The 144,179-nt window shown below is 42.5% G+C and overlaps 5 protein-coding genes and 2 long non-coding RNA genes across 11 annotated transcripts; all 7 read right to left on the bottom strand.

The window, feature by feature from the left end:
* Positions 1 to 2,963: 2,963 nt before the first annotated feature.
* Positions 2,964 to 18,461, bottom strand: LOC135539958 (6-phosphofructo-2-kinase/fructose-2,6-bisphosphatase 4-like). Its single transcript, XM_064966233.1, has 14 exons — positions 18,269 to 18,461; positions 9,308 to 9,424; positions 9,097 to 9,193; positions 8,712 to 8,778; positions 8,214 to 8,288; positions 8,021 to 8,077; positions 7,613 to 7,734; positions 7,237 to 7,444; positions 7,012 to 7,158; positions 6,638 to 6,742; positions 6,439 to 6,568; positions 6,164 to 6,226; positions 5,647 to 5,711; positions 2,964 to 4,742 (listed from the first exon to the last, which is right to left on the bottom strand). Exons 1-14 carry the CDS (start codon positions 18,387 to 18,389, stop codon positions 4,683 to 4,685), a joined length of 1,434 nt encoding a protein of 477 aa, XP_064822305.1. The 5' UTR covers positions 18,390 to 18,461; the 3' UTR covers positions 2,964 to 4,682.
* A 30,211-nt stretch (positions 18,462 to 48,672) lies between these two features.
* LOC135539957 (uncharacterized) lies at positions 48,673 to 52,889 on the bottom strand. The gene is made up of 5 exons (XR_010455692.1): positions 52,560 to 52,889; positions 50,062 to 50,147; positions 49,254 to 49,843; positions 48,993 to 49,118; positions 48,673 to 48,819 (listed from the first exon to the last, which is right to left on the bottom strand). It is a non-coding gene; the product is annotated as an uncharacterized LOC135539957 (long non-coding RNA).
* A 4,791-nt stretch (positions 52,890 to 57,680) lies between these two features.
* On the bottom strand, positions 57,681 to 66,384 carry LOC135539956 (MAP kinase-activated protein kinase 2-like). Of its 2 annotated transcripts, XM_064966231.1 has the most exons (11): positions 66,161 to 66,384; positions 65,433 to 65,882; positions 61,565 to 61,704; positions 61,163 to 61,227; positions 60,969 to 61,048; positions 60,576 to 60,774; positions 60,336 to 60,411; positions 59,899 to 60,023; positions 59,609 to 59,694; positions 59,449 to 59,529; positions 57,681 to 58,263 (listed from the first exon to the last, which is right to left on the bottom strand). In XM_064966231.1, the coding sequence occupies exons 2-11, from the start codon at positions 65,706 to 65,708 to the stop codon at positions 58,054 to 58,056; spliced, it is 1,338 nt and encodes a 445-aa protein (XP_064822303.1). In that variant the 5' UTR covers positions 65,709 to 65,882; positions 66,161 to 66,384; the 3' UTR covers positions 57,681 to 58,053. The 2 variants fall into 2 exon arrangements, with proteins under 2 accessions (XP_064822303.1, XP_064822304.1); XM_064966232.1 differs by having other exon boundaries at positions 60,648 to 60,774; positions 65,433 to 66,382.
* An 18,849-nt stretch (positions 66,385 to 85,233) lies between these two features.
* si:dkey-197j19.5 (EF-hand calcium-binding domain-containing protein 12) lies at positions 85,234 to 107,703 on the bottom strand. 3 transcript variants are annotated; one of them, XM_064966230.1, is made up of 11 exons: positions 107,612 to 107,703; positions 106,981 to 107,347; positions 106,758 to 106,840; positions 106,223 to 106,330; positions 92,310 to 92,516; positions 91,966 to 92,218; positions 91,631 to 91,794; positions 91,090 to 91,303; positions 86,502 to 86,709; positions 86,238 to 86,366; positions 85,234 to 85,706 (listed from the first exon to the last, which is right to left on the bottom strand). In XM_064966230.1, the coding sequence occupies exons 4-11, from the start codon at positions 106,307 to 106,309 to the stop codon at positions 85,481 to 85,483; spliced, it is 1,488 nt and encodes a 495-aa protein (XP_064822302.1). In that variant the 5' UTR covers positions 106,310 to 106,330; positions 106,758 to 106,840; positions 106,981 to 107,347; positions 107,612 to 107,703; the 3' UTR covers positions 85,234 to 85,480. The 3 variants fall into 3 exon arrangements, with proteins under 3 accessions (XP_064822302.1, XP_064822300.1, XP_064822301.1); XM_064966228.1 differs by lacking the exons at positions 106,223 to 106,330; positions 106,758 to 106,840; positions 106,981 to 107,347; positions 107,612 to 107,703 and adding an exon at positions 98,793 to 99,403; XM_064966229.1 differs by lacking the exons at positions 106,223 to 106,330; positions 106,758 to 106,840; positions 106,981 to 107,347; positions 107,612 to 107,703 and adding an exon at positions 98,793 to 99,403 and having other exon boundaries at positions 92,424 to 92,516.
* A 525-nt stretch (positions 107,704 to 108,228) lies between these two features.
* LOC135539955 (uncharacterized) lies at positions 108,229 to 109,561 on the bottom strand. The gene is made up of 4 exons (XR_010455691.1): positions 109,507 to 109,561; positions 109,228 to 109,321; positions 109,029 to 109,088; positions 108,229 to 108,294 (listed from the first exon to the last, which is right to left on the bottom strand). It is a non-coding gene; the product is annotated as an uncharacterized LOC135539955 (long non-coding RNA).
* A 10,497-nt stretch (positions 109,562 to 120,058) lies between these two features.
* Positions 120,059 to 128,536, bottom strand: LOC135539953 (mitochondrial intermembrane space import and assembly protein 40-A-like). 2 transcript variants are annotated; one of them, XM_064966226.1, is made up of 4 exons: positions 128,188 to 128,536; positions 125,257 to 125,355; positions 124,624 to 125,027; positions 120,059 to 124,248 (listed from the first exon to the last, which is right to left on the bottom strand). In XM_064966226.1, the coding sequence occupies exons 1-3, from the start codon at positions 128,207 to 128,209 to the stop codon at positions 124,663 to 124,665; spliced, it is 486 nt and encodes a 161-aa protein (XP_064822298.1). In that variant the 5' UTR covers positions 128,210 to 128,536; the 3' UTR covers positions 120,059 to 124,248; positions 124,624 to 124,662. The 2 variants fall into 2 exon arrangements, with proteins under 2 accessions (XP_064822298.1, XP_064822297.1); XM_064966225.1 differs by having other exon boundaries at positions 120,059 to 125,027.
* A 3,496-nt stretch (positions 128,537 to 132,032) lies between these two features.
* LOC135539952 (protein transport protein Sec61 subunit alpha) lies at positions 132,033 to 137,332 on the bottom strand. The gene is made up of 12 exons (XM_064966224.1): positions 137,211 to 137,332; positions 136,280 to 136,347; positions 136,095 to 136,160; positions 135,909 to 135,987; positions 135,518 to 135,649; positions 135,288 to 135,397; positions 134,894 to 135,047; positions 134,543 to 134,703; positions 134,143 to 134,340; positions 133,802 to 133,993; positions 133,535 to 133,611; positions 132,033 to 133,402 (listed from the first exon to the last, which is right to left on the bottom strand). Exons 1-12 carry the CDS (start codon positions 137,215 to 137,217, stop codon positions 133,216 to 133,218), a joined length of 1,431 nt encoding a protein of 476 aa, XP_064822296.1. The 5' UTR covers positions 137,218 to 137,332; the 3' UTR covers positions 132,033 to 133,215.
* Positions 137,333 to 144,179: the final 6,847 nt, after the last annotated feature.

Below are 144,179 nucleotides of genomic sequence, written 5' to 3'. Positions count from 1 at the left end.
TGCGTTGTGACAAAACTGCACATTTTAGTGGCCTTTTATTATCCTCTGCACAAAGTGTACTTGTGTAATGATCATGCTGTTTAATCAGCTTCTTGATATGCCACACCTGTCAGCTGGATGGATTATCTTGGCAAATGAGAAATGCTCACTAACAGGGATGTAAACAAATTGGTGTACAGAATTAAGAACATTTTTGTTGTTGCATATTGAACATTTCTGTGATCTTTTATTTCAACTCATGCAACATGGGACCAACACTTCTCATGTTACAGTTATATTTTGTTCAGTATATACAGTGCCTTCAGAAAGTATTCAGACCCCTTGACATTTTGTTACATCTGAATACTTTCCAAAGGCACTGTAGAACTTGTTTGTTCAGTTTGTCACAAAATACTAACTTCTCATTTTGTAATGAAATTATGGTGCGCTGTAGCACCAGATGTAGGGAACCTCTTGGATGTGCGTGCATATAAAATGTGTTATTGTTTTGACAGTTGAAAAGGTCTATAGAAATGTGGGTACAATTTTGTGGACAAACTACAAATCGCACGTTAAAACCTCGTACAGGTCGGACCCTTTTTTCCCCGCCTAAAATGACACACCCAAATCTAACTGCCTGTAACTCAGGACCTGACGCAAGGATATGCATATTTTGATTCTATTTGAAAGGAAACACTTTGAAGTTGTTGGAAATGAGAAATTAATATAGGAGAATATAACACATTAGATCTGGTAAAAGATAATACAAAACAAAACAAAAAACATACCTTTTCTAAAAATAAAAAAAAGTTTGTTCCATCATCTTTGAAATGCAAGCGAAAGGCCATACATTAACATAGGAGCATAGGTGTCATTTAGAATTTGTCCACAAGATGGCAGCAGGTGTGTGCAAAGTTTCAGACTGATCCAGTGAAGAATTACCTGACTACACAACATTTTGCATCAAGTCTGCCAGGAGTTTGCCCAAATTAGTCAATTTATACATTTAGAAGTACATAACTATAGAGAACATAAAAAATGCTATGGTAATAATAGCTTCCCCACAGAAAAGACACATCTAGATGGCTGGGTGGGGTGAGTGTGACAGAAGTGGGGTCAAACCGTAGAACTCAGCTCCAACATTTATTTTCAAACAAAACTACATTACATTTTATCTCTGGGACCCTCAGGATGACAAATCAGAGCAAGATTACTGAATGTAAGTACATTATTTAGCCTCAGAGGTGAATGTATCAAACCAGTTGCTGTGCACAATCATTAAACAATAGCATGGTATTATATATATAAAACACTTTAACAAGGCACCCCTGTTACAGTTTTTGACAATTGCTTACACATGATATCTGAAACTATGCCTCCTTTTCTCTAGACTCTACACACAAAACCCCAAAACAGACACACATGCAAAACATCACATCTCTTGCAAAACAAACACTTAATTCCAAACAATTTGAACTCTTCTCAAAATTGTTTTTGCAACAAAACTCTACACACAAACCATAAAATCCGCTCTTATACACGCCAACTACACACAGATTTGAAAAATGTAAAAACACTACCATCTTGTGTATTTTGCATGTTCAATGGAGTCCACGGCAGTTCATCATAGCACTCACACGTACACAAATATATACAATATGTATGCATATTCAGTATATATTTCCGCTATAACGTAACGTATTTTCATACATATTTTGGGATGAACAGTAACAGACAAAACAAATACAGCACAATATAAACAAATAGGCTTGTTACTATAAAGAAAAAAACAATTAGGGTGCATCCTGTCTCCTATTTGTGTCTGGCCACAGCACCCATCAACATCACAAGCGATGTTCTCTCTGGCTAAACAGTGGGGGAAGTAGCGTATTCAGCCCTGGCATGCCCCCTCGTTTATGTCACCACAGGCCTCCTCTTTGTCCTCGTCCCCCTCTTACTCTCTCCAAAATTTGCCTCCATTGTTGTCCAAACCAAGAAAGCCAACCGGAATCTATTTATAGTGTACAATCTCTGATTTCTAAGTGAAGAAATTAGCTTTAAGTGTTTTCACTCGTGAGCACTGGGTGTAGGTAATCGGCAAATGAGTGTGGCATTTTGAATGGCAGTGTTTTCCCAAACGAAACACAGGATCTGTTAGTTTTGAAAGATGTCTAATGTAGAGAACTGTGTTTAGTAAAAAGTGTTTTAAAATTGCAAACTGAGTGTAAAGCAGATAACGTACTTGCAGATTAGGTACATGAGTTTATGATTCACTGAGTGTGTCTCAAGTACCACTTTTAATGTGTAAGCGATTGTAAAAAAATATAAAAAAATATTTGCATTCCAGGTGACTACCACATGAAGCTGGTTGAGAGAATGCCAAGAGTATGCAAAGCTGTCAAGGCCAAGGGTGGCTACTTTAAAATACAGTTGAAGCCGGCAGTTTACATACATACACCAGCTAATTTTCAGTTTCTAGTAGGTGTTGCTTGAGAACATGCTCTTTGCTAAGAAGCTATAATTATATATATTTAACCATTTTAATTGATAACAAATCACAGTGAGGTACTTAATTGTCACGCAATTTGTTTTGATATTGAGATAAAAACAGCTGCTTTGGTCATGTTTAAAAAACAGCTTCCTATTTGAATGTTATGTATAATACAAATTATACATCTCAAGCCAAAAACATGACAGCATCCTCTGAGGGGATAGCAAGCATTTTTGAAACTGTCTGTTTGAGATACAAGTTTGAGGTGGGGTTTTTGAAGTTTCTCTCACTTATGCTTTGGCCACAAATACAAGTATAGGATGAATCAAAAACACTATTTGGGTAGGAGTTAAGATGTGCTTTTAAAAGTGAGACTTTCACTGGACAGTTAAGGCCAAGGCTTGAGTATGGACTCTATAAATATGGCTCTGACTAGAACTACATGAAACACTTCAAAGAAACATTTCTTTTAGCAGAAGACTACAGCAAGAGATTTAACAAAAAAAATATTTATTCCATTTGGATGATGTAGATATTTACATTGAATGCATCATATTCTTGGCACGTTGACAAACAAGTCAAAAATGAACAAACAAGACATGGTGAACCTGCTGAAAACGATAAACAACCAGTGAGCGATTTATTGACATTCACAGCATTACTGACAACTGATTATTATGGTGATCATTACTTGTGTTTACACAGATATTAGTAGTCATTTCAATTGATTTGTCATGACACTACAGATGCTAAACTACAGCAGCATTTTAGACATTGAGCAATAGAGCCAAACACATTCTAGATATAGCAGATCACTGATGCAACATGAAAAAAAAGTCAATCAGTTTAGATTTGAACTAGATGACGAGGACCTTGATTGAAAAAAATAGATGTGCAAAACCACCTTTATGTGTCTGATTTTATACCAGACATATATATATTTAAAAAAAAAATAATATTACCTACAATTTATGTCCCCACCTAGAGTCCGATTCCAAATATCACATCTTCTGCAGCGGTTAAAAGCAGTAGTTGGTTTTATAGGAAATTCACAAAATAAAAAACAGCTTTAAAAAAACACTTGTTAACAGACAAATGGTTGGACAAAAACTAAAATACTAAGAACAAGGAGTATTACATTTAGCTTCCACAGGCTGCCAATTCTGATCTTTACCAAATGATTGGCAAAAGAGTTGATCTGATTGGTTAAAAGGCCAATTAGTGGACAAAGTTCAGAACTGGGCTGCCTGTGTAAACGCAGCCAGTGTCAAGACACTTTACAATTTGATTAAAAGCCATATGTCTTGTATATAAAAAAGGTTTCACATCAGATTGTCCTTACATTGTTCATAATACACTCACACACATACAAAACACACTCACACATACCCCGATAGTGGGGTGAATCACCATTGAACTGGATTCCAGTTCTCTAGACGTTTTGACAGGCAGCCGAATTCTGACATTTTTTTCACAAAATTGTTTTTGATCAATCAGATCAGCTCTGAGAAATATCTGATATGATTGGTCAAAAGACCAATTTGTGGAAAAAAGATCAGGATTGGGATGCCTGTCTAAACACAGCCAATTTTGCACAGAAGGAAAGACACAGATCAGGTGAAGAACCAAGATTAAACAAGTATGTTTTTTTTTTAAAGAACCTTAAAAAAGGGGAAATCAGCAGTTGCTAATTACATTTTTGGACTTATAAATTAATGATTCTTGAAGAATAAAATGTATAAATGCCTCCATCAGAACCCAAAATCTAAGCTTTTACTCCAATGTTTGTAACCAAAGTAAATGTAAACAAACACTATATAGCCTCAAAACATGGTTAAAACTCAATGTTGATATCATGGATGGTAATCCCAATTTGAGAATAGTTACATTTCTCCAGCCCATCCCTCAGCTTTTTACCGAAACCGGGGATCACTCTTCGTTATTGTTTCCTCTGCTGATTGCCACTTTAGATAGAAATATGTCAAATGAAAGATTCGGATGCACTCTTTTCAAATCCCGCTGCAAGGATTTTTTTAAATAGCAATTTGCATTGATTGGTATCACGCCGAGAGTCGCTTCCTGATTTGACAGCTCTAACGCCGTTACACCTACGACATTCCATGAATAAAAGCAATGAAACTGCTATACAGTTGTCAGTTATCGCAGGTGAAGGAAGAACTGATTGAATCTAAACTTTGTGCACCGTCACTCATCACTGGTGGGCGGGGACTGTGAACAGGGCTTCTTCCGGCATCCGTGAAATGTCTACATTCTGTACAATGAAAAGAGAGAGAGAAAGCAGTCAGTACTAGGACACATAAGGTTAGTTTAATTTAACCTTTTTCTCTCTGTTTAGCTGTGTTCATATTGGCAGTTTGAAGTGACTCAAATCCTACTTATTTGCATATCCGATTCGAAATCGGTACTTCTTCCTACAGCCAAAAAGTACATAAGATCGGATACCTAGGTGGTTTGACGTCGGTTACAATCCGATTTCTGGCCATGCAACTTCTGTCTGAACGGTCAAATCAGATTTATGCCCTCAAGTGGTTTATTATTAGTCATATTTATTTTTTCATTTTTTATTTAACTAGGCAAGTCCACTAAGAACACATTTTTATATATCTTGTTGCTTGCGTGTGGTAGCAAACTAGCTTCTTCATTGTGTACATAAAAATGAGTGAATGTGCTAGAAAGTTAAACAGCTTCCTAGCTAGCTAGTTGAGTGCTGTGGCTAGCTAGTTGAGTGCTGTGGCTAGCTAGTTGAGTGCTGTGGCTAGCCAAAAAGGACTGGTTTTGAAAGTTGGATCATCTTATCTTGAGGCTTTAAAAGTGTTGTTACACTATGATTTTGAACATTCAAAGCAAACATCCATGGCAGGCATCGTTGTCACCTTAGCACGCTACATAACGCCTCAGTAAAAGGAAGCACGAGCACCACTACCAATCAGCCTACACACCTGTCATTACTATGACTACTGTAGCCTTGTCAGTAAATGAATGCTGTCTAAACACACAAATCCGATTTGGTAACTTGTAACTTGCTGTTTGGACAGTCAGTAGTCCAAAATGTATTTGAAAAACAAAAAAACGTATTTGAGCATTAAGGCCTGCAGTGTGATCAAGGCTTTTGAGAGTGCAAGCCCAGAAAGAGTGCTTCTGTCTGGGGTACCTACCTCTGGCCTGTCCCTATGGGTGTTCACAGCTTCCACATTCAACCAGACAGACTCTACTTTACATCCTACATGAACAGGATGGGAGACAAAACAAAACATGTTCCTTCGTCAGACCACTAGAGAGCAGCAGCAGTACACTGGGTCTAATACACAGATCAACACTACTAAGGTACATAAAATATAGGTGACAGTGTAAAGGATCCAGGTGTTCCGAATCAAATGGATAAATACATGTCATTGGAGTAAATATGCATGGAAAAAAGCAGGGGCGCAACTTTTATAAAAATATAAAACACTAAAGCACACAATGCCACTTTTTGTATCACAGTGTAATGATACAACTGTGTGTGGGGGTGGGAGGACATACACAAAAATGCTATTTCAGAATGTGTGAGGAGGGGGGGGGGGGGTCAGGTCCCCAGTGAAAGTTGCACCCCTGGAATAAAAGCATCTCATTGAAACCACTATGCTGTGTTTATTAATACTTTCATGCAGTTATTGATAACAGTGTCCTCACCATACGCCACAGGGGTCAGCTTCAATACAGTGTGCAAAGGGCACTTCAGGTAAGGTAGCTCCTCTGAAGAACAAAAACAGAACAATGTTGTAAAAGCCTAAATGGATTCAATTGAGTTAGAGCTACTAAAATCATATACCAATGCTTATCTGATCATGACTGATGAACAGCACATGCAGAACACTCACTCTCCTATATGCTCAGTTTGTTATTGAATAGTAGGAATTAAACCGTAATACTGGGGTGTGTTGGGTATTTTAAGAGATATATGGTACCTGCACTCTTATCCAGGAAGTAAGCGAGCAGGCAGCGCATAACAGCCTGGTGACAGATGACCAGGACATTCTCCTGCCTCTCCAGCTCCATGATGACTGGCTCCAACCGCTGCACCAGGTCCTCATAGGACTGAGGGGACAAGTAGAGGCCTGTTAACACACACTTTGTCAGTCAGTGTTGGTGCTGTGATGGACTCACCTCTCCTTTAGGGTAGCGGTAGCGGTATTTGTCCTGGTCTCTCAGTGAAAACTCCACAGGGAAATGTACCTGGATCTCCTCATACGTCAGCTCTTCACACACACCCTAGCAGAGGGAAACAAAGTAAAACAAGCTGTTTAACAGCAGGGTTAGGATACATGGGAAGTGGGAACCACCAATCCCATTGGCTGACTCAGAGCATAATCGTAGATACACTATGAAAGAATAAATACAAACAAAATACCAAGTCTAAACACATGTAACAAAAAACTAAAATTTGTTTAACAGCAGGCTTAGGAAACATGACATTGAAATTAAAAGGACACATTAAATTCATATTTTAGGCCGAAATTGCACACACACACAAGACTTACAGCATTGATCTCGTTGAGAGCCTTCCACTGCTCATAGGGGACAGCCACGGCCTCGGCTGTCTGAATGGTTCTCTTCATCTGACTGGTCCACACCTTCAGATTCTTAATGTTTTGCTCCTGGATAAACTTCCCCAGACACTTTGCAAACTGCCCAACAGAAAAGGGAGAGAAAGATTGTTGCATATACATTTTTATTACGAAAAGACAGATGGCAAATCAACAAACCTCCTTGCCCCTGCCAGACAGGCCCGAGTCTCCTCCGATGCGTCCTTTGACGTTGAGGTCACTCTCTCCATGGCGACACAGGTAGATGGAGCGTGGTGTGATGTGGATATTCATTAGGTAGTAGACAATGCGGCTCTGGATGTGGTCCAGCACCCTGTTCACCAGGTATCTCCGGCCCACGTCCATGATCTTAATGTAGGACAGATCCCTGGGGTGGGGGATGGAGTAGGAGTGACTATCAGATCTATTAGCAGTGTGAGGTTAAGACTGCTGACCTTGTCCATGTGTATTCTGAGTATGTGTTTGCATTCTCACTTGTCTAGTATCTTGTCAAAACGTATTCTGAAACCACAAGTGTGTGTGTGTGCGTGCTCACCTGTCTAGAACCTCATCCAGTGGCTGGTAAGAGTTCTCGTAGCACTTGATTCTCTTCATGAAGTCCTCGATGACCTCCTCTGTATTACAGTCTATGTAGTCAGGACTACCCAGCTTCACTTGCTGCACAGACAGATATGAAATACAGACAGTAAGAGGATATACAGACAGTAAGAAGAAATTAGTCTAGAGAAAAAGAGGAAACCCATCTTGCGTGTCTGAATGTTTGCCAGGGCATATCAACAGAAAGATAGTACAAATTATTCATCAGGAGGCCTGTCACACAGGAATATCAATTATTAAAGCAGAAGTCTTGAATTTTATGAGCAAGTATGCTTAATAATGTCTGATCTTTTATACAACCAGTGACACACGAACAGTGCTGAAAGATAGGAGAGATGTCACACACCGCTATGTTCTCTGCAATGACATCAGGGTCTTCACACACAGACTCCACAAAGAACACCTGGGAGGTTGAAAATGAAGATTCCGTATATAAAATACATTACAGTGAAATATACTGTACACTATAAGGAAAGATAGTGAAGCCAAAGAATAGACAATAACTACAGATAGTAACACCTGGCCCTGTGGTTCCATACCTTAAAGCCATTCTGCTCTGCAAACCTGGTGATGGTCCATCTCCTCTCCCTGGTGGTGTTAGTGGCATCAAACACCTGTGGCAATGAAGGCCAAACTCCAGTCAGTCACAACATCCTCATTGCATTCAGGTTAGGAGTCCCGGCAGCATCATGCACATACATGAACATGTATAGGAGTTGCTGCACTTACCCAAACAAGTCTTGTAGACTGAAGAGCAATAGTGGGAACAAGGGTGCACACGCCAAAACACAAGTTATTCTCTGCATAGTAGGCTAGATTAATTACATACCTGTATATTGAATTTAACATTCAAGACAGCCCTGGCATTTGAATACATGTACCTAATCTACATAAATACATCCAGTAAATGTAATTACCAAGCAAGAAATAACTAACTATTGGCGTGTGCACCCTTTTCCCACTATTTAGCAACATCCTCATTCACACTGTGATCATGAACCAAACAAGTCACCGTGGGCCTGATCTGCTCTACTCACCGCCACCTGGCCTCCCTCCACAGTCAGGTACTGGCACACATCATTCAGCGCCGTCAGTGCACACTGCCTATGGGTGGACACGTACACAACAGAATCAGAAAGATGGCAAGAAACTACTTCAAGAGAGAATGTAGGTACAGATCTATGATAATTAACTGAATTGAAACTTTGCTAAAATAAAGCAACTGGGTCAAAATGTATTTTGTGGATATTAATGCAAATAGATACTACTCCCCCCCCTTTCAACTGTATCTGCCTAGTAGAGCCCAACAAAGAGCCTATTCCCTGTAACTTTGGCCTGTAATGAGGGATAAGTGAATAGAGTGTTGGGTTAGGCCTAACTTGTCCCATGCATTTCAATCCATCAGCCCTTCTCCAGCCTCACCTCCTGATCTGCAGCCCCTCTTCATTGTCTGGATGGAAAAACTCAAAAGACTTGTAAATCTTCACACACTCCCTCCTGTACTGACCCACGTTGAACTCTAAACAACACATAGATACTTTTAGTCAAGATGAACATGCTTATAGGGTAAACCCTATTCCCTGTGTGTATGTGTCTGTGTGTGTGAGACCGAGAGAAAAACTTGACCTAGTACCTTTGGTTGGCACACCAATCCAGTTGAGATAGCGGGTCAGCTTCTTGGAGATGTAGGTCTTCCCTCTTGCTGGGAGGCCCACCGTCACAATGAGGGTGGGACAGTTGGTCATACATACTGAGAGAGAAAGAGGAGATACAGAAAAATAGGAAGAGAGACAGAAAGTTGAATGAACTCAGACATTGTGAAAATCAGTGGAAGGTACAGTCTGTTGTTGAATCAAGTGGGACCTTGCCCCATTAACGCAGATACTAATCGAACAACTCAGACGTTGATTAATGCATAGACTGGATGGAGTAGCTTTGGGTGATCATTTGAGTGAATGTAAAGCAGACACAAACAGATACATGCATTCACAATGAGAATTGAAACCCCTAGCATATCTGAGCCAACTGAGGAACAATGAGAAAGTAGAGTGGAGAGAGGAGAAGTAGGCATGAATAGTGTTGTTGACAGAGGGAATCTAGGAATAAAAATAAATGAATAAATTGCTCCCATACCGGAGAGCAAGTCAAACAGACTATGGCTTTGCAAAGGCTGGTGAAGCTGTGAGACACATATTTGCAGATGTAATTATACTAGGGTAAGTAGACCTGACGCTAAGAGGGATCCACAGACTGCACACAGGCATACTATCCGATGAGCCTAGAACAACCAACTTACAGTGATCAACTACAGAACAGCCTTATTGAAACCATCAACAAAAGTTCAAAAAGAGTGACACAGCATAAAACGCTGACCAACTGCTTGCTCCTAGTGCTGAGGGCAGAAAAAGCATCTAATGACGTACTTAGCTTTTCTACGAGTGGTCTGAAGCAGGCATTAGATTACGAGCTCCTACGAATGTTGAAACGATGAACTTAGCCTTAAGATGCTTTTGGTAAACCGGGCCTGGTTTGACAAAGTCATCCTGTGGCCCTCTTCTAAACAGAGGGGAAAGTATGCAACTGTCCTACAAACTCTGGCTGCTAACAGGCTATCCCTCCTCCTTGGTAAACAAGCAATTGTAATCCCCTCCACTGACCCTATGAAATCACACCAAGCCTGGCATGGTTCTGTGTTCTAGTATTTTTCCAATTACTGTGCCAAATATACAATGAGCCAAAGTGGGCACAACCACCTCTGAAATCTTCAGCGGTTGCACCTGAGGGAGAGTCGAGCTCAGCACAAGGGAGAGTCTGGAATAGGTCAGAGGGAGAAGTGTGGTTTTTTAGTGTGAGGACACGGAACAAGTCAAACCTAAAATATTACAGATTCTAAGCAGTGGCTGACTGAACCCTTGGTTGGCTCAGCAAAAAGTAGACCGTTCCACAGGAGGTGAGACAAACCAAGACTGCAGAGTAATCATCTGCTGCCTACCTACCACACACAAATGACACTGCCCTCCACACAAACAAAATCTCTCTTCTGCAACACCGTTATGCAGCAGTATACCACCCTGAATAACATTGCTGGCTTTCCTTTGAAGCTACGCCGGGTCAGTCCTTGGATGGGAGATCAGATGCTGCTGAAAGTGGTGTTGGAAGTCCTTTAGGGAGCACTCTGCCCTCTGATCAAAGGAGATCTCAATGCCCCAGGGTAGTGACAGGGACACTGCCCCAAGTAGGGTGTCGTCTTTCGGATGGGACGTTAAAACGGGTTTCCGGACTTCCTGTGGTCACTAAAGATCCCAAAAGTAGGGATGTTAACCCAGGTGTCCTGGCTGAATTCCCAATCTGGCCCTCATACCATCATGGCCACCATCCCAGCTTCCAATTGGCTCATTCATCCCCTCTTCCCCCCTGTAACTCTACCCCAGATCATGGCTGTAAAAGATATGTTCTTAGTCAATTTACCAGGTAAAATAAGGATTAATTAAAGAAATATGCCCTCTAAGGAAATGTTTTTCATAAAACCATCTAGGGAAATCCCTGTTGGGACCCGAACCCACAGTGAAGGGACATATGGAAGTTCTGTAGTGAATCAGTAAGTTTTCCCCAACTGTTTGTTTTGGACTTTTGACGATGGTTGGCTGCCTGTTATTCTGCCGCGCAACAATAACAGTGGCTCATATTGATCATTTACCAGTCCCTTCTCAATGCTGCTGGGCCATGGACAAGTGGACCAAACAAACAAATACACAAACAGGCGCTCCTGTGCTGTCCTTTCCATAAGTTCAACGTCGCCTTCACAATATATTTGCTCAAATTATGTTTAAAGGGCGGCTGAACTCACAGAATTTGCCTGGGCTTTTCTGCTGCTCATTAAGAAAAACGAGATTTGCGTCTTGGGGGGGGGGGGGTAGTTGTAACACTGACGAAGATGAGGACAGACAGTGGAGAGCAACCTGGACGTCTCGGCCAGCGGAGCCCTTGAGTGGATGTTGAACTGGATGTGGAATGAGCTAGACGGCACAGAGTTTTTAATACACGTCCGGACACCATCTTGTAGAGCAAAGAGAGCGAGCTATCTGTCGCAGCCAAGGGGAAGCGGTGGCTTATCGGAGGACGCTGCTAACTTGTACAACACATTTCTTCTACTACAGCTCATCTCACAGGCTCTTTGTGCTAATTCTACAAATATACAAAAGAGTACAAAACATTAGGATCACCTTCCTAATATTGAGTTGCCCTCAGAACAGCCTCAAATCATCGGGGTATGGAATCTACAAAGTGTTGAAAGCATTCCAGTGAGTTGGCAGGATGTCCTTTGGGTGGTGGATCATTCTTGATACACACAGGAAACGGTTGAGTGTGATAAACCCAGCAGCGTTGCAGTTCTTGACACACTCAAACCAGTGCGGGTGGCACCTACTACCATACCCAATTTAAAAGGCACTTACATTTTTGTCTTGCCCATTCACCTTTGAATGGCACACATACACAATCCATGTCTAAATTGTCTCAAGGTTTACCAACCATTCTTTAACCGGTCTACTACCTTTCATACACACTGACTGAAGTGGATTTAACAAGTGACATCAAGAGATCATAGATTGACCAGGTGAAAGCTATGTCATGGAAAGAGCAGTTTTGTATACTCACAGTGCATTGGTTCAATATCACCTTCTCACGATAAAAAGCCATAACAATTTTTCCATCCTTACTTTCTATGCTACAATACTGTATTGATTGTTGCTATTAATAATGGAAACTCCAGCTATTTATATTTTCCTGTTGAGAAACAATATCCCATGTATAAATCCAGTAATGTACAGGTGGCCACATTTGAGAATGACAAATATTAATTTCCACAAAGTTTGCTGCTTCAGTGTCTTTGGAAATTTTTGTCAGATGTTACAATGGAATACTGAAGTATAATGACAAACATTTTATAAGTGTCAAAGGCTTTTATTGACAATTACATGAAGGTGATGCAAAGAGTCAATATTTGCAGTGTTGACCCTTCTTTTTCAAGACCTCTGCAATCTGCCCTGGCATGCTGTCAATTAACTCCTGAGCCACATCCTGACTGATGGCAGCCTATTCTTGCATTATCAATGTTTGGAGTTTGTCAGAATTTGTGGGGTTTTGTTTGTCCACCCGCCTCTTGACGATTGACCACAAGTTCTCAATGGGATTAAGGTCTGGGGAGTTTCCTGGCCGCGGACCCAAAATATCAGTGTTTTGTTCCCCGAGCAACTTAGTTATCACTTTTGCCTTATGGCAAGGTGCTCCATCATGCTGGAAAAGCCATTGTTCGTCACCAAACTGTTCCTGGATGGTTGGGAGAAGTTGCTCTCGGAGGATGTGTTGGTACCATTCTTTATTCATGACTGTGTTCTTAGGCAAAATTGTGAGTGAGCCCACTCCCTTGGCTGAGAAGCAACCCCACACATGAATGGTATCAGGATGCTTTACTGTTGGAATGACACAGGACTGATGGTAGCACTCACCTTGTCTTCTCTGGACAAGCTTTTTTCCAGATGCCCCAAAATGTCAGAAAGGGGATTCATCAGAGAAAATGACTTTACCCCAGTCCTCAGCAGTCCAATCCCTATACCTTTTGCAGAATATCAGTCTATCCCTGATGTTTTCCTGGAGAGAAGTGGCTTCTTTGCTGCCCTTCTTGACACCAGGCCATCCTCCAAAAGTCTTCGCCTCACTGTGCATGCAGATGCACTCACACCTGCCTGCTGCCATTGCTGAGCAAGCTCTGTATTGGTGGTGCCCCGATCCCGCAGCTGAATCAACTTTAGGAGACGTCCTGGCCCTTGCTGGACTTTCTTGGGTTCCCCAAAGCCTTCTTCACAACATTTGAACCACTCTCCTTGAAGTTCTTGATGATCTGATAAATGGTTGATTTAGGCGCAATCTTACTGAGAGCAATATCCTTGCCCGTGAAGCCCTTTTTGTGCAAAGCAATGATGACTGCACGTGTTTCCTTGCAGGTAACCATGGATGACAGAGGAAGAACAATGATTCCATTACTGAATTATTCTTTGTAACAAATCAAACATTTAAACACCATTTTAGAAGGTAAAGTAAAAATCCAAACCAGTCAATGATTGCCGGCCCTATCGCCAAACCCTACGCTGGCAGTTATTGTTGTTTCCCCATGAGTCACTGTAGAAACAACATAGCCACTACCACTTCCTCAAAATAGTCAGAATTAATATAAGATAAATATTCATTAATATAAGATAAATCAAGTTACCAAATTGATTTTTTTGCAGAGGAGGTCTTAGTCGCGCAACTTTATCTGGCTAAGGTGTTTGATGCACTATTTCTCAAGCAAAGATGGACCATTTTTCATGGCCAAAGTCTAACTCCGCCTCTTTCTCAGTTTTCAAACAGAAACGGAGGGTGCCTTTGGTGGGTCTTCGAAGTGTCATTCTGGTCATACGCGCCAGAACCAAAGCAGGTAGTTTGTTATCGAAGCTAGCCAATAACTCCTCCAGTATGTGTTGATGTCATTTTACAGGATTTGTTTTTGGACAGAAGATGTAGAGAATCGGTAAGATATAGCACAGTTTCAATTCTCACTTCAAATCAAAATCGCATTTGTCACATGCACCAAATACAACAGTTATAGACTACCATGAAATTCTTGCTCACGAGCCCTTCCCAACAATGCAGAGTTAAAAAATATTAATATAAATACAAATAGTAACACGAGGAATACAACACACAAGAATTAAGCTACATACAGGGAGTACCAGTACAAGACCAATGTGCAGGGGTAAGAGGTACTTGAGGTAGATATGTACATAAAGGCAGGCTAAAGTGACTAAACAACAGGATAGACAATAATAGAGTAAAAATAACTGAGTAGCAGTAGTATATGATAAGTATGAAAGTGTGTGTTGTGTCTGTATGTGGGTTTTGTGTAAGAGTGTCGGTGTAACGTGTGTGAATGAATACACACACACACACAACAGTTTGGGTGTCACTTAGAAATGTCCTTGTTTTTGAAAGAAAAGCAAATTTTTTGTCCATTAAAATAACAAACTTGATCAGAAATACAGTGTAGTCAGTTAATGTTGTAAATGACTATTGTAGCTGGAAACGGCAGATTTTTTAAATGGAATATCTACATAGGCATACAGAAGCCCATTATCAGCACCCATCACTCCTGTGTTCGCTAATCCAAGTTGATCATTTTAGAAAGCTAATTGACCATTAGAAAACCCTTTTGCAATTATGTTAGCACCGTTGAAAATGGTTGTGCTGATTAAAGAAGCAATAAAACTGGCCTTCTTTAGACTAGTTGAGTATCTGGAGCATCAGCATTTGTGGGTTCGATTACAGGCTCAAAATGACCAGAAACAACGATATTTCTTCTGAAACTCGTCTATTCTTGTTCTGAGAAATTAAGGCTATTCCACGAGAGAAATTGCCAAGAAACTGAAGATTTCATACAATGCTGTGTACTACTCCCTTCACAGAACAGCGCAAACTGGCTCTAACCAGAATAGAAAGAAGTGTGGGAGGCCCCGGTGCACAACTGAGCGAGAGGACAAGTACATTAGTGTCTAGTTTGAGAAACAGATGCCTCAAGTCCTCAACTGGCAGCTTCATCAAACGGTATCCGCAAAACACCAGTCAACGTCAACAGTGAAGAGGTGACTCCGGGATGCTGGCCTTCTAGACAGAGTTACAAAGAAAAAGCCATATCTCAGACTGGCCAATAAAGAGAAAAGATTAAGATGGGCAAAAGAACACAGAAACTGGACAGAGGAACTCTGTCTAGAAGGCCAGCATCCCATAGTTGCCTCTTCACTGTTGAGACTGGTATTTTGCTGGTTTGCTGTATAACAAAAAAATAAAAACAGGTGTTAAATCAAAATATATTTCAGATTCTTCAAAGTAGCCACCCTTTGCCTTGATGACAGCTTTGCACATTCTTGGCATTCTCTCAAATAGCTTAATGAAGTAGTCACTTCGAATGCATTTCAATTAACAGGTGAGTCTTGTTAAAAGTTCATTTGTGGAATTTCTTTCCTTCTTAATGCATTTGAGACAATCAGTTGCGTTGTGACAAGGTAGGTGTGGTATACAGAAGACAGCCTATTTTGGTAAAAGACCAAGTCCATATTATGGCAAGAACCTCTCAAACAAGCAAAGACAAATCACAGTCAATTGTTATGTTAAGACGAGGTCAGTCAATACGGAAAATTTCAGTGCAGTCGTAAACAACATCAAGCGCTATGATGAAACTGGCTCTCATGAGGACCGCCACAGGAAATGATGACCCAGAGTTACCTCTGCTGCAGAGGATAAGTTGATTAGAGTTACCAGTCTCAGATTGGAGCCCAAATAAATGCTTCAGAGTTCAAGTAACAGACACATCTCAACATCAACTGTTCAGAGGAGACTGTGTGAATCAGGCCTTCATGCTTGAATTGCTGCAAAGAAACCACTACTAAAGAACACCAATAAGAAGAAGAGACTTGCTTGGGCCAAGAAACAGAGGTATGGACATCAGACCGGTAAAAATCTGTCCTTTGGTCTGACGAGTCCAAATGTGAGATTTTTGGTTCCTAACCGCTGTGTCTTTGTGAGACGCATAGTTGAATGGATGATCGCCGCATGTGTGTTTCCCACAGTGAAGAATGGAGGAGGTGGTGTGATGGTGCTTTGCCGGTGACACCGTCAGTGATTTATTTAGCATTCGAGGCACACTTAACCAGCATGGCTACCACAACACTCTGCAGTTATACGCCATCCCATCTGGTTTGTGCTTAGTGGGACTATCATTTGTTTTTCAAAAGGACAATGATCCAACACATCTCCAGGCTGTGTATTTGACCAAGGAGGAGCGTGATGAGTGCTGCATTAGATTACCTGGCCTCCACAATCACTCGACCTCAACCCAATTGAGATGGTTTGGGATGAGTTGGAGCGCAGAGTGAAGGAAAAGAAGCAAACAAGTGCGCAGCATATGTGGAAACTCCTTCAAGACTGTTGGAAAAGCATTCCAGGTGAAGCTGGTTGAGACAATGCCAAGTGTGCCTACTTTAAAGAATCTAAAATCCCAAATATATTTGGATTTGTTTAACACTTTTTTTGGTTACTACATGATTCCATATGTGCTATTTCATAGTTTTGATGTTTTCACTATTTTACAATGTAGAAAATAGTAAAATAAAGAAAAACCCTTGAATGAGTAGATGTGCAAACTTTTGACTGGTACTGTAAATAAATCAGAGGCACTGCGTAATGGGCAGGTTTGTCTCAGGTCCTGCAGCTATCAGTGGATAGAGTGTAATCAGCCATCAATCATGACAATTCGCCCTCGTAAATCATAGTCCACAGATGGATAGTCCGGCATCCCTGCGACACTAGCTAAACTGCTCTGAGACCCCCATCCGTGGGGGACTAGGCTACAGCCTGAACGCCTACCTACCCAAGATTCCCAAACCAACATGTCTCCAGTACATGTACTCTGTTAATTTGATTATGTTGACAGTTTGAGAAATTGCCTGAGCTGTGCTGAGAATTTGAAAAGAATGAATGCCAATGGTCCAATATTCTAGAACATTGCATACGTACATGTTTGGTCCGAGTCCGCAGACACAGAGACGCTATAGTCTGGCATTCCATTGTGACATAGCTTCGTAGCGCTCTGAGACCACCATCCACGTTACTAACAGCCCTAATGCGCACCTTGCCAGAATTCCCAACCACTGCACTGCGTCTATTTGAACGTGTTGACAGTTTTGATTGAGCCACGCAGATAATTCGAAAATCGAGATGTATGAAAGCCAATGGTCCAACATTGTAGAACACGCGTTTTGGACTTTAGTGGCACTTTAATGGGCAAGTGCATGATTGTAATCCAAACCAACCCTCATGTAAATTGTGACAACCTCAGTTACACACATCTCACAAAACTCTGTTTTGGAATAGACTGACTTTATGACCAAAGGCATCCTACTTACACGTGTTAGTCAATTTTGCCATTGGAATACGTGTTTGACTAATACCGATGCCACATATGCAATTTCCACTAGATATGTTGCTTTTAGCATTCAGTTTCCCTTTAAACATGTTTAGTTAAACAATAAAATAACCTTGTTTTACTCTACATCGGCATGGTTAAGTTGATCGGTTGTGCGATCACCGGCCAACGGGCGCGTTGTCATGTGCGTGTCATCTGCCTGGTCTAATTCAATTCTGAGCGCTTCCATACCCTTTCGATATCATAGGCCATTTCTCTAGCAATTCATATAGTCATAGCCTATGCGTAATTGCAATATTTGCATGAATAAACATTTGAAAATGGAAATACCGAAATAAAAATATTTTAAAAAGTGGATTCATTTAAGACGAAATCGAAATGATTCAATATTAGGCTAGTCCCTTGAAGAAAATCCTGACCTTGACATGCTGCGCAACGCCACTGTGTAGAACACCTTGGAATCTCGAACTTCGATGAAGTACAACATATCTACATTTGTTTAAAATATAAAGTATTTGGCCAAATCGAGCATGCCCATGCGCTGTTGGCACAAGCCGGTGTTTCTCCAAGGCAACTTACCCCTTCTTTGTAAAATGTGTACAAAGAGCCCGTTTTTCCATGGCATCCATATTTTCTTCAGCGGGTTCTGAGTAAGCTCACGGGGTGATGTAGCCATTATATTGTATTCGTTGGAAGTCATCCTGGTCGCTGCACCTGTCCCGTTTTAAGCGACAGAAGCGATATTCTACTTAATGACAGCTAGTTTGAGCAACAGAGCTGCGAGGGAATGATATCATATTGGCCGAGGAACATAAAACGTACATCATTACCGTAATGTCACTACGCTGAGCGCAACAATTGGTGTAGGCTACTTTTATTGTCATTCAATAAAGTTGAGCAAAACGTTGTAATTTAGGCTATTTTCTGTTTATTTACGTTTCTATGAAGATGACCTGCCATTAACTCAGAGCATCTGTGTGTGAGGTCTGACTTTATTGTATGGGGCTTACTTGAAAAGGGATGCCAGTGTCAATGACTTCCCTGTTTTATTCTACAGGCCCAGGCTTAAATGCAACATTAACATAATAACATGCCATGTTATATAGGAAGACTATTAATGCTCCAAATACTGTCAGTTAGGAGAAAATATACATAGCCCGTTTGATTTTAAAATGCATTGTTCACGTTATAACAATATGGCTACTGCACGCTACAATTTAACAACCCAACTGTGCTTGTACCGTAATATCGTAGAACAGTGCCCCAAAAAGAGGGGCGCACTAAACTAAAGTAGGGGAAAGATAAAAAAACGAGTCTTCCGCTGTTCGCATGCAACGCACATGGACAGAGAATGTTGATGTGAATTTAACCAATCACAGGTGAAAAGAGGAAATGCATCATCCAATGGTAAGGCCGACACATTGGTCAGGAGGGCGTGTTCACTGAATGGGATCTAACGATAAACAACACATCATGCTAATTCATGGCATATATTCACGTTAGTTAACAGCAGTCTTACAGCAACCTGGCCAAACGGGGTGATAAGCGGTAGTGTAATGTACTTAAATAAAAATACTTTAAGGTACTACGTAAATCGTTTTTTGGGGTATCTGTACTTTACTGTTTATAGTTTTGACAACCTTTAATTTGATTTAGGAATGTAGTGAAGTACGTGCTTTTTACTCCTTACATTTTCCCCGACACCTAAAAGTACTTGTTACATTTTAAATGCTTAGCAGGACAGAAAAATTGTTAATTTCTTGCACTTATCAAGAGAACATGCCTGCTCATCCCTACTGCCTCTGATCTGGCAGACTCCCCAAAGACAAATGCTTGTTTGTAAATGAAGTGTGAGTGTTCCCCTGGCTAGCTGTAACAATAGTGCAATCTGGTTTGTTTAATATAAGGAATTTGAAATGATTTATACTTTTACTTTTGATACTTAAGTACATTTTAGCAATTTAATTTGCTTTTGATACTTAAGTAAATGTAAAGCTCCATCTCAGTGCTAGAGGCATCACTACAGACAATGGTTCGATTCCAGGCTGTATCACAACCGACTGTGATTGGGAGTGCCATAGGGCAGCGCACAACTGGCCCAGCGTCGTCCGGTTTAGGGTTTGGCCGGGGTAGCCGTCATTGTAAATAAGAATTTGTTATTAACTGACTTGTCTGGTTAAATAAAACCCAAATACTTTTACTCAAGTAAGTATTTTACTGGGTGACTTTCACTTGAGTCATTTTTTTTATGAAGGTATCTTTACTTTTACACAACAATTGGGTACTTTTTCCACCACTGGTGATAAGTTTCCCTACACAGAAAGTGTCATTGAAACAGAGTTGATTAAAAGTTCATTAAATATGTTTATTATGCCACTAACAGTCGGTATGTGCTTTGAACTGTAGCAATATAATAAACACAGCTTCTAACCAGTTTGTTGTTTTATTGTGCCTATATCGTAATATAATAGAACAGTGCGCCCTCAATAGTGCATCTGACAGCATATTATGCTAAAAAGAGGGGCGCCTCGGCAAAATGAAGGGGAAAGGTTAAGAAAACGCACTAGTTTGAGAAAAATACGTCTTCCGCTGTTCACATGCAACGTACATGGTCAGTGAATGTTCATGTGAATTTAACCAATCACGGGTGAAAACGGAAAAGGCATCGTCCAATGATAGGGCTGACACATTGGTCGGGAGGGCGTGTTCACTGCATGGGGAGCTGAAGATAAACGCAGTGGTCAAAGAGTGGAAGGTGTACAATTCATTCATGTTCAGCAATTCGAACAAACTGTTCAGAACAAACTCCCTTCCTCTGCCTCAAAATAACCTGGATGAAAATAATCCAAGGTAAACATACCACACACAGTACATAACTGTATTTTGCAACAACACATCATACAGATTCATAGCATAGATTCACAGGTTAGTTACAGCAGTCTGACAGCTTTATCCACTATCTTCCTGAACAAACTGGGTGATTATGAGTTTCCCTAATCAGAAATTGTAATTGAATCAGAATCGATTAAAAGTTAATTAAAACACGTTTATTATGCCACTAACAGTAGGTCTGTGTTTTTAATTGTAGCAATAGGATAAAAAACAGACTTTAACCAATGTGTTGTTTTATTGGCCCGAGCTGACAAAGTTCTACAAATGGACAGAATATTGAATCATGTTGCAATATTGTAGCTACAGTTTTCCAAAATTGCCAGTACTCACTTTCAGAGTAGAGGGATCATAGCACCCCCTTGTGGCATTTCCTAGCGGAAAACTGTGGACTTTCTAAAAACACTGGGAGGGGCTGTGCACCCACTCAATCCCCCATTGACACCAAGTAACATAGTAATGGAGATAATGCAATCATATCTATCCACACACACACACACACACACACAACCGGTCAAACGTTTTAGAACACCTACTCATTCAAGGGTTTTTATACGTTTACTATTATCTACATTGTAGAATAATAGTGAAGACATCAAAACTATGAAATAACACATATGGAATCATGTAGTAACCAAAAAAAGTGTTACAAAAAATTTAAATGTATTTTATATTTAGCCACCCTTTTCCTTGATGACAGCTTTGCACACTCTTGTCATTCCCTCAACCAGCTTCATGAGGTTGTCACCTGGAATGCATAACAGGTGTGCCTTCTTAAAACTACATTTGTGGAATTTCTTTCCTTAATGTGTTTGAGTCAGTTGTGTTGTGACAAGAACAGCTCAAATAAGCAAAGAGAAACAACAGACCATCATTACTCTAAGAAATTAAGGTCAATCAATACGGAACATTTCAAGAACTTTGAAAGTTTCTTCATTTGCAGTCGCAAAAACCATCAAGCTCTATGATGAAACTGGCTCTCATGCGGACTGCCACAGGAATGGAAGACCCAGAGTTACCTCTGCTGCAGAGGATAAGTTAGAGTTACCAGCCTCAGATAAATGCTTCACAGAGTTCAAGTAACAGACACATCTCAACATCAACTGTTCAGAGGAGACTGTGTAATAAGGCCTTCATGGTCGAATTGCTGCAAAGAAACCACTACTAAAAGGACACCAATAACAAGAAGTCACTTGCTTTGGCCAAGAAACACGAGCAATGGACATTAGGCCGGTGGAAATTTGTCCTTTGGTCTGATGAGTCCAACTTTGAGATTTTTGGTTCCAACTGCCATGTCTTTGTGAGACGCGGTGTGAGTGAACGGATGATCGCCGCATATATATATATATATATATATTTCACACCGGAAAGCATGGAGGAGGAGGTGTTATGGTGTGTGTGTGAGTGTGGGGGGGGGGGGCTTTGCTGGTGACAGTCTGATCTATTTAGAATTCAAGGCACACTTAACCAGCATGGCTACCACAGCATTCTGCAGCGATACACCATCCCATCTGGTTTGGGCTTAGTGGGACTATCATTTGTTTTTCAACAGGACAATGACCCAACACACCTCCAGGCTGTGTAAGGGCTATTTTACCAAGATGGAGAGTGATGGAGTTCTGCATCAAATGACCTGGCCTTCACAATCCTCCGACCTCAACCAAATTGAGAAGGGTTGGGATAAGTCAGACCGTAGAGTTAAGGAAAAGCAGCCAGCTAGTACTCAGCATATGTGGGAACTCCTTCAAGACGGTTGGAAAAGCATTCCAGGTGCAGCTGGTTGTGAGAATGCCAAGAGTGTGCAAAGCTGTCATCGTGGCAAATGGTGGCTAAAATATATTTTGTTTAACCCTTTGATTACTACATGATTCCATATGTGTTATTTCATAGTTTATGTCTTCACTATTATTCCACAATGTAGAAAATAGTAAAAAAAACAAAAAACCTTACAGCCGTGTTCTAAAATGTATGAAAGTTTTTTCCCTTCAAATCAACACACAATACTCCATAATGACAAAGCAAAAACAGGTTTTTAGAAATGTATATAACCCCTCCCCCCTGGAAATATCACACTTACAAAACTATTCATACCCTTTACTCAGTACTTTGTTGAAGCACCTTTGGCAGCGATTACAGCCACAAATCTTCTTGGGTATGACGCTACAAGCTTGACACACCTGAATTTGGGGAGTTTCTCCCATTCTTCGCTGTTGATCCTCTCAAGCTCAGTCAGGTTGGATGGGGAGCATCACTGCACAGCTATTTTCAGGTCTCTCCAGAGATGTTCGGTCGGGTTGAAGTCCGGGCTCTGGCTGGGCCACTCATGGACATTCAGAGACTTGTCCTGAAGCCACTCCTGCGTGGTCTTGGCTGTGTGCTTAGGGTCATTGTCTTGTTGGAAGGTGAACCTTTGCCCCTGTCTGAGGCCCTTAGCGCTCTGGAGCAGATTTTCATCAAGGATCTCTGTACTACATTTATCTTTCCCTCGATCCTGATTAGTTTCCTAGTCCCTGCCAGTGAAAAACATTCCCACAGCATGATCCTGCCACCACGCTGCCAGGTTTCCTCCAGACGTGACGCTTGGCATTCAAGCCAAAGTGCTCAATCTTGGTTTCATCAAACCAGAGAATCTTGTTTCTCATGGTCGGAGAATCCTTTAAGTGCAGTTTGGCAAACTCCAAGCAGGCTGTCATGTGCCTTTTACTGAGGAGTGGCTTCCATCTGGCCACTCTACCATAAAGGCCTGATTGGTGGAGTGCTGCAGAGATGGTTATCCTTTTGGAAGGTTCTCCCATCTCCACAGAGGAACTCTGGAGGAACTCTGAATTTACAACAGGTGGACTCCAATCAAGTTGTAGAAACATCAAGGGTGATCAATGGAAACAGAATGCACCAGAGCTCAATTTAGAGTCTCACAGTAAAGGATCTGAATACCGTAATTTCCGGACTATAAGCCGCTACTTTTTTCCCACGCTTTGAACCTCGCGGTTTATACAATGACGTGGCTAATTCATGGATTTTTCCCGCTTTCACAAGATTCATGTCAAACAACTGAGCACCGTCACATAATGTGACGTAAACCGAGCGGGATCAAACTTCCCATCATTCTGATTACGGTAGTCATTTTGTCACCCTCATCATGGCAAAGACACAGAGAAATGCATATGATGCAGCTTTCAAGTTGAAGGCGATCGATCTGGCTGTTGGAAAAGGAAATAGAGCTGCTGGCAGCGTTGAGCTTTGTCAAAAAATCCACTATCATCAATGGGTTTCGAAAGGCTGGACTGCTGCTTGTTGAAGAGGGCAGCGATCCAACATCGGATGAAGCAATTCTGAGGCTATTCAACTCCGACACCGAAGGAGATGACTTCAGTGGTTTCAGTGCACAGGAGGAGGAAGATAGTGACCAATGACTTTCTTGGTAGGCTACTGTTTACTGCTATTTTTTTACATTTTTGTTACAAGCCGTGTTTCGTTTAAAGGCTGTGTAAAGTTAATTTGTTTCAATGTACCGGCAGGCACCTGCGGCTTATTAGACATGTGCGGCTTAGTTATGTACAAAATACACATTTTTTAAATTCAGTGCGTGCGGTTTATATTCAGGTGTGCAGAAATTAAGGTACTTACATAAATACGTTTATTTTTTTTTATAAATTAGCAAACATTTCCAAAAACCTGTTTTGCTTTGTCATTATGGGGTATTGTGTGTAGATTGCTGATCATTTTTATTTATTTAATCCATTTTAGAATAAGAGAAGGGGTCTGAATACTTTCCAAATGCACCGTACTCTAATAGACCTGCAGTAATCTGCTGCATCCAATGTCAATCAGAATAGGGATAGAACAGAGTCTCTTCATATTACTTTAACAAGTCCTAGGCACCTGGTTTTATAATCTAATGTGTGTTGAAGAACGATAGTTTTTTAAAACGTTTTATTTTAACCTTTATTTAACTAGGCAAGTCAGTTAAGAACAAATTCTCATTTTCAATGACGGCCTAGGAACAGTGGGTTAACTGCCTTGTTCAGAGGCAGAATGTCTGATTTTTACCTTGTCAGCTCGGGGATTTGATTTTGCAACCTTTTGGTTACAAGTCCATTGCTCTAACCACTAGGCTACCAGCCTCCCAGTTACAGGAGTTGTAACTCCAGTTCTATGGGTGGAGCAGAGCCCTCACTGCCTAGGCAGCAAATAGCATGAGAGAAAATTATGCACACACCTGCAGCCAATAGGAGTACAGGTGTCCTTATATAAGGGGACGCTTCCCCTCAATCAGCCTTCCAAACAATTAACTTCAGCAAGACTGGGGGTCGGCAGGGCCTTAAGCCCTATGGGGCTCCGCTCCACTCATAGAACTGGAGTTACAACTCCGGTAACTATCGTTCTATATTGTGGAGCTCCGCCCCATAGGGGAGCTCTGCTCCTAGTGGTTTATGTCGGAGTGAAACGGTCCAAAATGTACTCCCTGCCGAGCCTAACACTTCCCACTTAAAGAAAGGTTGGGCCCAACAATGGCTGCAACAGTAACACACTGTAACACACAACAGACTGCGTCATAATGTACTGTGTCCTCGGTCTAATCCACCCTACGCAGTCTAAAAGGCATAGCCAATGACTAGTGGGCAGACAAACAGAATATGAGTCATAATAATCTGTACCACCAGATAGATGAGCTCAAATCTGTCAATACTAAAGATTGGTCTAATAGTACTGTAACACCAGTTACAGAAACTATTTCCCCTAATCCTTCCTCCCAAACACAGAAATAAACCTGTGAGCAGGATATAATACATGACTCTACTGTGCCACACCCCCAGCCAGGAGTCATGTCATGTAATCATTCTAATAGGAAAAAGCAGACCTGATGGAAACCCTGTCCATTTGTTCTGCTTTTCCCACCTTAAATTCTAGCTGTCACCTCAGCAAAGCGGAGTAGAGGCTGAACCAATTTAGAAGACATACTCACTGATTTCTCAGTGTAACCCACCACACTCAATCCATAGGCAAAGCCAATGATTCATGGGGCAGATAACCTACTGTACTGACAAAGTCAAACAGAGGTCATGTCGCACGTCTCTCTTTGCCAAAAATAACGGACCTAATGGGAACCCAGCCCAATAGTCCCGCATCTTTTCGGCCACGCTGAGTACAGAACGAGCGAAAGAGTTATTCGACATGTCCAACAGGTAGAATCAGATAAAAGGAGTTAGTGATGACCACGACACCGCTGCACAAATATCCTCTACCCCAGTTCCTCTGAAAAGGGCCGTAGACGCCACTACTCCATGAGTGGAGTGGGCTCTTACGCCTTGAGGTATTGGTCACCCTGCCCTCAGTCCGATGATGCTCTGACACACCGCCCCAGACCATGACGGACCCTCCACCTCCAAATCGATCCCGCACCAGAGTACAGGCCTTGGTGTAACGCTCATTCTTTCGACGATAAATGTGAATCCAACCATCAACCCTGGTGAGACAAAACCGTGACTCGTCAGTGAAGAGCACTTTTTGCCAGTCCTGTCTGATCCAGCGACGGTGGGTTTGTGCCCATAGGCTACGTTGTTGCCGGTGATGTCTGGTGAGGACCTGCCTTACAACAGGCCTACAAGCCCTTAGTCCAGCCTCTCTCAGCCTATTTCGGACAGTCTGAGCACTGATGGAGGGATTGTGTGTTCTTGGTGTAACTCGGGCAGTTGTTGTTGCCATCCTGTACCTGTCCTGCAGGTGTGATGTTCGGATGTACCAATCCTGTGCAGGTGTTGTTACACATGGTCTGCCACTGCGAGGACAATCAGCTCACAACATCCTTCTGTGTGTGCTCAACTATGCACTCATAGTGGGCTGTGCTACACACAGAGTGGTGAGAGGAAGAAAGATAGAGAGAAAAGGAACTTGAGCGGTCTCAGTTTTGTTATGGAAGAGCTCCTCATGTGACAAAGTCAAATGGAACACACTCTTAATTAAACGTCTTGACGCTACCCATCCCTTAAGCGGGATAATTGTCATCAGCAACCGCTGAATAACAAAGCGCCTCAGTCAAATAATATTACTAAAAATATTCATATTCATGAAATCACAAGTGCAATATTGCAAAACACAGCTTAGCTTTTTGTTAATCTACCTGTCGTCTCAGATTTTGAAATTATGCTTAACAGCGAAAGTAATCCAAGCGTTTGTGTAAATTTATCGATCGCATGACAAAACATTAAGTACACTTAGCATCAGGTAGCTTGGTCACGAAAATCAGAAAAGCAATCAAATTAATCGTTTACCTTTGATGATCTTCGGATGAGACTCCCAGTTACACAACAAATGTTCCTTTTGTTCCATAAAGATTATTTTTATATCCAAAATACCTCCGTTTGTTTGGCGCATTATGTTCAGAAATCCACAGGAAAGAGCGGTCACGACAACGCAGACAAATTCCAAATAATATCCGTAATGTCCACAGAAACATGTCAAACGTGTTTTATAATCAATGCTCAGGTTGTTTTAAAAATATATAATCGATAATATGTCAACCGCAAATGTCTTTCACAGTAGGAGAGGGAAAAACAATAGCTGTCCAAATTCTGTTGCGCGAGCAAAACTCAAAACTTGGCGCGATGTTATCGTTCTGGCTAATTTTTCAAAATAAAAGCCTGAAACTATGTCTGAAGACTGTTGACACCTTGAGGAAGCAATAGGAAAAAGAATCTGGTTGATATCCCTTTAAATGGAGCAATGGGAGGATATGGAACATGGAGTTTTCAAAATAGAGGCCACTTCCTGGTTTGATTTTTCTCAGGGTTTCGCCTGCAATATCAGTTCTGTTATACTCACAGACAATATGTTGACCGTTTTGGAATCTTTATAGAGTTTATCCTAATCTGTCAATTATATGCATATTCTAGCATCTGGTCCTGAGAAATAGGCCGTTTACTTTGGGAACGTCATTTTTCCAAACATAAAAATAGTGCTCCCTAGCTTCAAGAGACACATTGGCTCCTCCATCCCTTTGCAGGGGTGGGGAATGAACAGTGGGCGCTGTCACAAGAAGTGCTGTGCTCTCTTCCGTCTTCTCCCCTTCGTCCCATCATGGTCGTCATCTCTTCTGACTGCCTCTCAGCTGCCAGGGCGACGAAATTAAAACCTCTTGTTGGTTGAGCCGCTGTCTTCTCTGGTGCTGCTGGAGGGGCAGGGCCCGCTCTTGGTACACCAGGTGCAGCTGCTTGGCGGGCTCTCGGTCTGGCCGTAGACCCAGGTCTACTGGAGACGGTGGAGCGAGGGGGTGCCTTTGAAGCTGCTCTAGACCCTCCTGCAAGTGGCAGGTTTCTAGACAGCTGCTTCTTCTCCTCCTCCTCCTCCTCAAGCATCCAGAAAAGCACCCCCGCGGCTTCGACGGTGGTTCCGATGAGACCGCAGTCAGAGATGGAGGAGTTCAATAGGGCGGTTTCGTTGGTCTCCTTCATAGCCATCAAAGACAGCCAGCGGTTGTGCCACGACCACCAAAGTGGCCGTGGACCTCCCCGCACATACCGTCCACGCCGGTGAGATGGAGGATGGAGCCGGAAATCGTTGACGCTTCCTCCATCTCCTCTCTTGACAGCTCAGTCCTACCCATGGTAAGACAGAATAGAGAGGCTGCCAAGAGGGCAATATTATTATCTGCTGCTACAGCTTGTACACTTAGAGCGAAGGACTTCACCAGCTGTGCTGTGAGCCGGTCGTTGGTCGTAGGTAGTGTGGGAACCTGGGACGAGGTACGCAGCTAGTGCATCCTGAGTCTAGGGATCTCAAGGTCGTTTCCCGTCCACTCTGGTGAATGGGGTGTACGCCTTCGCCAGCGCTTTGGCCATTAAAGGCATCTCCCATGCACCCTACACATATTTAGTGATTGAGGGCATGTTCGGTGCCAAAGGCACAGCCGCCAGTCTTGATCTGGAGTAAGGGCCGCCCACCATCATCCAATAGTAGAACAGCTTTAAGAAAGGAGGGTGCAGCTAGGGCATTCCGGAGGTTCTGTGAGGCCGCCCCTTGCATGCTTTGAATCCAAGCACACAAAACATAAGTCGTGTGGGTCCAAAGCCGCCATCGAGGAGCAGCTCTTAAAAGAGCCTTTGGCAGTGGAAAAGGCATGCTCATTTTATTTTTTATTTAATTAGGCAAGTCAGTTAAGAACAAATTCTTAAAGGAACAGTGGGTTAACAGCCTTGTTCAGGGGCAGAATGACAGATTCTTACCTTGTCAGCTCGGGGATTCGATCTTGAAACCTTTCGGTTACAAGTCCAACACTCTAACCACTAGGCTACCTGCCGCCCCTCATGAAGGATGACATCGAGAACAGGATATCGACAGTGGGTTCGTCCTGAGATTTCTCCTCTTCTGGGCTTCTTCAGATCAGTCCTGTCGCTGAAGATGATGGGAGGCTGATTGAGGGGAAGTGTCCCCTTATATAGGGACAGCTGTTCTACTATTGGCTGCAGGTGTGCATAATTTTCACTCAGGCTATTCGCTGCCTAGGCAGCAGCACAAACCACTATGGGGCGGAGCTCCACGATATAGAACAGCACAGATGCAACATTTGGTAACAAGATGACATTCATATCTCCCCAAAACTCTTAAAAATCAGTACAGTACAATACTGGACTCTGCTCTAGTGAGCTTTACTGTACTCTGTACTGAACTGAACTCTGCTGTACTGTACTGTGCTGTACTTATAGCCGTCTATTATTGGTTCAGATTTGGTCCGGTCCAAATCTGAACCAATCATCGAAGTCTATGTTTGGACCAAATCAAGGCCAGTCTGGAACAAAAAACAACATCTGTGGATGTTGAAATCAAGGCCAGGGCGAAATGTAATGTAATCTAGTTATCATCGCCTATGGATGTCCGCTTTCAGTTGGTGCTCAGTGGGTGAGGATGCTGGTTACAGTAAATGGAAAGAGAGAGGGCTCATAGGTAGTTGTCAGTTAAATTGTGAAGATGGGGAAGAGAGGGAGGGGTTGTCCAGACTGGTTTCACACTCTTTCTTTGACCACCAGATGACAGAATGAGAAAGAAAACATTATGAGTTGACCATAACAGTATGCCAGTGGAAGGGAAAACAGTAGCAGGTGACAACTTGTGGTTTGTGCCTACTAGGACTTCCTATTGTAAGCCAATCGCAGTCATTCTGTTAGTGATTTCTCCGTCCTTCCGTTACCGATTTGGTTATAGAATTATGGTTTTTAAATCACTTAATAAATCAAAATTGTTATCAGTAAAAACAAGTGATAGGTCTACCTTTTCTTGTTACATCTGTGAACTTTTATTATCACCCCTCATGAGGGAGAGATATTAGAAAATATCTTAAGATGTGGGTTTTTGGTACAAAATGACAAGGCACTAGGCAATATTTCTTAAACTTACAAAACAAATCAAATTTATAGAAGGCAAATCCTTTCCGCTAAACTACATTTAAATATTAGTAGTTAGCAGGGGTCTATTTCAATATTATTGTGTTTATGTATTTCTAATACCTTGGTATTTCTAATACATTGGTAAGACAAGACAATTTAATACATATCTAGATAAATGGGCTCCGATCCAAAAACTATATTTTAGTTTGAAATGATTCGGTTTGATTAGAGGAACGAATCGGTGTGATTTCGTTAGATGCGATATACATTTGTGATACTGACATTTGTTGCATAAAACACATTAATTTTCCATTCTAAATTCAAATCTGCTGCCAATGGAGCTCAGCCTCTCTGAGCTGGATTTGTCAGAGCTGACTTCTTTCTGTGTGTGCATGTCAATGATGTATATGTCTATTAGTCCATGAGCAAGTTTTCATCCAATATGTTGTGAATACAATATTGTAAATGACGAAAGTATTGTTGGTAAGATAGGAATGTTATTTTAGGTGTCATGAGAACTTCTAATCATATCCTTTGCACATTATGTAGCCACGCCCGAGTGAGGTCAGAGGGGCTTGTCAGCATGACGGAACGCCCCTTTTGACCAGGAGTGCATAAAGGCTTGGAAGAGGAATCAACCTTTAGACCAGGAAACGTGACGAGAACTACATGTTTTAAATGGTTGAAACTGATACCAAAACGAGGAGGAATACCTTGTTTTTGTATTCAGGATTCGGACCACGATGGACATGAGCTGCAGCTCTTGATGTCTCTGGAAGGGGAGTTTATATCTTCACCTCCTGTTGAGGTTCAGAGTTTCAACCATTTAAAACAGGTAGCTCTCGCCTCACGTTTCCTGGTCTAAAGGTTGATTCCTCTTCCAAGCCTTTATGCTCTCCTGGTCAAAAGGGGCGTTCCATCATGCTGACAAGCTCTCTGACCTCACAATACTTTCATCATTAACAATATTGTATTCACAACATATTGGATGAAAACTTGACAAATAAAGGGGTTGCTGAGGGTAATTAGCTATAATTGGGCTATTAACTCACTAACTAGAAAATAATATGAACAAATGTGCACACTTGGCAACATGAGGCTTTGGTCTCAAAACAAGTGTATCTTCTTGAGATCACTCAAGCCTGTCATTGCAATAGAATTCTCCAATGCGCTCTGCCTAAAAGAAAATCACAGACTGATTAAGGCATAGTTATATTTGTTATGGTATGTTGCATTGATTCAAACAAATCTCACAGTAGAAGAAACCATTGATAGTGTAAATTAACGGGTCAAACTTGAGTAAAATTGAAGTTCAATCTCGTGCATCTGCACAGGCTGGTATTTCTTCTACACGGCAGTCCTGAACGAGCTGTGCACCCGCGCAACTTAGAGGGAACATTGGGTATGACACTAAATTACTTGTTTATTGTTCTAATTATGTTGGTAACCAGTAAATAATAGCAGTAAGGCACCTCAGGGGTTTGGGGTATATGGCCAATATACCACAGCTAAGGGCTGTATCCAGGCCCTCCATATTGGTAATATACCACAACCCCCTTGGGCCATTTTGCTTAAATATAACCATTATCTAGTTCTACAGGGCTTAGACAGCTGCCTTCATGGCTTAAATTCCTCATTATTATTTATCTTGGTCTACAGTATACAGAGCTGGCCAATGTGGTATTTTGGCCCAATGCTTTCCAATGAATGAGTCCAGTGGTCATGTGATGTCCGCAATAGACCACCATGCTGTATGGGAGGAGTGGTTTGTTTGCCGCCTAACTCTGGTATCTACACAGTCTTCTGCCATTGACCTTTTTCTTCATATATCCATTTTTTGTTGTTGTCACCATGTAAGGCCAAAACTCCCTCCCACCAAAACAGGCTGAAATTTCAGGCAGTCTTTTCAAACAGCTCTTACACCAAAAGGACATTATCACCATTTTAACAATATTATTCCAACCTCATAGTGTGGAAATATATATAAACACAGGAAATCACATTTTTTTGACAGCACTGGACCTTAAAAAGAGATTTAAAATGTTTTAAAAGTATCTATTCAATGTTTGAAACCACAACCATCGTGTTGTTGAAATGTGTATGCTAAAAGTGGCTTATCAGTTTCAGAACCACAACCATCGTGTTGTTGAAATGTGTATGCTAAAAGTGGCTTATCAGTTTCAGAACCACAACCATCGTGTTGTTGAAATGTGTATGCTAAAAGTGGCTTATCAGTTTCAGAACCACAACCATCGTGTTGTTGAAATGTGTATGCTAAAAGTGGCTTATCAGTTTCAGAACCACAACCATCGTGTTGTTGAAATGTGTATGCTAAAAGTGGCTTATCAGTTTCAGAACCACAACCACAGGAAGAGGGCCACAGAACGTTGGAGCCCTATGGGGCCGTTTATGGGAATTGTCTTTCTGGGCTGGACATCAGTTAAACTGCAATACCAAAGCTGTCCTCTGGGTACAGTCAAAAGTGTGCTACTACCAGAGTTGCCAAACCAGGCAGATCAAAAGGTAATTTGGGAATAATCACATACCAGGCCTAATGTAGGAGAGAAACAGTCACATGCAGGAACCAGGACGCAATTATCTAATTTTAGCAACAAAGTAAAATAATAATCTGTGATGATGAAGGGAACTCTGTATTTATCATATGCACAGTGGCCTGCATCCACACAGGCAGCAATGGAAAGTTACTGGCTACAGTTCAAGCTTTTAGAAATGATCCAGCCACCCCACAGACAGAACAGACACCGCATTTAAAGCCCTTCCTGGTCCTTGTGAAGTATCCGTGACTTATTACTCTGTTACAACAACAACCACCACCCACCTCATCAACTCTCCTCCAGCTACAATGGGATCAGGGGATGGGCTGACAGTGCAACGGCAATTTATGGCGGAAGATACTAGCATAAAAATCAGGCTTCAATTCATTGCAATGGTTGGTTCTACGCTCCACTTTGTCTTTGACACAGCTCTGCAGTAGGATCAGGAGTTTTTCCTGGGCCCTAACAATAAAACACAGCTCTGCAGTAGGATCAGGAGTTTTTCCTGGGCCCTAACAATAAAACACAGCTCTGCAGTAGGATCAGGAGTTTTTCCTGGGCCCTAACAATAAAACGCAGCTCTGCAGTAGGATCAGGAGTTTTTCCTGGGCCCTAACAATAAAACACAGCTCTGCAGTAGGATCAGGAGTTTTTCCTGGGCCCTAACAATAAAACGCAGCTCTGCAGTAGGATCAGGAGTTTTTCCTGGGCCCTAACAATAAAACGCAGCTCTGCTTTGCAAGCCTTAACATAAACCAAAACACACACATGTACAAACAATGGCATCAGCCTCTCTCTGACCTAACTAATATTGTTTCATGCTGGTGTACACCCTGTAATCAGTTAAATCAACAGAGCAGTCCAAAGAATTACTTCATGGTCCGTCTATCATTCGCCTAGTATCAACGATAGGCCTATTTCATTTTCTATTTCATCAATGACAAAGGCTTATAGCATAATATGTTTGTTTGTAATAAAACACATTCAATGCAAGCCCCCTCTGGCATTTGTCCTATGTTCATATTGTAGTGTAGGCTATGGCTTTTAGGAAGCCGAGACATTCTCATCTGGATGGACCCACAGACAAACATGGATTCATGAACATGAGCATGCACACAAGCAACATAGGAGAGAGTGGAGTAAGTTGAGACACACCTTGTTTCTAGGAAACAATACACAAAATGAATCATGTGAGCAAATATTTAGGAAGATAATAATTTCATGGAGTCTTTGAAGGAATAAACCACATGGAAAAAGTGGTAAGTAAGTGAAGCCCAGCAAACTGATTTTCACAAAATCAAATTCAGTTTGTGTTATAGGTTTTATGATGTCTGTATCTAAACCAAAGTACACATCAGTTGGGGTGTTTATAAGCTACAATATGAGGTCCTAAACCTAGCATGAAAGTACACCCTTGTAGCTCTGTGGGACAATATTATAGTTTTATTTATAGTCAAAAAGTTTGCCTTGGGGTAAATTGAGCCAATGGCCACCATACCCCATACAAATTATGTTAACATTTTGTCTGTTTCATGCATGATATGCATAGTATTTTTGGCAATACGTCATGTATATGAACTCAAGATAGTGCAGCCAAGAAAGTGATCAAAAAGTCAATTTGAGCAGCAGCAAGGGATGACAAAAAATAGACTGAATGACACTGAAGAGGTACATTGACAAAAAATAAAATGGACATGTATCTGTGCGAAAGAGAGGCTATGAGAGAGTAGCAGAGGAACATGAGGTCTTATCTGATGACAGAGTCTGAGCTTGCTAAACATCAAGAATCTCGTGGACCAGTTTTATGGGTTTAGTGGTCTCAAATGCAGAGAACTTGCCTACGAATTTGCACATCAAAACAACATCACTGTCCCAGACAACTGGTCAAGAAATGGAAGGGTAAGTTATTGTGATAACTCTGCATTTAGATATATTCAGACTGATACAGTGGATGTGCAATTTTACAGTATATCAACTGCAAACCCACTGTATATTTGTATATCCACTGCTCATCCTCTTACAACTAGGTAGAGTTGTATGTAAGTAAACTTTGTTTAAACTCTAGCTGTCCGTTTCTAAATGTTGTTTGTTTCTAGCAGCACCATATTGCCAGGTAAAGTTCTGGTATGTGCAAATGATCTTGGCAAAAGGTGATTTTGATATTTAACAGAGAAATCTACAGTAACAGTCAAAAGTTTGGACACCTACTTATTTAAGGGTTTTTCTTTATTTGTACTATTTTCTACATTGTAGAATAACAGTGAAGACATCAAAACTATTAAATAACATGTATGGAATCATGTAGTAGCCAAAAGGTGTTCAATCAAAATATATTTTATATTTGAGATTATTCAAAGTAGCCACCATTTGCCTTAATGATAGCTTTGCACACATCTGGCGCACTCAACCAGCTTCACCTGGAATGGTTTTACAAAACTGTTGTTTACATGAATAATGATTATTTCCAGGGATACAAAACATCCTAAAATATATTTAGAGATCTTTCCCTTGACATAGTGATGCTGAATGTAAAAAATGTCTCAACTTATCCCACTCTCCCCTAGACGGATGAACATGCACACAGACACACATTAGCACACACAGATAAATCTTTCTCTGGAGCCTTTAATGGGATTGAGAGCGTGGGGTTGAACTTTCACACAGATAGAGCCAGATGAGAGATATAGGCAGCATAGAGGGAGGCAGATGGAGAGGCGGCGTAGATAGAGTGGGGGAGAGAGAGAGAGAGGCAGCGTAGATAGAGTGAGGGGGAGAGAGAGAGAGGCAGCGTAGATAGATTGAGGGAGAGAGAGAGAGGCAGCGTAGATTGAGGGAGAGAGAGAGAGAGAGAGAGAAAGTGATGGAAAGTGGTGTTGGGGGTAAAACATACGACATCATAAAATCCAGGTACACAAACAACAAGTGTGCGGTTAAAATTGGCAAAAAACACACAAATTTCTTCACACAGGGTCGTGGGGTGGACAGGGATGCAGCTTAAGCCCCACCCTCTTCAACATATATATCAACGAACTGGCGCGGGCACTAGAAAAGTCTGCAGCACCCGGCCTCACCCTACTAGAATCTGAAGTCAAATGTCTGCTGTTCGCTGATGATCTGGTGCTTCTGTCACCAACCAAGGAGGGCCTACAGCAGCACCTAGATCTTATGCACAGATTCTGTCAGACCTGGGCCCTGACAGTAAATCTCAGTAAGACCAAAATAATGGTGTTCCAAAAAAGGTCCAGTCACCAGGACCACAAATACAAATTCCATCTAGACACCGTTACCCTAGAGCACACAAAAAACTATACATACCTTGGCCTAAACATCAGCGCCACAGGTAACTTCCACAAAGCTGTGAACGATCTGAGAGACAAGGCAAGAAGGGCATTCTATGCCATCAAAAGGAACATAAATTTCAACATATCAATTAGGATTTGGCTAAAAATACTTGAATCAGTCATAGAGCCCATTGCCCTTTATGGTTGTGAGGTCTGGGGTCCGCTCACCAACCAAGACTTCACAAAATGGGACAAACACCAAATTGAGACTCTGCACGCAGAATTCTGCAAAAATATCCTCCGTGTACAATGTAGAACACCAAATAATGCATGCAGAGCAGAATTAGGCCGATACCCACTAATTATCAAAATCCAGAAAAGAGCTGTTAAATTCTATAACCACCTAAAAGGAAGCGATTCCCAAACCTTCCACAACAAAGCCATCAGATGAACCTGGAGAAGAGTCCCCTAAGCAAGCTGGTCCTGGGGCTCTGTTCACAAACACACCCTACAGAGCCCCATGACAGCAGCACAATTAGACCCAACCAAATCATGAGAAAACAAAAAGATAATTACTTGACACATTGGAAATAATTAACAAAAAAAACCAGAGCAAACTAGAATGCTATTTGGCCCTACACAGAGAGTACACAGCGGCAGAATACCTGACCACTGTGACTGACCCAAAATTAAGGAAAGCTTTGACTATGTACAGACTCAGCGAGCATAGCCTTGCTATTGAGAAAGGCCGCCGTAGGCAGACATGGCTCTCAAGAGAAGACAGGCTATGTGCTCACTGCCCACAAAATGAGGTGGAAACTGAGCTGCACTTCCTAACCTCCTGCCCAATGTATGACCATATTAGAGAGACATATTTCCCTCAGATTACACAGATCCACAAAGAATTCGAAAACAAATCCAATTTTGAAAAACTCCCATCTACTGGGTGAAATTCCACAGTGTGCCATCAGAGCAGCAAGATTTGTGACCTGTTGCCACGAGAAAAGGGCAACCAGTGAAGAACACGCACCATTGTAAATACAACCCATATCTATGCTTATATATTTTATCTTGTGTCCTTTACCATTTGTACATTGTAAAAACACTGTATATATATATATATAATATGACATTTGTAATGTCTTTATTGTTTTGAAACTTCTGTATGTGTGATGTCTACTGTTAATTTTTATTGTTTATTTCACTTCATATATTATCTACCTTACATGCTTTGGCAATGTTAACACATGTTACCCATGCCAATAAAGCCCCTTGAATTGAAAGAGAGAGGCAGCATAGATAGAGTGAGGGAGGGAGAGAGAGAGGCAGCGTAGATAGAGAGAGAGAGAGAGAGAGAGAGAGGCAGCGTAGAGAGAGAGAGGCAGCGTAGATAGAGTGAGGGAGAGAGAGAGAGAGTGAGCGTAGATAGAGAGAGGGAGAGAGAGAGAGAGAGGCAGCGTAGATAGAGGGAGAGAGAGAGAGAGAGGCAGCGTAGATAGAGGGAGAGAGAGAGAGAGAGGCAGCGTAGATAGAGGGAGAGAGAGAGAGAGAGGCAGCGTAGATAGCGTGAGGGAGAGAGAGAGGCAGAGAGCAGAAGGTGTGAAAAAAGGTACTTTTGAGGATTTATTAGGCAGAGAATGAAGAAAAGGGTGGAAGTAGAAGGGGGTTGTTGGCGTAGAGAGGTTTGATTTCATTTATATCATTCCTGCTTGCAGACTGAATATGCAGAATGCACAGTCACATTTAGACAATACTTAAATATACTACATTCAATTAAAATAGGTCCTAGCTTAGAAGAACAGTTTACAAAGTGACATTTTGTTATTAAAAAGTCTGATGGCATTGGCTATGGTAGAATTTGTCAGCGTATTTGTCCTTGCGTCGACACTGGACAGTTGTTTCTTGTTTCTCAGGACTCCCTTCTCTGTGTAGAATACCTTGTAGAGAGGGTGGTCAGGCTGGTGCATTTCAGTGACCAATCTTATTGCTGCTTGCTCTAGATAAACACCCTGTGGCATACTGTCACAGTGGAACACACACTGGCCTGATCCTACCAGTCCTGTCCTGTCCCTATGACAGTTCTGGGCACAGCACAGATCTCCAAAACACCCCCTTCTGTCTATACCTGACATAAATGCTTAGGGGTCCACCTGTTTCTAACACACACTGACATAACCTAAAAAACAATGGGATGAGGGGGTAAATAGCCTCTCTTTCACTCTGACCTCAGTAGCTAGGTTATTTAGTGTCAGACATTCAGATGGTTCTTTGGCTCTACATCTGAGACGGTGAGAACAATGTGGTGGCCCACAATGTCTAAAAACGATGTCAATGTCGAAAACATTCTCTAATTGACTGATGTCGAAATAGCAAATGGTTTACAACTAGATTTCCTCTCTATGTGGTCTAGTTGCTGCTTGTGGTCACTAATCTGCTTTCTATTATGTCTGTACTTCTCTTTAGCTTTTTGTGATTTCAAACACCACTGTGAAGGGCACTTCACCATCATATAAAGAATTGACATTGGGTCATAAGTAGAGCCAGGAGATTTTTCTGCCCATATGGCCTGGGCCCTAGAATTCTCCGGGGGGGGAGCTTTTAGCAGGACACAATGTTTAGGAAAGTTCCAACAGAAATACGGTATGTAGCCTAATGTAAAACAAACAAGGAACCATGTCGGCTGTAATCATGTTACGTTACACAAAGTTTAGAACCTAAACGTGGCCCACTTCAGGTCAAGTGATCAGGTCAAATAAAATAAAATTGTCACATGCTTCGTAAACAACAGGTGTAGACTAACAGTGACATGCTTACTTATGGGCCCTTCGAAAAAAAAGCAGAGAGAAAAATAGAAAGATATTGACACAGGGAATAAATACACAATGACTAATAACTTGGCTATACACACAGGGCACCAGTACCGAGTCGATGTGCAGGGGTCCAATGTTATTGAGGTAGATATGTACATATGGGTAAGGGTAAAGTCAGTCGGCAACAGGATAGATAAAAAGCAGTAGCAGCACCGTATGTGATGAGTAAAAAGAGTTACTGCAAAGGGGAGGTCAATGCAGATGGTCCGGGTAGGTATTTAGCAATTTATGGCTTGAAGCTGTTCTGGGTCCTGTTGTACTACCCTCTGCAGTGCCTTGCAGTCGGATGCCAAGCAGATCCGCTCCTCTAAAGCCCTGTCGATGTGGATAGGGGTGTGCTTGGCCCTCCGTTTCCTGTAGTCAGTTTATTTTTTGTTGTTGTTGATATTGATGTAAAGGTTTTTGTCCTGGCACCACACTGCCAAGTCACTGACCACCTCCCTATAGGTGGTCTCATTGCCATTGATCATGCCTACCACCGTCGCGTCAACTTTAGCAAACTTAATGATGGTGCTGGAGTCGTGCTCGGCCTCGCAGTCATGGGTGAACATGGAGTAGAGGGGACTTAGCACGCACCCCTGAAGGGCTTCCATGTTGAGGGTCAGTGTGGCGGATGTGTTGTAGCCTACCCTCACCAGCTGGGGGCGGCCCGTCAAGATCCAGTTTCAGAGGGAGGAGTTCAGCCCCAGGGTCCTAAGCTTAGTGATGAGCTTGGAGGGTACTATGGTGTTGAACGCTGAGCTGTAGTCAATGACCAACATTGTCACATACAGTGCCTTCGGAAAGTATTCAGACATCTTTACTTTTTCCACATACGTTACAGCCTTGTTTTAAAATGGATTAAATTATAAAATCTCATCTATACACAATACCCGATAAAGACTAAGTGAAAACAGGTTTTTAGGAATGTTGGCAAAAATAAAAAAACAGAAATACCTTATTTACATAAGTATCCAGACCATTTGCTATAGGACTCAAAATTGAACTCAGGTTCATCCTGTTTCCATTGATCATCCTTGAGATGTTTCTACAACTTGATTGGTTGTAGAAACATGGTCCAGGGTGTCTGGGATGATGGTTTTGATGTGAGCCATGACCAGCCTTTCAAAGCATTTCATGGCTACACAGCAATTTGGCCAGTGTTACCGAGTGTTGATTTTTCAGTGTAACATTTCTAGTGTCGATTCAGGGTTTAAATGAACACTCAGTGGTGTAAAAGTACCGCAATGTTGTTGTTAATAATAACCACTGTTGTGTGTGAAAGAGTGATTGTGTCAGTTATACTCTGTGGAGAGTAAAATACTCCCTTTAAAACCACACCCATCATTATCATATTTCTCAGCATGCTCTACTAAAGTAAGATATTTTGGGATTGTTTTTAATATCTGTGTTTTCGCATGTACATTGATTGATTGATTAATCTCATGCTACACTAGCATAAATAACAGAATGATTTCTAAACTAATCCAATCAGCAAGTTACATTTATTGCACCTGTTACTGAAATGTGTGATCCAGTTTAAATGGTTTAGGTAGTCTCCTTTATCAAGGTCAGTCATTCAGAATGTAGGTTGCTGATGAAAAGTTCCAACAGTTGGATGTCCTAATTCTGGATGGATTCCAATTGGAATTACACATTGCTTGGCAAACCAGCCGAATGTGCCCTGCAGGCTTGATGTGGCCTGTAAACCATGATGTTCCTAGAACCGCTGTGTCAAGGTAAAACTCATCCATCAAAGTAAGTGATAACATATGTATTGTCATATATATTGTCAAACAGTTTTATTTTAATGATACATTCGTTTACAGTAGGAACTCACTTGGTGAATTGTACAGGACTGAAACAGAACAAATTTAACAATCATGTCACTGTCACTAACACATACAGTCATGGGTGGTAACTCTACAATTCACTTGAAAAGGCAAGGGACACTGGGAAATTATATTGGGGGTGTGGCTTGATGGGGACAAATGTTTGGCTACCCGTGAGTGGAAGTGTGGTACCAGTTTAAGTGGTCTAATGGTTATGTAAATTCAAATGAAAAAAGACCACTACTAGTGCTGAAGTATATAACTTGCTTACATAACGACATGTGACAATAACGATTTATAAATACTATTGTAACGTCCATAAACTTACACGGAGTGATCTTGTCAAGCGATAAGGACCTTTATGTGTTGGTTCAAAATACTATATGAGGTGTTATTACATAACACCGTTGGTGCAAACTATACACACTTCCTGGAGTTAAAAATACTATACAAATCAAATCAAAAAATCTAATCAAATGTATTTATATAGCCCTTCGTACATCAGCTGATATCTCAAAGTGCTGTACAGAAACCCAGCCTAAAATCCCAAACAGCAAGCAATGCAGGTGTAGAAGCACAGTGGCTAGGAAAAACTCCCTAGAAAGGCCAAAACCTAGGAAGAAACCTAGAGAGGAACCAGGCTATGTGTGGTGGCCAGTCCTCTTCTGGCTGGTTGTTATTGCATACAAGTTGTTATTGCATAACACCATTGGTGTAAACTATATACACTTCCTAGAGTTAAAAATACTATTCAAGGTGTTATTGCACAACACCATTGGCGTAAACTATATACACTTCCTAGTAGTGATGTTACGTTTGATACTGGAGCTCCAAGGCTTGCACAGAAATCGCTAAGAGGCTAACTTCGAAGCAGTGTGCCGATGCGTGTCACTTTATCAGAGGTACGTCATCAATGACATCCAAAGCTTTGTTTGATCACATGCCTTTTCAAACTGTGTGTTACAAAATGCGAGATCCCACTGATTTTGCAGTGGTTCCAATGCTTTCTTCAATTCCAAGCTGCTTTCAAACACCGACCTCTACTAGACACCATACTTACAAATCTCGTTAGGAATTTCTATGAAGTTTTACCTGATGGGTAGTTTAGCAGGTAGAGTGTGGAACTATGGAACATTCAGGGACGCGAGGGTGAATTATGTGAAACCACACTTTCTGCACTGTTGTTCAAATAATTAGCTTTATTTAGTATAAGCTTCTGTTTTAAGCATCCTAAATAATGCCATAGATTCAGTAAAAAAAATAAAAGGCAAAAAAGGGAATTGTGATCGAATCATTTAACACTCATTATCATGGACCTGTATAGACAGTGGCCCAGTGTTTAATTTAACACTGTCAGAGTTGATTTAACACTGGAGAATTTGCTATGTGCAGCTGTGAGTGCTACGGGGCGATAGTAATTTAGTCAAGTTACCTTGGGGTTCTTGGGCACAGGGACTAAGGTGGTCTGCTTGAAACATGCAGACATTCCAGACATGGTCAGGGAGAGGTTGAAAAAGTCAGTCACGTGGTCCAGCCTGACTTGGATCAATTCTGAAGAATAGAGGGTGGTGATGATGATGCTCCTGCTGCTAATGTCCTCATTAGAAGCATTCAGGTTCCATATAGATGCGGTAAAGAGGTCAAGTCGAACTAGACCAGAACAATGGAATTGCCATGGAAACACATGGGAGAAAGGGCCGCGGGGGAAAGATCCCAAGGCTCCTCGTTGCCCCCCAGCAAAATGTGCCTACATTTCATTGTTTATGTGTATTTCACACGATGTTGAGATAAAAATCTGAGTATAATGCTTGTATGGATGTCAACCCCAACACATGTTCATGTCATTGTTACCAATAAACTGCATTACAGTTAAAAATTACTGACCAGCTTATACTTATGGGAGTTAGCATTTAGCAGTCACTTCTTCTCAACTTGAAAAGGGACAACTTCTACATGTTATGTAGTGAAAAACAGCCAACTATATCTAAATCAGACTTAAACAACAACGTTCTGCACCTGTTACAATACATAAAACATGGCGGATTTGACAAAAATCCACTTTGTTAGATCAGATTTGTTGAATGTGCGCCAATCTGGTTAATGGAAGGTCAGTGCTTGTTTTGATGCCAGAACAGGGGTCTTGCATAATAGTGCAGTGTCATAATGACTGAGTCATGGGATAACATACAGCATCAGCTGTTTAAATATGGAGATAGAAATGGTATCATGTGTAGTCAGACAACAGCAGAAGAAAGTTGACCTATTCAACTGCCAACATTGTAATGCTTTTTACCATTGTTGGACACTCAGTGAAAAAGCAGCTTGTGCACTCACACTCCAGCCTACATACAGCATGTGTCCAGTCTGAAATGGATGGTCATGTTCATGCTGCGCCCTTGATATGGGACAACACATTGATTGTTCATAGAGAAACAGCCAAGCCTTCTGGAAGCGAAATCTGACAGTCCCACATATGGAAGAAACAGACCTGATATGGCTCTTCTAAATTAAACTGAGTCTGTAGCTGTAAAAGTATTAACAAAGAATGCTGTTTTCTCTCATGCCACAGACAGACTACAGTTCACCAAGGCTTTCAGAATCCCACAGAACAGAAGTCAGTCCATTATTGGGATACACGTAGCCTAAAGGAGCCTAACGTTACTCCTTATAGTCCAAGGACTGTACGCGTTCTGTTGAGAGGCCAATTCGCTCTGACAGCCAAAACAACCAAAAACTCCATCTAAACGTGAATTGATTCTCAATTGCGTTACCGATATAGAAACATAAAGCCCTTATCACATCAAAATTATATCATATCAAAATTATTTCACGAATGCAAAATACACACCTAGTGTACACTGTTTTAAGAGGTTTTACAGTTGCAGCCGACAATATATTTTTATAACAACACGTTTGTGGCCGTCTTCTATTTGCACACAGTTCTTCGGAGAAACAGATAGCTAATTAGCACAGGTATCTACGCCTCTGTTTTACGCAAGTAAATGCTGTAACATGGGAATATGGCTGTGTGGGAACCCTAGCCCTAAAAAGGTGTAGTAATTGAACCCTTTTTTAAAATTATTTCTCAATGACTGGAAATATACATTCCATTTGTTTCCAAAACCGGGTTCTTAACAAAACTCTCCCTGCCAGAAGATACTATCGTCTAGGCATCTATGAATGGGTTAGGCTATGTGCAGTACTCAGCAATTAAATGCTTGCATCTCACAGGAGGTTTATGGTGACACATGGTTCAATATATAGGCCTAAGAATCATAGCATTCTATGACAAGGATTGGGCTTTAAAATACAAGGCCAGATGTAAATACCATTTTAAAGAACTTAGATTAGATAATACGTTCCCAAGGGTAAAGCCTCCCCTACATAAACACTATTATGGTACACATTCACACACCCCACTTCTCCAGTCCTGCAGATGTCAGTTCAGGGCTTAGCAAACTAAAGCACTCCATGGTGAAGGACAGGGCGGCGCACAATTGGCCCAGCGTCGTTAGGGTTTGGCCGGGTAGGCCGTCTTGTAAATAATAATTTGTTCTTAACCGACTTGCCTAGTTAAATAAAAGGTATAAATAAATAAATAAATACATATTTTTAAACGGAGTGGCGCAGAGACCAAGTTTTGTGCAATCTAGCTCCAACCACATCGGTTCGACAAGGTCAATACTTTAAAACATTTTTTAAATGAAACGCCTACCATGTACCGATGTTTCTCCTCTACAGTTGTGTGGCTTTCTTTGCTAAAATCCATACTTTTCAATAAACGTTAATCAAATACAACCACTGACTGTTTCCTTGTTGAGATTCAATCGGCACATGCACTTTGCGCTGAGCAAACACTCAGAGGTTGTATTTGTTCACTAAAAAAATATGGATTTCAGCAAACAAAGAAAAGCATGCAACATAGGCACAAGGTAGGTGTTTCATCATTTCCATGTTTCGTTAATATTGAACTTGGGCGAATCGATGTAGTAGGAGCTAGATTTAATGTAGCATGATTCTCTTCTCCACTGTTGGTGGAGTCATCAGAAACTTCCTTATTCAGGGCACTGCGTGATGCGCATATTTTATCAAATAATAGCCCAATGTATTTAATTTCCCAAAACATTGCCTCTCACATAGCATTTATTGCAAAATATTTAAACGCATAATTAATAATGAAATAGACTAGCTAACGTTAGCAAGATACATTTTGACTAACAGCTGTTATCACCACGATTCCACTAATAAAAACGCAACATGTACTAACGTTGACTAGCCAACCAATAATCACTGACAGTTGACGGGTCACTAGTTAGACAGAATGCGATGAACAGCGGTCTTTGCGAACGCTGACAATATTCGTCTGTTGCTTCTAAAAAAAGAAAATCGGTTGACATCGCTTTATTATTATTTGAAAAGTCGATATGGTTCTGTTGTATGTAGACCTAGCCTACATGACAACCTTGTTTACTTCCTCCGCCGCGCGCTAGCTAGCCGACGCACTAGGCAGTATGTCCTCGTTGAAACTCCCTCATCGCATCCATCATGAAATTAAACATGTTACAACTCCATCGGTGTTGAAACCCTACCTGTCCAGTCTTGCGTGGCTCGTGTTCGGCAGGAACCCCTCATAGTCCAGGTTTGAAGGAGAGCTGCTCGTTGCCAGCGTTGTTTCGTTGTGTACGTCTCTCCGCGGTGCTTGATGGCAATGAATGTAGTCACGTTTGGAGAGGCATGCAAGTCCTGTCCAACAGGACGGCGAGGATTTCCCACAGCGCAAATGCGTTACAACAGGCACGGGGTTTTGTGAGCACTAGATAAATTGAGTTTTTCACTAGCAGTAATGACTAATCTTTGAAAATACACATTTCATGTTTTTGTTTAAATATGGTTGGGTTCACATGAATCAAAAGATGACAGCCTATGTGGCAATAAGATCAGGGGTCACCACTTGTGTTGTGATGAGGTCAGCAAGAATGAGAACGTTCATAAACTCATAACATCTCTCTTTTTCTCACACATATTCACACAATTCATAGGACATTTTAGTCATAGTTCAATGGAAAGGATTTCACATATTTAATTTCTTAGAAAGGGCTTAATTGTACATTGCAATCTTCAATAAAATATCAGTACTTCCACAATACATCTTAGAATGAATAATGATGCAAACTTTTTTCAAAAACAGAATTCATTAAAAAGAAGAGAATGCTTGTGAAAGTGTAACGAATGTGAAACGGCTAGCTTAGTTAGCGGTGCGCGCTAAATAGCTTTCAATCAGTGACGTCACTTGCTCTGAGACCTTGAAGTAGTAGTTCCCCTTGCTCTGCAAGGGCCGCGGTTTTTGTGGAGCGATGGGTAAAGATGCTTCGAGCGTGACTGTTGTTGATGTGTGCAGAGGGTCCCTGGTTCGCGCCCGGGTATGGGCGAGGGGACGGCTTAAAGTTATACTGTTACAAAAGCAAGATATTTCTCCTCTCAGCTGGGATCTCTACAGCTGCACCCCACTGCAAGAATCCAGCTCTGCAGAGAGGACAGACATAATGATGAGTTGCAGAACATGACTGACCTGACAAAACCAGTGGCGATTTTAGCATGTAAATCTTGGTGGGGCAAACTCCCTCAATTTTGGGGGGGATGCATGCCAGCAAAGTCACACCACTAAACAATATATGAATTGCACTATAGCGGTGAGAAACGGTGCCCACAAACTGTTAGGGCCTACATAAAACTGTCCCAACAGCAGAGTCCCAACACCTTACCACTGCTACACCTGGCTATCAGCAGAGCCTTGTCTGGCAGCGAATCAGTTCATTCAGCCTCATTTACTGCCATTTAAAAAAAACAGCTGACCTGCTTAAACAAATGTGTGTTTTTTTACAGCTTTTTTTCTCCCCAATTTCATGATATCCAATTGGTAATTACAGTCTTGTCCCATCACTGCAACTCCCGTAAAAGAGCCATGCGTCCTCCAAAACACGACCCTGCCAACCCACTGCTTCTTGAAACACTGCTCGCTTAACCCGGATGTGTTGGAGGAAACACCATACAACTGGCAACCATGTCAGCATGCCCCCAGCCCGCCACAAGAGTCACTAGAGCAGAGCGCGATGGGATAAGGACATCCGGCCAGCCAAATCCTCCTCTAACCTGGACTACACTGGGCCAATTGTGCACCGCCTCATGGGTCTCTCAGTCGTGGCCGGCTGCGATACGCCCAGGTTCGAACCCGGGTCTGTAGCAATACAGTGCCTTAGACCGCTGTGCCACTAGGGAGACATACAAATGTGGTTTCTACTGACAATTGAGATGTACAAAGTATGGCATAAGGTGACAACGAGCAGATAATTTGTATTTATATATTTATTTTATTTAACCTTTAACAAGGCAAGACTTAAGAACAAATTCTTATTTACAATGAGTGCCTACCCCGGCCAAACCCAGACAACACTGGTTAAATTGTGCGCCGCCCTATAGGACTCCCAATCACTGCCAGATGTGATACAGCCTGGATTCGTACCAGGGACTGTAGTGACACATCTTGAACTGAGATGCAGTGCCTTAGACATCTGCGCCACTCGGGAGCCCAAAATAAGAGGCAATCCGTAATTTCAATTAAGACATTAATGAGTGAGCTAGGACGGACGTAGTCAATCTAACTTTGTTCGGCACTTTTGAAATGTACAGCGACAGAATTCAGAACATGGGCCATTCTTACAGTATTCTCCCTGTACACCAAGTCAGAACCATAGGATTAATAAAGGGAGCATATAAGCAGACAATGAAAGCTCTTACAAAGGCTGCATGTGCACCACCAAGTCAGAACAGTAGGCAAAATTATGAAGGGAAAAGGGACCAAATTATTAGGTTGAGGCACATGGGCTACTAAAAGCTTACTACACAACATACTTAGTATTACTTTCTTAGCTACAGTATACATATCTCCTGGCATATTAGATAATTTATGCAGCAGCATACAAAACATTTTTTGGACCTTGTGCTGTGCTCACTTGAACTGGACGGTGGTGCGGCAGTCCTTCCTCTGCAAATTTTGTCATCAAAGTCTGGCATTCTCTGGATTTATGGTGCTTTTGAGATAGCTGGGAACTCATTAAAAAATAAGGTTGAATCATGATGTCAGTGATCTTCAGGTCGGCGCTCTAGAAAGAAGCCTGAGTTCCTGACTTGCAATTCCGAGTTGGATGACCGTTCAAAACTTATTTTCCCAGTCTGAGCTAGTTTTTTCCCAGAGAAACCAGTTGTTTTGAACTCACTGAAGTCTGAGATTTCTCAGTTCCCAGTTGATTCGAGCGCAGCAGACATCATGCTGCATTAACGGCATGGTCAGTGTTGTAATGTTTGTCCTTTTAAGCTTGGAAAAGAGACCCTTAAACCCAGACTTGGACCACACACCCACTCCACTGAATAGCAGGCTAGTGATTGCTTTGCAGTGCTTGCAGTTAGCCTCTGATTCCTTTCAAACCCCTCATTGTTGAATTTGCGATTTCCGACTAGTGTAAGGTTTATGTCCAATGGCCGAAGAGCACCGATACGTTTTACCTATAATTTTTCTTCATGGGGCACGGATTGAAAATAATTGTGCAGTATATTGTTGACTTGATTCATGATGATGACTGCTAGCTTAGATTTTGAAAGTATGATGTTGACATGATCAGTCCAATCAAAGCTACTGTGGATGTGATTTGACGTCATTTTATCTGTGGCCAATGACCTTGAGCCTTCTTGGATGGGCACTTCTAATGTAACTCTATAGCAGCACCAAGGGGCTTGAATTTGAGCTCCACTCCTAGATTTTTGCAGTGACGTGTCCCTGTGAGTGAGCCAATCACGGTGCAACTAGAGAACCTTTTTTTTTAACCTTTATTTTACTAGGCAAGTCAGTTAAGAACAAATTCTTATTTTCAATGATGGCCTAGGAACAGTGGGTTAACTGCCTGTTCAGGGGCAGAACGAAAGATTTGTACCTTGTCAGCTCGGGGATTTGAACTTGCAACCTTTCGGTTACCAGTCCAACGCTCTAACCACTAGACTACCCTGCCGCCCCAACTTTACCAACCCCTAAGCTCCAAATGTTCCGCTGGTTGCCCCACCATCACAGAAAGCACAGAGCCAGGCTGAAACACTTGTATTTTGGAGCTGCTTTACTCAAGAAAGCAAAAAAGAGACCAAGTTTGTTTGTAGCTTTATTAACTCAATGATTATTTTACATTGTTTGCGAACATGTGTGACATGTATTAATGCCAAAATAACACGAAAAACAGGCAACAAAAAGCTTAACAGGTGGGGCTCCGCCCTGAATGACAGGTCACCACTGCGTCACAGACTGTGGATGAGATGAAATAGAGAGAGATACAGATCAGTTCAGACTACAGCAGAAGATGAGCCCACCTATCATACGTGCACACAGACACCATTGTACTAACCACACATCAAATTCACCATGTATTGGAAATTGGCTACAACTGTAATTGACATGCCACAGTCATATTCTCTCACTGATCAAAAGCTCTTTCTGATCATCTCAGGGTGTGCCCCTCTAGGAGGAGGGTGTGTCTGTCCTTCATATCCTCCTCGTTTATCCCCGCCTTCCTGAGCAGCTTCCTCAGAGCAGGGTCCAGCTCACTAGACTCCACACAGATGAGGATGTTACAATACAATAACATTGATAACTGTGATATAACAGAGATATAAATGTGATCATAATGCAGTATCATAATGTTAATGGTTGTGTTAAAATAATAGTGGTGCTGTACTCACACTGAGGCCTTGCTCTGGGCCCACTCCCACCTGGAACTACTGTCTGGATAAGAGACAAGTATAAATCAGTCAGACAGCCATTTATATTTTCTTCCATTCTAATGCAGCATCATAAAATGTATCTAATAGTGAATTATCTGGGTCTGTCTGAGCTCCAGTGTGCTGATGTTGGCCTATATATTTCTCGTTCTGACACATCTGGAGATGGAGTGCTGATCCCAGATCTGCTCTGTTCCTGTTCACACAAACAGCCTGAGGCAGAGTTTACACTGTCAGTACGGTTCAGCTGAGTCTGCCCACTAGCTCTGTTTGAAAAAGAGAGGGAGAGAGACAGCAAGAGATAAAGAGTAAAATAAAGTGTTATGGGGAGAAAATGAGAGAGTGACGTGAGACAGCGAGATCGGGGAATTGGAGACGAGGGGAGAAAGAGAAGAGGACTGGCCTGCCTGAAGCTGAGAGAACTAATTATATTGTAAATGTGATGTGACGTGTGTGTTGCTTTCCAAATCTGGGGCTTGTTGGATCTGTCTCTCCAAGGCTGCACAGAACCTCTCTGCCTCAGCTGCAAAGTTCAGGCTCACCTGGCAGTCCTGCACAAACACACACAGCCAGTGTGGGAGGCCATCAAGGACCAGAACAAAGATGTTTTCAGAGCCATGCTATTGGCCAAAGCCTTTTTAAAAGCGGAATGGTTAATATGCCCCTAAAAGCTGTTCCATAAACAGTTTTTGTTGCTTTGACCATCAGGGTTGAAACAGGATTATAGGATTGTGTTTGATAAGGGGAGAACTTGGAGCATGTCACTTACATTTGCAGGGAAGGTGTGGCAGTAGGGGCAGATGCAGAGTAACAAAATGGAACATACAGTTCCCGTTCCCATAGCAACACAGCTCTCTGTTATATTAAAGGAGGAAGAGATTAGAGAATTAAGTGTGGTTAAAATGAGTCATCAGTAATTTACAAAAGAAAAACATCCACACCCTTTACAACAAAGCCTATTGTTTTTTAAGGAACATGCAAGCTCATGGTGACTGGTAAGACATAAGAAAACTATGTTACGTTCCCCAGTTTCTGTGTTGTTGTGGGTTTGTATGTATGTGTGTGTGTATTTCAGGAAATGGAATCTTGTATTCTTCAAGCAGCTGATTGGTCGGCCCCATTGATGATTGGCGCTCTGAACCCTCCCTCTCGTCAGGGGAAACAACTGTCTTCAATTACCAACTCCTTCTACAGCTGGATAAAAGCCAGTGTTCCTTGGTCAGGAGGAGAGAGCTTCTTTGATGTCCTGTGTTGGTTGTTAGTCCGTGAAAGTTTTGTTGAAGTATTTTGTAGCTGCTACTCCTGTATGTGTATGCCAATAGGGCTTAGTGTTTTTATTATTGAAATTGTTCACTTTCAGTTAGTAATTATTCTGTTTTATTTGTTCCTGGGGGGGAAGGGGAATGCACCTTTGGAGGGTTTAGACAAGAACCCTGCGGGCATACATAAGCTGTAGTATTTACTGTCTGCACACTAGGCAAGACCTGGGCGGACCACCCCCTGTATTTTGGTTAGCTCACCTGGAGGTTCTAAAAGATTAGGTAAGTAGTGGGTAGGTAGGAGAGGGGACTATTTAACTTTTACTTTATTTTCTTTGGTTCTGTCCAGCCCCTTTTCCCCACATTTCTGTGTTAGGAATAATACATTCACTGTAAATGGTAATTTTTTTCTGTCTGTTGTCCTTCCCCTGCACCTACGATCACATACCTTTTTCAGTTGAGTTGTAGCAGGGTGTTGCGTTCCCTCCGCCCAGGGGGTGTACGTAACATAATGGGGGGCTCATCCCGGGATTATTAAATCCACAGGACCCCGCTGCTCTGATCTCTGTGATTGGAGACTGAGGTTTGGGTGACTTAATTTACATGTGTTCACTAGGCTGACGTGTACCATGACTGCCTCAACCATCTCCCATTTTATTGAAGCTCCCTCAGTTGATCGGTTGGTGGGGTTTCGTAAAGTAGACCTTTGCGCCATAGCTGACCATTATGGACTCTTCGTCCCTGAGGAAGCCCTAAAGGCTGAGCTGTTGGTGCTCGTCAGGGAGGGTTTAGTGAGAAAAGGAATTTTCTTGTTGAAATATGAGGGAGGCGGAGAGACCTTCCGATGCCAAGACGGAGGAAGGGGTTGCTCGTACCCCCTCTACATTGCCCCAATTCAACCCTTTATCTTCTGCTTCGGGTTGTTCAGATGGGACCGCTAGGCTAAAGGTGGTGCTGGCCTGTTTGGAAATGGAGCTAAAATATAAAGAGCGTGTTTATCCAGCTGGAGTTTGATTTAGAAATGAGGAAAATGGCTATATAAGCCGACAAGGAGGTGAGGATCCGACAACTCCACAACCTACCCATCATCAAGCCTACTTTGAAGTGAGTAAAAATATTGCATTAGTCCTTCCATTTCGGAAGTTGATTCCTATTTCTCTGCGTTTGAGCATGTGGCCGCTGCGCTGCATTGGCCACTCAAGGTTTGGCCGCTCCTGTTGCAATGTAAATTGTCTGGAAAAGCACAGGAAGTAATAGCCGCTTTCTCCCCGGAAGACAAGTTTACAGTACGATATAGTTAAAACAACCGTGTTGCGGGCTTATGAGTTGGTGCTTGAAGCTTAAATGCAGAGCTTCAGGAACCACAAACCATCTCACCGTACTTTTGTTGAGTTTGCTAGGGACAAAAAGTCTGTTCAATCGCTGGTGTTCGGCCCGTTACGCTAACACCTTTGATATTCGGAAGTTGATGATGGAGGATTTTAAAAGCAACCTGCCTGAGAGTAGTAGTTCATTGACATGAACAGAAAGTGGCGACATTGGCCCAGGCAGCAGTGTTGGCAGATGAGTACGCTGGTGTGCCTCATTTTGAAAGCCTAACATCTTCAGTGCCTCGTTCGGGTTGTTGTTTTTTCTTTCTTCTACAACGACCCTAGCCTTCGCATGATGTCACCAAAAGGGTCACGTGATTGCGGACTGCCCAGTTTTGCAAAATAAACCGGAACAATCCCTGTCACCATCCCCTAAGTTAAAAAGCGTGGGTTTAGTACCGTCTTTGGCTCGTCCGTTGGACCGAGTTTCTGATTCAGCATTTGGGAGACCGGATCCTATCTATGCTCTGTTTTATACCTGCTGGTTGTTTCCTTAACTGGAGAACAAGCAGATCAAATCTTACACAAGACACCAGGACTGTGCGGTCAGTAATCATTACTGACGCTTTTACCCGGTCCCCTGAAACCTATTGTGGCTCGCATGTCATATTACAGGGTATAGAGACAAAAAAACATACCTGTACCATTACACTGGGTCCACTTAGTGTCAGACTTGGTATCAGGACGTTTCCATGTTGGTGTAGTGTCAACACTGCCTGTAAAAGGAGTCCCATTGCTACTAGGGAACAATATCACTGGTGGTAACGTCACTCCTGTGTTAGAAGTAGTAGATAACCCAGAAATCAAAACTGCAGATGATAAATTGGTTCAAGCATTTCCCCATGTTTTTCCTGCTTGTGTTAACGAGGGCACACTCTCGCAAGCTGGGAGATGTGGTGGAATTGTGTAGTTCCATTTTTGAGAATGTTGAGGTAGCAGACAATGCATCGAGTATTCCTTCTGCAAGGCTGACGGTTTTTTGCAAGTGTTTTAGCTTCGGTAATATCCACTGAGGAAGCTAAAACTAGGGAGACTGCCTACTTTATGGAAACGGGAGTTTTGATGCGTAAATGGGCAGATCATAAGAGTTAGTAACTGGAGTGAAGTGGTTCAATTGGTTGTTCCAACACGGTTCTGACAGCAGGGGCTGTCACTCGTCCATGACCAGGCGTGATCCAGACATTTGGGGATCACGAAGACTTATGACTGAGTCCTTCATCATTTTTTTTCTGGCCAGGTTTGAAGTCTGACATTGTCCAATTTTGTAAAACATGTCATGTATGTCAACTCACTGGGAAAGCGACTCAAACAGTTTCTTGTGCGCTGCTCTGCCGGATGGGGGGGAACCATTTGAATGAATGATAATTGATTGTGTAGGTCTGTTGCCGAAAACTAGGTCAGGTAACCAGTTCTAACTAACAATGTGCAGTGCTACTCGATACCCAGAGGCTATTCCTCTCCATACTATAACGGCTAAGACTGTGGTGAAGGCACTAGTGAAAATCTTCTCTATGTTTGGACTCCCTAAAGTAATCCAAACTGATGAGGGAACAAAATTTTATGTCAAAAATGTTCTCAAATGTGTTTGACTGTGTATTTCCCATCAGGTCTCCAGTCCGAATCATCCGGAGAGTCAAGGCGCCCTTGAACGCTGGCATCAGATGCTTAAGGTGACACTACGCAAGTATTGCATGGATCCCGATTGGTGCCCTTTGTCTTATTTGCTATCAGGGAAACAATACAAGAGTCATTAGGCTTAAGCCCTGTTGACCTTGTGTTTGAACACACCCCATGGGGTCTGCTAAAAGGATATGCTCCTTCAAAACTATCTCCTACACCCAGTACGCCCCTAAAAATGTGTTGGATTATGTCAGAAAAGATGCGGGAGAGACTGAGCGCTGCATGTGCGTTGGCACAAAAGTCTCTCTCTTCGTCTCAAACGCATGAAATTACATGACAAAGAGGCTGTTGGCCATTCTTTTGCACAAGGGGATCAAGTTTTGGTTTTGGTTCCCATCTGTCGGAACGTTTTTTTTATTTTAATTTTATTATTATACCCCCTTTTCTCCACAATTTCATGGTATCCAATTGTTAGTAGTTACTATCTTGTCTCATCGCTACAACTCCCGTACGGCTCGGGAGAGACGAAGGTTGAAAGCCATGCGTCCTCCGAAACACAGCCCAACCAAGCCGCACTGCTTAACACAGCCGCGCATCCAACCCGGAAGCCAGCCGCAAAAATGTGTCGGCGGAAACACAGTGCACCTGGCGACCTGGTAAGCGTGCACTGCGCCCGACCCGCCACAGGAGTTGCTAGTGTGTGATGAGACAAGGATATCCCTACCGGCCAAACCCTCCCTAACCCAGATGATTCTATGCCAATAGTGCATCGCCCCACGGACCTACCGATCGCAGCCGGCTGCAACAGAGCCTGGGCGCGAACCCAGAGTCTCTGGTGGCACAGAGATGCAGTACCCTAGACCACTGCGCCACCCGGGAGGCCCTTTGGCACGTTTTTCTGGGCCATATCTTGTGGAAAAGAAACTCTGTGACACCAATTATGTTATAAAGACCCCGGATCGTAGGCGATCTTCAAGTGTGTGTCATGTTAACATGCTGAAAGCATATTATATGCCATATCCAGTGTGGCTGCGGTGGCGCTGAAGCCTGGCTGGGACCTAGAGGAGGATAAGGAGAACGGGTTGGAGTTATGCCAAATGTTACGTTACAGCAGTGTGAACGCTTATTTAATTGAGATGCTGAAAAAGTTACCCTCTCAAATGGAACATTTGGATAATGCTCAAACTATTGATCTTATCCTATTAATAAATAGTTCTCAATGAGTTTCAGGACGTTCCAAGTCACACGTCCATCTTGGAACATGACGTGGATGTGGGGAACACTGTTCGTATACATCAGCAACCGTACCGGGTTAACGCTAAGAAAAGGGATGTAATGAAAAGTGAGGTAGCTTATTAATTACAGAATGAAATGGCAAAACCCAGTAACAGCTCTTGGAGTTCCCTGTGTATTCTCCTTCCTAAGCCTGACGGTACGTCCCGCTTATGTACGGACTATCGTTGCATAAATGCCATTACAAATGCCTGAAGGAACCACTTTCATCTGTACAAACTATAGTACGCAAGTATAAACACCATGGGACCACGCAGCCGTCATACCACTCAGGAAGGAGACTTTTTCTGTCTCCTAGAAATGAACGTACTTCGGAAAAGTGCAACTCAATCCCAGAACAACAGCGAAGGACCTTGTGATGATGCTGGAGGAAACCGGTACAAAAGTATCTATAGCCACAGGAAAAACTAGTCCTATATTGACATAACTTGAAAGGCCGCTTAGCAAGGAAGAAGCCACTGCTCCAAAACCGCCATAAAGCCAGACTATGGTTTGCAACTGCACATGGGGACAAAGATCATACTTTTTGGAGAAATGTCCTCTAGTCTGATGAAACAAAAATAGAACAGTTTGGCCATAATGACCATTATGTTTGGAGGAAAAAGGGGGAGGCTTGCAAGCTTAAGAACACCATCCCAACCATGAAGCACGGGACTGGCAGCATCATGTAGTGGGGGTGCTTTGCTGCAGGAGGGGCTGGTGCACTTCACAAAATAGATGGTATCATGGGGTAGGAAAATTATGTGGATATATTGAAGCAACATATCAAGACATCCGTCAGGAAGTTAAAGCTTGGACGCAAATGGGTTTTCCAAATGGACAATGACCCCAAGCATACTTCCAAAGTTGTGGCAGAATGGCTTAAGGACAACAAAGTCAAGATATTGGAGTAGCCATCACAAAGCCCTGACCTCAATCCCATAGAAAATTTGTGGGCAGAACTGAAAAAGTGTGTGTGAGCAAAGAGGCCTACAAACCTGACTCGGTTACACCAGCTCTGTCAGAAGGAATGGACCAAAATTCACCCAACTTATTGTGGGAAGCTGGTGGAAGGCTACCCAAAACATTTGACTCAAGTTAAACAATTTAAAGGCAATGCTACCAAATACAAAATGAGTGTATGTAAACTTCTGACCCACTGGGAATGTGATGAAAGAAATACAAGCTGAAATAAATGATTCTCTACTATTATTCTGACATTTCACATTCTTAAAATTAAGTGGTGATCCTAACTGACCTAAAACAGAGAATTTTTACTAGGATTAAATGTCAGGAATTGTGATACTGAGTTTAAATGTGTTTGGTTAAGGTGTATGTAAACTTCCGACTTCAACTGTGTATATATTTTATTTTTTACTGCCGCAGCAGTAAGTCGTTGGCTGTAAGTAGCCCTCAATCAATTGGAATACCAGGTTCACATGTTTGCCTTCAAGTTTACTATTTTTTTCAAAAACATACTCTATGGATTTATTTAGGTTGCTTAAGACAAACTTATTCAATACTAAATAAATTATTTCAACGGTGAAAAAAGTGTGGTTTCAAAACAAATAGTGTCTTTTATGTCTTCCATGCCCTCACGTCCCTGAATGTTCCCTACTCGACCTAATGAAACATTTGCTACAAAATCCTAACTAGGTTTGTAATTACAGTGTACAGTGGAGGTCATGTATGAAAGCAGCTTGGAATCTAAGAAAGCACCGGCACTACGGTGATTTAGTGTGATTTTGCAATACATGGTTTGAAAAAGCATGTGATCAAACAAAGCTTTGGCCGTCATTGTTTACATACTTCTGATACATGAATCGGTACACTGCTTTGAAGTAAGCTGCTTAGCAATAACATGCTTCAGAGCTCCAGTATCAAACGTAACATCACTTTTATTTAGGATAATACCATACGTATTTCATAAGGCCTTATTTTGAGGGCCTAGTTTTCCCTAATACAGGGGCCTGAAACTCATACACATCCCTTTGAACCAAAACAATGCCCATCATATTTCCCAGCATGCTGTCTTGCAGGTTTATTTTTATAATTGTTTTAATAGCTATGTTTGTGCATGTACATTGTTTAATCTTATGCTACACAAAGATAAATAACATACATTTTAAACTAATCTAATCAATTAGTTAGATCGCTGGAAGAATGTTCAGGCCTCACTGTTGCTCAATGACTGACAACATTTGAGACCCTGATGTTCATCAAATGCAATTGCCATCTTAAATGATTAACCAAGACCTAAAATGATCGTTAAAGAACCATAGGCTATGACGGCGATGTAAAGAGTGATGTAATGCATGATGTAAAACAATTCTGGAAACTAAATGTTTAACAAAGTCTGTTTTAGCTTGATATTTGTATTACTTTCATTCTTTTGATTGATAAATGTTAATGTTCATCATGTTAAAAAAAAACTTAAATCTTGAAGTATTTCATTCTAGGCTATTAAGATTCCTATCTGAAAGCCCTCCAAACCATGTGCTAATTATATTTAGACTAAACTAACTTCTAGTTTTTGGTTCTTCATCAAATAAATGTGTTTTTTAATTTTTTTAACTTGCATTCAAATATTTGTTTTTCCTGAGACCTGTGTTTGAATATCAAAGGAAATAGTTACCTTTTAATTGATTCTCTATATTCGACTCCTTCAAATATTTGAAGTTGGTAATTTCAAATAAACTACAAAATACAACAGTTTTTCTCTCTCACACGCAGCAGTCACTTAAACAGTCATGCATACACAAACAGAAATGTGCATGAGGATGTCCTAAGGGAAGGTACTGTACTCCATGTGAGACCACATCTTCATACATGACACATTCAGACCCAAACAACAAAGTAATACAAACTTCCTTAGAAACAAACATTTATTTTATGAAAATAATAGCAGTAAATAAACATGACATCTACAAAACAAAAGCAATTATATTATAGATCAGTCTGATTAACTGAGCTGGAAACTCGTACGTGCTGGTGACAGAACAAGTAAAGGACAGAGAAGAGCCTTATCTTTCTGATTACTGCCAACAGAGGGCAAATTGCTGCCATCTCAATCTTGGTGTGGTCCAATTAAACACTTATTTTGACCAATAACGAGAATAGTTTTCCTGACCACAAGATCTGATTAATTCCCGAAACAACTCGTGATCCGGGCCCTGGTGAATATTGGTCCAAATAATGTCCTTAATATAACACCTCCTCCCTCTCCCTTCCCTCAAACTCTCACTGGCTGTTACAAACCATTGCTCCGACTACTCCTTCACCCCCTCCTCCCCCACCACCTCCCCCTCCTCCACCTCCTCCCTCAGCCTGCCCAGCACCAGGTCTATTGCGTCTCTTATTGAGCAGCGGGTTGTTGGACGTGTCCAGGTCTTTGATCTTCACCTGGTCATAGTCTACACGCATGGTGGCCAGGGCACTGGTCATCTCTTCCTGTAGGCAGACAGTACACATACAGTGTGTTCAGAAAGCATTCATACCCTTTGACTTATTCCACATTTTGTGTTACAGCCTGAATTCAAAATTGATTAAATATTTTTTTCACCCTTCCACATACACTACCAGATAATGACAAAGTGAAAACATGGTTTTAGAAATCTTTGCAAATTTATTGAAAATTTAAATACAGAAATATCTCATTTACTGTACATAAGTATTCACATCCCTGAGTCAATACATGTTAGAATCACCTTTGGCAACGATTACAGCTTTAAGAGGTTTGAACACCTGGATTGTACAATATTTGCACATTCATTTAAAAATTCTTCAAGCTCTGTTTAGTTGGTTGTTGATCATTGCTCGACAGCCATTTTCAAGCCGATTTAAATCCACTGTAACTAGGCCACTCAGGAACATTCAATGTCGTCTTGATAAGCAACTCCAGTGTATATTTGGCCTTGTGTTTTAGGTTATTGTCCTGTTGTAAGATGAATTTGTCTCCCAGCAGACTGACCCAGGTTTTCCTCTAGGATTTAGCCTGTGCTTTGCTCCGTTTTTAATTTATTTTTATCCTAAAAAAACTCCCTAGTCCTTTGCCGATGACAAGCATACCCATACCATGATGCAGTCAACCTCATGCTTGAAAATATGAAGAGTGGTAATCAGTGATGTGTTGTGTTGGATTTGCTCCAAACATAAAACGTTGTATTCAGAACATAAAGTTAATTTCTTTGTCACATTTGTTGCAGTTTTACTTTCGTGCCTTATTCCAAACCGGATGCATGTTTTGGAATATTTGTACAGGCTTTCTTTTTACTCTGTCATTTAGGTTAGTATTGTGGAGTAACTACAATGTTGTTGATCCATCCTAAGTTTTCTATCACAGCCATAAAACTCTGCCTGACTCTCTGGCAACTGAGTTAGGAAGGATGCCTCTCTTTGTAGTGACTGGGTGTATTGATACACCATCCAAAGTTTAATAAATTCACCATGGTTGAAGGGATATTCATTGTTAGTTTTTTTTACCCATCTACCAATAGGTGACCTTGTTTGCGAGACATTGTAAATATAGTGTTTACCACCCCCTAATGGCTTCTTAGTTTTAGATTAAATTGGCCCATTGATATGCAGTGTTTCTTATTACCACAGTGTCTGTATTTTACAGTTCTCTAGTCTCACCTTGACATCGTCCCACAGTTCTCTGTCCTCTGTCAGAACACGGGACGTGTGCAGAGGAGTCGGAGGGACCACCATCGACTGCTGTAAATGTCAATACACACACCGTGTAAATGAGAGTCATATTATCCACAGCACTCAGACATGCAGTAGTAATACTCACATTGATCCAAGGGTGGTTCATGAAGTGCCCGATGGTCATCCTCTCGTTAGGGTCTGTCTTCAGCAGCTGGTTGATCAGCTGTTTGGCTACAGAGGTAAATGTCATAGGTCAACAAGCATAGTAAATAAAACATGATCAGGTAACTAGTCAAGATGCTTATCAAAGGACCTACAAGTCACAACCGTAGAAAAATCTGTCAAATATTTGGAACCTAGCAGATCATAGTTTGTCTTGCAGTGAAGCATCTCCCTCTACTATAGACCCCCCCAGTTTTCTGTCTCTAGTCTGACCTTCCTCAGATACTTCCGCCCACTCAGGGTTGGGGAACTTGTACTGGCCCATCCTGATCCTCTGCTTCATCCCTGGAGAGATGGCCTGGCCAGTGTTAGAGTAGAACGGAGGGAACCCACACAGCCTGGGGACACAGCACACTCTTCAACATGAGAATAGAGCAACTACAGCTTCTGTATGCACTCCAACTGGACACTCATTGAACAGTCATTCATACTATATATAAGGAGGGAGAGAAGGAGAGGGGGAAAGCAAGTGGACCATGAGAAGCTTAGTGTTAAAAGAGAGGTAGTAGAGAGAAATGAGGGTGTAAATGAGGCCCAGGGGGGAACAGTAGGGGGAGTGAATGAATGAGAGGCCTGTGACTTGATTCTCAACACACACACAGACACACTCACTGACACACTTATAGCACACAGACACACTAGGTACTCACAGGATGTACATGATCACGCCCAGAGACCACATGTCACACGACTTGTCATACTTCTCTGGACCAAGCACCTCAGGGGCTGATAGACAGACATTGAGACAGAGACCAAGAGACAACCAGTCAGGCAGACAGACAGGGACAATATGATGGGTAAAAGTCAACCATAATCCTTTATAGCCTACACACCATTCACATCCGGATAGTATACTACACAACTACTGGTGTAACAGACCCAACACTCACCAACATAGTAGGGGGTGTAACAGACCCAACACTCACCAACATAGTAGGGGGTGTAACAGACCCAACACTCACCAACATAGTAGGGGGTGTAACAGGGTGTCTGGAGGGAGTTGTGGAGGGTGGTCTCCTTGGCAAAGCCAAAGTCAGTTAGTTTCAGAACGCAATTAGTCTCCTTGGTGGTGTACAGCAGATTTTCAGGCTGTTGCGTGTGTGTTTGTGTGTGTGTGTGTGTGTGTGTGTGTGTGTGTGTGGAGGGAGGGAGGTGTAAAAAAGAAAGCAATAAGTACATCACTAAAACCACCAGCGGTAAATACATGCCTGTCAGCGAGTGTCAGGTGAACAATCAAATGATGTAAACAATCAAATGATGTGTGTCTAGGAGTAGAGTCCCACCTTGACATCTCTGTGAGCTATGTCCATGTGGTGGAGGTACTCGATGGCCGTGCCTATGTCCCTCATGATCTCCGCAGCCTCTGATTAAAAGCCATGACATATGAATCTGATTAACAAAATGCGCACAGCTATAGGGTCACTGTAAATAATTGAGCACTGTAAATAATACAACACAGTTCCCCATCATAACTCACCTCTCTCTGTGAACGCCTGGTCCCCTCTGGCCTGAATGTGACTGAACAGCTCCCCTCCTTCCATACTGAGCCAGGAACAACAACAAGAGAGACAGATCAGAGCTTCTCAACAAGAGAACAAAGCCATCAATTAAACAAGAACAGCATTGTCCCTTAGTAATTACCAGGCAATTACCCAATCAACTAATTCTAAGCATAATGACCAAGAAAGAGAACTGGGACATATTTGATGTTTATGTAAACTTTCATTTGGCCAGGAGTTTTTCCTGACCACGTGACCTAACCAGGAAAAATTCCTGGCCCTTCTCATTAGTTACGGTTTTAAAGTCTGACATGCTAGAACATCTAAGAGGATTCATTACACAAATGCATTCTGGTCTATGTAGTCTCTATGGTCCTCACCACTCCATGATGATAAGCAGGCATTTCTTCCCCTGGTGCATGTTCTCATAAAGGCTGAGGATGTGAACGATGTATGGGCCCCCCGACACTCTCCAATGCAGCTCTACCTCCCGCCGCGCCTTAGGACAATCATACAGAATCTGCCCCCATAGAGAAGAAGGGTGGGTATAGAGACAGAGACGAAGAGAGAGAACAATGGGCATGTTTAGGAAGCACATTTACTATGACTAGGTATGATGATGGATGCAGCATGCATCTGTAGTGGAACGTATGCATCTATGCAACATGTACAGTATCAGTCAAAATTTTGGACACACCTACTCATTCCAGGGTTTTTCTTAATTTTTAAATATTTTCTACATTATAGAATAATAGTGAAGATGTCAAAACTATGAAATAACATATATGGAATCATGTAGTATCCAAAAAAGTGTTAAACAAAATATCTTGCTATGACAAGGTAGGGTTGGTATACAGAAGATAGCTATTTGGTAAAGACCAAGTCTATATTATGTCAAGAACAGCTAAAATAAGCAAAGAGAAACAACAGTCCATCATTACCTTAAGACATGAAGGCCAGTGAATACGGAACATTTCAAAAACGTTTAAAGTTTCTTCAAGTGCAGTTACAAAAACCATCAAGCGCTATGATGAAACTGGGTCTCATGAGGACTGCCAGAGGAAAGGAAGACCCAGATTTACCTTTGCTGCAGAGGATAAGGTCATTAGAGTTGCCAGCCTCAGATTGCAGCCCAACTAAATGCTTCAGAGTTCAAGTTACAGACAACTGTTCAGAGGAGACTGCGTGAATCAGGCCTTCATGGTCTAATTGCTACAAAGAAACCACTACTAAAGGACACCAATAAGAAGAGACTTGCTTGGGACAAGAAACACGAGCAATGGACATTGGACCGGTGGAAATCTGTCATTTGGTCTGATGAGTCCAAATTTGAGATTTTTGGTTCCAACAGCCTTGTCTTTGTGAGGACACAGAGTAGGTGATCTGAACGGATGATCTCCACGTGTGGTACCCACCGTGAAGCATGGAGGAGGAGGAGTGATGGTGTGGGGGTGCTTTGCTGGTGGCACTGTCAGTGATTTATTCAGAATTCAAGGCACACTTAACCAGCATGGCTACCACAGTATTCTGCAGCGATACGCCATCCCATCTGGTTTGCGCTTAGTGGGACTATCATTTGTTTCTCAACAGGACAATGACCCAACACTCCTCCCAGGCTGTGTAAGGACTAGTTGACCAAGAAGGAGAGTGATGGAGTACTGCATTAGATGACCTGGCCTCCACAATCCCCCAACCTCAACCCAATTGAGATGGTTTGGGATGAGTTGGACTGCAGTGTAAAGGAAAAGCAGTCAACAAGTTCTCAGCATATTTGGGAACTCCTTCAAGACTGATGGAAAAGCATTGCTCATGAAGCTGGTTGAGAGAATGCCAAGCTGTCATTAAGGCAGAGGGTGGCTACTTTGAAGAATCTCAAAAATAAAATAAATGTTGATTTGCTTAACACTTTTTTGGTTACTACATGATTCCATATGTGTTATTTCATAATTTTTATATCTTCACTATTATTCTATAATGTAGAAAATAGTTTAAAAAATAAAGAAACCCTGGAATAAGTAGGTGTGTCCAAATGTTTTGACTGGTACTGTATATCCTGTGTGAGTGTGTTTTTGAGTGCATGTGTCTATGTTGTCTATAACCACTCACAGGTCTTGGAGGAATTGATCAAGGATATAAAAACAGCCCACATCTCTCTCTCACCTCTCTTTGATACTTTCTCTCTCTCTCTCATACACACACAGAGTCTCTTCATATTCTCACGTAAGTGAATCTATCATTACAAATAAAATCTGGACCCTTCATTCATATTAATTTGCTTGTCAGGACGATTCCCTCTAGAGCTTTTAAAATGAATGCTGCCTTTTATTAGTGCATTCAAAATCTGCCTTCAAAGTGTACCAGTAACAACAACCTTGCAATGTGATTGGATGTAAGGGTGGGAGGGATCCCCAGACACCACAGCCAGATAAACTAGCTTATCTTCTGTCTGTGACAGGATGCAGTGCATGGTGGGACAGCGAGGAGAGGGCAGGTTGAGATTAAACTGTTTATAGAGGAGTAACCTAATACTCTGCTGAAAACATTGTCCACAAATACTTGAAGAGCATACTTATGAAAGAATGTATACACTTGTGCCAGTACAACTGATCATACTCAACACATTTCATTGATCTATCTTTAGTCTACCTGGACAAAAAGAATAGGGACCTATTTTGGAGGTTGAGACTGTTCCATTGAAAACATATCCATAGGCTTTCTGTTATTGTTTTCTCAAGAACATTTCTGGTAACCCATTATTCAGGTTTTGAACTTGCATAACCTGTTGACCAAGCACTGTTTCCAAGTTGCTCACTATTCCAGTGGTTGAACTTCAAAGAACAGAAGAAAAACATTCCCCACTGGGCACAGATGTCAATTCAATGTCTATTCCGCATTGGTTCAACGTCATTTCATTAAAATGACCCAGTGGGTGACCACAGATCCTCCTATGTCCAGAAAGGATAGATAGAACTTAGAGCACATGCCAAGGCATAACTTAAGGAAAGGGATGGGGAACATCTGGTCCAGGTGGGTTGCATTCTGTGCAGGCTTTTGTTCCAGCCCAGCACGAACACACACCAGATTTTAGTTGAATCAGGTATGTGAGAGCTTGGTTGGAACAAAAGCCTGCACACCAGAGTAGATCCTCTCTAGATGGAACATAGAATCAGTCCAGACAGAGCATGTCATTGTCCATACAACATGACAATGACTACTGGCACTAACAACCTACACTCTGCGTAAGACACGGTCCCACACAGTACATCACTGTTTCTTCCCAGACTCATCCACTGTCTGTCTGGACAGGAGTAGTCGAGTTAGCTTAAAGCGCTGCACTGTTACCACTGGTGGCTCCTCTCCCAACCCGGCTCACAGAGAGACAGTTATCTATTGCTGTTATTAGTGCTTAAGTGGACCTCTTTACAAGAGGAACAGGCACCAGTCAAAGAAACACACTCTCTCTCTGACTCTCTATATCCTCTTGTTTGTTGATACAGTAAATGTAGCAGAGGGAAAAAGTGGGACAGAATGTGACAGTAAGTGACAACCTCTGTAACTTCTGCACACCAGATGCATGCTGTATACTGTAACCATGCCAAAATATGTCAATATGTCAATCAGTTTTTAGCATTATAATGTGGATATATGTCCTCCTTCATACAACACCCCACCCCACCCCACATCAGACAAATTAAGTAATTCCAAATAAAGGAGTGATCCCATTGGGGAAAGTGAGCTGCACAACTGAATGCCAAAATGTGCGAGGGGCTGCATTAATCAACATCCATGTCATCGGTTCCCAGGGAGCAGCTGTTGTAGGGGGGGTTGGTTAACTGCTTTGCTCATGGGCAGAACGGCAGCTTATTTGATCCAGCAACCTTTTGGTTACTATCCCAATGCTCTTAACTGCTAGGCTACCTGTCGCCCCTGGTATCAAACCGCAAAGAAGGATGAGAGATCTGTCTAGGAAGCGACTGTCTAAGATGGAGGAGTAGTGAATAATTGATGACTATTCTCCCTCTTATTGTCACTATTGTAAATACATCCTCAAGTTCCCTTTAATTTACATCAGAGGATAAGAAAATAAAGCAAGCAAGACCTCAAATACTTGGTGCCACTTGGGTCTGGTGACTGATGGTCTCTCTCGCTCTCTTGCTCAAATTAAATTCAAGGTGCTTTATTGGCATGTGAAACATATGTTTACATTAACAAAGCAAGTGAAATGGATCACACACACACACACACTACCTTGAGGGCACACTTCTCCCCTGTCTTCTTGCAGTAGCATTCCATCACCTTCCCACTGATACCCAGTCCCAGTACTTGAGTTGTTATTTTGTAGTCCTCTGTGACTGCGTTGCGTTTGAACTCCAGTTTTGACTGGGCAGGCAGTTGGAAGAGTGTGGGGTCGCTAAGGGTGTCCCAGCCTGGGATGTGTAGAATGCTTCCACTCGGCGTCCCCTGGAGCTGAGGCTCGGATTGGTTGGCTGACTGCCTCTCTTCTCCGTTACCATTGTGTTGCATGATGTGTTTCTTGCGGTTCAATCCCCCCCCCCTGCTCTCCACGGAAACAGACAGAGAGAGAGAGATGCAGTGGTGTCCCCTCCCCGTCCAATGTCCAGCAGCAGCCTCACGTTCCCTTTCTCTCCCCAGCTCCGAGACGAAATGGCAATTTTTCAGATTCCTTTCTCGATTTTACTTTCAATTATGAAGCAAAAATAGGCGAATTATTCCACAATAGGCTTATTTCTTTCGAGGAATAGCTACCCTATAATAATATTGGCACATTGACCGAATAAGACGTTTTTGCATTGCATATCTAGAATAGTTAGTTATATGAACCATTTTGAACTTCACTCTAAAAGAACATTCTAATTTGGGGTATAGTTAACAATCTATTATGCTAAATTTGAGTTTGTATTAAAATAAATGGAACACAGGTAACGTTAAATGTGCAACAGTAAATGCATTTGTACCTGATGTCCAGTTTAGTAGGAATTGACCAAAATGCGCATTACATTTCCTGTAAAATCAGCGGCCAATTTTTTTTAAAGATAACAGTCCTCGGTCCAGTTCCCCATCCTCTAAGTTATTATTATTTCCGTTATTTTCCTCTCCGTTATTTTCCTCTCCTGTGCCCTTATCTGGGGCTACACAAAACTCTTCAACTCCCCTTACGTCAGCGCAGCACGGCTCAAGTTTATTCACACGGCCCTCAACTCTTAAGGGAGCCGCCACACGCAAAGAGCAGCGGCCAGTAGGGCATCCCACTGGGCACAAACATAAATTCATTGCCCATTTTAACTAGGCAAGTCAGTTAAGAACACATTCTATTGACGCTGTGCCAATTGTGCACCACCCCTTGGGACTCCCAATCACAGCCAGTTGTGACACAGCCTGGAATTTAACAGGGTCTGTAGTGACACCTCTAGCACTGAGATGCAGTGCCTAAGACCACTAAACCACTCGGGAGCCCTATTCAAGTACTTTTGAAACAGCATTGATTCAACCAGTGTGTAGGATGTGGCATAGATTTTTGTTTTAACAAAAAATTGAATAGGACTAAAAATGCTGGTCAGTCACAGAAGTAGTCATTGTGGTATTAGACATTGTAACTGCATGTCATAATGTACTGCTTTATCTTCAGGACATTCTTGAGAGACGTTCATTAAAAACTACTCATCTAAAAAGATACACCTCTGACTGGGCATTTACTGTATATTACATGGTGTCAGAAATTTGTGAGAGGCACACATCTCACAGCACATTCTACAGTATTACATCAACACTGAAAGAGTGGGACCATATACACACTGGAACCAGTGTTAAATTAACACACTGCTTAGTGTTAAACCTTATTCAGATATTTCCAAAGAGTGCCTTGCCTTTTGAGTGAATTGCAGAGTTACCAGAAATATTCTGTGCAATGGACTTATATATATATATATATAACTTTAACATATTTATTGATATAATATATATATTATATCAATAAATATGTTAAAGTTATATATATATATATTATTGAACACAATATCATATGTATTTCATAAGTTCTTATTTTAAGGGCCTAGTTTTACTTTTATATCTATCAATATCTATATTTTTTTGACACCAACCTCCAAAAAGCAAGTTCTGCAGTTTCTAGTTTTGTCTAATCTTGATGAATGTCCAGTCGTGTGGTCCAGTGCGGCAAGGAAAGACCTAGTTAAGCTGCAGCTGGCCCAGAACAGAGCGGCACGTTTTGCTCTTCATTGTAATCAGAGGGATGATATAAATACTATGCATGCCAGTCTCTCTTGGCTGAGAGTTGAGGAGAGACTGACTGCATCACTTCTTCTTATAAGAAACATTAATGTGTTGAAAATCCCAAATTGGTTGCATAATCAACTTACACACAGCTCTGACACACACACTTATCCCACCAGACATGCCACCAGGGGTCTTCTCATAGTCCCCAAATCCAGAACAAATTCAAGAAAACGTACAGTATTATATAGAGCCCTTATTGCATGGAACATCCTTCCATCTCTTATTGCTCAAATAAACAGCAAACTTGGTTTCAAAAAACAGATAAAGCAACACCTCACGGCACAACACCTCTCCTCTATTTGACCTAGATAGTATGTGTATACATTGATATGTAGGCCACATGTGCCCTTTTAAAAATGTATGTAGTTCTGTCCTTGAGCTGTTGTTGTCTAGTAATGTTCTGTATTATGTCTTTCTGTATTATGTTTCATGTTTTGCGTGGACCCCATTAAGAGTGGCTGCTGTTTTTGTAACAGCTAATGGGGATCCTAATAAAAATACCAAATACCAAATGTATACAGTGCATTCGGAGAGTATTTAGACCCCTCACCTTTTTCCACATTTTGTTACGTTACAGCCTTATTCTAAAACTGATTAAATAACAAACAATCCTCAGCAATCTACACTAGAGTTCGACCGATTAATCAGAATGGCCGATTAATTAGGGCTAATTTCAAGTTTTCATAACAATCGGAAATCTGTAATTTTGGACGCCGATTTTGCCGATGTTTTTATTTTATTTTATTTCTACACCTTTATTTAATCTTTATTTAACTAGGAAAGTCAGTTAAGAACACATTCTTATTTTCAATGGCCTAGGAATGGTGGGTTAACTGCCTTGTTCAGGGGAAGAATGACAGATTTTTACCTTGTCAGCTCAGGGATTCAATCTTGCAACCTTACGGTTAACTAGACCTGCCTCACGAGGAGCCCACCTGTTACGCGAATGCAGTAAGAAGCCAAGGTAAGTTGCTAGCTAGCATCAAACTTAATCAATCATAATCGCTAGTTATAACTACGTGTGTCCTGCGTTGCATATATTCGATGCAGTGCGCATTCGGGAAAAAGGATTGTCGTTGCTCCAATGTGTACCTAACCATAAACATCAATGGTTAGGTACACAATATACACAGAAGTATATATTTTTAAACCTGCATATTTAGCTAAAATAAATCCAGGTTAGCAGGCAATATTAACCAAGTGAAATTGTGTCACTTCTCTTGCGTTCATTGCACGCAGAGTCAGGGTATATGAAACAGTTTGGGCGCCTGGTTCATTGCGAACTAATTTTCCAGAATTGTACGTAATTATGACGACATAACATTGAAGGTTGTGCAATATAACAGGGATATTTAGACTGATGGATGCCACCCGTTAGATAAAATACGGAACGGTTCCGTATTTCACTGAAAGAATAAACGTCTTGTTTTCGAGATGATCGTTTCCGGATTCGACCATATTAATGACCTAAGGCTGGCATTTCTGTGTGTTATTATGTTTTAATTAAGTCTATGATTTGATAGAGCAGTCTGTCTGAGCGAGGTTAGGCACCAGCAGGCTCATAAGCATTCATTCAAATAGCACTTTTGTGCGTTTTGCCAGGAGCTCTGCTGTTTATGACTTCAAGCCTATCAACTCCCGAGATTAGGCTGGTGTAACGATGTGATGTGAAATGGCTAGCTAGTTAGCGGGGTGCACGCTAATAGTGTTTCAAACGTCACTCGCTCTGAGACTTGGAGTACTTGTTCCCCTTTCTCTGCATGGGTAACGCTGCTTCTAGGGTGGCTGTTGTTGTTGTGTTCCTGGTTCGAGCCCAGGTAGGAGTGAAGAGAGGTACGGAAGCTATACTGTTACACTGGCAATAATAAAGTGCCTATAAGAACATCCAATAGTCAAAGGTATATGAAAAACAAATGGTATAGAGAGAAATAGTCCTATAATTCCTATAATAACTACGACCTAAAACCTCTTACCTGGGAATATTGAAGACTCGTGTTAAAAGGAACCACCAGCTTTCATATGTTCTCATGTTCTGAGCAAGGAACTTAAACGTTAGCTTTCTTACATGGCAGATATTGCACTTTTAATTTATTCCCCAACACTTTGTTTTTGCATTATTTATACCAAATTGTACATGTTTCATTATATATTTGAGGCTAAATTTATTTTATTGATGTATTATATTAAGTTAAAATAAGTGTTCATTCAGTATTGTTTGTAATTGTCGTTATTACAAATACATTTCAATAATCAGCCGATTAATCGGTATCGGCTTTTTTTGTCCTCCAATAATCAGTATCGGTGTTGAAAAATCAGAATCGGTCGACCTCTAATCTACATACAATACCCCATAAAGACAAACTGAAACAGGTTTTTAGAAAAACAGAAAGGTTTGTAAACAATTGTTTACAGACAGATTATTTCACTTATAATTCACTGTATCACAATTCCAGTGGGTCAGACGTTTACATGCACTAAGTTGACTGTGCCTTTAAAGAGTTTGGAAAATTCCATAAAATTATGTCATGGCATTAGACGCTTCTGATAGGCTAATTGACATAATTTGAGTCCATTGGAGGTGTACCTGTGGATGTATTTCAAGGCTTACTTTCAAACTCAGCACCTCTTTGCTTGACGTCATGGGAAAATCAAAAGAAATCAACCAAGACCTCAGGAAAAAATGTAGACCTCCACAAGTCTGCTTCATCCTTGGGAGCAATTTCCAAATGCCTGAAGGTACCCCATTAATCTGTACAAACAATAGTACACAAGTATAAACACCATGGGACCACGCAGCCATCATACCGCTCAGGAAGGAGACACGTTCTGTCTCCTAGAGATGAACGTAGTTTGGTTCGAAATTTGCAAATCAATCCCAGAACAACAGCAAATGACCTTGTGAAGATGCTGGAGGAAACGGGTACAAAAGTATACAAAAGTATCTATATCCACAGTAAAACGAGTCCTATATCAACATAACTTGAAAGGCCGCTCAGCAAGGAAGAAGCACTTCACAAAATAGATGGCATCATAAGGTAGGAAAATGATTTGGATATATTGAAGCAACATCTCAAGACATCAGTCAGGAAGTGAAAGCTTGGTCGCAAATGGGTCTTCCAAATGGACAATGACCCCAAGCATGCTTTCAAAGTTGTGGCAAAATGGCTTAAGGACCACAAAGTCAAGGTATTGGAGTGGCCATCACAAAGCCCTGACCTCAATCCTATAGACAATTTATGGGCAGAACTGAAAAAGTGTGTGTGAGCAAGGAGGCATACATATCTGACTCGGTTACATCAGCTCTGTCAGGAGGAATGGGCCAAAATTCACCCAACTTATTGTGGGAAGCTTGTGGAAGTAAAAAAAAATTAAAAGTAATGCTACCAAATACTAATTGAGTGCATGTTAAATTCTGACCCACTGGAATGTGATGAAAGAAATATTAGCTGAAATAAATCATTCTCTCTACTATTATTCTGACATTTCACATTCTTAAAAAAAGTGGTGATTCTAACTGACCTAATTTTTACTAGGATTAAATGTCAGGAACTGTGAAAAATGGAGTTTAAATGTATTTGGTTAAGGTGTATGTAAACTTCTGACTTCAACTGTATGTCAATTTTATTTATACATCTCCCGTTTGACATTTGTCTTGTAATGCAGTTCACAGGAGCACTGACAGATGTGTTGACATGACAACTGGGTCAGAGATTTGAAGCACCCTTCCCCCCTTTTGTTTCATGCTGGCTGAAGATCTAGCTAGCCGCTAACTAGCTAACACCAGGCACAGATGAAAGGGGAAATAGTGTCAACTTTTAATTAATTGGGCTAGCGACGCAAGAGTCCCCACTTTAAATCTTTCGGGCATACTTCTGACTTATTAGGTGTGCTTGCAAAAAAAGCCACATACAAACATGATCTCTTTCTTGCATTCTTGAGTAAGGTATCTCCAAAATGCAGGTGTTTCAGCCAAGCTGAATGCTTTCTATGGTGGTAGGGCAGCCAGCGGAATATATGGAGCGTATGGGTTGGTAAGGTTCTCTAGTTGCGCCGTGATTGGCTCAGTGTTGTCACTCATGGGGACACTACGTCACCACAAAATCTACAGGTAGAGCTTGAACATTCAAGTCCCTTGGGCGCTGCCATAGAGTTATATTAGAAGTGCCCATCCAAGAAGGCTCAAGGTCATTGGCCACAGTAAATATTACATTAAATCACGTTATAGCTATGTAGCTTTGATTGGACTGATCATGTCAACATCATACTTTCAAAATCTTAGCTAGCAAGCTAGCATTCATCATCTATTGGCAAATCCTTTTCAATCCTTGTCATATGAAGAGAAATTCTGAAGAGAAATTATAGATAAAACGTATTGGTGCACATCGGCCATAAACATTACACAACAAGTTGGAAATCGCAAATTCAAAAATGAGTGGTTTGAAAGGAATCAGTGGCTAACTACAAGCGTTGCAAAGCAAGGAGAAGCGGGGGGCAAGCCCCCCTCCCCGCTTCTCATTCACCCAAATCCAGACAGCTGATGTTCTGAAAGAGCTGCAAACTCTGGATCACTACAAATCAGCTGGGCTAGACAATCTAGACCCTCTCTTCCTAAAATTATCCGCCACCGTTGTTTGAACCCCTATTACTAGACTGTTCAACCTCTTTCGTATCATCTGAGATTCCTAAAAATTGGAAAGCAGCCACGGTCAACCCCCTCTTCAAAGGGGGAGACATCTTAGACCCAAACTGTTACAGACCTAAACCCATCCTGCACTGCCTTTCTAAAGTCTTCAAAAGCCAAGTGAACAAACAGATCACCAACCATTTCGAATCCCACCGTACCTTCTGCGCTATGCAATCTGGTTTCCGAGCTGGTTACGGGTGCACCTCAGCCACGCTCAAGTTCCTAAACATTATCATAACCGCCATCGATAAAAGACAGTACTTTGCATCCGTCTTCATCGACCTGGCCAAGGCTTTCGACTCTGTCAAACTCCGACTATCTTCTCTGTATACATCAATGATGTTGCTCTTGCTGCTGGTGATTTTCTGATACACCTCTACGCAGACGACACCATTCTGTATACTTCTGGCCCCTCTTTGGACACTGTGTTAACTAACCTCCAGGAGAGCTTCAATGCCATACAACTCTCCTTCCGTGGCCTCCAACTGCTCTTAAACGCAAGTAAAACTAAATGCATGCTATTCAACCGATCACTGCCCGCACCTGCTCGCCCGTTCAGCATCACTACGCTGGACGGCTCTGACAACTATAAATACCTAGGTGTCTGGTTAGACTGTAAACTCTCCTTCGTAAAACTAAACAAACCCTCAGTAAACTGAACTTCCTACCTATCCTCGACCTCTGTGATGTCGTCTATAAAATAGCCTCCAACACTCTACTCAACAAACTGGATGCAGTATATCACAGTGCCATCCGTTTTGTCACCAAAGCCCCATACACTACCCACCATTGCAACCTGTACGCTCTCGTTGGTTGGCCCTTGGAGGACAGAGGAGGTCTGTGAGAGCCAGAAATCTTGCTTGTTTGTAGGTGACCAAATACTTATTTTCCACCATAATTTGCAAATAAATTCATTAAAAATCCTACAATGTGATTGTCTGGATTTTTTTTCTCATTTTGTCTGTCATAGTTGAAGTGTACCTATGATGAAAATTACAGGCCTCTCTCATCTTTTTAAGTGGGAGAACTTGCACAATTGGTGGCTGACTAAATACTTGTTTTGCCCCACTGTATATAGTTTGCAGTAAAAATCATGAAAAGTTAAATTGATCTTTTTTGGGTCATATGTGACCTCATCCTCTGCTGTTCGGATAGCCATGATTGTACGCTCTGACTGCTCCTTTTTTAATTGCTAAGCACCAACAAAAAAATATTATATATTATATATTATATATTATATATTATATATATATATATATATATATATATATATATATATATATATATATATATATATATATATATACACACCAACAAAAAAATATTTTTCTTAATCTTTTATTTTAATTGTATTTTTTAAAAATGTATTATTATTATATATTTTAACTTCTTTTTAAAAACTTTTTTTAAGCCTGTCACATCTGTGAATGTGGAATGTGTTTAGTTGGTTGATTGAAAAAAAAGTGCTGAACAAATAGTTATATTAACTACGTCCGCCCTAGCTCGCTCATTAATGTCTTAATTGAAATTAAGGATTGCCTCTTATCTGCTCGTTGTCCTCTTATGCCACAGTTTGTACATCTTAATTGTCTGTAGAAACCACATTTGTTCAAGCAAGTCAGCTATATCAGCAATGTTTTTTTTAAGGCAGTAAATGAGGCTGAATGAACTGCTTCGCTGCCAGACAAGGCTCTGCTGATAGCCAGGTGTAGCGGTGGTAAGGATTCACTCCATGGTGCTGAAAAGAAAGCTTTGCTGTTGGGACAGCTTTATGTAGGCCCTAACAGTTTGTGGGTAATGTTTGCCACCTTTATAGTGTAATTAATGTATTGTTTAGTGTTGTGTAGTGGCTTTGCTGGCATGAATCCCAATGTATTCTTTTTTTGCCCCATTTTTTTTTTTACATGCTAACATCACAACTAGATGCTGCTACCACCACCATACTTCATCGTAGGGATGGTGCCAGGTTTCCTCCAGACATTACACTGGCATTCAGGCTTCATCAGCAATCTTGTTTCTCATGGTCTGTGAGTCTTTTAGGTACCTTTTGGCAAACTCCAAGCGGGCTGTCATGTGCCTTTTTACTGAGGAGTGGCTTTCATCTGGCCACTCTACCATAAAGGCCTGATTGGTGGAGTGCTGCAGAGATGGTTGTCCTTCTGGAAGATATTCCCATCTCCACAGAGGAACTCTGGAGCTTTGTCAGAGTGTCTATCGGGTACTTGGTCACCTCCCTGAGCAAGGCCCTTCTCCCCGATTTCTCAGTTTGACTGGGCGGCCAACTCAAGGAAGAGTCTTGGTGGTTCCAAACTTCTTCCATTTAAGAATGATGGAGGCCACTGTGTTCTTGGGGACCTTCAATGCTGCAGCCATTTTTTGGTAGCCTTCCCCAGATATGTGCCTTGACACAATCCTGTCTCGGAGCTCAACGGACAATTCCTACCGGCACTGTACCTTTAAGAGATGCATACATAATGAGTGCATCCGGTCATACTTGAAGTAAAAGTCACCAAGTAATGTCATACTTGAGTAAAAGTCTAAATGTATTTGGTTTTAAATATACCTAGGTATCAAAAGTAAATGTAATTGCTAAAATATACACTTAAGTATCAAAAGTTCAAGTAAACGTATACATCATTTACAATTCCTTATATTAAGCAAACCAGACTGCACCATTTTCTTGTTTTTTAAATTTACAGATAGCCAGGGGCACGCTACAACACTCAGACATAATTTGCAAACAAAGCATGTGATTAGTGAGTCTGCCAGATCAGAGGCAGTAGGGATGACCAGGGATGTTCTCTTGCTAAGTGTGTGAATTAGACCATTTTCTTGTCCTGCTCAGAATTCAAAATGTAATGAGTACTTTTGGGTGTGAGGGAAAATGTATGGAGTAAAAAGTACATAATTTTCTTTCGGAATGTAGTGAAGTAAAAGTAAATGTTGTCAAAAAATATAAATAGTAAAGTAAAGCACAGATACCCCAAAAAACTACTTAAGTAGTACTTTCAAGTATTTTTACTTAAGCACTTTACACCACTGCATATGCCATTTCCCCCACTGCTATATGAGTGAGATGAGGACCTATTGTTCCATGTGAGGTTAGGGCGGTGGACAGTGTGTTTGTAAGTATTCATATTTTTTATGACATCTTTTATATTTGTTTTTCACGCATGTTATTTTGTTTATGGACATCTTGTACTCAGAATAGGCTTCCTAACATTTCAAATGTCTAACTGAACTGTGTGGTCTTTGTATTTTCTTTGTTTTATATAGAAAGCAGAGCCACTACTGTTTATGTGTTTCACTCTTTACTTACTGTACTCAGATAGTTTTTTATGCACTTTACTAACATATTTATTTCACTTGATTGTGATTTAGACCTAACTTTACTTTATGGTTACTTTTTCCATCCTACATTATCCTATTTTAACACTATTTTGACAGAATAACCAACCACACATTAGTTTATGTCCTGTGCTGTTTACTTCTGTCAGGCCACACATTTTGGTACCAGGAGTGGGATTCTGAAGTGCATAATTACGGTAGTGGTGAAGAGTGATACAGGGAGAGAGAGATCTGACGAGGGACGGTGCCAGGGGATCTGAGAATGGGCAGTGAGGCCTACTTTGGGTTTCTGTGTAACTTCAGTAACCAGACTGCCGGGATCCAGAGGACAATGTGAACCAGCGTAGATCATCACAGATGACCATCTGCCATCATCTTCATCCATTCAGCAACTTTCAGAGACTGTTTCTACTCTATAGTATATCCTTGAACTTTTTCAGTAAAAACATTTCACAATGTCAGAAACAGTAGGTGATGGTGATGCTGCCACTGGTTGTGAGGGTAACTCTGTAGTTGACTTACAGTCACAGATTGCAGAGCTAAATAGGAAACATGACGAAGCAATGGCAACTATTGCCGCTCTGGGTAATGGGTCCACAAGGTCATATGTGTATGTACCTAGAGAGGGTAAGATCCAGCCTTTTAGTAGTGATGTCTCTAAAGATGGTCAGTCAGTTGACGAGTTCATTGAAGAGGTTGAATGTGTAAATCGAGCCAGAGATCAGAGTACTGATGAAAAAATTGATTTCATACTGTCTCGGTTGAGGGGGTCAGCCTTAGAGTAAGTGTGGTTATGCATGGGTAGGGAGTCAAAGCAGTCCAGTGACCTGTTCTCGTATCTAAGGGGGGCTTATACAGAGAAGCCCAAGTGCATCTCATTCTATGGCCGCCACTCTCGCAGATACTTAGCGTCTTGTTCTTGTTTCAGTACAAAACTATTCCCAAGGATAAAGTTGATCAAACTGTCAGAAACCAGTGCATGGAGGGCGTCATAGATCCTGCTCTCAAGAGAGAGCTGCGGAAGTTAGTCAGGAAGAGGCATCAGTCTACTCTGTTTGATGTACGTGAGGAAGCCATCACCTGGTCACTGGAGGACCAGCCCTGTAACACTAAGGTTGTCAAGAGTAGGAAAGTGGTGTGTGACAAGACAGGGAGGGATTCTCAGTGTTCTGCCATTGATGTACAGGAGAAACCAGCTGTCTCTTTGGAAGATGTTCTTAAAGTGGTGGCCGGGCAGAGTAAAGCCATTGGGGAACTAACAAATGCAGTCCGGGGTCTTGCACTAAACAAGGAGAAGACTGGTAATGACACAGGTGTGAAACTCCAAACCGAAGTTTACTGATGACGGTCAGCCCATTCGCTTCAAGTGTAAAGGTGTGGGATACATTGTTAAGCAGTGCACAAAGAAGAGCATGTCAGTAAAATAGTCCACTACCACACAAGCTGCTGGTGTGCAGGAAACCTACCACCCTTGGTTGTCAAGAACTGGGTAATTTGGGGAAAATCTGTAGGCCTACCCAAAAGTACTGGAAGCCACGTCATCACTATCACTGAGTCATTCTTCAGATAACACTTATTAGGGCAAGATGAAGACATGCTTTGTACAACAGGATTGCTTAAGATAACTGCAGCTAACGGGTTGGACATCCTTTACCTAGGTTACCTTGAGTTTAGACGTAGAGACCATGGGGCCACCTTAATTGGGTGTGACTTCCTGATAGTCAAAGAGCCTCGGCAGTCAGACTACAGTACCAGGTCTCCTTGGAATGAACATCATCAACAGATGCAGACAACTCTCATGCTAAGTTTGACACAACTCTAGGTGGAGAATTGGATTCTGATTAGAGAGAAGCCTTTCAGCAAGTACATACTGTAAATGTGATTTCATTCAGCTATGCGTGTGGCTGGTAGGGATACTGTAAATGTACCTGTGCTTTCCCGTAGACACCGTCTATGCAAGTGGACTTTGCAACTCTTTCGGGAGACAGCACCAGGATGCTGTTTGGAGCCAAATAAAATACCATTGCAAGTGGTCTCGTGGTCATTCACACACTTGTGGAGTCAGAGTCATTTGTTTCCAGTTCAACAAAATTTCTCTCAGGAGGATGTGTGGTTGAACCCCAGGACCCGACTTGGCATTCTGACTCAGCTCGAGTGTGTTCACAGTGATCCATGTGAGGTGACTGTTGACAGAAAAGATGGTCAGACATCTGACGGTGACATTAATTTGATACTGGACAGCCTACACATTGGTGGGACAAAGGAAGAACAAGCCGGCTAGCTGCTTTTTTTTGACAGTTACTCAGATGTGTTTGCTTTCTAGGATGAGGACCTGGGTTACACTGATGAAGTCAAGCATAGATTTATTTGGTCAATGACACACCAGTAACACAGCCCTACTGCCACATTTGTCCTACGCAGTGTATAGAGGTTAAGGAGCACATAATCAAGCTTCTGAAGAAGGGTGTCATCCAGGCGAGTTCAAGCTCATACACTTCCCCTTTGGTGTTTGTCCATAAGAGTGATGGGAGTCTTCATCAATGTGTTGACTATAGGCGACTGAACGCAAAAAACAAACGTGACACATTTCTTTTGCCTCGCATCGATAAAAGTTTTGATGCCCTTCATGGTGCAAAGTTTTTTTCCGACCTCTGATCTTGCAAGTGGTTATCATCAGGTTGCAGTGCAAGTGACAGACACATGACTGCATTTACAACTTATTTTGGCCAATGGGAGTATCTTAGGTGGGTTTGTCATGGTCCTGCGATGTTTCAACCACTCATGCAAGTTACTATGAGTGACCTAGTCTTTCAGATACTGTTAGTATACTTGGATGACATACTCGTGTTCTCTCAGATATTCAAGAACCACTTGGAGAGACTTGAGACAGTTTTGGAGCGACTGAAAGATACAGGGTTGAAAGTGAAGCTTGAGAAGTGGCATTTCCTCCAGCAAGAAGTAGGTTTCCTTGGGCATCAAATTTCAGCAGAGGGAATTGGGACAGAGCCAGAGAAGATCACCTCTGTAAAACCGTGGCAAGTCCCCAGTACACTCAAAGATCTGAGGTCGTTTCTTGGCTTCCGTAGCTCCTACAGGAGGTTCATTGAGGGTTTTTCCAAACTAGCTGGCCCTCTCCATGACCTCGTCAATGCTTTCCTCATAAAAAAATAGTCCTGAAAAAGCGAAACAGCTGCTTTCGAGCTGTTGAAAGAGAAACTTACCACTGGTCCTGTGTTAGGTTATGGTGATTTTACTCATACTTTCATTGTAGAGACATATTCAAGTGGCCTAGGATTAGGTGCTGTTCTCTACCAGCAGCAAGGAGATATGAAGAGAGTAATAGCATACTCCAGCAAGAGGCTCAGCAATGCTGAAAATAATGACTGGAACTACAGTTGTTTCAGAGACATTTCTAGGGGCTCTTTTGGGTTCTAAGTTCACTGTGATAACAGACAGCCTTTCTACAGCCAAGTTAGGTGCCATTGAGCAAAGATGGCTCAGTTAGCAGTGTTTGACTGAGGTCAAGTACCACCCGGGATGCTGCAATGCAGCTGCAGATGCCCTCTCTAGGCAGCCGTTTGCATGGTAATGATGATGCCGAGTATGATGATTGTGTGGCCATTTGCAATGTCATTCGACAGGGGACAGCTATGGAACCAGACTTACTGACAGCAAGAGCCAAGTGTAGTAAGATCACAGATTTGTGCCTCAGAAGCTGATAGTGAGTCTCAGGGTAACACACCAACACTTCCTGGTTACTCTAAAGTATGAGTTACGGAAGTTTCAGGACACAGAGCCTACACTCAGTGGGTTCAGAAAGTTATGCGACAGACAGATAAACCCTACTCACAAGGAGAGGTCAGGATTAACTAAGCCAGTTATGTCCATGATGAAGTAGTGGCATCGAGTAAAAGAGCTAGTTGTACCATGTGATTGAGGACGCCCATGTAGGTGAATGTCACCAGCTACTGTTGCCAGCTTGCTTGAAAGAACCAGTACTTGAAAGTGTACATGATTGCATGGGACACCAAGGGATAGAACGCACACAGAACCTCCTGAGACAGAGATGGGAGTTGGGATGTATGAAGATGTTTAAGCAGTGGGTGACGAAATGCCAGATGCATTCTGTCAAAAAAGCCACAGCCCCAAAAAATGCACCAATGAAACCCTTCCTAGCTTCAAGTTGTGGACTTCACCATCCTTGAATTTGCATCTGATGGCCATGAGAATGTGTTGGTGGTAATGAATGTTTTCACTAAGTTCACACAGGCGTTTCCCACTCGTGACCAGAAAGCAGATACTACAGTCAAGGTCATTTTCAAGGAGTGGTTCATGAAGTATGGTGTCCCTGAGAGATTGCACTCTGACCAGGGAAAATCTTTGAGAGTGAAGTCGTCGCCGAGTTGTGTAAGCTTTATGGAGTCAAGAAAAGCTGCATGACCCCCCATCACCCTATGGGGACCGCTCAGTGCGAGAGGTTTAATAGAATGCTCCATGATCTCCAGGGCACACTGCCTCCAGAAAAAAAGCTGTTGGCCTGAGCAGTTACCAGAGTTGGTGGATGCCTACAATGTGACGCCCCATTCCACCACTGGGTACTTGCCGTACTACCAGCTTTTTGGGGTCCAACCACACCTTCCTGTTGATGCTTTTTAAGGTCAAGAGCAGGTGCTCGACAAGAAACACGACTGGCTGGTTGTTCACCAGGGGCGTTTGAACAGCAGAAAGTTGAACTACATAAAGACAAAGTGTACCATCCACCCATTGATGTAGGCCAACTGGTTTACTTACGCCACAAACCTAAGGGTAGAAACAAGATTCAGGATGCTTGGGGTCCTACTATGTACAGAATGATCGAGGTACAGGGTACTTACTACAAATGCGGTCAAGCCGTTAAAGCAGGGGTGGGCAATTCCAGTCCTCGAGGGCCTGATTGGTGTCACAGTTTTGACCCAGCCAACACACCTGACTCCAATAATCACCTAATCATGATCTTCAGTTTAGAATGCAATTCGATTAATCAGATGTGTTTGCCAGGGATGGAGGAAATCAGGCCTTCAAGGACTTGCCCACCCCTGCATTAGAGGTAGGGCCTGTCAAAAAGGGTTCACAGGGTTAATCTAAGGCCATGTGTGAGACCATCCTGTCCCTGCTCCTAGGTGAGAGAAGAACAGTGCGCTAGTAACCCCCATCGCCCCTCATGTTAAGTATTTGCTAGAGCCTTCTGCTCCTGAGTTTTTAGTGTTACAGGAAATCTCCTATCCAAAGGTAACTCGAGAGGAAAACACAGAACCTATGAGTAACGCTGATAGTGACAGTTATTTTTCTGGTAGAGAGGAACATGAAGATGTTACTGAGGAACAACATGTTTCTGAGCCAGATCATGCAGATGATTCTGTGAATGAACCAGAGGTTGAAGTGCCCGTTCCTGCTCCCCGCAGAAGTACCAGAGCAAACGCTGGGGTACACTCAAACTCATAATACCTTCTTAAACCAGCTTGTAATAATGCAGTTTCACTCAGTCCAGCAGTGTTGTCACAGGTTATAACCAGTCTAGGTACTGTATTCTTCAGAGAAGCTTTAAGAGAAGTTAGAAACATCGAGGATGTTGACTTTATAGCAGGGGAGAATGTATCCAGGTGGTAAAAGCACGTAGCTGTATTCATTTATATCCACTAGATGGCAATGTCCTTTTAAGAGATCCATAAATAATGTCTGCAAGCAGTTATGGGATTGCGCAGTGTATACGAGTGAGAGCAAGCAATCACACTGGGGAGCTGTTGAAAACCATTGTGGGGCCAACATTAATTTAGATGGGTAAATAATACTTTTGATTTTACTCTTGTATCTGAATATATCATTTTGCATCATTTGCAGTGTATACGAGTTTGTTTTGTAATATTTATGCCATATGGTCTTGTTAGCCTGTTTTTATTTTTAGATTGACATGAGGGTGTTAGCTTCTTGCTAGCTGAATACCAGTGCTCCACGCTTTGGAGTTGATAACATGATTTGAAGCGTGGGTAATTATCAGAATTACATTTTATTTAATGTAAAGTTTCAGGGTGTTTTATTTTGTTTCATTTTTAAATTGTAACTTACATGGTGATATGTTATTTCCCCCTGTGCTATATGGGTTAGTTTAGGACCTAATGTTCCATGTGGGATTAGGGTGTGTTTGTAAATATTCATATTTATTTTTGTTTTAATGAAGGATATCATTTTATTTATGGACATCTTGAACTCAGACATTTGAAATGTTAGAAAGTATATTCTGTGAACATTGTGGTCTTTGTATTATTATTATTTTGATAGTGGCTCTGCTAACGTTTATACATTTCACTTTGTACTTACTGTACTCAGATTGTTTTCATGCACTTTACTAACAGATTTATTTCACTTGATTGTGATTTAGACAGAACTTTACTTTATGGTGACTTCACCTTGCGGTGACTACATTATCCTGTTTGAATATTAAGCTTCAACAGAATAAACAACCCCAACTTAGTTTGACCTGTGCTGGCTTTACTTTCGCCAGGCTACATCTACCTTATGCTATTTTTAGTACTAACTCAAATCAAAATGACATTTTATATTACATTGATATTAATTACTGCCTTCTTGCGTTTCGAGTTTGAAGAAAGGCATTTCACTGTACTTGTGCACGTGACATTAAAACTTGAAACCATGAAATGTATTGTACCCATTACTGAAAGGGTTGTTCCGGTTTAGATCCTCTCAAGCTATGTCAGGTTGGTGGTGGGGAGGCACACTTATATCTTAGTCTTCCCAACCCCAACTCTGTCATTCTGAATGCAGGTTGAGAGTGATATAAAATTCAAAATGTCGAATAGCCACACTCTGGCTGGATTCCAATAGGAATTATACATCACTTTGCAAGCCAGCACAATGTGACTTGCAGGCCTGATGTGGCCTGAAAACCGTTAGTGTCATGCCACTGTAGTACAGAAAAAGGTTCAGATTTGTTCCTAAAGGAGGTACAAACACCTTTAGTTATAATTATTTTTTTGTATTCTACAAAATGTATCACAGGTTAAAAATGTTCATCAGTTTAAATGGAAAGTCAATTCAATACATTGTTAAGAAAATATTCGAAATAGTAAACAATTAAAACAATAAGTAATCAATCCAATGTAGGCTAATCAAAAAATATAGGCAATTAATAAAATAAAAAAAGGAATCTAGTGGAGTGGCTGATGGTGTATGTGTTGGGCTGGCAGTTGCTGGATGGAGGTGGCAGTTGTGGTTGGTCGGTGCTGTTTCCAGGGTTGGTTCTGGTGTTGTGGCTGGGACCGGGAAAACCTGGGTTGTTGCTGAGGTCGGGATTGGAAGTCGGGCACTGGGCAAAAAGGGTCCATATCAGGACATGACATGTTTTTGATATTCTAGAGAATACAGACCATTTCCAATGCATATTTTGAATTTGTGGATATGCACCATATCCTGACAAATACTGATCTCAGACAAATTCTGAATCCAGATGTCTTTTACACATATTGTTCCTATGGCCGGATATGGAATCATTCATTATCCTGAGATATTGTCCATTCCACATGTTATGTTATTCTAAAAATGGATTAAACAAATAAAACATCTTCTGCAATCTACACACAATACCCCATAATGACAAAGCAAAAACATGTTTTTAGAAATGTTGGCAAATTTATAAAAATGAAATCAAATACCTTATTTACATAAGTATTCAGACCGTTTGCTATGAGACTCAACATTGAGCTCAGATTCATCCTGTTTCCATTGATCATCCTTGAGATGTTTCTACAACTTGATTGGAGTCCATCTGTTGTGAATTCAATTGATTGGACATGTTTTGGAAAGGCACACACCTGTCTATAGAAGGTCCCACAGTTGACAGTGCATCTCAGAGCAAAAACCAAGCCATGAGGTCGAAGGAATTGCTCTTGGAGCTCCAAAGTTTGGAACCACCAAGACTCTTCCTAGAGCTGGCCATTCGGCCAAATTGAGCAATCGGGGAAGAAGGGCCTTGGTCAGGGATGTAACCGAGAACCTGATGGTCACTCTGACAGAGCTCCAAAATTCCTCTGTGGAGATGGGAGAACCTTCCAGAAGGACAACCATCTCTGCAGCACTCCACCAATCAGGCCTTTATGGTAGAGTGGCCAGACAGAAGGCATTCCTCAGGAAAAGGCACATGACTGCCTGCTTGGAGTTTGCCAAAAGGCACCTAAAAAGACTCTCAGACCATGAGAAGCAAGATTCTCTGGTCTGACGAAACCAAGATTGAACTCTTTGGCCTGAATCCCAAGCGTCACGTTTGGAGGGAACCTGACACCATCCCTACGGTGAAGCAAGGTGGTGGCAGCATCATGCTGTGGGGATGTTTTTCAGTGGCAGGGATTGGGAGACTAGTCAGGATCGAGGGGAAGATGAACGGCGCAAAGTAGAGGGCTCAGGACCTCAGACTGGGGCGAAGGTTCACCTTCCAACAGGACAACCCTAAGGACACAACCAAGACAATGTAGGAGGGGCTTCGGGACAAGCCAGCCAGAGCCCGGACTTGAACCCGATTGAACAGCTCTGAAGAGACCGGAAAATAGCTGTGCAGAAACGCTCCCCACAACCAACCTGACAAAGCTTGAGAGGATCTGCAGAAAATGAGAGAAATTCCATAAATACAGGTGTGCCAAGCTCGTAGCGTCATACCTGAGAAGACTCGAGGCTGTAATCTCTGCTGAAGGTGCTTCAACAAAGTACTGAGTAAAATGTCTGAAAACATATGTAAATTTTATACTTCAGTTTTTTTTATGCATTTCTAAAAATGACTAAACCTGTTTTTGCTTTATCAATATGGGATATTGTGTGTAGATTGAGGGGAAAAAATGATTAATCCATTTTAGAATAAGGCTGTAACGTAACAAAATGTGGAAAAAGTCAAGGGGTCTGAATACTTTCTGAATAACATGCTATTCTAGGTGACATGCTATTCTTCCTCTTCAAGTTGACAAATACTGATTGTATAAGTCGCATATCTGTATTTTCTCAGAACATTCATATATAGTAAGCCATATTGATTCCAGATATGCTTCTCTTGGCTGAGGTCCATATAAGGATCTTGATATGCTGAAAATCAGGATGATATGATGCAATTCTGAGTTTTCAGACAAACATGAAATCCATATTTTTCTTTCATGCCCCAATCATTCTTGGATTCCCTCCAGATATCATACATGATATGGCCGGATATTGACTTACACCGCAGAAAATGTCATTCTTGTTGCTAGACTACTTTTGTGTGGGGGTTTAACATTATCATTTTTATATTAAATGATTATTAAATTATAGCCAGTCTGAAAGAATTAAATTGATTTATTGTTTGTCAAATTATTGAGCATGTCGTCAACTCAAATAGATAGAGAAAATAATAAAATATGCAAGTCCACATCTATCTATATGAAAATATTTTCTCTATATGATGATAAATACTGTCAGTAGGCTTACATAGTATATTTTCTCTGCACATACAATGCATATGCTCTTGACTGAGGTCCATATCAAGATCTTGATACGTTAAATAAGGACAATTTCTGATGCTTATAAGTTGACGACATGCTCAATAATTTGACAAACAATGAATCCATATCATTCTTTCAGACTCTAGCTATAATTTGCACGACAATGTGACTGTATGCCATAAAGCAGTATGTGGGTTTTCTTCGGGACAGTCTTGAGATCATCATTAAAACTACTCACCTAAAAGGATACTGCTCTGACTGGACATTCACTTTATATTATAGTCTTTATTAGCTTCAAAGACAAAATAATCTCAATTAAAAATAGCCTTGTGAAAAGAGGAGACCATTGGATAAGAATATAACCATAATCTAACAGCAAAAAGTCTTTGAACTCCCACATGAAAGTACAATATTGTATATGGAGCATGGAGTAAAGCGCTCTACAGGGTGTAGGCCTTGTGTCCATCTATGTCTCCAGAGGTGAAGTAGCCCCTGTCGTTGACAGGCCAGCTGCCGGGGCTTGGGGCGGGAGAGCGGATGATGTGCTCAAAGAGGACACCCTCAGGAGACAAGCCCACTCTGGGCAGGTAGAGTCTCAAATGGTTGTCCTGACCAGTCCAGAACGCGTTAGGGTCGGCTCTACGGCTGGACGGCTCCCTCATGTTGCTGCTCCAAACAAACAGAACATACACACTATATAATGCATAATGTGACTTGATAATGTGACTAATGTGACAATGTGACTTCCAGGCCTGATGTGGCCTGTAAACCTGGAGAGTCCTAACACCACTGTGTTAGGGTATAACTAAGCCCTCCAAAAATGCCTTATGATATATGGAATATATTGTCAAAAATAATTTACTTTTAAAGGCTAATAAGGCTGGTGGAACCGTTCAGAGAGTTCTAGGAAGAACCCTCCAAAGACAAAAGGGTTCTCAGTAAAACCCTTCATAGACGATTCTAGGAAGAACCTTTAGATGATAAAATGGTTTTTGGTAGAACCATATACAAGGGGTTCTTTGAAGAAACCTACATAGAGGCTTCTAGATAGAACCCTCTGTAAAGGGTTCTACCCAGCACAAAAAAGGGTTACCCTGTGGGGACAAACCGAAGAACGCTGTATGGTTCTACTTAGCACCTTTTTTTCTAAGAGTGTGGCTGCTTGCTATAATAACACTTATGTCACTTCCTCCTCACCTAGTCATGTGGGTGTACTCCTCCCTGGTCAGCCAGCACTCTGTCTTGTGTCTGACCTCAGCTCGACCTGTGGACAGGGTCATCATCTTGGGTACCCGACGTACAGACCTATGGGAGGGATACAAAGGCCTGGGGGAGAAGGCAGAAAATACCACAGGGAATGTCAGAGCTGTAGACTTCTCCCTCATTGTTCTCTGCTTGATTTGACTGTCACTGTGTGGTCAATTTGATCATCTATCTGCGGTTGATGACATAAATACTCACGTATCCTTGCAGACTTTGTGTAGAGCGGCCTCTTCCTCCAGGCCATGCTCCTCTTCCTCCTTCTCCTCGCCCCCACGTGGGGTACTGCTGCTGTAACCGATCCAGGTCCTCAGACGGCCCCCACACCCCGGCATGGGATTGGTTCCTGCCTGCCTCAGCAAGACACTCTCTGGACCCTTTAGGACATGGTCCCCTGGATGCAGCAGAACTGAGGAGGAGCAGGACACACACCGACAATCAAGGTGCTTTAAAGTGCTATTAAATCAGTAATGAACGGTACTTGTCACATAAGGTCACGTGATTAGAATAGAAAAGGTGTCAACATCATTTGGAATTGTTTTTGTATGTAAAGTCAAAGGGATATATGTTTGTGCTTTACCTAATGCCTGCCTCAAGGTATTTGGGGTGCTGTGGGTGCTGCAGCACCCCCTGATAAATATAAATCATTTTGCCAAAATTAGGCAATACATTTTTTTATTTCCCCAAAAATTATATTACTCCTGCCTGAACAGACATAAATTAAGTAATTCCAAATACTACACCAGAGAGCATCATTTATCTACAGAGGATCAATAGCTTCTAAAAAAAATAGCTGTGGATTAAGTTATCACAAACACTTAGTTGGGAAGGCCGAAATTAGGGCAGCATGCGCGGCAAATATAGAACAGCTTGTTGCATTGTGGCCATAGATACAGGATAATCCATAGAAGGATTTTGGAACCTCTAATCCTGGCACTTTGACTGTTAAACTCATGGCTACACTAGCATTGGCTGCCAGTCCTGACTTGAATGGGAACTGCCATCTATGGGTTATATCTCTATGGTTGCGGCTGTCAGTTTAAAAAGAGAAGACTAATCTGTCTGTAGAAGCAAAAGAAAAATCTCAACAACTTGAGCAATTCTGAGTGAACTGCACTGATTTTCAAAGTAGCTTATCTTCAAATATTTTTTTATTTTTTTTTAACCTTTATTTAACTAGGCAAGTCAGTTAAGAACAAATTCTTATTTTCAATGACGGCCTAGGAACAGTGGGTTAACTGCCTGTTCAGGGGCAGGACGACAGATTTGTACCTTGTCAGCTCGGGGATTTGAACTTGCAACCTTCCGGTTACTAGTCCAACACTAACCACTAGGCTACCCTGCCGCACGAGCACATCACCGGTGAGTACCCTATGCTTCATCTTCATCATTGGGTGAGTCAGTGTCACTGGAAAATGTATTTTGTAGCCTACTGTAGCCTATACACTGAGTATACCAAACATTAGGAACACCTTCCTAATATTGAGTTGCCCTCAGAACAGCCTCAATTTGTGAGGGTATTGACTCTAGGTGTCAAAAGCGTTCCACAGGGATGCTGGCCTGTGTTGACTCCAATGCTTCCCGCAGATGTGTCAAGTTTGCTGAATGTCCTGTCGGGTGATGGACCAATCTTGAGGAAGCTGGTGTGAGGAGCTATAGGAGGATGGGCTCAATGTAATGGCTGGAATGGAATCAATGGAATTTTATCAAACAAATCAAACATATGGAAACCACGTTTGACTCTGGTCCATTCATTCCATTCAGCCATTACAATGAGCCTGTCCTCCTATATCTCCTTCCCACCAGCTTCTGCTTGATACACACGGAAACTGTTGAACGTGAAAAACTAAGCAATGTTGCAGTTCTTGACACAAACCGGTGCGCCTGGCACCAACTACCATACCCGGTTCAAAGGCACTTAAATCTTTTGTCTTGCCAATTCACCTTCTGAATGGCACATATACACAATCCATGTCTCAATTGTCTCAAGGCTTAAAAATCCCTCTTTAACCTGTCTCCCCTTTATCTACACTAATTGAAGTGGATTTAACAAGTGACATCAATAAGGGATTCTAGCTTTCACCCGATCAGTCTGTCATGGAGAGCAGGTGTTCGTAATGTTTTGTACACTCAGTGTATGCTATATATATATCAGGGTTTTTGTTTGGCTCTGGACAAGTGACTGGGAAGATTTTTATTTATCATCTGACATTTGAGAAATGTACTGGTCATCCATATGCATTGGGTGCGTAACCCATTAGTGAGTCCACCCACGCAGCCAACACCATCAATAAACCAGGGATATTGGCCAAATGAGCCACATTTACATTCCTTAAAAACAGCCTATAACAAATTACAAAAACACTAATCCTTGTGTTTCCATGTGTAGCATATGCAAAACTTTATACCCCATTGTTATATTGTTTTTACATTCCGAAAACAAATAATTGTCCACCTCACGGTTCAGCTGTCAAGAGATTTGAGCAATAAATGCATCAGGGCATTGCATGCATAGGCCTGTATTGCTAATTTCCCCCCAACTTTGGACACCCCCTAACTTCGGACACTCTAGCGGTTGGAGGACTAAATCACCTCGAGCTCAACATTTAAATGGACTGCTATGCTTAGGTGTCTACTGTATGATATTCATATTTACAAAATCAATATAAAGGAAGAGAACCCAGCTTAGGCCTAGCCCCAGAGAGAGATATGCCAGCTGCATGCTACGACACCAACATGCATTTCTTTATCCTTGTCAGATGGGCTACTACCAAGAAAGGCTAGTGCCTAACTTACCCAACAAATGACAGCAATAGACTAATTATAAGTATTTAACAAAAGGCCTACTTATACAGTACCTATCTTAAAATAAATACTGAGCACATAATTAAAAAGACAGATCAAACTTAATTTAGCCAACCTAAATTTCTCTACAGAATGAAACAAAACAGGTTTTATTTAAAGAAACTGGTTTAGATTCAGTTGAAGTCAGACATTTACATACACTTAGGTTGGAGTCATTAAAACTTGTTTTTTGACCACTCCACAAATTTCTTGTGAATTACAAGTACATGACACAAGTAATTTTTCCAACAATTGTTTACAGACAGATTATTTCATTTAGAATTCACTGTATCACAATTCCAGTGGGTCAGAAGTTTACATACACTAAGTTGACTGTACCTTTAAACAGCTTGGAAAATTATGTCATGGCTTAAGAAGCTTCTGATAGGCTAATTGGCATCATTTGAGTCAATTGGAGGTGTACCTGTGGATGTATTTCAAGGCCTACCTTCAAACTCTTTGCCTCTTTGCTTGCCATCATGGGAAAATCAAAAGAAACAAACAAGTTTGGTTCATCCTTGGGAGCAATTTCCAAATGCCTGAAGGTACCCCCTTAATCTGTACAAACAATAGTAAGCGAGTATAAACACCATGGGACCACGCAGCCGTCATACTGCTCAGGAAGGAGATGTGTTCTGTCTCCTAGAGATGAACGTACTTTGGTGCGAAAAGTGCAAATCAATCCCAGAACAACAGCAAAGGACCTTGTGAAGATGCTGGAGGAAACCGGTACAAAGTTATCTATATCCACAGTAAAACGAGTCCTATATCGACATAACCTCAGCAAGGAAGAAGCCCACTGCTCCAAAACCGGCATAAAAAAGCCAGACTACGGTTTGCAACTGCACACGGGGACAAATATCATACTTTTTGGAGAAATGTCCACTGGTCTGATGAAACAAACTGTTTAGCCATAATGACCACCGTTATGTTTGTAGGAAAAAGGGGGAGGCTTGCAAGCCAAAGAACACCATCCCAACCGTGCAGCACGGGGGGTGGCAGCATCATGTTGTGGGGGAGGGACTGGTGCACTTCACAAAATAGATGGCAACATGAGGTAGGAAAATGATGTGGATATATTGAAGCAACATCTCAAGACATCAGTCAGGAAGTTAAAGCTTGGTCGCAAATAGGTCTTCCAAATGGACAATGACGCAAAGGACAACAAAGTCAAGATATTGGAGTGGCCACCACAAAGCCCTGACCTCAATTCTATAGAAAATTTGTGGGCAGAACTGAAAAAGCGTGTGCGAGCAAGGAGGCCTACAAACCTGACTCAGTTACACCAGCTCTGTCAGAGGGAATGGGCAAAATTCACCCAACTTATTGTGGGAAACTTGTGGAAGGCATCCCGAAACGTTTGACCCAAGTTAAAGAATTTAAAGGCCATGCTACCAAATACTAATTGAGAGTATATAAGCTTCTGACCCACTGGGAATGTGATGAAAGAAATAAAAGCGGAAATAAACAATTCTCTTATTCTTAAGAGAATTGAGAGCGGAAATAAACTTATTCTGACATTTCACATTCTTAAAATAAAGTGGTGATCCTAATTGACCTAAGACAGGGAATTTTTAATATAATTAAATGTCAGGAATTGTGAAACACTGAGTTTAAATGTATTTGGCTAAGGTGTAAACTTCCGACTTCAATAAAAATAAAATAATGAAACAAAGTATTATTTTGGCCATTTGGTGCTATGTCTATCATGTAAATGATGTAGAATTGCATGGTCCATTTGTTTTCTATACCCTGCTAAAAAATGTTAACCCAAGTGTGTAAATCCTAAAAACATGTCTGCTCAACTGTATGCCACCATGCAAATGTGATTAGTGTCCACCCCCATCCAGCACACCCAACTAAACCTCCTGTGGCTATATGCTTGGGTGTCTAGTGTACTGTGTTTGTCATATTTGCTGTATGTGTGTTTTTCTATGGGTCTCACCTCTCTCCAGTGTGGCCTGGTTGACTGTGACCCCCTGTGTGTGACACTGGTCCAGTGAGTCCAGGTACTCCCCCAGACACTGTCTCCTGAACTTGTCCAATGCTCGGGCCGTGTCTCCTCCCAGAGAGGAGGGGTGGGAGTGGGCGTCCTGGGTGGTGTTCCCTGTACACACTGTCCTCATGATGGCCAGCACCTCCTCATCCTGCTTGCCCTCCTACAGACCAGGTTAGAGTCAGAGAGTGAGAAACATAGCCAATGGCCATAATGCCTTTATTTATTTAATTTAACTAGGCAAGTCGGTTAAGAACAAATTCTTTTTTTTCAATGACAGCCTAGGAACAGTGGGTTAACTGCCTTGTTCAGAGGCAGAACGACAGATTTGTACCTTGTCAGCTCAGGGATTTGAACTTGCAGTTACTTCCGGTTACTACTCCAACGCTCTAACCACTAGGCTACGCTGCCGCTCCAACTGTAGTGACAGTTGTCTCTGGACAGGAGGTGTCCTGCCTGTAGGATTTGATTGTGTTGTTCCTGCCCTCACCTTGTTCCTGTTGCGGTGGTGCTGCTGGATAAGGGCCTGCTCCTGCTGCTCCTCTAGAGACACGGGAGTCTGCAGGCACAGCTCAGGACTGGGGAGGGGCAGGAGCTGGGCACCATGCCTCCCCGACCCACGCTTAAGACCACGGCTCCACACTGGCCTCCGTGCTGAGAGGAGAAGAGGGGATAGGAGGGAGGAGAGGGGAGAGGAGACAAGGCACTGGGAGGTCTTTCTAGCACTGCATTTGTATCCATTTAATCACATCATACAACTTAACAATGCTACACAATGCTGATTGGGTGATGAGCTGAGAGGATCATGTCTCCATCTTTACTAACCTGGGATGCTCAGAGACCGCTGCTCCCTGCACCTCACTCTCTCTATTTCCCTGTTGCATCCTTTCTCCAGCTCTAGCTCTCCTCTCTCTGTCAGGCCCCTGCGGCCCCTGCTGGTACTCTCCTCCTTCTCACTCTCTAGGCTCCAGGCCTTGATGCCCTCCTCCAAGTCCTTCACTGTCACTGTGTCCCCTTCAATGCCGCTAAGAGTGGACACCAGGTCATCCAGATGCTCTGGCACCACAGGGAGGCCCTCCTGATGGAGATGCATCAATATCAATAAACACACACATAGGCCTACACTCACACGGATTGCCATGTCATTATATTATTTATAGGATCACTACCTTCTCAAACACAGCTCGGAGGTCATTCCGACTTATGCGTCCCGTGCCATGTTTGTCAAGCCTCTTGGCCAGTTCAGAGGGTCGGAGCTTGTGAGTGCGGAGGTACCTCCTTACCTCCTTTACCTCGTGCAGTTGGGACCGCGCTGTGCGTGTGCGAAGCACATTAGCCCGCCGAGAAGGACGGGTCGGGCTGGTACGTGTTCTGGTCTGGAGAAGGGACAGAGAAAGGTGATTAAGACAAGTAACATAATGGGGTCTAGGAGCCATGTATGTATCGCTCATTGATGATTTCCCAGTGAACATATAGTTCAGTACACCGAACACCGCCATATACAGCGTGCCTCACTGAATTCCCTGAATTCCTATCGGACCTTGTAGTCATAGCAGATAATATTCTAATCTTTGGTGACTTTAATATTCACATGGAAAAGTCCACAGACCCACTCCAAAGGGCTTTCGGAGCCATCATCGACTCAGTGGGTTTTGTCCAACATGTCTCTGGACCCACTCACCGTCACAGTCATACACTGGACCTAGTTTTGTCCCATGGAATAAATGTTGTGGATCTTAATGTTTTTCCTCATAATCCTGGACTATCGGACCACCATTTTATTATGTTTGCAATTGCAACAAATAATCTGCTCAGACCCCAACCAAGGAACATCAAAAGTCGTGCTATAAATTCGCAGACAAGATTCCTTGATGTCCTTCCAGATTCCTTCTGTCTACCCAATGACACCAGAGGACCTTGCACAATACCCTAGATGCAGTTGCACCCCTAAAAACATTTCTCATAAGAAACTAGCTCCCTGGTACACAGAAAATACCCGAGCTCTGAAGCAAGCTTCCAGAAAATTGGAACGGAAATGGCGCCACACCAAACTGGAAGTCTTCCGTCTAGCTTGGAAAGACAGTACCGTGCAGTAACGAAGAGCCCTTACTGCTGCTCGATCATCCTATTTTTCTAACTTAATTGAGGAAAATAAGAACAATCCGAAATTCCTTTTTGATACTGTCGCAAAGCTAACTAAAAAGCAGCATTCCCCAAGAGAGGATGACTTTCACTTTAAGCAGTGATAAATTCATGAACTTCTTTGAGGAAAAAATTATGATTATTAGAAAGCAAATTACAGACTCCTCTTTAAATCGGCGTATTCCTTCAAAGCTCAGTTGTCCTGAGTCTGCACAACTCTGCCTGGACCTAGGATCAAGAGAGACGCTCAAGTGTTTTAGTACTATATCTCTTGACACAATGATGAAAATAATTATGGCCTCTAAACCTTCAAGCTGCATACTGGACCCTATTCCAATTAAACTACTGAAAGAGCTGCTTCCTGTGCTTGGTCCTCCTATGTTGAACATAATAAACGGCTCTCTATCCACCGGATGTGTACCAAACTCACTAAAAGTGGCAGTAATAAAGCCTCTCTTGAAAAAGCCAAACCTTGACCCAGAAAATATAAAAAACTATCGGCCTATATCGAATCTTCCATTCCTCTCAAAAATCTTAGAAAATGCTGTTGCGCAGCAACTCACTGCCTTCCTGAAGACAAACAATGTATACGAAATGCTTCAGTCTGGTTTTAGACCCCATCATAGCACTGAGACGGCACTTGTGAAGGTGGTAAATGACATTTAAATGGCATCGGACCGAGGCTCTGCATCTGTCCTCGTGCTCCTAGACCTTAGTGCTGCTTTTGATACCATCGATCACCACATTCTTTTGGAGAGATTGGAAACCCAAATTGGTCTACACGGACAAGTTCTGGCCTGGTTTAGATCTTATCTGTCGGAAATATATCAGTTTGTCTCTGTGAATGGTTTGTCCTCTGACAAATCAACTGTACATTTCGGTGTTGCTCAAGGTTCCGTTTTAGGACCACTATTGTTTTCACTATATATTTTACCTCTTGGGGATGTTATTCGAAAACATAATGTTAACTTTCACTGCTATGCGGATGACACACAGCTGTACATTTCAATGAAACATGGTGAAGCCCCAAAATTGCCCTTGCTAGAAGCATGTGTTTCAGACATAAGGAAGTGGATGGCTGCAAACTTTCTACTTTTAAACTCGGACAAAACAGAGATGCTTGTTCTAGATCCCAAGAAACAAAGAGATCTTCTGTTGAATCTGACAATTAATCTTAATGGTTGTACAGTCGTCTCAAATAAAACTGTGAAGGACCTCGGAGTTACTTTGGACCCTGATCTCTCTTTTGAAGAACATATCAAGACGATTTCAAGGACAACTTTTTTCCATCTACGTAACATTGCAAAAATCAGAAACTTTCTGTCCAAAAATGATGCAGAAAAATTAATCCATGCTTTTGTCACTTCTAGGTTAGACTACTGCAATGCTCTACATTCCAGCTACCCAGATAAAAAACTAAATAAACTTCAGTTAGTGCTAAATACAGCTGCTAGAATCCTGACTAGAACCAAAAAATTTGATCATATTACTCCAGTGCTAGCCTCCCTACACTGGCTTCCTGTCAAAGCAAGGGCTGATTTCAAGGTTTTACTGCTAACCTACAAAGCATTACATGGGCTTGCTCCTACCTATCTCTCTGATTTGGTCCTGTCGTACATACCTACACGTACGCTACGGTCACAAGACGCAGGCCTCCTAATTGTCCCTAGAATTTCTAAGCAAACAGCTGGAGGCAGGGCTTTCTCCTATAGAGCTCCATTTTTATGGAACGGTCTGCCTACCCATGTCAGAGACGCAAACTCGGTCTCAACCTTTAAGTCTTTACTGAAGACTCATCTCTTCAGTGGGTCATATGATTGAGTGCAGTCTGGCCCAGGAGTGGGAAGGTGAACGGAAAGGCTCTGGAGCAACGAACCACCCTTGCTGTCTCTGCCTGGCCGGTTCCCCTCTTTCCACTGGGATTCTCTGCCTCTAACCCTATTACAGGGGCTGAGTCACCTGAGTGGGTTGATTCACTGATGTGGTCATCCTGTCTGGGTTGGCACCCCCCCTTGGGTTGTGCCATGGCGGAGATCTTTGCGGGCTATACTCAGCTTGGTCTCAGGATGGTAAGTTGGTGGTTGAAGATATCTCTCTAGTGGTGTGGGGGCTGTGCTTTGGCAAAGTGGGTGGGGTTATATCCTTCCTGTTTGGCCCTGTCCTGGGGTGTCCTCGGGTGGGGCCACAGTGTCTCCTGACCCCTCCTGTCTCAGCCTCCAGTATTTATGCTGCAGTAGTTTATGTGTCGGGGGGCTGGGGTCAGTTTGTTATATCTGGAGTACTTCTCCTGTCCAATTCGGTGTCCTGTGTGAATCTAAGTGTGCGTTCTCTAATTCTCTTCTTCTCTCTCTCGGAGGACCTGAGCCCTAGGACCATGCCCCAGGACTACTTGACATGATGACTCCTTGCTGTCCCCAGTCCACCTGGCCGTGCTGCTGCTCCAGTTTCAACTGTTCTACCTTATTATTATTCGACCATGCTGGTCATTTATGAACATTTGAACATCTTGGCCATGTTCTGTTATAATCTCCACCCGGCACAGCCGGAAGAGGACAGGCCACCCCACATAGCCTGGTTCCTCTCTAGGTTTCTTCCTAGGTTTTGGCCTTTCTAGGGAGTTTTTCCTAACCACCGTGCTTCTACACCTGCATTGCTTGCTGTTTGGGGTTTTAGGCTGGGTTTCTGTACAGCACTTTGAGATATCAGCTGATGTATGAAGGGCTATATAAATAAATTTGATTTGAGTACAGTAGAATACAGCATAGTAGATTAGAGTGATGTACAGTAGAGGACAGCAGAGCACAGTAAAGTACAGTGCAAAGAACTATATTGTACTGAACTGTATTCTACTCTACCATAGTGAACTAAACTCTGATATGCTCTACTGTACTGTATGGTGCTATACAAACTTGTAAATAAAATCACATTTTATTTGTCACATACTCCAAATACAACCTTAACGTGAAATGCTTACTTACAAGCCCTTAACCAACAATGCAGCTCAAGAAATAGTGAATAAAGTATTTACTAAAGTCAAAAATAAAATAAAAAGTAACACAATAAATTAACAATATATACAAGGGGTACCATTACCGAGTCAATGTGCGGGGGTACAGGTTAGTCATGGTAATTTGTACATGTACTGTAGGTAGGGGTAAAGTGACTATGCATAGATAATAAACAGCGAGCGAGTAGCAGTGTAAAAACAAAGGAGGGGGGTGGTTGTCAATGTAGATTGTCCGAGTGGCCACTTGATTAATTGTTTAGCAGTCTTATGGCTTGGCAGTAGAAGATGTTAAGGAGCCTTTTGGACCTAGACTTGACCGTGCGGTAGCAGAGAGAACAGTCTATGACTTGGGTGACTGGAGTCTATGACAATTTTTTGGGCCTTCCTCTGACATCGCCTAATATATACAGTAGGTCCTGGATGGAAGGAAGCTTGGCCCCAGTGGTGCGCCTTACGGTCGGATGCCCAGCAGTTGCCATACCAGGCGGTGATTGAACAGGTCAGGATGCTCTCGATGGTGCAGCTGTACAACTCTTTGAGGATCTGGGGACCCATGCCAAATCTTTTCTCCTGGGGGGAAAAAGGTGTTGTCGTGCCCTCTTTACGACTGTCTTGGTGTGTTTGAACCATGATAGTTTGTTAGTGATGTGGACATCAAGGGACTAGAAACTCTCAACCCGCTCCACTACAGCCCCGTCAATGTTAATGGTGGCCTGTTCGGCCCTCCTTTTCCTGTAGTCCAGATCAGCTCCTTTGTCTTGCTCACGTTGAAGGAGAGGTTGTTGTTCTGGCATCACACTGCCAGGTCTCTGACCTCCTCCCTATATGCTGTCTCATCGTTGTTGGTGATCCGGCCTACCGCTGTTGTGTCGTCAGCAAACTTAATGATGGTGTTGGAGTCATGCTTGGCCATGTAGTCGTGGGTGAACAGGGAGTACAGGAGGGGACTAAGCACGCACCGCTGAGGGGCCCCAGTGTTGAGGATCAGCATGGTAAATGTGTTGTTGCCTACCCTTACCACCTGGGGTGGCCCGTCAGGAAGTCCAGGATCCAGTTGCAGAGGGAGGTGTTAGGTCCCAGGATCCTTAGCTTCGTGATGTGCTTTGTGGGCACTATGATGATGAACGCTGAGCTGTAGTCAATGAACAGCATTCTCACATAGGTGTTGCTTTTGTCCATGTGGGGAAAAGTCAATGTGGAGTGCGATTGAGATTGCGTCATCTGTGGATCTGTTGGGCCGGTATGTGAATTGGAGTGGGTCTAGGGTTTCCGGGATGATGTGAGTCATGACCAGCCTTTTAAAGCACTTCATGACTACCGACGTGAGTGCTACGGGGCAGTAGTTATTTAGCCAGGTTACCTTCGCTTTCTTGGGCACAGGGACTATGCTGGTCTGCTTGAAACACGTAGGTATTACAGACTCGGTCAGGGAGAGGTTGAACACAAAGGCTTCTGTCCTGCTGATGCACGGAAAACCCAATCAGCTCTATATTATCCATATAGTCGTTCAGCCACGACTCGGCGAAACATAAAATACTACAGTTTTTAATGTCCCGTTGGTAGGATAATCTCGAACGGATATCATCAAGTTTATTTTCCAGTGATTGCCAATAGAACAGATGGTAGAGGCGGGTTACCCACTCGCCAATGAATTCTCACAAGGCACCCCAGTATTTCCATCTTTTCTTCACGCAAATGACAGGGGTTTGGGCCTGGTCTCGGGGAACCAAAACATCTTCTGCATCGGACTCATTAAAAAAAAAAAAAAAACACTGTCTAGTTCGAGGTGAGTAATCGTTGTTCTGATATCCAGAAGCTATTTCCGGTCATAAGAGATGGGAGCAGCAACATTTTATTTATTTATTTTAATATATATAATAATTTACAAATATTGCAAAAAAACTAACCAACTGTGCTATTTGTTAGGAGCGGTTAAAACGGAAGCCATCCCTTCCGGCGCCATTATACATCATTAAACTTAACTCCATTAACACGTAGATGTCTATGATTGGTTCAGATTTGGTTCGGTCAGAAAAAAATAAATGTGGTCTTGTTTGGGTGCCGATGTCATAATAATACCCTGCATGCTTTGCAAGTCTTTATTTTTTACATTAAGGTCTTTTAGCAGATGCTCTTAGAGTACTTAACGCCAGTGCATTCAATTAAGGCAGATAAACAACCACATGTCACAGTCTTAGCAAGACTGTAAAAGAGTTATTGTGGTTTGTGTTCTGTTGTTTTTTGTTGGTCTGAAAACTTGCCACTTCTAATGCTTTTTGAAAAACAGATAATAGGTGGAATAATAAATATTCCATAATGCAATCTTCAGTTGGCTCCAATTATAATAAAACATTGTGATAATGCCATAGAAACAACAACAAAAAATAACATTTAAAAAAAGGTCTATTCAACTTTAATTTAGAACCAAAAATGAACCTGATTTCAACGCATGGAAATGTCTACAATACATTTTTTTCAACATAATTTTGCTCGCTGGGGTTACCTTAAGAGCCTCAGGGGGTGTCAAAGTAAAACCCAGGACAGGTGAGGGAGTTCTCTGCTTCTTTTTCTCTCTTTCCACAACCAACATCTCCAGCTCGGTCACCGTCGGCTTGCTGTTAACCCACTTCGACAAGTCTCCGAGACTATCGAACTGTCGACGAAATGACCTCCTTTGGTTAACCCAGTCTTGGTACTTCGCGTCATTAACTTCCAAAGGCATCACTGTCATTGGAGCACCACTGACTCTGTCCCCGGTTCCCGACACCATGGCCGCCACTGACCCATATCGGCATTTTGTCAGCACTTGGCTTTCAGGCTTCGGCGTGCAAACGGGCCGTTTGGGCATCGGTGGCGCGATGAAAACCCTGTCCCGTGTTTTAGCGGGACCGAACACTCTGCTTGCCATTTTGTAGAAATATGTCTGCAATAAATCTCTCTTTTTAATTCGCGCCAGTTGTTCCTCTATCTCCAAATCATCCATTTTTTGGGGTGCTGCGATTATAGACCTAGTCAAATGAAACAGTTTTGGATTTATATTGTATATAATGTATTCCTATTGTAAATTGAGAGGTAGCGACACCAGTTCTGTTTTCAGCATTCGACCTGTCATGGCTGTCTACTCTTGGGGAGTAGCGCTGGTTCTTAATCCACTCGTGCGTGTTTACGCATGGTAACCATGGAACCTTTTGTTGCTTTTGCAGGGGCCACTCCATGCTGTAGATGCGGTAAAGATTTCAGTTGAACTCGACCAACAATCGAATTGCCATGGAAACGCGCGGTGGTCAAAGTAATGTGCTCCGAGGTTTTTGGAGTCGACCCCGAATCTGACTCCTGTTGTTGGAATCAAAATGAGTCGACTCCTGTGGTTGGAGTCGAAGACTCCGAAAACAGGCTGAAATTGATGCGCACACATGTACACACCACCTCATCATTGCAGAGTCCTACTAGACTACATGTGGGTTCAAGAGGACTGGCATGAGCATTATGCTGCCTATTTGGTCATCAACTAGAAGGTGATGAGTTGGGACTAGAATATTTCAGTGATATTTCTGCTGTATGCAGCCTTGACGATCACATGGGATGATGCGGGGTGGCTGGCTGTTGATGTCCTAGGTCAGGGCTCTCCAACCTTGTTCCTGGAGAGCTACCTTCCTATACATTTTCACTCCAACCCGAGTTGTAACTAACCAGCTAATTATTTACATTTCATTTACATTTAAGTCATTTGGCAGACGCTCTTATCCAGAGCGACTTACAAATTGGTGAATTCACCTTATGACATCCAGTGGAACAGCCACTTTACAATAGTGCATCTAAATCATTTAAGGGGGGGGTGAGAAGGATTACTTTATCCTATCCTAGGTATTCCTTAAAGAGGTGGGGTTTCAGGTGTCTCCGGAAGGTGGTGATTGACTCCGCTGTCCTGGCGTCGTGAGGGAGTTTGTTCCACCATTGGGGGGCCAGAGCAGCGAACAGTTTTGACTGGGCTGAGCGGGAACTGTACTTCCTCAGTGGTAGGGAGGCGAGCAGGCCAGAGGTGGATGAACGCAGTGCCCTTGTTTGGGTGTAGGGCCTGATCAGAGCCTGGAGGTACTGCGGTGCCGTTCCCCTCACAGCTCCGTAGGCAAGCACCATGGTCTTGTAGCGGATGCGAAACTGGAAGCCAGTGGAGAGAGCGGAGGAGCGGGGTGACGTGAGAGAACTTGGGAAGGTTGAACACCAGACGGGCTGCGGCGTTCTGGATGAGTTGTAGGGGTTTAATGGCACAGGCAGGGAGCCCAGCCAACAGCGAGTTGCAGTAATCCAGACGGGAGATGACAAGTGCCTGGATTAGGACCTGCGCCGCTTCCTGTGTGAGGCAGGGTCGTACTCTGCGGATGTTGTAGAGCATGAACCTACAGGAACGGGCCACCGCCTTGATGTTAGTTGAGAACGACAGGGTGTTGTCCAGGATCACGCCAAGGTTCTTAGCGCTCTGGGAGGAGGACACAATGGAGTTGTCAACCGTGATGGCGAGATCATGGAACGGGCAGTCCTTCCCCGGGAGGAAGAGCAGCTCCGTCTTGCCGAGGTTCAGCTTGAGGTGGTGATCCGTCATCCACACTGATATGTCTGCCAGACATGCAGAGATGCGATTCACCACCTGGTCATCAGAAGGGGGAAAGGAGAAGATTAATTGTGTGTCGTCTGCATAGCAATGATAGGAGAGACCATGTGAGGTTATGACAGAGCCAAGTGACTTGGTGTATAGCGAGAATAGGAGAGGGCCTAGAACAGAGCCCTGGGGGACACCAGTGGTGAGAGCGCGTGGCGAGGAGACAGATTCTCGCCACGCCACCTGGTAGGAGCGACCTGTCAGGTAGGACGCAATCCAAGCGTGGGCCGCACCGGAGATGCCCAACTCGGAGAGGGTGGAGAGGAGGATCTGATGGTTCACAGTATCGAAGGCAGCCGATAGGTCTAGAAGGATGAGAGCAGAGGAGAGAGAGTTAGCTTTAGCAGTGCGGAGCGCCTCCGTGATACAGAGAAGAGCAGTCTCAGTTGAATGACTAGTCTTGAAACCTGACTGATTTGGATCAAGAAGGTCATTCTGAGAGAGATAGCGGGAGAGCTGGCCAAGGACGGCACGTTCAAGAGTTTTGGAGAGAAAAGAAAGAAGGGATACTGGTCTGTAGTTGTTGACATCGGAGGGATCGAGTGTAGGTTTTTTCAGAAGGGGTGCAACTCTCGCTCTCTTGAAGACGGAAGGGACGTAGCCAGCGGTCAGGGATGAGTTGATGAGCGAGGTGAGGTAAGGGAGAAGGTCTCCGGAAATGGTCTGGAGAAGAGGGGAGGGGATAGGGTCAAGCGGGCAGGTTGTTGGGCGGCCGGCCGTCACAAGAAGCGAGATTTCATCTGGAGAGAGAGGGGAGAAAGAGGTCAGAGCACAGGGTAGGGCAGTGTGAGCAGAACCAGCGGTGTCGTTTGACTTAGCAAACGAGGATTATTGAATCAAGTGCGCTAGATTAAAGTTGATGTGAACCCACAGGATGGTAGTTCTCCAATAACAGGGTTGGAATGCTCTGTCCTAGGCAATAGATCGCAAAGCAGGGCATCCCCGCTAAACCTCATGAAAATGCAAAGTTCACTTTCTCATCCATAAATGCATCTCAAGTGCAAATATGGTTCAGCAGCTCAAAGCAGCCGGATGGGGTGCATTGTTATTAGGAACGTCGTCAACCATGGATCGCTAAAATAATGATTATGATCACACTAGACCAATTTAAATATTATGAGAACGTCTATACATTTGGCAGTCAAGCACGAGTTATCAGTATAGCCTAATGACGTTGAAATATCTTCATGCCTACAATAAAACCCTCCAGTCTTCTGTCGTAAAAGTAAATTATATTTTAAAACGTTTAGGAATTACAAGGGGCAGTTTGGAAAAAATTGAATTGAATTGTCCTCTGGAATAACGCACATGCTTGGATAATAATGACAAACCCAACATCTCTAGCAATACCCGTCCGAATAGTGCTATACCATGGTAAAGGATAGGTTTATCAGCATAGTGCCCCGTGGTTCAATAAATAAGCTATAGGCACAATATTTTTTATTGCACATTTAGGGCTAATTAAACTGATGCATGATGTTTAATTTCAATTAACTGGCACAATGAAGAATAGCTTAGCCATACACATTGATATCCTAATATATACTTTAATATACTTTGTGAATTAACAAGGCATTGCTCTTAAAATGACAGATTTGACAAATATCCACTTTGTTAGATCAAATTTGTTCAATGTGTGCCAAAGATGGCGCTGAAGAACATGGCTGACTTTTTACATTCTCCCAAACAATTGTGCTATTTTTTTTATTTTTTTTGCATTTTTAAAGTCAAACACAGATTGCCCACTTGACACATCAAAGTATCCCAAGAAACATTCCTGAATAAAGCCCTGATCATCCACATACCTGATGATAACTGACAACTGCAAGCAGACTGGTGGCACCCAGAGCAGTGGGGTTATTTTTACCACCTGGGGCCTGGAGTTTTTGCTTATATGTTAACCTAACTAGGAAAACTCTGGACCCTATAAGGTATGACAGTGATTAACCAGTTGTAAAAATGTTTGATATGCGCTATGATGGGACCAGTTTTCCTGTATCATGTCAAGCGAAAAGGCACTGAGTTTGAAGGTAGGCCTCCATTTGACTCAAATGATGTCAATTAGCCTATCAGAAGCTTCTAAAGCCATGACATCATTTTCTGGAATTTTCCAAGCTGTTTAAAGGCACAGTCAATTTAGTGTATGTAAACTTCTGACTCACTGGAATTGTGATACAGTGAATTATTAGTGGAATAATCTGTCTGTAAACAATTTTTTGGAAAAATGACTTGTGTCATGCACAAAGTAGATGTCCTAACCGACTTGCCAAAACTATAGTTTGTTAAAAAATACATTTGTGGAGTGGTTGAAAAATTAGTTTTAATCACTCCAACCTAAATGAATGTAAACGTCTGACTTCAACTGTATATGCTCCCTGCTTTTGTTTTGTCATTTAGCTGAACGATCAATGTTCTACTTGTCACTGTACCCACCTTACCCAACGTTCGACCAAGGCGCAGACTTTCCAGAAAGCAGGCAAGGCCAGCAATACAGGCAGCTTGATGAAATGCTCCCTGTTAACCAGCTATACATTTGATACCAGTTGGTATTGAACACCCTCAACTTTTCATCCTTCTTCATGAAACTGATCTCAGGCAGAGGTTGACTCTCGCTTTTAATTCATACCTTTTCCGTGTACCCCAGAGAATGAAAAGGGTTCTTCAACAAAAAGTCCACAACATTTTCGGCAGGGTTGGCTATTCTACCATCCTGGCGGAGAAAACTGCACACTCCGCCTGGTAGCTAGCTAGCAAGGCACATTTAAATCAATTGCACTAACTGGACTCAAAAATAATGTTCTAAAACCAAGAAAACATTTCATAATATACCTTCTCCGTCTCCTAGAATTTGAAAAAAATAATTTGAATAATGCTCAACTATCACTTTTCACTCTTAATCTCTATCCAACAATGTCACCAAGTTTCTCAACATATACAACCCCCATAATACTCTGTGGCAAAATCCCAATACAACTCACTGGGTTCATTCTCTGATCCTAATTAAATGATTGGATGGACATGTCAGTTCATACTGCAAAAGGGTTGATTGGTTGGAGGACATCCCCTGGAAGTGGTCATATTTACCATGTACTGTATGTCTATGGAAGGGGCTGAGGCCTACAAGCCTCTATGGTTTTGTATTGATGTCAACGTAGCCAGAGTGGGACGGAAGCTCCTCCAGCTACACCATGGTGCTAGCCCAGACAATGCAGTTGAAGTTACTGTAGACCTTCATTGCAAAACAGTGTATTTTAATCATTTATTTGGTGACATATGAATATATTTAATATAGTTTTATCTAAAAATGATAAAAACAGTGAAAAATTAAAAAAGTTATTTTCATAAACTTTTCCTCTGAGGAGCCTCCACTGGAACACACCCTTAAAAACATAAACATTCCGTTCTCAGCATCAACAAAACTATCTCTATCCTCCACCTTATTATGTGTGTTCAGGTATGTTGGCCGCACCCACTAATTGGCCACACCCACTAATTGGCCACACCTGATCTTAAAGAGCACTTGTTTCCTTTAAAATGGGGTCTGTTTGAACAGACTACAACAAACAGCTTTGTATGAGTTAAAAAAAAACGAATCTCATTGACATTGTCCCACAATAAATACATTAATTTCCATGTGTCCTATCTGTGTTTGAAGTTCAAAATAGTTAAGCCAAATTAAGTTGGAAGTGTAATTAACAGTCTTATTGGAACATGTCCTCAGAATGTTATTTATTTACCTTCAAGGAAAACTTTCAGGGAACCATAGTAAAACGTTCTCAGAACCTCCCTGCAACCTAAAAAAAACTATGTTCCCAGAAGAGGCTAAATTTTCACTTCCATTGTCAGAACTTTAAAAAAACCATTCAGTTTTAACGGTCAGGAAAGGTATGGCTTCGTTCCCAAAACCAATGGGAAACCAAAAATGTATTTTTTTATTTCACCTTTATTTAACCAGGTAAGCTAGTTGAGAGGTAAGCTAGTTGAGAACAAGTTCTCATTTACAACTGCGACCTGGCCAAGATAAAGCAAAGCAGTGCGACACAAACAACACAGAGTTACACATGGAATAAACAAGCGTACAGTCAATAGCGCAATAGAAAAAAAGAAAGTCTATATACAGTGTGTGCAAATGGCATGAGGCGGTAGGCAATAAATAGACCATAGTAGCGAAGGAATTGCAATTTAGCAGATTAACACTGGAGTGATAAATGAGCAGATGATGATGTGCAAGTAGAGATACTGGTGTGTAAAAGAGCTGAAAAGTAAATAAAAACAATATGGGGATGAGGTAGGTAGATTGGGTGGGCTATTTACAGATGGACAATGTACAGCTGCAGCGATCGGTCAGCTGCTCAGATAGCTGATGTTTAAAGTTAGTGAGGGAAATATAAGTCTCCAGCTTCAGCGATTTTTGCAATTTGTTCCAGTCACTGGCAGCAGAGAACTGGAAGGAAAGGCGGCCAAAAGAGGTGTTTGGGGGTGACCAGTGAAATATGCGTGCTACGGGTGGGTGTTGTTATCATGACCAGTGAGCTGAGAAAGGCGGAGCTTTACCTAGCATAGACTTATAAATGACCTGGAGCCAGTGGGTCTGGCGACGAATATGTAGCGAGGGCCAGCCGACTAGAGGATACAGGTCTCAGTGGTGGGTGGTATAAGGGGCTTTGGTAACAAAATGGATGGTACTGTGATAGACTGCATCCAGTTTGCTGAGTAGAGTATTGAAAGCTATTTTGTAGATGACATCGCCGAAGTGGAGGATTAGTAGGATAAGTCAGTTTTACTAGGGTCAGTTTGGCGGTGTGAGTGAAGGAGGCTTTGTTGTGAAATAGAAAGCCGATTCTAGATTTGATTTTGGATTGGAGATATTTAATATGAGTTTGGAAGGAGAGTTTACAGTCAAGCCAGACACCGAGGTATGTTCCCACAACTTCCAAGGAACCAAATGTGCTAGCTGGGTTATTAATAGGTTCTGTGGCATGTAGCCAAGTGGTTAGAGCGTTGGACTAGTAACCGAAAGGTTGCAAGATCGAATCCCCGAACTGACAAGGTAAAAATCTGTCATTCTGCCCCTGAACAAGGCAGTTAACCCACTGTTCCTAGGCCATCATTGAAACTAAGAATATGTTCTAAACTGACTTGCCTAGTTAATTAAAGGTAAATAAAATATTACATGCACCCTTTTAACTTATCCTGCTGTAATATTTCTAAGAACAGTATCTAACAATCTCAAAGACAGCTTCCCTGTCTACGTTCCACCATCGCCCCTCTCTCACCGCTTTAGAGACATCCCAGTTGAGCATCAGACTGGCTCTCTTCGCTGCCTCCTCTGTCCCATCCAGTAGACCAAACCCTCCGTTCATCACCTTACTCCTGGAGAGAGACTTGAGACAGAAAACATAGTCTGACTGAGTGGAGGAGGGGACATGACTGGGACTCTAAACTATAGTTACGTGCTCACATTATATGAACAAACACATTTCAAGGTTGTCTATGAGCAAGATTGGTTATCTGATGCACAATGTCTCATAATTATCTCATAGGCTTTTGTGTGCTATCCCTCTTTCTTCCATTTCTCTTTCCCATCCCCTGTTTGAAGGGTCAGACTCAGGTCTTACCAGCCGACCCCTCCACCATTGTGCAGGGACACTCATGTAGACCCCCATATCTATCAGGGGTCAAGACAGGCACTCTTGGACATACCTGAGTTCACCCAAAGTCAATGGTTTCTAGCCATCTACACTAACATAGTGGCTAATATAATGATGACAAAATAATGTCTGTCCAAGTGATAAGTGTGCTGAAGTGTACCTGCACAGAAGGCAGAGCCGTTATACACGTTGGAGGTATCTTTGAAGGGACTGTTTCACTGACGTCATGGTGACCACAGGAGACTGGACAGAAAAAAAGTCATCATCATTCCTACAGGTTTACCTACCCACTGGAGACTCCAACCGAAGCATATATTCTCATAATATAACTCGTATAAGCACCCATAATATGGAGATATTGGTAAGGCTGATTGGGCTCTTACCAAAACTCTCCCATCAGCAATAGCTTGATTGATGGCCAAGGCAATACACACACGGCCTTTATGGTCTGAGTAGAGGATTCTGGCTCAGTCACGTTGGCACTGATCTCCTCCAGGACAGTGGTGGCGATGTCATCAGTCACAGGGGTCACCGGAGGTGCAAATCCAGTGCAACGGTTCGAGAAGGGATGGGTCAAGGGTTATGGCCACGAGTTTAATCTGATCAGAATAAAAAACTGGGCCCTAGTCATCAGGAGCTATATCTGTCTTGAGCTATCCCCTCTCCCTATCACTTACCCCATGATGTTTTGGACGTAGGACGAGTAGTGAAACTCAGTCACTCCACCTCCATCCTTCTCTACCTCCGCTCCTGAAGAAAAGGAGAGGAACACCAACCTAGAGGTTATCAAACTGGAGAGGACTCTGCTGATATCACTCGACATGCTGTGATCAGCCTACTCTTCAGCATGTGTATGTGGATCTAGAAATTGCTCCTTGGCATTAACCACAGATCTTGGATTACCCTACCCTCAATCCTAACCTTAACCATTAGGAGGGTGAAATAATGTCTGACCCTGTGTCAATGACTTATATCTACTCAGTTTGGTGGTGATGGTTGAACTGTAGGACTCACCTTCTCTCTGGGTCTCCAGGAGGAAGGTGTCGCCATAGTCCCAGATGAACATCCCTGCCTCAGACAGCTTATTGATGGCAGCTACCTGTCTACAGAGGCTGGTGGAGAGGAGGGGGAGACCAACGTTTAGAGAGAAACCCCCTCAACCTTAACCGCAACCAGACCAGGGATCTCCAACTCATTCATGGTCTTTTTTGTTCTTCATATCCATGTAGACTTAGCCCCACACCAGTGTGTCGCCAGTGTTTTATGTAAATGTAAACTCTGGTGTAATTGTATTTCCATTAGGAGTGTAACACTAAATAAATTCAAATATTATATATATATATATATATATATATTATATATATATCCCATTTAGCAGACGCTTTTGTCCAAAGCGACTTACAAGTCGGCTGGGGCCACTACTTTTTACATATGGGTGGCCCTAGCGGGAATCGAACCCACGACGCTTGGCGTTGCAAGCGCCATGCTCTACCGACTGAGCCACACAGGACCCCCTGTGAAAAATAATTGTGTAGACTAGCAGTGACATGATTACTTACGGCCCCTTCCCAATAATGACCCCCACACAAGCCAGCGATGACAGCAGTCTTGGCCTGTGCCCCGCTCATGCCCCCCCGGCTCTGACGTCACCAAAACCCGGCCCCTAAGTTCATCAGACCTGCATTCAGCACTGTCAGCTACAGAGGTAGGGAGAGAGAGAGAGAGGGGGTGGAAGGGAGAAGAAAGAAAAACAGGTCAATTGTTTAATTCAGGATTTTGGCAATGAAGCCCATTAAATTACTTCTCCAGAGTCAGATCAACTCATGGATACCATTTTTATGTCCCTGCAAGGAAGTTAGATGTAGTTTTGTGAGCCAATACTGATTAGTATTAGCACAATGGCTGGAAGTCCATGGTGTCTACTAGCATGCTAGCAGTCACCACAGACTTACAGTCATTCCGCTAACGCTAGTTATCAATTGCGCTAACGGCAGTTAGCAACTTCCTTCAAACTGCACGCAGAGACAAAAATATTATATCCGCAAGTTCATCTACCTGTGAGGAAGTAGAAAAAGGGCTCCATTGCCAAAATCCCAGTCTCCCTTTAATTAAGACAATTTCAATGTGAGTTTACAAAGGGGCTAATGCCCTCTACTGTTGACTGTTAGGACTAATCATGGTGCCATGGACTATTCCAAATCAAAATGGGAAAACCTAGATGGTAACGGAAAAACAGCATCTAATTGAAATGCTGTAGAGTAGGGAGGATAGACGGAGGGAGGGATGTGTGGTTACCATGCCATTGGTGACAATGATACTGTATATAGCAATGAATGTGTTTCCACACAGTGCAAGTCAAATTAGACGCACATTATTGCACACAGATATCTACATACTGTAATACCATCATACTCACGTGCTCTGTCCTTACCTGGGCCCAGTTACAGAAAACCTGTCCATTCCCCACATAGGTAACCAGCTCCTGGGGAAACTGGAGAGCAGAGCAGGGGAAGATGATAAAGCAACAATAGACAGAGTGATTTAGGAGGATTAATACATTGTTTTAGTTAAATCAGAAATGAGAAGTGAACTGTTGTATACCATGTACAGTATGTGAGAGTGGTGGTTACCTGGGCAACAGCAGGGTCCAGGTTATTCATGATGATGAGCATGATGGAGGCAGCTTGGTGTGTATGACAGGGATACTGATCTATAGGGTAGGCCCTGAGGACACACGCACGCACGCACGCACGCACGCACGCACACACGCACACACACACACACACACACACACACACACACACACACACACACACACACACACACAGATCAAGGGGTAGGACCTTATCATGGAATCGAGAGAGAGATTACTACAGATGGGGAGTGGTGTTTTAGATATTAATAAGTACCTAATGTGTATTAGGAGGCAGAAGTAGTACATGTAGATGTGTCCATACAGCCTGAGCTCCCGGGCAAACTCAGAAGCGCAGGTCACTCCTCAGGGCCAGCTAGAGAGGAGGACGAAAGGAGGGGGTGAGACAGGAGGTCAGAATGTGGCGTAATTGTTTTGAAATAACTCAAGGACATTGACCCTCTTTTTCTTTTGCATCATCTCTTCTGCTAACTTTCTGGTCCTTTGTGTTTTGCTCCCCCTCTCTAGCCATGCAAGCACTCACTCCTATCTCTCTTAATCGTTGACAGTGTCCTTTTCTCCCAGTTCTGGCAAATGGTAGTGAAGCTGATGGAAGGTTCTGAGGGGGTGAACCAACACTGTCTCCTACCCTAAAGCCAAACAAATGCCATTGTGCTGAGCATTACATAATGTGAACCGTGCGTCAACACATCATTGACTCTCAATAAATAGATTGGATCAAATGAATCACATGCACTGTGTGTTATTATGTTCAGTGTCCCCAATTTTCTCCAACAATATTTGGAATCAACCCACAAGCTGTGGTGCGTCTGTAATCTTCACTCATCCTTTTTCAATTTAAAGATTCACTCTCACTGAGGGATACAAGGATGGGCATGATTTGACACCTAAACTGACAATTCTCTGGATGAGAAAAAAAAGATTATGAAGTTTATGACACTGGCCTCAATAAGATAATTACTTGGCTATAAATGGGATATGCCTCTAGTTGAGTTACTCCTAAAATACCACATTAAAAGCATTAAGGTTCCACTCAAAGATAAACCGATAAGTCTTGGAAAAATCTACAGGTGAGTAGATCACCCTGAGTAGATCACCCTGAGTGTGACGTCTATGCTCGTTGACATGGGTCTGCATTCCATAGATGTGACAGTATGTCTGTGTACTCACCCTCTCCTCCTCTGGAGTGAGGTTGGGTGTCCTGACAGGTACGTGTGGCTCATTGGGGTCCCAACCCTGGTTGAGTGTCATTGGGTCCAGGGGCAGGCCCCTACACAGCTCCTTCAGGTTCAACATCCTGTCTACTGTGGGGGACTTAAGCAGGATCAGAGGAGAGACAAACCCATAGAGACACACAATGTCAGGATCACAGTGAAAATGGGCATGCAGCTCTGCAGCTCACTGCTGTCCACTCTTTATCAGAGTAAAGGTGACATAGATTGTCAATGTTACGTAGATGGAAAAAAGCTGTCCTTGAAACAGTCTTAATATGTTCAGAAACTTTCTGTCCAAAAATGATGTAGAATAATTAATCCATGCTTTTGTCACTTCTAGGTTAGACTACTGCAATGCTCTACTTTCCAGCTACCCGGATAAAGCACTAAATAACCTTCAGTTAGTGCTAAATACGGCTGCTAGAATCCTGACGAGAACCAAAAAATTGGATCATATTACTCCAGTGCTAGCCTCCCTACACTGGCTTCCTGTCAAGGCAAGGGCTGATATCAAGGTTTTACTGCTAACCTACAAAGCATTACATGGGCTTGCTCCTACCTATCTCTCTGATTTGGTCCTGCTGTACATATCTACACGTACGCTACGGTCACAAGACGCAGGCCTCCTAATTGTCCCTAGAATTTCTAAGCAAACAGCTGAAGGCAGGGCTTTCTCCTATAGAGCTCCATTTTTATGGAATGGTCTGCCTACCCATGTGAGAGACGCAAACTCGGTCTCAACCTTTAAGTCTTTACTGAAGACTCATCTCTTCAGTGGGTCATATGATTGAGTGTAGTCTGGCCCAGGAGTGTGAAGGTGAACGGAAAGGCTCTGGAGCAACGAACCGCCCTTGCTGTCTCTGCCTGGCCGGTTCCCTTCTTTCCACTGGGATTCTCTGCCTCTAACCCTATTACAGGGGCTGAGTCACTGGCTTACTAGGGCTCTTTCATACCGTTTCCTAGGAGGGGTGCGTCACTTGAGTGGGTTGAGTCACTGATGTGATCTTCCAATCTGGGTTGGTGCCCCCCCTTGGGTTGTGCCGTGGCGGAGATCTTTGTGGGCTATACTCGGTCTTGTCTCAGGATGTTGTGGTTGGTGGTTGAAGATATCCCTCTAGTGGTGTGGGGGCTGTGCTTTGGCAAAGTGGGTGGGGTTATATCCTTCCTGTTTGGCCCTGTCCGGGGGTGTCATCAGATGGGGCCACAGTGTCTCCTGACCCCTCCTGTCTCAGATTCCAGTATTTATGCTGCAGTAGTTTATGTGTCGGGGGGCTAGGGTCAGTTTGTTATATCTGGAGTACTTCTCCTGTCCTATCCAGTGTCCTGTGCGAATATAAGTATGCTCTCTCTAATTCTCTCTTTCTTTCTCTCTCTCGGAGGACCTGAGCCCTAGGACAATGCCTCAGGACTACCGGGCATGATGACTCCTTGCTGTCCCCAGTCCACCGGGCCGTGCTGCTGCTCCAGTTTCAACTGTTCTGCCTGTGATTATTATTATTTGACCATGCTAGTCATTTATGAACATTTGAACATCTTGGCCATGTTCTGTTATAATCTCCACCTGGCACAGCCAGAAGAGGACTGGCCACCCCACATAGCCTGGTTCCTCTCTAGGTTTCTTCCTAGGTTTTGACCTTTCTAGGGAGTTTTTCCTAGCCACCGTGCTTCTACACCTGCATTGCTTGCTGTTTGGGGTATGTACGAAGGGCTATATATATAAATTTGATTTGATTTGATTTGACATAGATTGTCAGATAGCTACCTGCGTTGAGGGTCACCCTCCTCTAGGCACTCTCATTGGCTATCTGGCCTTTTCCCCCTCCTCACCGCACCAATAGCAGGGCAGAACCAGAGAAGGGTAATAATTGATCTTCTAGTGAATATGATGTGGCACACACCTTCAGTCGATAATTACTGGGTCTGCACTACTTAGGGAACAAGGTTCCATTTGGGACGCAAACTGGCACTGACCTCTGACCTCTCCACTAAAACATGTAACTCAGAAAAACACACATACTGTACGCATCTCAGAACAGGCCCATGAACAGGCCCAGGCCCAGCTGCGGTCATCCCCCTCTTCAAAGGGGGGGACACTCTTGACCAAAACTGCTACAGACCTATATCTATCCTCCCCTGCCTTTCTAAGGTCTTTGAAAGCCTAGTTAACAAACAGATTACCGACCATTTCGAATCCCACTGCACCTTCTCCGCTATGCAATCTGGTTTCAGAGCTGGTCATGGGTGCACCTCAGCCACGCTCAAGGTCCTAAACAATATCTTAACCGCCATCGATAAGAAACAATACTGTGCAGCTGTATTCATTGACCTGGCCAAGGCTTTCGGCTTTTGTCAATCACCACATCCTCATCGGCAGACTCGATAGCAATAGTTTCTCAAATGATTGCCCAACCTGGTTCTCCAACTACTTCTCTGATAGAGTTCAGTGTGTCAAATCAGAGGGCCTGTTGTCCGGGCCTACAGTCCCATCAGAGGGCCTACAGTCCCATTTCCTTCGTCTGGTTATTACCCACCCAAAGCTTGTGTTCTCTCTTTGCTCATGTTTCCAGCATGCCTCTAAAATCCCTTTTGCAGGATGAGATACCCCATGTCCCTGTAGGTTGACCTGATAATTAATTGCCAGCTGCTGTCTCCTAATCTGCAATGGCATTTCCCCTATCTTGACCTGTACTGCAGCCACTGGAGACGTCCAAAATGCCCCACTAAATATTCTGAGTCCTTGTCCCTGTATGACATCTTGCCTTTCCAATGATGTCCGGGCTGCCGAACTATACGCTATACTTCCATAGTCTATTACAGATTGGATCAATGCAACCTACATGGTCCTCAATGAGGCATGCCCAGCCCCCCACTCCTTCCCTGTCAGACAGCGCATCACATTTAGTATCTTCTTACGCTTCCTACCACTCTCTCAATGTGTTCTGCCCAGGTCATTCTAGTATCAAAGTATACCCCAAGGAACCTGAAGGCCCCCACCCTCTCCAAGTTTCTCACATATAACCTCGAGCATACCTCATCTCCCACCTTCCTCCTGGTAAAGAACACTGTCTGAGTTTTCTCTTCAGAGAACCTGAATCCCCACATTAATGCCCACCACTCTACCTCATCAATTGCTTTCTGTATCTTTCTGACTATGTATGGAACATTTCTTCCTCTCTTCCATAAGGCCCCATCATCTGCAAATAGCGACCTCCCAAAATCCAGCTGTACCTGAGAGTAAACATCATTGATCATGATTGAGAACAACAGAAGACTAATCACACTCCCCTGTGGTTTACCATTATCCACCATGTAGCTTCCTGAGAGAGACTTCCCCACCCTCACCTGGATAGACCTTCCAAGCAGGAAATCCTTTATCCAGTTGTATGTTCTTCCTCATAATATCATGCTTGATTAACAACCCTCCTTCCACATCATATACCTTCTCCACATCAAATAATACAGCTACAACAGTCTCCTTGTTCATCTGAGCCTACCTGACCCCTGCTTCTAAGCTGATCACTGGGCACATTGTTCCCCTACCCTTCCTGAATCCACTCTGATATGGCGATACTAACCCCCTGCTCTCCAGGAAGTTAGTTAGCCTCCCCGTTATCATACGCTCCATAATCTTACATACATGTGATGTTAAGGCTATTGGGCGATAGCTTGTTGGCCTCGTTGGGTCCTTCCCTGGCTTCCGAATTGGTACTACTACTGCCTCCTTCCAACTGCCTGGTAGTTTGCCCTCCTCCCACACTCTGTTGTACAACCCCAATACCTTATCCAGTGCCTCATCACATCATCTTTCCCAGGTGAAGTTAACCCAGCCTTACTTATTGCCCTTTTCACCTCTGACATGATAAATTGTGCATCATTTACATCCTCCCTCCTATCTAGCACTCCAGGATGCTCCTTTTTACCACTCTCTCTCTCTCTCTCTCCTCTGCCCCTCCTCTGACAAATTTGCCGATCTATGCACATGGACAAACGCTTTGGCCATTATCTCTGCCTTCTTCTCATCTGTTACTGCCACTTCCTTCCCACTCGTCAACACCGGATAATCCCACTCCCTTCTGACCCCACTCATCTTCTTAATCATCCCCCACACTTCTCCCGCTGGTGTCACCCTTCCAATGGTGTCACAGAACCAACGCCAACATGACCGCTTTGCTAATTTCTATCAGATTTACCATCACTTGGCCATTTCCATCCACCCCCCTCTGACACAGATTATAGTAGTGTACTACCACTATCATCTCTCCTCTCAACCACACCTCCACCACCACATATTCCTGTATCTTTGCCTAGCATTGTGTAGAGAAGTCCTTGCTTTATGAAGGTGGCACATCCCCCCCTCCCCCTACACCTCTGTCCCTATGGACCACTACATATCCCTGTATTATAAACTCCACATTTGGTTTGAGCCATGTTTCTTGCACACAAATCACATCAGGCTTAGTTGGCATATCCACAATGAATTGCTTGAACTCCTGCCCATTAGCCAACAGGTTTGAGCATTCCATTGTAGTACTACCACCATAACTGAGATCCAGTAATACATGGATCCACCCTCAGCTGATTGAGGTCATCTTGAACCTCTTCTCTGTTTTAGACTTTACTTCAGCAGTGCTGTTGATAACTTCTGCTATGAACGTCACCAGCTTTCTCTTATCTACGTATACCATATCGCCACCCACCTGCCCCATAATCCCTGATCTAGATGCTCCTACCCATCTCTCTCATGAACATGTATCTCTCTGGACCTGGATCACCCTCACTGCTTCCGCATATGACACCCTTCTCCATTCTCACTTGTTGCACCTCCACTGCCTGCTTCATTTCCTCACACCCACTATATGCCACACTATGAGCACCCCCACAGCTGCAGCACTTTGGTTTTACACCCTCCCCACATTTCCCATACTCATGCTCCCCTCCACACCTGGCACATCTCCATGCTCCCCTCCACACCTGGCACATCTCACATGCTCCTCCTCACCTCCATGCTCCCCTCCACACCTGGCACATCTCACATGCTCCTCCTCACCTCCATGCTCCCCTCCACACCTGGCACATCTCACATGCTCCTCCTCACCTCCATGCTCCCCTCCACACATCTCACATGCTCCTCCTCACCTCCATGCTCCCCTCCACACCTGGCACATCTCACATGCTCCTCCTCACCTCCATGCTCCCCTCCACACCTGGCACATCTCACATGCTCCTCCTCACCTCCATGCTCCCCTCCACACCTGGCACATCTCACATGCTCCTCCTCACCTCCATGCTCCCCTCCACACCTGGCACATCTCACATGCTCCTCCTCACCTCCATGCTCCCCTCCACACATCTCACATGCTCCTCCTCACCTCCATGCTCCCCTCCACACCTGGCACATCTCACATGCTCCTCCTCACCTCCACACCTGGCACATCTCACATGCTCCTCCTCACCTCCATGCTCTTCTCCACACCTGGCACATCTCACATGCTCCTCCTCACCTCCATGCTCCCCTCCACACCTGGCACATCTCACATGCTCCTCCTCACCTCCATGCTTCCCTTGCATCTTATCTTGCCCTTCCCCGGAACCTTCTACCTCCTCTCTGCCGCTAGTATTAGAAACAATGTTGCTCTCCTCAAACTTGCTTTTCTGCCTCCTCTCTGCCTCTATAGACCTCTCGCTCCCCTTCAAACCCCTAGTCCCTTTCTCTCCCGCTTTCTTTTTCTCTTTCTTACTCCCTCTTTTATTTGTACCACTATGCTCCATACTTGCTTCACTTTCTTCTCCATCACTATCTCCTACCATCTCACAGTTCATCTCACAGCACAGCTGTGCCGAACCGCCGCCACATCGCGTATTGTTTGATTGTTTGTTTTACCACTATTTCTAACTGTTCACACAACGTCCCTTCGTCCTCTCCACCGCCCTCTCTTCTCGCCCTCGTTCTTCACGACTGTAGAAAGAGTTCACTTCCCCCGTTACAAAATCCTACTCCAAAGTGTTGTTTATTAGCCCCAACCCTCTGGGTGGACAACATGTCTATTCATGCTGCAAGAGCTCTGATAGGTTGGAGGACATCTGTGTTGTCATAATTACTGTGTATGTCTATGGAAAGGGGGTGAGAACCACAAGCCTCCAACGTTTTGTTGAAGTCAATGTACCCAGAGGTGGGGGGAAAATAGCTGTCCTCCGGTTACACCATGGTGCTACCCTACAGAGTGCTGTTAAGGCTACTGTAGACCTTCATTGCAAACCAGTGTGTTTTAATTAATTATTTGGTGATGTGAATATATTTAGTATAGTTTTTTTCTAAAAAGTATTACTTTTTTAATGTTTCACAATTTTAATTTTGATGAAATTCAGGATGGTCCTCCCCTTCCTCCTCTGATGGGATATAAACTGAATCAAACAAAAACAAGAATCTTCCATCTCTGGGGTTCAATAGCAGAAGTTACCAATAGGCCACTAAGACTGTCCTGTATTTGACAGTGCCTTCAGAAAGTAATCATACCTCTTGACTTATTCCACATTTTGTTGTGTTACAGCCTGAATTCAAAATAGATTATAAATATTTATTTCACCCATCTACACACAATACCCAGTAATGACATAGTGGAAAATGTTTTTAGAAATGTTTGCACATCTATTGAAAATGAAATAAAAAAATGTCATTTACATAAGCATTCAACCCCGATTTAATACTTTGTAGAAGCACCATTGGCAGTGATTACAGCTTTGAGTCTTTCTGGGTAAGCCTCTAAGAGCTTTCCACACCTGGATTGTGCAACATTTGTCAATTTGTTATTTAAAAAACCAGTCAGTATCTGGTGTGACCACCATAAGCCTCATGCAGCGTGACACATATCCTTCGCATTGAGTTTATCAGACTGTTGATTGTGACCTGTGGAATGTTGTCCCACTCCTGCGAAGTTACTGGACATTGGCGGGAACTCGAACAAGCTGTCATAGACGTCCCATCCCAAACGTGCTCAATGGGTGACATGTCTGGTGATTAGGCAGGCCATGGAAGAACTGGAAAATGTTCAGCTTCCAGCAATTGTGTACAGATCCTTGTGACATGGGGGCATGCATGATCATGCTGAAACATGAGGTGATTGTGGCAGATTAATGGCATGACAATGGGCTTCAGGATCTTGCCGTGGTATCTCTGTGCATTCAAATTGACATTGATAAAATGCAAATGTTTTTGTTGCCTGCAGCTTATGCCTACCCATACCATAACCCCACCGTCACCTTGCGGCACTCTGTACACAACGTTGACATCAGCAAACTGCTCGCCCACACGACACCATACACATGGTCTGTGGTTGTGAGGCCGGTTGGACGTACTGCCATAGGGAGGCTTATGGTAGAGAAATGAACATTCAATTCTCTGGTAACAGCTCTGGTGGACATTCCTGCAGTCAGCATGCCAATTGCATGCTCGCTCAAAACATGGGACATCTGAGGCATTGTGCTGTGACAAAACTGACATTTTAGAGTGATCTTTTATTGTCCCCAGCACAAGGTGCACCTGTGTAATGATCATGCTGTTTAATTAGATTCTTGATATGCCATACCTGTCAGGTGGATAGATTATTTTGGCAAAAGATAAATGCTAAACTGATTTGTTCACACAATTTGAGAAAAATAAGCTTTTGTGCGTATGGACAATTTCTGGGATCTTTTATTTCAGCTCATTTTTTTACCTTTATTTAACTAGGCAAGTCAGTTAAGAACAAATTCTTATTTTCAATGACGGCCTAGGAACAGGTTAACTGCCTGTTCAGGGGCAGAACGACAGATTTGTACCTTGTCAGCTCGGGGATTTGAACTTGCAACCGGTCACTAGTCCAACGCTCTAACCACTAGGCTACCCTGTGCCCCATGAAATCAACACTTTACATGTTGTGTTTATATTTTTGTTCAGTGTAGATTTAGTAACTCGCCCACTCCGGAACCTTCACTATCTGCTTGGTCAGCAACTCCAGCGAAGATGTGGCCTTGTGTTTTAGGTTATTGTCCTGCTTTCCACCAGTGTCTGGTGGAAAGCAGACTGAACCAGATTTTCCTCTAGAATTTTGCCTGTGCTTAGCTCCATTCTGTGTCTTTTTTATCCTGGAAAAACTCCCCAGTCCTAAACGATTACAAGCATGCCTATAACATTATGCATCCAACATTATGCTTGAACATTTGAGACTGGTACTCAGTAATTTGTTATATTGGATTTTCCCCAAACATAACACTTTGTATTCAGGCCAAAAAGTTAATTGCTTTGCCAGTTTGCAGTATTATTTTCGTGTCTTGTTGCATATTTTGAAAATGTTTGTTCTGTACAGACTTCCTTATTTTCACTGTCAATTAAGTTAGTATTGTGGAGTAACTACAATGTTGTTGATATGTCCTCAGTTTTCTAAGAGTGGTTTCCATCCTCTCCGGCAACTAAGTTAGGAAGGAAGCCTGTATATTTGTTGTGACTGGGTGTATTGATACACCATCCAAAGTGTAATTAATAACTTCACCATGCTCAAAGGGAAATTCAATGTCTGTTTTTTTACCTATCTAGCAAGAGGTGCCTTTCTTCGCCAGGCACTGGAAAACCTCCCTGGTCTTTTTGGTTGAATGTGTTTGAAATTCACTGCTCGGCCCCACACATACAATTAACAGATAATTCATTGTTATGTGTGGGGTACAGAGGTAGTCATTCAAAAATCATGTGAAACATTATTATTGCACATAGAGTGAGTCCATGCAACTTGTGACTTGTTAAACAAATGTGTACTCCTGAACTTATTTAGGCTTGCCATAACAAAGGGGTCGCATACTTATTGACTCAATACATTCCAGCTTTTCATTATCCATTAACTTGTAAAAATATTGAAAAACATAATTCTACTTTACCATTATGGAGTATTGTGTGGAAGCCAGTGACACAAAATTGAAATTGTATCCATTTGAAATTCAGGCTGTAACACAGCAAAATGTGGAAAAAGTTAAGGGGTTTGAATACTTTCTGAAGGCACTGTAGCTTCTATTGTGTTCCCATTTCATATATATTTTTAAGCTTTCAACTATCCAGAAACAATACAGAGTGCCTTACAAAAGTATTCTGACTCCTTGGATTTCTTCACATTTTGTGTTACAAAGAGGGATTAAAATAGATTTGTAATTTTTTGTCAACAATTAAAACTAAATAATCTGAAATATCAAAGTGGATTAATACATTCAAGCCTAAATTAGTTCAGGAGTAACATTTGGTTTAACAAATCACATAATAAATGACATGATCTCCGAATGACTAACACCCCCCCATTCCCCATTTGCCCTAACAATAGCCTCTATTTTGTCGGGGAATGGACCCTACAAGCTGTCGAAAGCATCCCACAAGGAACCATACCCAGTTCAAAAGCACTTAAATATTTTGTCTTGCCCATTCACCCTCTGAATGGCATACATACATAATCCATGTCCCAATTGTCTTAAGGCTCTTGAGTTTAATGTTTTGTACTCTGTGTATATTAAACCACCCAGACACATAAAAAAATACAGTCGTCTTCCTGAACTGAGCTGCAGGACAGGTTGAAACAGCTCAGGGATGTTACCATTTTATTACGTTTGCAATCGCAACAAATAATCTGCTCAGACCCCAACCAAGGAGCATCAAAAGTCGTGCTATAAATTCTCAGACAACCCAAAGAGGTCAGAGGACAAAAATCAGTTAACCACCTAACCGAGGAACTCAATTTAACCTTGCGCAATACACTAGATGCAGTCGCACCCCTAAAAACATTTGTCATAAGAAACTCCCTGGTAGCTCCCTGGTATACAGAAAATACCCGAGCTCTGAAGCAAGCTTACAGAAAATTGGAACGGAAATGGCGCCACACCAAACTGGAAGTCTTCTGACTAGCTTGGAAAGACAGTATCGAAGAGCCCCCACTGCTGCTTGATCATCCTATTTTTCCAACTTAATTGAGGAAAATAAGAACAATCCAAAATGTATTTTTGATACTGTCGCAAAGCTAACTAAAAAGCAGCATTCCCCAAGAGAGGATGGCTTTCATTTGAGCAGTAATAAATTCATTAACGTCTTTGAGGAAAAGATCATGATCATTATAAAGCAAATTACGGACTCCCTTTGAAATCTGCGTATTTCTCCAAAGCTCAGTTGTCCTGAGTCTGCACAACTCTGCCAGGACCTAGGATCAAGGGAGACACTCAAGTGTACTATATATATATCTCTTGACACAATGATGAAAATAATCATGGCCTCTAAATCTTCAAGCTGCATACTGGACCCTATTCCAACTAAACTACTGAAAGAGCTGCTTCCTGTGCTTGGCCCTCCTATGATGAACATAATAAATGGCTCTCTATCCACCGGATGTGTACCAAACTCAATAAAATGGCAGTAATAAAGCCTCTCTTGAAAAAGCCAAACCATGACCCAGAAAATATAAAAAAACTATCAGCCTATATCAAATCTCTCATTCCTCTCAAAACTTTTCAAAAAAGCTGTTGCGTAGCAACTCACTGCCTTCCTGAAGAGAAACAATGCATACGAAATGCTTCAGTCTGGTTTTAGACCCCATCATAGCACTGAGACTGCACTTGTGAAGGTGGTAAATGACCTTTTAATGGCGTCAGACCTCGGCTCTGCATCTGTCCTCGTGCTCCTAGACCTTAGTGCTGCTTTTGATACCATCGATCACCACATTCTTTTGGAGAGATTGGAAACTCAAATTGGTCTACACGGACAAGTTCTAGCCTGGTTTAGATCTTATCTGTCAGAAATATATCAATTTGTCTCTGTGAATGGTTTGTCCTCTGACAAATCAACTGTACATTTATTTCTGTGTTCCTCAAGGTTCCGTTTTAGGACCACTATTGCTTTCACTATATATTTTACCTCTTGGGGATGTAATTCGAAAACATAAATGTTAACTTTCACTGCTATGCGGATGACACACAGCTGTACATTTCAATGAAACATGTTGAAGCCCCAAAATTGATCTCACTAGAAGCATGTGTTTCAGACATAAGGAAGTGGATGGCTGCAAACTTTATACTTTTAAACTCGGACAAAACAGAGATGCTTGTTCTAGGTCCCAAGAAACAAAGAGATCTTCTGTTGAATCTGACAATTAATCTTGATGATTGTACAGTCGTCTCAAATAAAACTGTGAAGGACCTCAGCGTTACTCTGGACCCTGATCTCTCTTTTGACGCACATATCAAGACTGTTTCAAGGACAGCTTTTTTCCATCTACTAAATATTGCAAAAATCAGAAACTTTCTGTCCAAAAATGCAGAATAATTAATCCATGCTTTTGTCACTTCTAGGTTAGACTACTGCAATGCTCTACTTTCCGGCTACCCGGATAAAGCACTAAATATACTTCAGTTAGTTCTAAATTCAGCTGCTAGAATCCTGACTAGAACCAAAAAAATGATCATATTACTCCAGTGCTAGCCTCCCTACACTGGCTTCTTGTCAAGGCAAGGGCTGATTTCAAAGTTTTACTGCTAACCTACAAAGCATTACATGGGCTTGCTCCTACCCATCTTTCCGATTTGGTCCTGCTGTACATACCTACACATACGCTACGGTCACAAGACGCAGGCCTCCTAATTGTCACTAGAATTTCTAAGCAAACAGCTGGAAGCAGGGCTTTCTCCTATAGAACTCCATTTTTTTATGGAATGGTCTGCCTACCCATCTGAGAGACGCAGACTCGGTCTCAACCTTTAAGTCTTTATTGAAGACTCATCTCTTCAGTGGGTCATATGATTGAGTGTAGTCTGGCCCAGGAGTGTGAAGGTGAACGGAAAGGCTCTGGAGCAACGAACCGCCCTTGCTGTCTCCCCACTGGGATTCTCTGCCTCTAACCCTATTACAGGGGCTGAGTCACTGGCTTACTGGTGCTCTTCCATGCCGTCCTTAGGAGGGGTGCGTCACTTGAGTGGGTTGAATTGCTGACGTGGTCTTCCTGTCTGGGTTGGCGTCCCCCTTGGGTTGTGCCGTGGTGGAAATCTTTGCGGGCTATAATTGGCCTTGTCTCAGGATGGTAAGTTGGTGGTTGAAGATATCCCTCTAGTGGTGTGGGGGCTGTGCTTTGGCAAAGTGGGTGGGGTTATATCCTGCCTGTTTGGCCCTGTCCGGGGTATCATCGGATGGGGCCAGTTTCTCCTGACCCCCCCTTTATGTATGCTGCAGTCAGTAATGCTAGGGTCAGTCTGTTATATCTGGAGTATTTATCCTGTCTTATCCGGTGTCCTGTGTGATTTTAAGTATGCTCTCTCTAATTCGCTCTTTCGGAGGACCTGAGCCCTAGGACCATGCCTCAGGACTACCTGGCATGATGACTCCTTGCTGTCCCCACCTGGCCGCGCTGCTGCTCCAGTTTCAACTGTTCTGGCTGCGGCTATGGAACCCTGACCTGTTCACGGGACGTGCTACCTGTCCCAGACCTGCTGTTTTCAACTCTAGAGACAGCAGGAGCGGTAAACACTTAATGATCGGCTATGAAAAGCCAACTGACATTTACTCCTGAGGTGCTGACTTGTTGCACCCTCGACAACTAGTGTGATTATTATTATTTGACCATGCTGGTAATTTATGAACATTTGAACATCTTGGCCATGCTCTGTTATAATCTCCACCCAGCCCAGCCAGAAGAGGACTGGCCACCCCTCATAGCCTGGTTTCTCACTAGGCTTCTTCCTAGGTTTTGGCTTTTCTAGGGAGTTTTTCATAGCCACCGTGCTTCTACACCTGCATTGCTTGCTGTTTGGGGTTTTAGGCTGGGTTTCTTTTTCAGCAGATGCAAGAAGGGCTATATAAATACACTTGATTTGATGAGGCCATTGGTGATTTTAAAACAGCTAGAGTGCAATGTCTGATGGTTGAAGACTGAGGTTGGATCAACATTGTAGTCACTCCACAATAATGACTTAAATGTCAGTGAAAAGAATACAAATATACAAAACTTGCATCCTGTATGCAACAAGGCACAAAATTAATATTGCAACAAAAAAACAGCAAAGGAATACACTTCATGGCCAAAATGCAAAGCCTTGTGTTGGATTTGACCCCAACATAACACAATAATGAGTAACTGCCTCCTTATTTTCAAGCATTGTGGTGGCTACATCATGGAATGGGTATGCTTGACATCGGCAAATAGAGTTTTTCTGGATAAAAATTAAGGGGGTGGAGCTAAGCACAGGCAACAAACTAGAGGAAAACCTGCTTCAGTCTGCTTTACACCAGAGACAAGCAGAGGACTTCACATTTCAGCAGGAAAATAACCTACAACACAAGGCCAAATCTACAAAGTGGACAGTGAATGTTCCTGAGTGGCCAAGTTAGTGTTGGCTTAAATTTGCTTGAAAAGCTATGGCAATACTTTTTTTCTGCTTGAGAGTCTAGCCATGGTCCCCAACATCTTGACAGAGCTTGAAGAATTTTTAAAATAATAAAATGGGCAAATATTGCACAATCCAGGTGTGTAAAGCTCTTATAGACTTACCCAAGAAGACTCACAGCTGTTATCACTGCCAAAGATGTTTCTAACATGTATTGACTCATGGAGCTGAATACTTATGCAATGACTATATTTTTGTTTTTTAATTTCTATTCAACTTTTTTCTTTCACAGTCTTTTTCGTAGATTTGTTGACAAAAAAATAATTAAATCTATCTTCATCATCTCTTTGCAACACAACAAAATGTGAAGAAGTCCAAGGGGTCTGAATACTTTTGCAAGGCACCCACAGAATCTGAGAAAATTGGAAAATAAAAAACCAGGTGTGAATTAAATATAAAAGACAAATGGAAAAATAAAGTAGAAATGACATTTTTAAAATACAAAAAGCAATTACTAATTGGACTTTATAGTAAAGAGAACAATCAATACAAAAACAGAACACTAGTAATGGGAAAGGATAGCACAGCACATGGTCTTGTTTTTTTCCTGAAGGAGCACAAAGAAATATACACACACCTAGAGTGAAGTTACCCCATCTTTTTCCTTACCCTCCTCCCTCTACAAGTCTCTTATATTCTATGAGGGAAAACCCAATCTGGGTTAGAGTGGGGGGGAATAGTCAACACTTCCATTTATCAGTTTAAATAATTGATACAAAAAGGATCACCTTAACACATCCATAGAAAGGGCTTGTCGTGAATCATGCTCAGCCTGAGGCTGAGCTGTTTGAGGGTGGTGGGGTGTCAGCAGGGGCGGTGGAAGGGCTAGAGTCTTGGACAGGGGCTGCAGGTGTAGGGGTTGGTTCAGGGGCAGAGTCTTGTTTGGAAGGATCCGTTTCAGATGGCCCTCCCTGGGTCTCCTTGTCATCCTCCTGGGGGTAGAGTTCTGGGTATCTCTGCATACACTCCTGCATGCCCCTGAATTGCTCCAGGCACTCTGAGCCCTTCACCTCCTCCTTGCTGTAGTGGAAACAGGAGAAGGCCTCCTTAAAAGATGCTCCACAGGGACCGCTGGCCATCCCTCCCAGACAGGGGCAGTTCCAGTTGATCTCCCCATTGGGCAGGATCAGACCTTGGGAGGAGACAGAACAAAAGGGAAACATATACTAATTATACCAGAAAGGAATGCAACTCTATTAGGTTACTGGTTATCACAGAGGGCAGCAAGTCTGGCCAATGTCACAACAAACCCATGAAAACATGTAAGGCATGGGGCATGTCCTCATGTCAATCTATTTAGCAATTGAGCTAAACTGGGCCTAATGTAATCTAATTGAGAAGCACTACTTCTCTCTACTCACCTCGTTCTTCATAGGGGTCATCAGGATCCTCCTCCACCAGCTCAGCGTTGCTCGGTGCTTCATGTTCCTCCTTAGTCACAAAGATGACACGGTCCTTACCTGGTGTGGAGAGGACAGGCAGATATCAGTGAGAATAGTCTCCGCTGACTCAAGTGGCATGAAGTGGATTGTGGACTGGAGTTAGTCAACCCTAATATGTCCAATCAAATACACTTATACACAGTCAAATGTGATGTAAATGAATGGCCAGCCAATTTATATTTCAGGTGATTCTGCAATTTAGGGGACTTTAGCTGTGTAAACTTTCAGAAATTAAAACTTATTCAAACACCATTTTACCAGTATTGTACTTGTCCTTGATTCGTCTAGAAATTATATCTGATAATGGTTGCGATTAGACTATTCAGGAATGTAATATAAGTCATTTTCTCCCAGACAAAATGTAATTTCCATCACATCATTAAACATCCATTTTGGAGAAGTCCTCCAATAGAATCTACAGTGTGCCACAACTTTTATTTTACTGTCAAATGTACCGTGAACTTCTCCATGTGCCCCTCTGTATTTCCCTTCGGCTTTGTTTTTCCACTCAAACCACCATGTCTGCTCACCAGCATCAAAGTCAGATGTTTCAAGCAACTTTGGCTTGACAAAGGGAGCACTCTCTATACATGCACTCTTTCTTCAGGTTCTCTCAGCACAAACACTCAATAACTTTCTCAATGTTGCTGCAGCTGATCCCTTTGTGATACTGTAGTTTGTCAGCCATGAACTGGAGGTTGGCATGGGTTTTGCAGAGGCATGTGTCCCTATCTTGGACTGCTGGCTTGACAACCCAAAAAGGACATATTTCTCAGAATTCACAGTGGGAAATTTGAATTTCTGAATATTCTATCTTAAACTTCTGATACAGGTTCTGAATTGTGCCATTCAAGAAGCGCTTCTGCTTTTTGTTCTTGTTCCTTGTTAGTGGGTCCTTTTCCCTGTTGCTCTGCTGTTGTCATCACGTTCATAGAATCTAGTAATTTTCTCTTCTGTTGCAGTGCTAATTCTGTTACACTGATTTTTCCTGGAGTATTGAAGACTTGGATGGCCTGTTTTCAAATTGTCCTCATTGCTTTTGCTAAAAATCCAAATTCTCTGTTTGTGGCTTTGACCAAGCCATACTTTGCCTCTGAGCGTTTTTGAAGCAACTTGTTTTTCCTTGGCACTGGACATTTCTTTTATACTTTTGTTTTAACTCTGCAATGATGGCATTTTGAAACAATAAAATCCTTCAAGTTCTTTGGAGGTCCCTTCATTTGCTGTTTTGTCTTTGGGGAATTTTGTCTCTCCATTTTGTTCATCAGTCGATCATACTTTTTTTTTTGTATTTCTCAGCTTTCCGTAAAGCATTATCAAGTTTGACGTTTGTCATACTAAGATCTCTGTATGCTTTTGAGCGACCTCTTACAACCTTTTTCCTTCCAGCAAGTATTCGACTTCTCATTCCTGTTGCAGATGATGAGGAAGGGGTATCAGGGTCTGCATCAGCGGCAGGCAAGTTAGGGGCAGGTATGTTAGCCTCATGTTCTGGCTGCAAGTCATCTGGTGACTGAGGTGTGTTGCCTGATAAGTAGGTCTCCATTGCAACTGTTCTCTTTAAAGTCTGTCTTCTATTCTGTTGGTTGCATTTTCATTGACTTCTCTTGTTTATTTGTTCTTGTTTTGTAAGCTCAGAGTGAGACTTCACTTCTCCCTTTTCTTCCAGTATCTCTCCCTGATTTTTTGCAGATGTTCCTGGTATCATATACAATACATTTCTATTTTGTTTATTTATGGTCTGTGACCTCTGTGCTGTTTTATGTGGTATCTTCTAAGAATAAAGACAAACACTACTTATTTTTCAACTTGTGCACACCTTGGAGCATTTTCTAGATTAAATTAATTTAAAACATTATTAAATAAGCCTAAAGAAAAAAAAGTAAAGTAAGAACAAGATAATGGATATGTGTCATTTCCACCACACTTAAGTTTGTGATGGAAATGACTGATGGAAATGACACTTCTACAGTTTCTGAAGAAAATTGACAGACTGCTTAATATGCTTTGGTTAGTATTACTGCTAGCATATAGTTTATACTAAATACATAAAATATACATTTTTCTCGATTTTTCTTCAACTTCTGGATATCACATATGGAACAACTGTCCACTGCAGCCATGTGCTTCACTGTTTCCTTGGTAACCAAAGTAACATTCTATTGAAAAAAAACTTTATTAAATTAGGTATTTTGTCCTTAGTGGTGGAAATGACACCACTCCAAAAGGTATAAAAAAACAACAATATAATGGGCATTCTTGCAAATATTGATATAGATTTGATTTAATTGACTCTGTATTACATGACATTATATAAATGTGTAATTATTAATGTTCTCATAGAAAAATATAGTAGAAGTTTAAAAGTCTGGGTCAGGGACAAGGGTCTGACAAATTGAGGTATAAAATGCATCTGAAAAGTAGCTAAAATACTTGATAGAGGTGTTGATAGAGGTGTTTAAAAAGGTATGGGGTGATTACAGTGTGAACTTCACATACAAATATTTGTTTTATTTTTTAGAAAATCCCCAAAATTGACCCGAGGACATAGAAGTGCCCGTAGTTGTAGAATCACCCATTCTAAGTTATCACACCGAGAGCAGTCCGTTTACTTGTACTGAAACACACACACACACACACACACACCATGTCTGAAATCAGCGACATAGATTTTCTAAATCTATCTCTGGCTGAACCTGGTTCTACAAACATTGGAGATAAAACAATGCCTCGTTCTAAGTAGAATCATAATTATAAAATACAATGATCGAGCAACGTTAGCTAACTAACTACTGCATCTAACCAGTTTGAAGAGAAGCGGTCATTCATTCACACAGCACGTAACGTTACCTTCCTCCTTGACTGAGGACATTTCTTCGGTGTGGTGTCTACTGACGTGTAGTGCCCTTCAAGGTGTCCCTGCGGTGCCGAGTTTCCCGACTGGTGTTAAACTACTTTATCAATTACAAAAGGAGAATAATTTGGTATCGTATAGCTAGCTAGCTGTTTCACAACTACTTCATCGTTCACATAACCCACGTTTTTTGTGTCAGTGCATCTGAGGACGTAAGAACGAAGGACCCATTTTAGCTGCCCTTCTTAGTTCCTGACATAAATTCTTAGGGAATAGGTTGCAGTCCAAACACTTAAGACACACCCTTGTCATATGCCCTTGGGGGAATCGCCGCAGCCATATTTGTCGTCAGTCCAAATGATTAGCCAAGCAAGGGAAGTTTGCAACTTAAGCCCCTTTACCCCTCGTTTCTAATGGAGTTTGCGAGTTACAATTATGTTCACGTCGGGCTTGAAACGCCCCTAATTCGATTCGCGATGATTGTAAATCCGCTAAGAAAAGTCCGCTAACGTTAATACGGAGTTAACATACGCGTGTAACTAAGGCCGATTTAAGCTTGATGCAATATGGTCCAGCTAACAGAGGCCAAATCAAGCTCTACCACCTCGCTGTGCGCCTCACAAATGTTGTAACAATGTGTAGGGCTCCATATAGCTCCGCACTGACAAGATTGGTTGACGGTAGGTGGGGGCAGTGCGTCCTGTATAAACACAAACACTTCCTTGAAAACGTCCTTCACAACAGCTCTGCTTCTCGAAGTGCAAGAAGTATGAATGCCCTGACTTATGTAGAGGTCACATTGCAGTAAATACTGTATGGAAAATTCGATGCTTGAATGACCATACATTGGCTTTTATTGGCCATAAATTGTCAACCGATCATGTCAATGCAGAGCTATACGGAGCCCTCCGCATTGTTAAAACATTTGGGAGACGCACAGCGATGCGGTCACAACCCTCCATACAGAATCTTCAGGCCACATGACCATATCAAGCATAGATCGGCTTTAATGTACAGGTATGACTTAAAATGCTGTCATACGGCCTCTGCGGAAGTCAGGGCATACTTAATGCGTTTCGTGGAGCAGAGCTGTTAAGGAAATGGGTTTGTGTTTATACAGAACCTTCCGCCTCCACCTAACTTCAACCAATCATGCCAATGCGGAGCTATTCAGAGCCCTCGTTAAAGTATTGGTGTACGGAGCTCGATTTGGCCTCCGCAATCTCAGCAATTGCGTCACACCCTCTAACCGTTTTGCTTCCATCCCTTTCCTCGCCCCTACCTGGGCTCGAAACAGGGACCCTCTGCATACAGACAACAGCCACCCCCGAAGCATCGTTACCCATCTGTCCACAAAAGCTGCAGCTCTTGCAGAGCAAGAAAGGTCTGAGCGAGTGACGTCAACCGGTTGAAACGCCAGAAACATGCGGCTTGTAGTCCTAAATTTAGATTTTGAAAAAGCCTTTGATCGGGTCTCGCACCAATACCTCCTTAAGGTAATGCAAAAAATGGGTTTCCCTGACAGGTTTTTAGCTTGGGTGGGACTGCTGTACGGGGACATCACCAGCAAAATCCTTGTAAATGGGCATCTGTCAAAAGCAGTGGGAGTACACTGCGGCGTCCGTCAGGGCTGTCCTTTATCTCTTCTGTTCGTGGCCTGTATTGAACCACTGGCACAGGTCTTGAGAAGGGACCAAGGGATCAGTGGGGTGGGTATCCCGGGGAGTGGGGGGATGACCGCCAAGTGCGTCTTTTACATGGACGACGTCAACATTTTATGTACCGACCTTTTATCCGTCGACAGGACTCTGGACAGGACTGACTGGTACGGACGAGCCACTGGGGCGAGACTGAACAGAGACAAGACAGAGGCCCAGTTCTTCAGACCATGGGCAGACCCAGACTTGACCAGACTACCTCTGACAGTCAAACGGACGGACATAAGGGTACTGGGGGTAAAGTTTGACCGGGGGGGAGGAGGGAGCGGCAACTGGAGTGGAATCCTGGGGACAGTAAGACAGAGACTGGGTTTTTGGGGACTACGACAGCTGACTCTTGAGGGCAAGGTTTTAATCATTAAAGCTGTGATTTTACCTGTGCTTTTATTAATCAGTTCTGTTTTTATCCCCCCTTGAAGGAGTATTTTAGACCTGGAGCGGATGCTTTTCTACTTCCTGTGGGGAGGCAAGTGGGAGAGGCTGAGGAGGGAGGTGGTCAAGAGGCCCAGGTCCAAGGGGGGGGAAAGGCTTGCCTGACCTCTACTTGTTCCTGGGCAGCCGCTACACAGCGTTACATCTGACCCTTGCCACCTCCCCGGTCAACAACAAGACTCAGGCCCTCGCACGGTTCTGGCTGGGATCTTACCTCAGGACTCTGAGGCTGATCCCAGTCGACCTGCGAGCCCCAGTCTCTTTCCTGCTACCCCCGCCCTACGTCCAGCTCCAGAAGTTTTTAAGACATTTTAAACTGGAAAAAGAAACAGTCACGGTTTTAACAAAACACAGCTCTCTTCTCTCTCTTGTGCAGGATCGGGAACCAGTATGTCCAGTGCGCGGGCTCGCTATAGGTGAGCCCACAACGGTTTGGCGCAACGTGGCCCATCCTGCTCTCCTGAATCGGCATCGGGACCTGTCCTGGATGGTCGCCCACGAGATCCTCCCGGTCAGGGCCGTTATGCACTCACGGGGCATGGCGAGGATATCCGCGTGCCCCCGACCAGGCTGCGGCCAAGAAGAGTCGGTGAGGCACATGCTCTGGGAGTGCAGAGCCGCCAGGGACCTGTGGAAGGAAGCAGGCCCCCTGATCACCTCGTGTCTGCCAGCAGGGGAGGACCTAACACCTCAGCTCGTGCTGTATGGGGTGGGCCGAAGGCCCATTCCATCGAAGACCTTCACCAAGCTCTGGTCCACCCTCACGTGCCTGAAGGGAAGCACTGTGGTCCTCCCGTAACCTGCTGGTAGCGAAAAACGTAGAGACCACCCCCCAGGCAGTGGCCATGGTAGCCACGGAAGCCCTGGGGTGGTACGGAAGAAAGGGGGCCTCGACCCCAAGCGAAGGGTCCCCCACAACACCCTAGGTCCCGGCGGCCACGGCCTGACAGCGCTGCGGCGCCTAGGGCGATGCGCCTATGGGAGGGATCCCCTCTGGGCCCCGAAGGACGGGACGATGATCCATTCAGAAGAGCAGGATGAGGTGAGCTTGATAAAGACTCACCCCCTTTCCTGTACAAGGGACTGAAGACAGCCTTTTAACAAAGTGGCTTTTTAACATGTTTTTCATGTCTTAAAAAATGTTTTACCTTTGTTAGATCATTAGTACACATTTTAAATGTCTTTTACAGATTTGATGTTTTTACAAGGAAAGTACTTTTATTCATAGTTGTTTTCATTGGTTTTAACAGCATGTACTTTTTAACAAATTTAAATGTAACTTTCAAATGCTGTGTTTTATGCTTTTTTGTCGTTTTTATGTGTATAAATGATGTAAAAAATGTATGAGCTGTTTTTAAAGGAATTGTACCAATAAAACTTTTCCAAAAGAAAAAAAATTAGCGCGCACCCCGCTAACAAGCTAGCCAATTTCACATCGGAGCCTTAACACCAAGCATAAATCGGCTTTAAGGGACAGAGATCCACAGTCCCCTCCCCGATTTCATCGTGAGGGACAATAAACTTGACTGAAGTAGCTAGATACAAAAAGTAAGTTGGTTTACACCATAGACCATGAGTTTACACTTCTAGATATTGGAAAGTCATTTTCATCATGTGACACAAAGCGTGTTGTGATGAATTTATCCAGACAATTCAAGTTGTTAGTGTAATCTTTACAAAGAAAAAACAACTTTTCCCTAAAATGAGTTTTTATTGAGAAAGATCTTTTTTTCCCCCGGAAAACATTTGTTCGGAACAGCATACTATTTATTTTTTTTACATATTAAAAAAAAGTATTTTACACTGTTGATGGATTCAATGCATGGCATATATACAGAAAACCAAAATCCACCACATGTGAAAGTGTTTTTAATACAGTCATGCTCAAAGCAGACAAAAACACACAAAATAAATCTTTCCTCACCCAATCTTACCCAACAACGTGGGCAACAGGTATGAACGTGGCATATATACGATGACCTCTCCCTAAACACATGCCCAGTTTCAACATTAAGGCCCTTCTGCTGAGTGGTTCAATTGATGAGAAATTCCACTGCTGCACACTTTCTGACAAAGCTGGACCACACAGAGCCCTACACTCTACCTGATCCTATATTGGAACACTGCTTTAAAACAGTCACGTCTGGCAGACAAACATGGTTATGTTCTGAGCCTGGTCCAAAACTTCCTTTGCTACTCAGTGAAATGAGTGGCCATCAGGTCAACACCCCAGATAATGATTGTACCAAAGAGCCCAGCTGTGAAGGTATACTGTACACTCGTACTCATCTATATCCTCCGGGTAATAGAGATGATGAAAATTGATGTATATACTGTGTTGGGTTGTATGAAAGAAGTCCAATAAGAGAGGGACTGCCCTCATCCCAGTGTAGCACACATGATTGCATACATGAGCCACAGAGCTCTTCTCTCAGTCTGAAAAGGAACCCCCCCCTGTGGATCAGACCATTTTATACAGATATGAAACACTCCAGATGACTCTGAGAAGGCTAACCAGTCCCAGGCATCAGGCAAACTGAGTTGAGAGATTTATCTATGTGTTATGACTCAAAGGGGGAGCAGGCCAAGGATTGTGAGCAGGCCAAGGGTTGTGAATGTCAGGATGTAGTCAGTCCCACCACTTTGCTACACAAACCATTCTGTTCGAGCTGAACCTTCTATAGGCCATGTCAGGGGGAGATGCCAGAAAGCACCCGGGAAATGACAGATTAATTATGCAGATTTAAAAAATCTAAATGGACATAAATTATGGGAATAATAATTATAGATGGAGATTTGGTGGGACTTGGTCTGATCTGTCCATGTGCATTAAGAGGGTTGTTTCGTCACAGGTGTTTGCAGCCAGGTGTCTGTCTAGAAGAGCAGGGCTCCCATGCTGCCCATTTCACTCTGCTCCTTGACAAAGATCTCAAAGTACTGGTAGATGATGGTGACGGCCAGCAGGATACCCGTTCCCGAGCCAATAGCACCCAGGAAGTCTGCCATGACAGAAAGGCCACCGATACAGAGACCACCAAAGGCAGCTGCTGTGGGGATGTACCTTGAACACAGTAGTAAAGCACCAATCATTACTTGAAGAAAGTTTGGAATAGTGTAATATTAAACCCTGGTAAAGCTATGATGATGTGGATTGTTATGGCTAAAGGTTAGAGAGATGGCTGAGATTGTTCACCTGTTGAGTTCATGGACCATGGAGGTCTCTCTGTGTCCCCTCATAACCATCTGTTGCTCCTTTAGCTGCTTAGCCACCTGGGAGACAAAACACACTGTTTACATAACATCTACAGGTCCACTGGCACACGCTGCCCACAAAAGCCCTGGAAATGTTTAGTTAATAAGATTTCTACATCAAAACAACTTGAGTAATTTGAATTAAATCAAATTAGTTGATGAATACATAGTCTAACAAATGTACAGCACATGTGGTAGCAGGACTTACATCTTTGGCAGATGAGCCGGACACCTCGATCCAGGTCTTGGAGAAGAAGGCACAGGAGCCCAGCATAAAGCAGATGTAGATGGCAGCATGGATGGGGTCATCTAGGACCGAGCCAAATGACTCCGGGGGAGAGAAGTAGTAACATAGCCCACCCACTGGGTAGGCACGGGCTGGACCACCTGACGACGTATCCTACAAACACACATGTCTGGTCATCTCATATAGTCTGTGCTGCTGGATATGTTCATGTGACAAACATGTCAAATGTAGTTAAATTGAGTTTAGACATGGTAGTTCAGATATGGTAGAGCAGGGATAAAAAATAAAGGGTGTGTACTTACTGACCAGGTGCCCAGCAGGTTAACCAGGAAGTTACCACTGAATCGTGTGGAAAGCATCTGAGAGATCACGTACAGGTTGGACACGAGGGCAGACTGGAGGATGATGGGAATGTTGGAGGTGTAGAAGAGCTTGATGGGATAGGTGTTGTATTGGCCACGGTAACGGGCAGACTTGATGGGCAGATCCACCCTGAAGCCCTGTGGAGAGATGGGAGGAAGAGACGGACATGGTGAGATAGAGTATACATTTATAAAGTCTAAATGGACATTACTAAAAAGGTGAAGAAAAAAACTACCACATTGTGTTGTTTTTTGAGTAACTAATTATCTGACACTAACAAATGTGTTCAACTCCTTTAACTGGTTTTAGGACAGACAATGAAGAAAGAGCGTTACTGACCTGGAAGTATATGACTACACCAAAGACGAAGACAGTGGCGAGGAGGTTCATGAGGTTGGGTAGGTTCTGGCGGTAGAAGGCCTCTCTCAGGGCGCGCACCTTGTCTGTTCGCGTGGCCAGCAGGTGGAAGAGAGCAATGATAGCCCCCTCAAACTCTGTGCCTGAACACAAGACACTCAAACATCAGCCTCACATCTGGAGACCAACTGGCCATACTCCTGGGGGGTTTCAATGCCAAGTCTGGATCTATAGGAGCCCTAGTTGGTCTTATATGAAATTACTACTTGGAAATTAGTAAGTCTGTCCTAAATGTACACCCAGACATGGCACATCAGTTTCAATGCCCCATACCTCTGCCAGTGTTGACGGTGGTGGGGCTAAAGGCCTTCCAGACGATGGTCTCACAGATGTTGGTGGCGATGAACAAAGAGATACCAGAACCCAAACCATAACCCTTCTGCAGCAGCTCATCCAGCAGCAGCACGATCAGACCGGCCACAAACAGCTAGAGGGGGAGACAGATGGGTTAGAAAGACAGAGAAAAAAAACTTGCACTGGAGCCATATTTGACTTCCTTCAAATGTAACTATTCTTCCTACATTCCATGAAGTAATCTGAGAGGGTTGGATTGATTCAAGAATATGATGTGAACCTTGCTTTATATTAGGACCAGGCCTGGATCTGATAGGGGAGATAAAGAGTAGGGCTAAGAATATGACTCAGAGGGGTGGGGAGGAGGGCCCACCTGGATGATGATGAGAAGACAGATCCCAGCGCCCATATCGGAGGGGTCTCCATACATGCCAGTCATCACATACACGATGGCCTGACCAATGGTGATGATCATACCAAACACTGTAGGAGATGGCAAGGGGTTAAAGAATCTATGGCTTCATTCACAGTAATGCTTGTGCTTGATAGAATCAAGTCAAAGATACTCAAACTAGGAACAGGAAGTGGGGCTTGTGGTCTTACATTTCTGTGCTCCATTGAAGAGGGCCCTGTCTTTGGGTGTGTCTCCCACCTCGATGATCTTAGCCCCAGCCAGGAGCTGCATGATGAGGCCCGAGGTGACGATCGGAGAGATACCCAGCTCCATCAGGGTACCTTGAGGGAGAGACCCAGGGGACGTTAACAGGAGAGCAGAGCCATAGAGATGTTCAGCCATTCATTCATAAAGAACACCATTCACTCATTCAAGTCGGAGATAGTTATCCCTCTAATTGATCAAATCAACATTCATTAAACACTATCAATTCCCACACTCAGTTACTAATTAGTTGATATGTCCCTTGATTGACTTATCAATTGATTTATTCACGTTACTCTAATTTGATGTCTCTACACTGCAATAGTGACAACCCACCTCTGTTGGAGGCCAGAATCACTCTCATCCAGTAGAAGGGATCTGCAGAGTCTGATGACATGATGCCAAACAGGGGAATCTGGATAATAGACGTGACAGACATTCAGGTGTGAGGTTTTTATTTATTTAATTCTATTCGTTTAACATGCTAGAAAATATTATGTGAACAGAAAGGCAGATATTTACCTGGCAGCACACAAGGAAAATGAAGAGAGTGATGGCTGTCCATAGTACCTTCTCTCTGAACTGGATCTGTTGAACAACAATTACAGCGAGACATGGAAGCAAAATGACATCATTAACAACATAACACATACAGAAGTTATAAAGTTTAAAGTAAAACGATTCTTGTAATGAAGTAAATACTGTACCTTTCTTTCGGGTTTCTGGATTTCAGGTAATACAGCGCAGAAGGGCTTTATTACCTCCAGGAATTTGACTAAAAAAACAGACAAAGGGAGGGATGTTATTGGTTCCCCATAATAAACATCAATCAAGGGCAGTGAACCTATTTATAGGGGGACGTGGCATAGCGATACATGCATAACTAGAAGTTTGCATCTTTGGATATGAGCGAATTCACTATGAAAACAGATCTCACTATCAAAATAGTTAAATTAAACATTTTGCATACCAGCTAAAGGGTTTCAGTTAGCATTTGCTGCTTATGATATGGAGCTACTTATGGGGCAAACACTGACTGTTAGCTGTGCGTCGTCATCACTAGTCTGGTTGTCTGCTTTAAGTTTAGCTAGCTATGTTAGCATAACCCCTGCAAGATAAACCTGCAAAGTTACCGAGCTCTGAGATATCAATGATCATGTAACAATGGTAGATATTAAAAAGTTATCAATGTAGCTGACTGGGCATTTAATAATACGAAGTAACTAACAAATATGTACAGCTGTTAGCTAGCTAGCTAATGTAATGTTAGCAAGTAGCTAGTTAACTAGCTATCAACTGACACTGACAGCTAACGTTAGCGAGCTAAATTAGTTAACCTTAATTAGCTAGCTAACGTTAGTCTAACCGTTAGTTTCTTCACAAATAACAAAGCTAACCATTTCATTGCAGTCATTGTTGTTGAAGACAGGAGTTCAAAATGTTTAAACACGGAGTATTCGTCGTCAAACAAAATGTTAGCTAGCTAAATGCTTGCTAGCTAGCGAACGTTACAATGAAAATGGCCTCCATAAATAGATCCAATCATAGAAAATTCTCATTGCTTGCATCTGATTCAAATGTTTCCTGTTTATGTGAAATCGTCCTTTAGCTAGCTACTTCATTCTAGGGGATACTCACTGCCCATGATGATGTCCCAAGCGTTACGTTCTTAGTGTATGGTCCCTGTGTCAGACAGTGGGTCGTTCAGATTTCGTTCTGACTACGGGCAAAAAGCTCTGCGCTTGGAAAGAAAGCACTTTAGAGACACGTCACCACTACACAGGCGCTTCAACACGTCAGTTCAACAGAAAGTGGGTGTATCTTTAGTTTCTAGAGTTAAAAGTAAACTGAAAACTATGCGGTAGGGTCAATATTTTCCTTCTGTCTGCCCAGGTCGTTGTAGCACAGTACTGGCCCTCAATGCATATGGCTAGATGTGTGTCGGCCAGCTTTTTCATAACCCCACTGTCTCCATGAAAAATGTGATGACTTTGATAGATTCTTATTATGACGAAGAGACATAAAATACAAACATTGACACGCCGTTGGCATGAAACAATAAAGAGATTACTTCCTGCAAACAAATGTAGGCGAATGGGCACATAACCCATTCAAACCGTGCTGCATTATGGGGATACATTTTTTTCGACTTGCAACTACATGTCCACTGCAGGAGCTTTACAAAAAGAATGTGATCAAAGGTCATCAAGTTTTGACTGCAGTCGACTGCCAGTTTCTGCAGTTGCACTTCACCAACTTCATCCTGCAGCCATTACCTGCCTTGTGGGAGGTTCTATTGTTAACCGATCATTAGAGTGTGAACCGTGGAACGAACTTTGCTTTTCATGTATGTATACAGTCTTTCTCACCAATTGATTGTACAATGTACACATGTATATTTTCAGTTTATGATTGTGTGATATGGGTGTTGGCGACATGTTTATTTTGACATAATAAAGAAAAACTTTTATAAACAATGGGAACAATGCCTCAGATCCCCAAAAAGTTCTACAGCTGCACCATCGACAGCATCCTGACTGGTTGCATCACCGTCTGGTATGGCAACTGCTCGGCAACCGACCTCAAGGCACTACAGAGGGTAGTGCATACAGCCCAGTACATCACTGGGGCCAAGCTTCCTGCCATCCAGGACTTCTTTACCAGGCGGTGTCAGAGGAAGGCACTAAAAATTGTCAGACTTCAGCCACCCTAGTCATAGACTGTTCTCTTTAATACTGCATTACAAGTGGTACCGAAGCGCCAAGTCTAGATCCATAAGGCTCCCTTAACAGCTTTAAGACTGCTGAACAGTTCATCAAATGGCTACAGTGCCTTGCGAAAGTATTCGGCCCCCTTGAACTTTGCAACCTTTTGCCACATTTCAAGCTTCAAACATAAAGATATAAAACTGTATTTTCTTGTGAAGAATCAACAACAAGTGGGACACAATCATGAAGTGGAATGACATTTATTGGATATTTCAAACTTTTTTAACAAATCAAAAACTGTAAAAATTGGGCGTGCAAAATTATTCAGCCCCCTTAAGTTAATACTTTGTAGCGCCACCTTTTGCTGCGATTACAGCTGTAAGTCGCTTGGTGTATGTCTCTATCAGTTTTGCACATCGAGAGACTGACATTTTTTCCCATTCCTCCTTGCAAAACAGCTCGAACTCAGTGAGGTTGGATGGAGAGCATTTGTGAACAGCAGTTTTCAGTTCTTTCCACAGATTCTCGATTGGATCCAGGTCTGGACTTTGACTTGGCCATTCTAACACCTGGATATGTTTATTTTTGAACCATTCCATTGTAGATTTTGCTTTATGTTTTGGATCATTGTCTTGTTGGAAGACAAATCTCCGTCCCAGTCTCAGGTCTTTTGAAGACTCCATCAGGTTTTCTTCCAGAATGGTCCTGTATTTGGCTCCATCCATCTTCCCATCAATTTTAACCATCTTTCCTGTCCCTGCTGAAGAAAAGCAGGCCCAAACCATGATGCTGCCACCACCATGTTTGACAGTGGGGATGGTGTGTTCATTGTGATGAGCTGTGTTGCTTTTACGCCAAACATAACGTTTTGCATTGTTGCCAAAAAGTTACATTTTGGTTTCATCTGACCAGAGCACCTTCTTCCACATGTTTGGTGTGTCTCCCAGGTGACTTGTGGCAAACTTTAAACAACACTTTTTATGGATATCTTTAAGAAATGGCTTTCTTCTTGCCACTTTTCCATAAAGGCCAGATTTGTGCAATATACGACTGATTGTTGTCCTATGGACAGAGTCTCCCACCTCAGCTGTAGATCTCTGCAGTTCATCCAGAGTGATCATGGGCCTCTTTGCTGCATCTCTGATCAGTCTTCTCCTTGTATGAGCTGAAAGTTTAGAGGGACGGCCAGGTCTTGGTAGATTTGCAGTGGTCTGATACTCCTTCCATTTCAATATTATTGCTTGCACAGTGCTCCTTGGGATGTTTAAAGCTTGGGAAATCTTTTTGTATCCAAATCCGGCTTTAAACTTCTTCACAACAGTATCTCGGACCTGCCTGGTGTGTTCCTTGTTCTTCATGATGCTCTCTGCGCTTTTAACGGACCTCTGAGACTATCACAGTGCAGGTGCATTTATACGGAGACTTGATTACACACAGGTGGATTGTATTTATCATCATTAGTCATTTAGGTCAACATTGGATCATTCAGAGATCCTCACTGAACTTCTGGAGAGAGTTTGCTGCACTAAAAGTAAAGGGGCTGAATAATTTTGCATGCCCATTTTTTCAGTTTTTGATTTGTTAAAAAAGTTTGAAATATCCAATAAATGTCGTTCCACTTCATGATTGTGTCCCACTTGTTGTTGATTCTTCACATAAAAATACAGTTTTATATCTTTATGTTTGAAGCCTGAAATGTGGCAAAAGGTCGCAAAGTTCAAGGGGGCCGAATACTTTCGCAAGGCACTGTATTCATATTATCTATTCATAGTCACTTTACCCGTACCTACATGTAATATAACCTCAATTACCACTACTATCTTGTACCCCCGCACATTGACTCGGTACCAGTACCCCTGTATATAGCCTTGTTAATTGTTATATTATTGTGTTAATTTTTTTACTTTAGTTTATTGCGTAAATATTTTCTTAACTCTTATTTTTCTTGAAACTGCATTGTTAGTTAAGGGCTTGCAAGTAAGCATTTCACAGTACGGTCTACACCTGTTGTATTCAGCGCATGTGACAAGTCAAAGTTGATTTGATGTTGCATCGACTGTTGGAAAACCACATCAGTGTCTGACTTTTGGCTGTCGCAGCTGCATCTCCCCCGGCTTCACTCCTCGACTTTCATCTACAGTCGGTTGCTTTCGCCTTACCAGTCAAACGAGCCCAATGGCCTGTGTGCAAGAGTATCAAAACCTTAATGTATCATGGGTAAATTGTGACTGACTGACTGATCTACAAATCATAATGAGTAGTTATTTATGATGCAAAGTTCTTTGTAGATCAGTCAGTCAATCTGCAGTCTCCTGCACTGTCCTCTGCAATGTCGAAGAAGCCCAATCACTAGCCATGTTCGAGAGGATCAAAAACATAATGTATCATGGGTAGATTGTGACTGACTGACTGATCTACAAATCATAAGGAATAGTTATTTATGCTGCAAGATCAGTCAGCACTATCGGCTGCAATGCCGAACAAGCCCACTGTATTTCAATAAAGAACTCAGTTATGGGGAATTCAACAGTTCTGTTCATTCTAGTGTACTCCAGCAAATTTGGTTTGTCTGGCATCAATCAACTGGGGGGGTTGCTTTTCTGAGAGCCTCAGAGTAGTCATCAAAGTCACCAACAGGCAACAGCACCACTCTTCCATCCTCATTATTACAGCAGTACATCTTTTTTTACATTTATTTTTTCACCTTTATTTAACCAGGTAGGCCAGGTGAGAACAAGTTCTCATTTACAACTGTGACCTGGCCAAGATAAAGCAAAGCAGTGCTACAAAAACAACAACACAGAGTTACACGTGTGATAAACAAACTTACAGTCAATAACACAATAGAAAATCTGTGAAAATGTAGAAGAGTAGGGGAGGTAAGGCAATAAATAGGCCATGGAGGCAAAATAATTACAATTTAGCATTAACACTGGAGTGATAGATGTGCAGATGATGATGTGCAAGTAGAGATACTGCGGTACAAAAGAGCAAGTAACAATATGGGGATGAGGTAGTTGGGTGTGCTATTTACAGATGATCGGTAAGCTGCTCTGACAGCTGATGCTTAAAGTTAGTGAGGGAGACATAAGACTTCAGCTTCAGTGATTTTTGCAATTCGTTCCAGTCATTGGCAGCAGAGAACTGGAAGGAAAGGCGGCCAAAGGAAGTGTTGGCTTTGGGGGTGACCAGTGAAATATACCTGCTGGAGCGCATGCTACGGGTGGGTGTTGCTATGGTGACCAGTGAGCTGAGATGAGGCGGGGCTTTATCTAGCATAGACTTATAGATGACCTGGAGCCAGTGGGTTTGGCGACAGGTCACAGTGGTGGGTAGTATTTTGGGCATTGGTGACAAAACGGATGGCACTGTGATAGACTACATCCAATTTGCTGAGTAGAGTGTTAGAGGCTATTTTGTAAATGACATCGCCGAAGTCAAGGATCAGTAGGATAGTCAGTTCTATGAGGGTATGTTTGTGAAGGAAGCAGGCTTTGTTGCGAAATAGGAATCAGATTCCAGATTTAATTTTAGATTGGAGATGCTTAATGTGAGTCTGGAAGGAGAGTTTAAAGTCTAGCCAGACACCTAGGTATTTGTAGTTGTCCACATATTCTAAGTCAGAACCGTTCAGAGTAGTGATGCTAGTCGGGCGGGAGGGTGCGGGCAGTAATCGGTTGAAAAGCAGTTGGAGGCCTCGGAAGGAGTGTTGTATGGCATTGAAGCTCGTTTGGCATAGTGTTAGCACAGTGTTCAAAGAATAATCTAACAGATTCCAACCAAGCCATCTTTCAGTGGATAGACCTGGCAGTTTCAGGGTCAGTGACAGTGTGTAAATACAGTGGCCTGCTTCCCCCCCAAAATTACCAAGAAAACACATACAAAAGTATTTTTCTTTAGTCTCTGTGTTTCATACATTTCCTTCAATTCGCAAGAGGCTGAATGTATTTCATAAAAGAAAGCATCCGAATGAACGAAACAGCTCCCCTCTGTCTCAGTATGTGTCGCGTATCTACATTATCTGATGCTTTTTGCCAGAAAGAGTATGACATTGCTGCCGCCCATAGCATTGAATGCAAGGGAAGACGACAAGCATTTGGCTTCCCTTGATAAGTAATAATAAAATCATAGCCAATCAGCATTGAGTTACACTGAGTGAGCTCATCTGTGAATGGTCCTGGTACACACAAAAAAAAAAACGTTTTAAGGGAGCCAGTTTGGATTTTGCTTCAGACCAATCACATAACAAGCCAAACGTCATTATTGACAGGAGAAATCTCATCTCTATATGTTGTTGTCCTCCGGTGGCTAGCTAGCGAGCTAAAATTGTCCATCTCCTAAATTAACCATGGATGATATAAGGATTTGGACTTATAGTTTTACTTAATTCACTGTATTGTCCAATGATTATAACAGGGATTCTGATCCAACCATAAATAAATTATATCGTACCCCTGGACTGAGAGGATTGAAGTTCAACAGGTAGCTAGACGTAGTATGCGAATGTTAACTAGCCGGCCTGGCGCATTGTTGCACATGAAAGGAAGTTAGGCTAGCAAGCAATTTTTTTAACCAGGTAGCCTAGAAAAAATAAAAACCAAAAGAATGTACTGTATGACAGAGTCATAGACCGTTTAGGCAACATGAAAGAGGAGGATGGCATTGGCATTTCTCTACAAGTATTGTGAGTCAACATGTTTTTTCTTCTTGCACGCACGCACGCACTCACGCACGCACGCACACACACACACACACACACACACACACACACACACACACACACACACACACACACACACACACACACACACACACACACACACACACACACACACACACACACACACACACACACACACCGCACACACACACACACACCGCGCACACACACACACACACCCCGCACACACACACACACACCCCCGCACACACACATGCACACACACCGCGCACACACACACACACACACCGCGCACACACACACACACACACACACACACACACACACACACACCGCGCACACAGACACACACACACACCGCGCACACACACACACACACCGAGCACACACACACACACACACCGCACACACACACACACCGCGCACACACACACACCGCAGACACACACACACACACAGAAATCAGTACCATCAACAGCCACATCATATTTAGCTTACTTTGATTGGACTAAATTGTTTTTATATTTTTTAGTTGTGGATGTATTAGACTGGTGAGCATAGGTGATAAGATTATGATAAAATGTTGAAGTTGAAATGATGCTGTTTTCTTTGCGACTTGTGGTAACGCTCTGTGTTTCTAAATCAATAGTCATTTAGTAGTTTTACCCACACACCGCTAGCTACTGTTAAAATGCTTGATGTGTATATTATTATGGGTTATACATACAATACTGATGTTGTTTAAACATATACAAATAAGCCCAATAATGCTTACAAACAATAATTTAATAATGGGACATTAGCAGTTAAAGGGAAATGTAACATTCTATTTTACTTTATATTCATCCTCTCCAGCACCACCCTAACATCAACATTTGTGAAAATTGTACAGTTTCTATGTTTTGTAGTAAAAAATATAGAGCAAGATAAATTTTTCCAATGACATTATAAACCAATTAGTAAATTGGTCAAGATCACACGATACACACCGATGATGTCATTGGAAACACTTATTTTCCTCTACCGTTTTTACTACAAAACACAGAAACCAGTGGAGGCTATTGGGGGGAGGACGGCTCACAATAATTGCCAGAATGGAGCAAATGGAATGGCATCAAACACATGGACATTATATGTTTGATGTATTTGATACCATTCCACTGATTCCTCTCCAGCCATTACCACGAGCCCATCCTCCCCAATTAAAGTGCCACCAAC

Source organism: Oncorhynchus masou, chromosome 5, assembly GCF_036934945.1.
Source record: "Oncorhynchus masou masou isolate Uvic2021 chromosome 5, UVic_Omas_1.1, whole genome shotgun sequence".
In the NCBI taxonomy this organism is placed as follows: domain Eukaryota; kingdom Metazoa; phylum Chordata; class Actinopteri; order Salmoniformes; family Salmonidae; genus Oncorhynchus; species Oncorhynchus masou.
The sequence above is the reverse complement of the archived record's forward strand: the minus strand, read 5'-3'. Positions and strand labels throughout refer to the sequence as shown.

Bases quoted from the DNA above. Each gene is read 5' to 3' on its own strand.
- LOC135539958 (XM_064966233.1), bottom strand. From the start codon at position 18,389: ATGACTTCCAACGAATACAATATAATGGCTACATCACCCCGTGAGCTT. The intron at 7,159-7,236 runs GTTTGTTGATTT...TCTGTTGGGCAG, and splicing joins TGTCTGGCAGGGGCAAGGAG to TTTGCAAAGTGTCTGGGGAA. The intron at 6,569-6,637 runs GTGAGTCCATCA...TTGTCCCCTCAG, and splicing joins ACCGCTACCCTAAAGGAGAG to TCCTATGAGGACCTGGTGCA.
- LOC135539956 (XM_064966231.1), bottom strand. From the start codon at position 65,708: ATGCAACACAATGGTAACGGAGAAGAGAGGCAGTCAGCCAACCAATCC. The intron at 61,705-65,432 runs GTAGTGTGTGTG...CTATGGGGGCAG, and splicing joins GGGAGAAGTGTGCCCTCAAG to ATTCTGTATGATTGTCCTAA. The intron at 60,024-60,335 runs GTGAGTACCTAG...CTGTGTCCCCAG, and splicing joins GGCGTGATCATGTACATCCT to GCTGTGTGGGTTCCCTCCGT.
- si:dkey-197j19.5 (XM_064966228.1), bottom strand. From the start codon at position 99,272: ATGGATGATTTGGAGATAGAGGAACAACTGGCGCGAATTAAAAAGAGA. The intron at 92,517-98,792 runs GTAACCCCAGCG...TCCCTTCTCCAG, and splicing joins CACCCCCTGAGGCTCTTAAG to ACCAGAACACGTACCAGCCC. The intron at 86,710-91,089 runs GTGAGACCCATA...GCTCCTCCTCAG, and splicing joins CCAGGCCACACTGGAGAGAG to TTCTGCTGCATCCAGGGGAC.
- LOC135539953 (XM_064966225.1), bottom strand. From the start codon at position 128,209: ATGTCCTCAGTCAAGGAGGAAG. The intron at 125,356-128,187 runs GTAACGTTACGT...TCTCCACACCAG, and splicing joins GTCCTCAGTCAAGGAGGAAG to GTAAGGACCGTGTCATCTTT. The intron at 125,028-125,256 runs GTGAGTAGAGAG...TCTCCTCCCAAG, and splicing joins TGACCCCTATGAAGAACGAG to GTCTGATCCTGCCCAATGGG.
- LOC135539952 (XM_064966224.1), bottom strand. The intron at 133,994-134,142 runs GTAAGTACACAC...GTGTGTTTGTAG, and splicing joins ACCTGCTGGGCACCTGGTCA to GATACGTCGTCAGGTGGTCC. The intron at 133,403-133,534 runs GTGAACAATCTC...ACTGTGTTCAAG, and splicing joins ATGGTCCATGAACTCAACAG to GTACATCCCCACAGCAGCTG.